General features: G+C 41.1%; 1 protein-coding gene across 2 annotated transcripts; it reads right to left on the bottom strand.

Moving 5' to 3' along the window:
* Nucleotides 1-89983: 89983 nt before the first annotated feature.
* LOC149005185 (transmembrane emp24 domain-containing protein p24beta2-like) lies at nucleotides 89984-134038 on the bottom strand. 2 transcript variants are annotated; one of them, XM_089169274.1, is made up of 5 exons: nucleotides 133823-134038; nucleotides 93600-93809; nucleotides 92340-92526; nucleotides 92056-92163; nucleotides 89984-91601 (listed from the first exon to the last, which is right to left on the bottom strand). In XM_089169274.1, exons 2-5 carry the CDS (start codon nucleotides 93807-93809, stop codon nucleotides 91468-91470), a joined length of 639 nt encoding a protein of 212 aa, XP_089025400.1. In that variant the 5' UTR covers nucleotides 133823-134038; the 3' UTR covers nucleotides 89984-91467. The 2 variants fall into 2 exon arrangements, with proteins under 2 accessions (XP_089025400.1, XP_089025398.1); XM_089169272.1 differs by having other exon boundaries at nucleotides 89985-91601; nucleotides 133866-134038.
* Between the last annotated feature and the right edge of the window lie 10141 nt (nucleotides 134039-144179).

Below are 144179 nucleotides of genomic sequence, written 5' to 3'. Positions count from 1 at the left end.
AAGCGCAATATGAAGAAGCACAAGATGAAGAAGCGTACAATATGCAAGGTGTTGGCAACTATGAAGATTACCTTGAGGATTCCTCGAGTGGTCTCACTTGTTACCAAGATTAGCTCTATTGTGGAGTGGGAGCGTCTGAGCATGATTGATGAAGTCTATGTTTATGAAGACGTTCTTTATAAAGTAGAATAAACTTTAGCTTAGTTAGATTATATCTTTCTTTCTTGTCTTTAGAACCAGTTGTAATCTCCCTTGACTTTCGATCTACATTCTGCTGTACTTGTGGAGTGAGATTCCGCCTCACTCTATATTTGATTTTATATATCTATTGGTATCATTTCCGCACTCTGATGATTATCTCGTTACTTTACTTTGATTTATTTGAATAATATTGTTAACCTTGATTTAGTCTTGTTTTTGATTATATTGTTGTGAATGTGGGAGGTTGATTTACTAGATACTGGATCTTGTGGACTGTGGATCACACACTCAGGTGTGCCAGATAGGGTACCGGCTGGGTGGATGTGACAGAGTGGTATCAGAGCCCACAGTTCCAAGTAAAATCCTAACCACAGAAACAATGATAGAACATTCCTGAGTCATAAATCCAAAAGTGACTCAAGTATTCTTAGAATTGAATAATAGAACACTTGAATTAGAAACTTAAAAGTGAAGAATAATATACTCTGAATAATACACAATAAGTCTAATTTAACAAACATCACATAATGCAACAAAAGAAAATGCATAATACACAATAAGATGGTGAAACAAAAGTGAACTTCATTAATTCTAGGAAAGTTCTACAACAAGTTACATTTGAGAAACATAAAAGGAAATCCTAGTACATTCTATCTAGACTACTGTCTTTGCTCTCTCAGTACTCTAACATCCTCTACAACCTGAGTCAACTGTGACTCCATCCTCTCCTGCCTCGCCTCTATCCTCCCTAAGATGGAAGTCATAGAGCGCATCTGTGCAAACAGCTCCGTAGTCTCTGGAATTGTTAGTGAAGGACCTCCGATCTCAAAATGATGATGTGGGGATCTCCTGATGACCCTGATCTACCTCATGCATCTCAATGTCATCTCCTGCCTGGTCATCTTTATCTAGACCAGCATCGTAGTCACCACCATCCGACTCATCATCCTCATCTGTCTCATGACCATCCTCATCATTTGACCTCTCAGTCTGAGTAATGTGCCTCTAATGAATAGTCCTCATCCCGATGTCATAGCCCAGCAATCGTGTCTGCATCAATGTATCCTCTAGCCTCACTCCGAAATGCCGGAAGATAAGTGTGAGTAGACATCCGAAGCAAAGGTTCCGTACGCCTGGAGACGTCACAACCTCTAGCATGACGTTCTGGATGATGAAGGAAAGATCAATCTCGAAACCCCGGTATATGCGGTAAATCAGTAGAGCATCCATCACTAATACTCTCTCATGATGCCCCGCCTTCGGGATGATGTTGAGACCCACAATGCGATCGATGATTCTAGTTGAATCTGTCATCTGTGCACTAGTCCGTGGTGTATAGCACCCATCATCTCTCCAAAGTGTGATACAAACCTCATGCAACTCGTGTGGTAGTAGAAAAGCATCTATCTCTGCTCCAGTCGGTATCCATACAAACTCATGAGGGTAGTGTGGTACCCGGAAAATCTCAGCCAGTGTGCTAGTAGAAAATCAAATCCGTGTCTCTCGAACTCGACTTTCTAGGATCAACTCGAATGGACCTCACCTCCGACCCTCCTCGACTGATGTAAGGTTGCTAAAGAACAACCTCAGTAATTCCGGATAGACCAGAAGATCCTCAGTAAAAAGATGCGTCCACTCCATCGTATCGAATCTCTGACGGATCCGAAAAGTGCTAAGTTGTTGTAGCCTGAGTACTCGGCCATACTCAATGCGGCACTGCTCTAAGAAGGCCTCATACAAGTACTCCACTTGGGGTGTACTAAATAGGTCTCTGCGAATGACTACATCTCGTGGCTCCAAAAGTGGAACCTGACCTCTACCTCTGCCTCTGCCTCTACCTCTACCTCTTCGACCACCCATATGTCGTCCGCGAGGAGGCATGATGTGTGAAACCCAACCCTAACCTAACCCTGACCTTGACCCGGTAACCCGGTTGTTTTTAGGTCCGAAGACCCTGAGTAAAGGAAGAAGCCAACTATGGGCCATCTCAGTAGAAGACATGGTGTTTGACTCTGAACCCATGGATGTTGATGATGGAGTTCCATACTTGGAAGTCTGTGCAGATTTGGAAAGGAAGTTGCACCTGTTTGAAGATGAGATTAGTTGAAGGACTTGGAGTATTATCTGACTTGGTTTGAATGTATTTCTACACACTAGATATGTCACTTGATATGTGTGCAAAAGCCCATAAGGTTTAGAACCCATTTGATCCTTCAATTCCCTGTTTGAACCTTACTATTTGCCTTGGTTGACTAATTGGTCGACTAGACCACTAGACCAAGACCAAAGGATTGCCAAAGCCGAGAAAAGGTAATTTTAGGGTTTTTCACTTATATTTAAACCCTACTTCGTGTTTCTTTGCTACTGCTGCCTCCTAAACACTTTTTGAAAGTGAGAAGACCTCCTCGAAACTCTCTCTGGTGATTTCGAAGACTCCTCTGCAGATCTGAAGCCTCTCATCTCTGATCCGACAATTCAAGGTTAGTAAACACTTCAACATTACTAATTTCTTTTCTTCGATCTTGTTCTTGAATGTGATTAGGAAGAAGATGCTGCATTCTTGCAACCATCTATTCCATGATCTCATTCTATTCTTTGAGATCTATGATCATCATCATGATCTTAACCCTAGCCAAATATTTTCTTAAAACCCTGACCCTTGTATGATTTTTCTGGAAACCTTTGGTAACCTCCCATGTGAGGGTAACCTCATGGGCAATGTTTCTATTAATCTAGACTAGATTTTCTATGATTTCTTGTTATTTTCTTGATAACAATCATTCCCTCTCATTCTGTGATCATAACCTTTTTATGGGAACCATAAAGGTTGAAATCCTAATTTCTTGGGTCAAATTAAGAACCCATAGTTTGACCATGATTTGATGCTTTTATCTTCCCATATGATTCTAATACATCCTAGGAAGTTCCCCTTCAAATTTCGGATCAATCCGACTTCAAACAAAGAAGTTATGACCAAATCAGTTTTCACTTTTCCGTCTTGACTCGCTTGGTCGACTGCTTGGTCGACTGGGCCAGTCTACCAAGCACTCGACCAATGATGTCAGTAGCTTTGTTTTTCGCCCGATTTGATTCGTTTGCTCTCTGATCTTTTAGGCATCTTTCCTAATGTTGTATCTATGATTGTTAGGAGTCTATTTGCTAAGTTTGGTGTTGCTCTCTTTGATCTTTGGATTATCATCGGCGATAATCAAGGTAAGGATAGTTATTTTATAATAACATAGATCGCATACTCTCTGGTTTGTACTTTATGAAACTATGAGTTTGTTTACTGTTCTTGTACTTTATACTTCTGATATACTACTATAAGTACAGTAGCACTTGTTTGTGTATTCTTTTTCATTATTCAAGCTTATATGAAATGTTTATTACTACTTGATCGGATTATGCTTTTACATTCTCTTTTATATGATGAATTGTTGGTTGTGTATATCATGACTGATCTAATCGGAAGGGTATTGAGACTGAAAGACCTGTGGTAGCAGTGTAATCGGATGAGTCCGTATTTGAGAGAGTTGGATACGCTGACTCTTGTGTGAAGGATACCGGAAAGGATCTCGAGAGGGGAGGAATGGAAGTATCTGGATCTGAGTTGATGTAACTGAGTAGATGACTTGCATTGGGCTAGGCTTTACCCTAACATGCGCCAGTACTTAGACCAATGGTGATGTGAGAGAGCAGTGACTTAACCCCAGCCATGGAATGTCCCGAGGGATGAAGGACCCACTACCAACCGGAGCCGAGTGAACTGAGACCTTCCCAAAGAAGTATGGTGTCATGACTTAAAGCATGTCTGCCAATAGAGACCAGCATACATCGAGTTTAGATGCATACATACATTATTTGTTTCATACTGCATTGCATCTTCTTATGATTTGTTATATGTTATTTATGTTGTTATGAGTTAACTTGCCTTACTGAGTTTCTTTTGAAACTCATTCCTTTTTGTACAATGTTTTGTTAGATTATTCTACAGGTACTGACTACTATGAAGGACAGTACAATGAAGTGCAAGCCGATGAAGCGTATTACACGCAAGGTGTTGGCGACAATCAAGATTACTCTAATGATCCCGCAAGCAATCACATTTCGTACTACGATTAGACGTAATGTAGAGTTGGAGCATCTTTGTTGGATTGACGAAGTCCACTTTTTTGAAGATGTCATCTATATGATAGAAAACTCTTAAGTTTAGTTTGTCTTTCTTATTTTCTTTTGTTTCAATTGTTATTCCTTGTAGACTTACATACTACGTTCCGCTGTATCTGTGGAGTGAGTTTCCGCCTCTCTCTACTTCTTTTGATATATTCGGATATCTGGTATCATTTTCCGCACTCTGATTATATTGATTATTCATTTCTTGATTTTAATCTTTTGTTTATAATATTTAATGTCACATCCACCCAGTCGGTACCCCATCTGGCATACCCGAGATGTGATTCACAACCCCAAAGATCCATAGTCTAGGGACCACACCACCCACATCGACGATAATACAATCATGAACAATTAATATCAAGCTAAACAATTGATAATAATAGAATTCGGAAATGAGATATCAAGGATAATCAGAGTGCGGAAATAAATATCTTATCAGATAAAATTAAGAAGGCAGTGGGCGGAATCCACTCTTTAACCAAAGCGGAAAGTGAGGTCAAAACTAGTTAATTACAAATCTCAAGTTATGAAGATAAGTCAAAAGTTATTGCAATTCCTCCAAGTTTAACAGACACAAAAGAAAGAGGGTGGGCATCTACCCATAAGTCTCCTCAACAATAAATAAGTTCTCTTCAAAAGTGAAGATGATAGAGATCCAACATGGCTTCTCCCAAAATATCCAAGGGCTAACCCTGATACGCCGAATGATCTTCTTTGGTACCGTCACCGAAGTCTTCATTGTAGCTAGCCTCCGGATAGTAGTATGGGGTATCTAGGTCCTCCTTGGGGAACATACCATCAGAATAATCACCTGTAGAGTAGTCTAACACAACATTGCAACCGAAAAGGAATGAGTTCAAAAGAACCCAGCAAGGTAGTTATTCCACAACACATAATCCACATGATAACAATAATAAAATAATGCAAATGATATGAGACATATGATGTAATATGATTCTAACTCTAAGTATGCTGGTCATCTATGGTAGACATGCTTTAAGCCGTAGCACCATACTTCTTTAGGTAGTCTCAGTCACTCATCACCGGGGGGAATTGGGTCCTGCATCCCTCTTGGACAAATCCATGGTTGGGGTTTCGGTCACCGCTCTCTCACATCACCATTTGGTCTAAGTATTGGCGCATGTCAAGGTATAGCCTAGCCCAATGCAAGTCATCTACTTAATCATATCATGTCAGTTCCAAATACGTCCATTCCTCCCCTCTCGGGATCCTTTCTGGTATCCTTCACACTAGAGTCACGGATATTACTCACCGGACTCATCAACCCTATTGGTCATCCACAAATAGTAGACGGGAAGCTCTCACATCTCCTCACGGATCATTTCACTGGTCTTGAGTGCCCGTGAGCCCAAGTCTAGCCATTTGCAACCCTACCAATAAATGGCCCCTTTCGGGTATCCGCAATGCAATTTATGTCCTCTCACGGAGTGGTTACCGGTCTTGAGCGCCCACAAATCCACACTACTACCACGGGTTGATCGGTCTCAATGCCCTTCCGATTCGAGTCTGATATTAGGGACATCCTAGCCAAACACCACTAGACAAGTCCTATGTATGTCATCCAATAACCCGGAAAAGCGTAGATGGACATCTTCGGAGAACATCCCATACTATTCCCTCCGATGTCCAAGGACAGAAGCACCAGTAGGGTACTCCTCAATCCCAAGTTATACTTAAGCAATAAGGCATTGTAATAAAACTAATGTAAACACAATGCTATTGTTATAAGACATATGTAGCAAGTCTAAAATGGTAAGAAAATGAGATAGAGACTATGTTCACTATGTTAGGAATATCAAGTCAAAATCACACATCCTAAGTGATTGTAGCGATAACTATCCTTACCTTGAGTTGGAGAAGAAGATGGTCCAATATCACAAGCAAGTGGCCCAATTAGTCTTAAAACCCTAAACAAACATATATGAAGGATTAGAGAAGAAATCAGAACAATCGGAGATCGAACGAATCAAAACTAGGCAAAAGTTGCTGACAGCGACTCTGTTGGTCGATACTTTGGGTCGATGGTATCGACCAATAGTATCGATCCAAAGAGTCTCGGACAGCAAGTTGGGTTTTGGCTCAAAGTTGGTCTTTCGAGTCTCGGATTGATACGAAACTTGGGGAACAGTCTAAACACACTATAGAGACCTTAATTATCAAAGAATTAACATCATCGAATGGTCAAATTAGAAATCCCCAAATTGGCATATCAAGTTCAAGAGTTGGAAATCATGGCATTGGTTATTACTTAATACAAATTGGGGGAAAACATAGTGGATTAGGTAGGGAATAACTTAGGAGCAATATTGAAATCATATGTAAGGTATAGATTAGGTTAATCATAGGCTTCATCTCAGTTTTGGTAAATAAAGTAAGTTGGTAAGCAACAAATCATGGAAATGCATAGTTAATGGTCAAGAGGTAAGTAAATCATAGCAAGGTTGGGGAAAACATCAATGTATGAGGTATAGAAGACTCATGGCAAGGTGTTTGCAAGGTTGCAGCACCTTGGCTATGGTCCAAACAGTAAAAATGAGAGTAAAGATGAGTGAGAAAGAGACTAGGAGAGAGAGTCATACCTTGAGAGTAGAGTAAGAGAGTGGAAGTGAGTGGTTGGCAATGATTAGTGGGGAAGATGCTTCACCATTACCAAGGAGGAGTTCTTGGGAGTCTCATCCACGTTCTCAGGTGCCTCAATGATTAGAATAGGGTTCAAAACATGAGGATGTAATAAATAGAGTAGGGAATATTCCACAGAATCTGTAAATCCGGATTCAGCAACACTGTTGGTCAATACATTGGGTCGATGGTATCGACCAATAGTATCGACCAAAACATATTTCTGCAGACTTTTTTCAGAATAGTTCAGCAACTTTAGGTGTGGACTTGGAGGGCTATACAAGGTCAAATTACATGGGGTTTTCTCCTATAGTTCACTCAAGAAGTCTAGTTCCAGGGAATACCTTCGGATTGTGCACAGAAGTCCATTTGATATCTCAATTGTCTTACTCTTCATCAGTGCACAAATTCTAACTTAACCCTGATAATGTGCTCAAGGAAGGAGCAACATCATCAATATCCACAGAATGGAATTCCGACACCACGTCATCAACTAGTAGGGTCCACAAGTCCCTTCTACCACCACTTCGGGTCTTCGGACCTACGAATGCAACAATTTCCGGGTTGGGTCAAGGTTAGGTAAAAGCTGGATTTTACATTTAAACCTTGATTATTTGCTGTTTATGATTATGTTATTGTATATGTGGGAGGATTATTTCCTCGATACTTGATCTTCGGGGCTGTGGATCACACTCCCGGGTATGCCAGTTAGGGTACCGGCTAGGGGGATGTGACATGATGTCTGTATAGTTGTAAAGAAGACAAAAAGAGACTTGACGTTAGTAGAATTACAAAAATTCAGCATGAAGGGTATTTTCGTAATTTTTCGAAAAATTTCAATTTTGGCGAAATTTCAAATTGAGCATACTAGCATGTTCACGGTACTTAGAATAGTGTGTTGGCATGTTTTATTCAAGAAAAACATTTCAATTTGATGGTTTAAAGGTCAAAATGCAGTAAGTATAGAAAGGGGGAAAATTCTCAATTTAGGTCAAAATGCGATTTTTGAAGTTTGGATTTGGCTCAATCAATTTACATACACATGTTCATCATATCATTGCAAGTATGTAGGAATTTATTTGAAGACGAAACTCCTTGTGGTTTAAAATGAGAGAAGATTTTCAAAAGAGGGTTTTCGGTTGAGAAATCATTAACAAGAGACCATGAAATGGATAGCAAGCGTTGTAAAGACATGGCATTGTGTTAAGATCACCTAGAACACGTTCCTATATGTTCCTAGACATGTTTCCTAGCAATTATAACAAGTAGATCATGATATTTGGAAGAATACATATCAGTTTTGAAGTTGTAAGCAAGGAAAATAAGGAATTTTACCTTAGTTGATGTTGCAAGAATGTTGGAAACTTGTTGATGATGCTAAATGGCCTAGAATGACTCTTGAAGACCTTAAAGAACCTTGCCTTAGAGCTCTCCCACGAAGTCTTGTGTTTTGGAATGAGTATGAAATGAAAAATGTGATTTTTAAGGTGTTTTTCGCGCACTATTTGCGTGGGTCAACTGCTTGGGTCGACTGGATCACTCAACCCAGCCAATCGACTTAAAGAGTAAATTTTTGGAAATTTGGATAAATTTGGGGATTTTGATATATGGTTGATGAATGACTATTTGATAATTAAAGTGATGATTTTAAGCCTTATTTGGATATGCTAAGACTAAGGTTAAGTGATTATTGATGGTATATTGGAAATTCGGTGTTTTTGACTTGTTTCGATTTTTGCAGAATGGTTGTGCTAAGGAATCGCAATATTGGTTCTAATAGTACTGGAAATGAGGAAGAAGTGTTTCATGAAGATACTCCAAATGGTAGTACTGGTCAGCACACTAATGTGAATGGTGATAATATGACCGGTATACCTAATGCTCCGGAAGTGAATAGTTTTCGTGATATTGCCAATATCACGGGCAACATCATGCAGCAGGAGTCGAATCAGTTCAACCAGACGATGACGGGTTTCATGACACTGCATACTGAGACTCATACTGGTGTGAATGGAATTCCTCATACCGCAGTCCCTAATGCGGAAAGGCTAGCTAGAACTCCTCATACTCGTCTGATGGAAAGTTTTTTGAAGTTGCAAGTGCCTTCTTTCACTGGTGTTACTAAGGACACCTTGTTCCCTAACAAGTGGCTGAGGGAATTAGAGCAAGCATTCCGTCACCTGCAGTGCCCTGAAGTACAAAAGATCTTGTTTGCCAAACAGAAGCTTCAGCAAGAAGCCGACGCTTGGTTGACCTCCACTAGTCCTATTTTGGAAACCTTGCATATTGGTGGACTGACTTGGGAAATTTTCAAGGATGCTTTTTGTAAGAACTATTTCCCTAAAGCAATGACTGATGCTAAGGAAGCTGAGTTCATGGCCCTTACGCAAGGACCTTTGTCTGTGTTGGAGTACCAACAGAAGTTTGCTATTTTACTTTGCCCCGGATTCTATGAGACTTGATCGTGCCAAGGCAAATAAATTTTTCAAGAGATTGCGTCCTGCAATCAAGGCTTATCTTACTGTGATTTCGATTGAGAGCTACACTCAAGTAGTTCAAGTTTCGAAGAAGATTGAAGAAATTGAGAAGGAAAATGCGTGTGTGCAAAGGACGTGGCAGCCAAGGAACACTGGTTTGGTTGACCGTACGGAGAGAAGGTTCACTAGACCTACACCGTATCCTACTTCTAATTTTCAGCCTAGAAGTGTAGGCCAAAATTCTAGTTTTGCACCGGCTGGACAGCAGCGTCAATTCAATGGGAACAGACCAATTGTGAATGTTCCAAATGCTAGGCCAGTGAGTGTGAACCCTAGACCTATGGGTCAGAAGCCTCCAGTAGTAGCACCTTCAGTTGGGCCGCCTGTTTGTTTCTTTTGTAAGCAGCCCGGTCATTTTGCGCGTACTTGTCCCAAGAAGCCTAATCAGCCCTATGTTTTTGTAGCGAAGAGTGTACCTGCCCCTGTGCCTGGAAAAGTGTTTAGTATATCTGGTACTGAACAAGATGCAAGTCATGAAGTTGTGACAAGTACTTTGTTAATCGCTTCTATTCCTGCATTTGTATTGTTTGATATGGGTGCATCTCATTCTTTCATCTCATCTGCATTTGTTAGGAAGACTAACTTGTTACCTAAGAATTTTTCTAGTTGTTTAATGATTAGTACTCCTACTAGATCAGTTGTGAAACTAGATAAAGTGATAGAAGATTGTCCCATTTTGATTTGCGAGAAGAAATTGAAAGCCGATTCAGTGATTCTTGACATGAAGGACTTTGATGTTATTCTTGGAATTGATTGGTTGACAGCCCATAAGGCTATAATTGTTTGTTCTTCAAGGAAAATTCAATTTCAGATTAGTAGTAATTCAGCCTTTGAGTTTCAAGGTGATAAAGGAAGAGTTAGCAAGAAGACTTTGACTGCTTTGATGCAAGTTTGTGCACTAGTGGAAAGCGCTACAGCTGAAAGTGAAGTCAAGGAAGTGAAGAAGAAGCTTGAAGAAGTTGAAGTTGTTTTTGATTTTAAGGATGTCTTTCCGGATGATTTATCAAGATTACCTCCAGATAGAGAGTTGGAATTTTCGATTGAATTAATTCCAGGAGCTGCTCTGGTATCTAAAGCTCCATATAGAATGGCGCCTACCGAGTTGAAAGAACTACAAGACCAGCTGAATGAACTCTCAGATAAAGGTTATAAACAGCCTAGTGTATCGCCTTGGGGAGCCCAGGTTTTGTTTGTTAAGAAGAAGGATGGTAGTATGCGTATGTGCATTGATTACCGTGAGTTGAACAAATTGACCATTAAGAATAGGTATCCGCTGCCTCGGATTGATGGTCTTTTCGATCAGTTGAGAGGTGCAGCAATGTTCTCGAAGATTGATTTGAGATCCGGATATCATCAATTGAAGGTGAAAGCTTGTGACATTTGTAAGACAGCTTTTAGGACAAGATATCATTTTGAGTTTAGAGTCATGCCCTTCGGTTTGACTAATGCTCCTGCTGTGTTTATGGACTTGATGAATCGAGTATTTCATGATGTGCTAGATAAGTTCGTTATTGTCTTTATCGATGACATTTTGATTTAGCATCTTGGTATTACTTTGCAAAGACTAAGAGAGAAGAAGTTGTATGCCAAGTTTAGTAAGTGTGATTTTTGGCTTCCAAGAGTGGTATTTCTTGGTCATGTCGTTTCAGCCGAAGGTATTCGTGTCGATCCCGGCAAGGTTAAGACAGTTGCTGAGTGGGAAAGACCGAAGACTGTGTCAGAAATAAGAAGTTTCTTAGGTTTGGCTGGTTATTATAGGAGATTTTTTGAGAACTTTTCTAAGTTGGCTGCCCCTATGACTAAGCTAACTAGGAAAGAGGAAAAGTTTGTTTGGTCGAACGCATATGAGAAGAATTTTCAAGAATTGAAGGATAGATTGACAAGTGCCCCGGTTTTGACAATACCCGATAATTCCGGTGGTCTGACAATCTATACCGATGAATCTAAGATTGGTTTGGGTTGTGTTTAATGCAACATGGGAAGGTGATAGCTTATGCTTCAAGGCAGATGAAAGAATATGAGCGGAATTATCCCACTCATGATTTAGAACTTGCAGCCGTTGTTTTTGCCCTAAAGATTTGGAGACATTACTTGGATGGTGAGAAGATTGCTATCTTCACAGATCATAAGAGCTTAAAGTACTTCTTTACCCAAAAGGAGTTAAATATGAGACAAAGAAGATGGTTGGAGTTAGTCTCTGATTATGACTATGATATCCAGTATGATCCTGGTAAAGCAAATGTTGTTGCGGATGCTCTTAGTAGAAAAAGTAACAAGAAGGAACTAGATTTGAATGATTTGAGCAAGTCGTTGTTGAAGTCAATTTCAGATTTTGAATTGGAAGTTATCTCACAAAGTTCAGATGTTGTGCTTTCAGCCATGACAGCAAGATCCACCCTTAGGGATCGAATTGTTGCCTTGCAAGATTCGGATCCGGAATTGAAAGAGAAAATAGAGAAGGTTTCTTTAAATTCTGATTTGGACCCTGATTTTAGTATATCTATGGATGGTGCCTTTTTGTTCAGAGGAAGACTTTGTGTGCCTGCAGTTGAAGAAGTTAAAAGGAAATTTTGAAGGAAGCACACCAGTCGATCTTTACCGTACATCCAGGAGGTACTAAGATGTATAAGGATTTGAAAGAACATTTTTGGTGGATTGGATTGAAGGCTGATGTAGAAGATTTTGTAGCTAAGTGTGAGACTTGTCAACGTGTTAAAGCTATTCGACAACCTCCATCTGGATTATTGCAGCCCCTACCCTTACCTGGTTGGAAATGGGAAAACATTACTATGGACTTCATGACTAGCTTGCCTTGAACAAGAAGAGGTAATGACACTGTATGGGTAATTGTTGATAGGTTGACCAAATCAGCCCACTTTATTCCTATGAAGATCACTCATACTATGGATAAGTTAGCTAGACTTTATGTGGACAATGTTGTTCGTCTGCACGGAGTGCCTGTGTGTATTGTGTCTGATCGTGACCCTAGGTTTACTCCAAGATTTTGGAATAGTTTGTAGAAAGCTTTGGGAACCCAATTGAATTTGAGTACTGCTCATCACCCATAGTCTGATGGACAGTCTGAGCGGACAATTCAGATTTTGGAAGATATGCTTAGATCCTGTGTTGTTGATATGAGTGGTAATTGGGATGAACATTTAGCTTTGGTTGAGTTTGCCTATATCAACAATTATCAGTCGATGATAGGCATGGCTCCATTTAAAGCTTTATATGGAAACACTTGTAGGACACCTCTGTATTGGACTGAAACTGGAGAAAGGAAAGTGTTAGGCCCAGAAATGATTGAAGGTACAAGTGCGATGGTAGACATGATAAGAGAAAGGATTAAGACTGCTCAGTCAAGACAAAGATCTTATGTTGATAGAAGAAGGTCAGATTTGGAATTTGAAGTTGGCGAGAACATTTTCCTAAAGGTATCGCCTATGAAGGGTGTAATGAGGTTTAATGTTAAAGGAAAGCTTAGTCCTCGTTACATTGGACCTTATGAGATTCTTGAAAGGATTGGATCTGTTGCTTACCATTTGGCCTTACCTCCGTCACTCGCTGAGACTCATAATGTATTTCATGTTTCGATGCTTCGGAAGTATGTTGAGAACTCGGATCATATACTACAGCAAGAACCTGAAGGACTTTGTGCTGATCTATCTTATAAGGAAGAACCGACCAAAATCCTGGATAGAAAGGACAAGCAGTTAAGGAATCAAACTATCTCTTTGGTGAAGATTCAGTGGAAGAACCATACCCCTGAAGAAGCGTCTTGGGAGAAGGAAGAAGACATGAAGGAGAAGTTTCCTCACCTTTTTGGAAGTTATGGTATGCTTTCAATTTTGAGGACGAAATTTCTTTTAAGGAGGGAGGAATGTGAAAACCCGGATACTCTTTTGTCTGTAGGTCCGAAGACCCGAAGTAGAAGTGAAAGTCAACTATGGGTCATATCAGTAGAAGATATAGTGTTCGACTCCGAACCTATGGAGATTGAAGATGATGCCCCATATTTGAAGACAGTGTTGGATATAAAAAAGAGACTACGCCTTGATGAAGAGAAGATTGGTTGATGACCTTAGAGCTTGGTGGGATATGATTTAAAGCCATTTTTCCATGCTAGGTAAGTTATAGAATATGTGTTTAAAGTTTCGTTTGATTCCGAGTAGTGGAAGACCCTCAAATCCTTGACTTCGGATTTTTGTCTGCCTGGGTTGACTGCTTGGGTCGACTGGGCCAGGCTACCCATCCAATCGACCCAGAGATGCTGAACTCGAGCAGAATCTTCTGTTTAAGTTATATTGCTATATATACCCCATGACTTCGTGATTTTAGTATCCCTAGCCTCCAAAGCACTTAGAGAACGAAGGGAACTCATCTCCAAGCCTCCAAAAGTGTAGAAGAAGGCCTAATCTTGCAAACTTGCTAGTTCTCTCTCTTGTTCTTCAATCAAAGGTTAGTATTCAATCTTTTGTGTTCTTGATTCATTCTTTCCATGATCACTCTCATCTCTGAACTGGGATTATGATGAAGATGATGCAACCTTGTAGTCATATCTTTACAATCTCTTTTCATTCTCTTATGCCATGATCATCTTATTCATTCTTAATATGATTCTTATGATTTCTTCTTAAACTATGATCATATTCTTATTTTGATTTATTCTAGCATTGTAGATGCCTCTCCATGATTATTCATACCTCTAATCTACTGTGTTCTTGTACTAGAATGAGACCTCATCATCTCTAGTTCATCTCTTTCATTCATAGCATGTTTCCAATGAAAACCATGATTTTTACCAAAATAGAAACTATGATTTCAAATTAGTAAGTAATGGTTTTAATCGTTGTTTGATGTCTAAATTTTGATTTTTAGTCTTAGACTACTGTGTTAGACATTCTCTCCAAGTTTCGTCGCATTCTGGATTGTGTAGCATAGGTTTCGGATCAAGATTCTCTTTTTGATTTCGGATTTGCTCTTGGGAAGACTGCTTGGGTCGACTGGCTCAGTCAACCCAGCCAATCAACCCGCAATGACAGAATTGGATTTCTTCGTCCGTTTCAATTCGATTGATGCTTATTCTTTTAGGACTACTTCCTAATGATTGTGTGATGCCATTCTAGGGTTTGTATGCTAACTCTGGATTCATCCTCTTGTCCGTCCAGAATATATTCGAATCTATTTAAGGTAAGGAAAGTTGTTACCATATTAACATAGATTGCATAGATTTAGTTTCTAATTTGAGAACTACTTAGATTTGCTAATGTTATGTTAGTTTCTATTATGATATGAATGCTGTAAGTACAGTAGGATCTTATTTCCTTATTTATTTCATGTACTTGATTATGTATGAATACTTATTCATGTATGTTTCTTATTTATTTAATCTTGTCTTATTATACTCTTTCATATGATGAGATATCTGTCGTGGATGATATGATTGAATTATGATTGTGATTGTTTAGGTATGATTTGGGATTGGGGAATGTCCTTTTGACATTTCTGTCCTTGGACCTCATTGGGAGTAGTATGGGATATTTCCAATGTTGCCCTTTGACACTTTCCCGGATTATTGGTTTTCATACCTAGGACTTGTCTAGCAGTGTTTGGCTAGGATATTCCCTGTTATATCAGACCCGATTCGGAAGGGTATTGAGATCGAACGACCCATGGTAGCAATGGGGATTCATGGGTGCTCAAGACCGGTGAGTTATATCCGTGAGGGGACATGAATCACATTGTGGGGGCCATTTATGGGTAGAGTTGCATATGGATAGACTTGGGCTTATGGGCGTTCAAGACCGGTAACCAACCCGTGAGAGGACATGAGAGCTTCCCGTTTACTATATTTGGATGACCTATAGGGTTGATGAGTCTGTATTTGAGAGAGTCACGCTAACTCTAGTGTGAAGGATACCGGAAAGGATCCCGAGAGGGGAGGAATGGACGTATCTGGATCTGAGTTGATGTAACTAAGTAGATGACTTGCATTGGGCTAGGTTGTACCCTGACATGCGCCAGTACTTAGACCAAACGGTGATGTGAGAGAGAGGTGACTTAACCCCCAGCCATGGATTGTCCGAGAGGGATGAAGGACCCTTTGCCAACCAAGGATGAGTGAACTAAGACCTACCCAAAGAAGTATGGTGCTATGACTTAAAGCATGTCTGCGTATAGAAACCAGCATACATAGAGTTAGATTCATACATGCATTGTCTGTCTCATATCATATCACATTATGCTTTGCTTATGTTATCATGTTATTTATGCTATTATGGAATTACTTGCCTTACTGGGTTTCTTTTGAAACTCACTCCTTTTGTACAACATCTTTTGTTAGACTATTCTACACGCATTGATGACTATGAAGCGCAATATGAAGAAGCACAAGATGAAGAAGCGTACAATACGCAAGGTGTTGGCAACTATGAAGATTACCTTGAGGATTCCTCGAGTGGTCTCACTTGTTACCAAGATTAGCCCTACTGTGGAGTGGGAGCGTCTGAGCGTGATTGATGAAGTCTATGTTTATGAAGACGTTCTTTATAATGTAGAATAGACTTTAGCTTAGTTAGATTATATCTTTCTTTCTTGCCTTTAGAACCAGTTGTAATCTCCCTTGACTTTCGATCTACATTCCAGCTGTACTCGTGGAGTGAGATTCCGCCTCACTCTATATTTGATTTTATATATCTATTGGTATCATTTCCGCACTCTGATGATTATCTCGTTACTTTACTTTGATTTATTTGAATAATATTGTTAACCTTGATTTAGTCTTGTTCTTGATTATATTGTTGTGAATGTGGGAGGTTGATTTACTAGATACTGGATCTTGTGGGCTGTGGATCACACATTCGGGTATGCCAGATAGGGTACCGGCTGGGTGGATGTGACAGTTGGCCCTCTACAGTCTTCTATAATGAAATAGAAATCTTTCTTCTTTTTCTTGAACTCTTCCTCTGATTGCGTTAATACTTTCTCATATCGTACCCAAAGAATTGTGTATTCCTTCTCACAAGAGGAGATAAGTTATCACGTAGATCAATTTGTACCTTAACTGGAGACAACGTTCGGGACATCAGAGAGATGCGTTCGGTCAATTTGATTATTCCAAACCTTTTGTGACACTTGAACTTTATCTCCCAACTGCTCCTTCTTTATGACGAAGCCCAAATGTTTCTTTGTATTCGTATACAAGTTGCTCTTCCCAAGGAATTGGAAATACTCTATTATTTAATACTAGTGCGACGGTTAGTATTTGGCAGTATGCTCGTATTAGGTGCATATTGTTCCACGTGGAAACCTAGTTCAGCCTTCAAGTTTCAAATTTGAAGCGTTGTTATCCCCTAACCGTTTGATCCTGCATTTTTAGGAATTTGAAGTGTCTCTTCCTTCCTATCCCTTGATTAACTTGGGCTTTCAACCGTCGCATCTCTCCCTGAGGCTATTTAAGTTCCTCAAGGGTACTTCATCCTTATCTCGCTCTCTGCAAGTTATTTCTGTCCGGTAGATTTGCAAAGTAATATTTTGTCTTCCTTTGCTGTCTCTGTACTCTTGTCCTCCAACAATTTCTTCGATCAGAACTTGAACAAGTAAGTCTTCTGCTCTGTCATTTAGTTTTGTCACGAACTTCTTCTTCTCCCTGAGTAATCTCCACAGTATTCATACTTGGGGTTTACTCATTACGAAAGTTCCCTGATGATGTTCGTTACTTCATTTGAAATCTAGGGTTTTCCCTTTTCTGCTGTAAGTTGTTGGATTCTCGTATTGACACTGCTTTCCTTTTATTTGCAGTGTCTCCAAGAATTAACTTGGACTTTATTAGGGCGAATTCTTGCAAGAAGATTGCCCCAGTATCGACGAAGGTTGTTCCCTATGAGGTGATTGCCGTGGGTGAATCTTCTAAACATGGGGAGACTGCTGTTGGTGAATCTTCAGATCAGATTCCCATAGCTTTTGTTGATGCTTCTCCCACGCTTCCTCTGCCTAGAGAGACCGTTCGGTCTTCTAAGGTGGATGTGGCTCCCTTCGTCGTCGCTTGCATTGTTGACGCCCTGCTGGCACTACGCTAGAGTCTTCTTCCATGATGAAGACCCTTCGAGCATCTGAGGAAGATGTGGTCTCCATAGGTTCTGCTCATATTTCTAACTCCAGTGCTTGTTTGACATCCTCCTTCACTCCTACCCTGGAGCCGGAGGATTTTGCCACTAGGAAGCGCCCTCGGTTGACCGATGATGTGTTCGATCCTTCTTGGTCGCTGAAGAGGTCTGACTTGGTGACAGGAAATTTTGACAAGGCACTAGAGTGGTGCACTGCTATTCAAATGCCTGCCGAGAGCAGAGCCCTCTCCACCATCCCAGACAGGGATTTTATACAATCACTGGTGATGTAAGTTTTTCTTCATTACCTTTCTTTCTAAAGATTTTTCTTTTGCTCTTGACTAACTCTTAAGTTGTTGCAGAAGTCTCACTGGTAACTTCCACAATCAAGTGGAAGCAGCCTTTAGACTCAGTAGACTGAGTGATGAAGTTTCCAGGCTTCGGGAATAATCCAAAGCCAAAGATGCTGAGATTGCTCGTCTTGGAAACCAAGCTTGGGAGATTGCCCGAAAGAAGAATTCCGAGAACAAGCGTCTAGGTTCGGATTTGGATGATGTTAGGGAGAAGATCCGGCAGCTGGAACGGGAAGTAGGAAAGCTTTCAGCAGGGGCGAAAGGGTCTGGAGCTGTGTCAACGTCCCAAAGGCAAGTTGTAACCTTTTTGCCTTAGTCCCTTTCAACTGGTGTTCACAGGGCTTGCATCTTCAAATATTTTCTCAGTAAGCCTTTTGTTGACATGCTGAACGCTTATAACTTGCAAGCATACCGGGATGGTGAGAACGAGGTATGGGAATCGATATAAAGGGGAAATCCTTATTTCAACACGACTCCCCGCCGCGCCAATTGTCATCCTGAAGTGTTTGCCAAGCTAGGACTTCCTCTTCCTGCCTGGACCAAGGATGCAACGGACCTTCCACCTCCAGATCCGGATATATTGCATCCTCTTGATGATTCTCCTCCCTATTCTCCTCTTAAAGGATTCAGCTATGAAGAGCTTGCCTTGAATGCAGGTTTGATCAAAGATCAGGCATCTTCTGGAAAAGTTGGATAAAGAGTATGGAATTGCAGAGGATTTTGTACTTGCAGAATGCTTCGCAATCCCCAAGGGAGATAAACAAATGATAACATATGTTTTCCCAACTCTGTTCTTCTTCTTCTTCTTGAATCTGTGTTGCTTCTTGACTCTGTGTTGCTTCTGACAAAGCTACTTCGATCTTGTTTAAATTTTGGACGACCACCGACGATGACTTTCTTTTTTGACCGAACGAAGATTGTATCCCAACACTTGTTACCTCATATGTATGTTTGATGTAAAGGTTGGCCCCTTCTGGTCGTTTAAAGAAATAAAGAATTAACTTCATCTTTGAACTTTGTCAGTCACTTGAGTCTTTGTTGCAGTAGGTCTTAGTTGTTTCAAAACAATGCCTATACTTAAAGATTTTCATAGAAATTCAATAAGTTTGAGAAGGAACTCACTCGGGTTTTAATCCGATGCCTTGTAGAAGGTCCCACACGGGTTTTAAACCGATGCCTTTACTTAAGAATTTTCGGAGAAATTCAATAAGTTTGAGAAGGAACTCACTCGTGTTTTAATCCGATGCCTTGTAGAAGGTCCCACACGGGTTTTAAACCGATGCCTTTACTTAAGAATTTCCAAAGAAGTTCAATAAGTTTGAGAAGGAACTCACTCGGGTTTTAATCCAATGCCTTGTAGAAGGTCCCACACGAGTTTTAAACCGATGCCTTTACTTAAGAATTTCTGGAGAAATTCAATAAGTTTGAGAAGGAACTCACTTGGGTTTAATCCCGATGCCTTGTAGAAGGTCCCACACGGGTTTTAAACCGATGCCTTTTGATTTTGTCGCTGGATCTGATCTTGAGTGTTGTGTGATACCCCCAATCAAAAGACAATATGTTGAAAACTGAGAATTGTATTGCTTGAGTTGAATTTTGTTACATCATGAATGAAAATGAGAATCTCTTCAAGGATAATATTTCTTCAAATGCCTGGCATTCTACAAACGATCCAACTCTTTCTGGGTTGTCATGTTCTTTAGCTTATAAGCTCCCGAACCGACCGGTTTAATAACCATATATATGGACCTTCCCATGAAGGGTCCAATTTCCTTTAATGGCGTGGATCTGAAGCTAAGGTATTTCTCAATACCAAGTCTCCTGCTATGTATCAACGATTCCTTACTCGGGAATTATAATGTGACGCAATCCTTCGTTGATAATGTTGAGTTCGTGCTATTGCTTTTGCACAAACTTCATTCAACAAGTCAAGGCTATCCAGCAGTCCTTGTTCGTTCGCTTTTTCTTCGAACTCTCTTTCCCGTAGTGTTCCAGCCATTACTTCGACAGGTGCCAATGCTTCAGATCTGTAAGCCAACTTAAAAGGAGTTTCTCCTGTGGGTGTTCGAACCGTAGTTCGGTAGGCCCACAGTACATTGTGCAATTCTTCAACTCACAAGGCTTTATCAGCTTCGAGTCTTCTCTTTATCCCCTCAAGTAGCGTTCGGTTTGTAACCTCTACTTGACCATTGCTTTGGGGGTATGCCATTGATGACATACGATGCTCGATCAGGTAAGTTCCACAAAATTGTTCAAATTGTGGGTTATCGAATTGAGTGCCATGATCGGTCACGATTATTTTTGGCATCCCGAACCGATATATGATTGACTCGAGCACGAACTTCTCCACCTTTCTTTCAGTGATGGTTGCCAGGGCGCTTGCCTCAACCCATTTGGTGAATTAGTCAATTGCTACTATAAGATATTCTCTTCCGCCCGACGCCTTGGTGAATTTTCCCATGATGTCGATTCCCCACATCGTGAAAGGGATGGGGTCTAGAATCGAAGTCAAGGTTTCAACTGGGCATTTAGATACTGTAGCATGGATTTGGCAATTGCTACACCAACGAACATATTCCATAGCAGCTTGCTAGAGCTTAGGCCAATATAACCCGAGCCTCAAAATTTTGTGTGCCAAGGCCCGACCGCCCATGTGAGCACCACAAATTCCTTCATGCACCTCGGCCAGAGCTGATTCCGATCCTTCGGGACCCAAGCATCTCAAAAGGGGTTCAGAGTAAGATCTTCTATATAGCCTTCCATTATGCATTATGAATCGTGTGGAGCGCACCTTGATTAATCTTGCTTCTTTCGGATCTTCTGGTAGTTTATCATCTCTCAGATATTCTACGATCGGATCCATCCAGCGACGCTCTGCTTCAATATAGGATACTTCTGTCTCCCAATAACTCGAGAATGTTACTTCTTCTATGTAGACTGAAGGGTCTAAATTCTTTTCTTTGGCATTGGCTAATCTGGATAGCTCATCTGCCATTGTATTTTCTTTTCTTGGGATCTGACATACTTTTAGATTCCTGAATTCTTTCTGCAATGCTTGCACAATCTCTTGATATTTCTGTAATCAGGGTTCTTTAACGCCATACTCCCCTTGTACTTGATTAACAATAAGCTGTGAGTCACTAAAAATAGTCACATCTGCTATCGCCAATGTTTTTGACAATCGAAGTCTAGCTATTAGGGTTTCGTACTCTACCTCAATGTTACTTGCTTCGAATGCAAATCTTAATGCATATCGAATAATAAATCTTTCTGGACTCTTCAAGAGAATTCCAGCCCCTGCTCCTTTCTTATTACTCGAACCATCCACGTATATGTCCCAAATGGTTGGAATAGTGGGTTTGGCAATTTCTTCCATCGGAGCAGTAGTCTCTACTACGAAATCGGCCAATGCTTGGGCTTTAATCACCATTCGAGGCTTAAAGCTTACTTGGAACTTACTAAGTTTGACCGACCAAGCTACCATTCTTCTAGACAAATCAGGTTTACGAAGAACTTTACAAAGGGGAAAAGTGGTAAATACCTCAATTGGATGAGCCTGAAAGTATGGCCGTAGTTTTCTAGCTGCTATCATAAGAGCCAGAGCCTACTTCTCAATCTGAGAATACCGTGTCTCCGCGTCAAGTAGTACGTGGCTAACATAATAGATTGGCCACTACTTCTTGTCCTTTTCCCGAACAAGTACTGCGCTTACTGCTGAAGGAGATGCTGCTAAATACAACTATAGAATTTCCCCCTTCTCGGGTCAGGACAATAGCGGTGGTCTTCCTAGTGTCTCCTTCAAATCTTCGAAAGCTTTCTAACACTCCTCAGTCTACTTTGCCTCCTTACTGCCCCTCATAAAGCCCAAGAATTTGCCCGACGAAACTCCGAAGGCACACTTCTCCAGATTCAGCTTCATTTGGTATTTTCGCAGTACTGAAAATACCTCTGTCAAATCTTCAATATGCTTCGTCCTCATAGTGCTTTTTACCAGCATATCGTCAACATATGCTTCTACATTCTTCCCAATCAAGTCTTTAAAGATTTTGTTGACGGCCCTCTGATAAGTAGCCCTTGCATTTTTCAGGCCAAACGGCATGACTTTATAATAAAAGCTCTCACGATTAGTCATGAAAGACGTAAACTTTTCGTCCTCCTGGTTCATGAGGATTTGGTTATATCCTGCTATTGCATCTATCAACAGATCAATCCTGGGCAATGGGTAATAGTCTTTAGGACAAGCCTTGTTGAGATCTGTGTAATCTGTACACATCCTCCATTTTCCATTCGCTTTTTTGACCATTACCACGTTGGCCAACCAGATTGAACATTCAATGGGTTCAATGAAACCAGAGTTCTTCAGTTTCTCAACTTCGCCCCGAATGACTTTGTACTTTTCTATGGAGAAATTTCTCCTCTTCTGAATAACTGGTTTCACCTTTGGATCTATCAAAAGTTTGTGTTCTGCAACTTGCCGATCAATTCCGGGCATGTCATCCGCAGACCACGCGAACACATCACTATTTTGTTGAAGAAAAGACTTCAACTCCTCTTTAAATTCTCCCAACTGCTCAGACCCGATATAAGTAACTCTTTTTTCATCATCGGGATACAACTGGATTTGTTCCAATTTTTCTATCGGCTCGGGCCTTTGCATTTCTGCTTCATCCCGATCATCTCGTACTTCAATTGGTAGCGCCGTTACCTTTCTTGGGCCCTCCTTATCTTTTAAATATGCAACATAACATTGCCAAGAAATCCTCTGGTCAGATGACACTTGACTGATCCCCATCTCCGTCGGGAATTTTATTTTTAGGTGCTTCGTTGAAACGATAGCACCTACTTTGATAAGGATGGTCTCCAAAGGATGACGTTGTAAGTCGGGAGATCTCGAACCACCAAGAAGTTTACCCAAATGGTAGCCTCCTTAGGGAAGCTTCCAATTGACAGGTCCAATTGTACTGATCCTTCCGCTATTGCCGACGATCCTGCAAAGCCATATAGATGCGTGGATGATCGATCGCTCCATCAAGTCTTCATCCACTTTAAGCTTTTGATAAGCTTCATAAGATAAAAGGTCTGCAGCAAACCCGGTGTCAACTAACACCCTATGTACTTCACGGCGTGCAATCTCTACCTTGATGACTATGGCATCATCATGAGGTAAACAGACGCCTCTTCATCTTCCTCATCGAAGGTGATCAAACCCTCACCATTTGGCCTTTTACGCTTCTGCGTTTCTCCGATCCCAACGAACTTGGATTTTTGCTTTCAACTTCCGGAGTGACTCAGGTTCGGGACCTCCAAATATTGTTAGGATGGGTGACCGAGTAGCATCAATACCTCCTTACCTTTCTTAGATTTAGGTGCCTCCGTCAGTTGCTCTGGGGTAACCGAACGGTCCCTTTTGTTACCTGGGTCTCGTTGTTCTGTTCCTCTTCCTCTAACGAGATTGGACAAGTGTCCTTGAGATATTAATCTCTCAATATCTGCTTTTAAATGTCTGCAATCATTGGTATAGTGACTGTAATCCTTGTGGAAACGGCAATACCTTTCTCGATCCTGCTCCCCAGGCTTGGTGGGAAGCTTTGGAGGCCCCTTCAAGATATTCTGTTTCTTGATAATATTTAAAATATCAGCCCGAGGAGTATTTAGTGGAGTATACTCACTTTTACCGGGAGATCTTTGCCGCCACGCCTGATGAGGCTTTCCAACTCGATCGCGAACATTCTGTTTCGGCTTTTGCTTGTTCTCAGGAGCCTTATGTTCTTTTGCAGAGGCTTTATTGTCCCCCTGGCGTGCGTCTAGGATCTCCGTGACCTCTGCCTACTTTTGGCATCTGTGCACCAGTTCAGCATAAGTGGTAGGCATATCTTGAAGTAATAACTCCAAGAGTCGTCGGTTAGTGAGTCCAGTGAACAAAGCAATTTTAGCTACTTGCTCATCTAGATTTTTTATCTCCATTGTAACCCTATTGAATCTTTTTAAGTATTCTCGAATCGATTCACTCTTCCCTTGTCTAATAGTAAACAAGGTCTCCTCGGTCTTTTTTATTTGGATTCCACTCTGGAATCATCCTATGAATTTGCGCACCAATTCGTCAAAATCCACGATCTTTCCCGACGGGAGATTCGAGAACCATTTTTGTGCTGCTCCAGTCAAGAACAAACCGAAGACCCTGCAAAGGATCTCATCAGAATTACCTGCAACTGCCATAGTCTGCTGATAATAACTGTTGTGGGTCGTGGGATCTCCTGAACCATCGAACGTGGAAAAAGTTGGCAAACGGAAATTATGAGGAAACTGATATCTGGCTATGGGCCCGGCAAATGGATTTTTTCGAATAACCAAATATATATCATCGGTTATTCTCCCTCTCGCCAACTGTCCGAGCTTTTGATTGATATTGGCCAATTCTTGACCAATATGTGCTAACCGATCTCTGACAACACGATCATTATCTCGAGCGACACCATCATTCTCTCGAGCAACTTCTGATAGTTGGTGAGTGAGTGCGTACTCCTGCAACCAACCTCGTATTTGAATCGGTTGTACTTCCTTGCGGTCCGTCGAACAGATCATCTCGCTCGAGGGAGATCTCTAGTTCTCCTAGGCTCTCTTTCTCGCAACCGGTCGTCTTCCCGAAAGTTTTGACTGACATTCTGCTCATCGATCAGTCTTTGATCCCGCTGTGATGCGCGCCTTCCCGCATCATGATGATCGGGTGCTTGTGGTATCACCACTTGTCTGGTCAGCACACGGAGTGCCTGACTTATCTCCAACATCTAGAGTTTCAGTTGATCCAGTTGATACTGGAGTGGATCTGGAGGATTATTACCTCCCTGACCACCATCTACTTCAAGGGGTCGACTTCCCTCTGGAATATCGGGATTGTTCACTCCGGGAATTTGGACGCTAGCATCTCGTTGGGCCGCAGCAGCTGCTGCTGCTGCCGCTAATCTAGTCACACTTGCTTTCTGAAACATTTCCCACAGATGGCACCAAATGTTGCGTCCAAAATCTGCTCAGCCCTTAGATCTCCTGAGAGTGACCTGCAAAAACAAGCGTCAGATGTGGCCCGACCGCTGGGAACGGGAGTCCACCTCCGAAGGCTAAGTCAGTTGATGAACTTAATCACAAACGGCTCTGTTGAAGCACAGAGCAAAGGAATGAATAACGAGAATACGATTCAGATTGTATGTATTTGTGTATGTCTTCGTCCGTCCCCTACCTTGTGGGTAGGTGATGTCTTATATAAAATGTACCTTCGAATCTCCTTCGTTGGATGTATTTGAGCCTTCTTCGGATAGTTGTTGGATCTCAACAGATAGATCCGTTGAGTGATATATCTCTACTAGGTTGGACTAGTAGATGACTCCTTTGATAATACGATCGTTATATGGTAGTTATCCATATAATAACGATGAGTGACAGCCGCCAAATACTGCTAGCCGTCTTTAGGTTGATTAACCTATTCCGATCGCATCGGATTAGGGCGTACTTGTGACTGAGTTAGTTTTCTTCCTCAGCAAGCTATCTCTTGGACCCGGCTCGCTCAAAAGCGAGTCGATTTCTTTCGTCCCGACCGGAGTTGAGGGTCGAACCAAGGTTGAACCAAGTTCGTTCATATTTTCTCCATATCACTTTAAAAATCAAAATAGTAGACTGATCACACATCCATGAAGATTTCAAAAGATCTCTTCTAAAAATCAAGTTGTGTAGATCAAAGCATTGGACTGAATGGAGATTCACTCACAACTACAAAGATTGAAGAAGTGGTATTTGCAATGATAGAAAACCATCTTCATAATCACAGAGATGAGAAGAAATCAATAGAAGTGTAGATCAATTGAATAGTATGAATGATTACTAACCTTAATGAAGAAGATTCACCGAAGAACTTGAGAATTCGCAACACCAAAGAGAGGGCTTGAGAGAGACTTCCCACATTCTCTAGAGGCTTTAGAAACAAGTGGGGCTGAAAACCACGTAGCCCCATTAAATAGAGCATCAAAACCCTAAAATCAAAGATTTCACGCATTAGCCCCTGTCACTGTGGGTCGCTTGGGTGGGTCGCTAGACCCAGTCGACCCAAGCTGACAGCAAGCCCAAAATAGGGAATTAAAGCTCCAAATCTCAAAATTTTCAATGGGCCTTCTCCCACCTCAACAAGCAACTCACCTAGCATTGAGGGACCCTTAAACGATGTCCAACTAGGCCTCAAGTCCAATCAACCAAGCTCTTCTTCTTCAAGGTGTAGTTTCTTCTCCAACTGTGACAAGGTTTCCAAGTATGGAACTCCATCATCAATCTCCATGGGTTCTGGGTCAAACACCATGTCTTCCATTGAGATGGCCCATAATTGCCTTCTTCCTTCACTTCGGGTCTTCGGACCTACAAACAACCTGGTTTCCGGGTTAGGATTAGGGCTGGATTTCACACTACCAACAAAAGGGAAATAGATCTACACCATTCCAAAAGATGAGGGAAGAGAATGGAGTCATTGGAGATCATTTACCTCTTCTAGATTCATAAAATAGACGGTGGAATGGTTCCACTTCGCAATCCACGCTTCTCTCACCTTCCAGCACGTGTTCTCTGCACCCTAACCATCCATGGCAGCAATTTCGAGTAAAATAATGAGTGAAAAGGTCAAGGTTTGCTTTATATAGGGAACAGGGGGCAAATTAGGGCAAAACCATGCAAGCAGACCATGGCGGTCGCTTGGGGCAGTTGATTGGCCAATCAACCGCCTTAAGCAACCACCCCCTCATACTATTCAGTACTTGGGTGGTTTGCTCAAGGGGTTGATCCCCAACTCAAACCTAACCCTAAACAACATGTGGGGGAGGTCTTACCTTCAATCCAGACATCTTCAAACACCTCTTGACTCTTACTGGAAATCCACTTTCCCAACAAGGTAGGTTCTTCATCAAAAGAATCCAAATCCATGGACTCAGGATATGGACCATGGACTTCAATCCAGATACTCCACAACTTATTCCATCTTGACCTGCAATACTGATTTCAGGTTAGAAACATAGGTTGTTACAATATTAATCTGAGAATGTGTGCTTTATTCAAAGCCCCCAGTGAGAAATTTAAGTTTCAATTAGAGGCAAACCTACTCTGAGTAGCATATGGTATACCAAATGGAGAAAAGCTATGAAATCCCTCATAACCCTAATCCAAAATCCATATTGTATGTCTGAAAACAAAGAGTGCAGGAAGAAGGCAATTGGGGGACATCTGAACTGAAACCATTGGATTTGACTTTGAACTGACGGAAGTAGATGGAGATGTTGCTAAGTTGGGAACTTTGTCAAATTTCGGAAGAAGAACTAACTTGAACGTTGACAGACTCGATAGATAGATCAAGAGTACAGTAATGACACAAGTGGAAGGTCCGAGAAAACCAAGTAAGACCATTCTATAACTTGGAAAAGAACCCAAGAGAAAGGTAGGGCTTTTGGAGCACCAAAATACACTTCTTGACCAAAAGTGTTAGGTTGGAAGCCTGCCTTGGTCGCCCTAGGCGACCAAGCCTGTTTCAGGGCAAAATTGGTACTTTTGGGAAATTAGGTTTTTGAAGCCCTATTTAATTATTTTTCATTCTAAAACACGTCATTATGTTCTAAAGCTGTCAGAAAACGTCAGAGACACTCTAGACACTCCAAGGTGAAGGAAGGTTTAGGAGCATCTGTCATGTTTTTTGTCCGACAATTCTTGTTCTGCAAGGTTAGCATTCATTCTATTCTTTCTAGTTTTTCTTATTCTATTGTTTCTACCTACTGTGTAGACCTTCTTCAAGGTCTATACTTATTGTAAGTACCTAATCTTCTATTCATCTTGTAAAATCCAGCCCAAACCTAGCCCGGGATACCCTATTTGTTTTGGGATAAAGAAAGACTTGTTTAATGTTAGACCTTGAATTTGGACCTTGATTTCAATGTTGTTATCCTTGAAAGCCTTAGGAGGCCATGTCCGGCCTTATCCTTACCCTGACCTGGCCCGGAAATTGTATTGTCTATAGATCCAATGACCCGAAGTGGTGGGAGAAATCCTTGTGGACCCTTTTGGTTGATGATTTGGTGTCGGAGCCCAAGCCCATAGACATTGGCGATGATGCTCCTCACTTGAGAGCATTGTCAGTATTAGTTTTGAATCTACGCACCGAAGAGGGGTGAATTATTTGAAATACCTAATGAACTCCTATGCTTAATACGATTATATTTCCAGAAACTAGACTTCTTGATGGACTTGTATGAGAAAACCCCACTCAATTTGACCCCATATAGCCCTCCAAATCCCTGTCCGAAGTTCTTGAACTATGTCTGGCAAATCCTGCTTGTGCATCGAAGAAGGTGATCTTATTTGGTGGACCTAATGAACTCCCATGCTTGATCCAAATGTATTTTTGGAAACTAGACTTCTTTATTGACTTGTAGGAGAAAACCTCACTCAATTTGACCCTGTATGGCCCTCCGAATCCACATCCGAAGTTGTTGAACTATTCCTGAAAATTATGTTGAGACTCTGTTGGTCGATACTGTTGGTTGATACTATCAACCAAAGGTATCAACCAACAAGCCCAGATTCGAATAAAAATGTGCTTTTTGGATATTCCTTCCTCCTTTTAAGTGAAACCTCGAACCTAAATCATTATTTCACTCATTTCAACATCTGAGAACGTGGGAAGCTCCTCTAAGCCTCCTCCTTGGCTTGGGTGTTGATCTTCTTCAAGAATCCTTTGTCTCTCTTCTCAAATTTCATCTACAAGGTATGTGTTCTCTCACTTCTCTCTATTCTACTCCTATCTACTCTTGTCTTGTACCGAGTTCATGAAGAAGGTGCTGCAACCTTGCAACCACCTCTTCTACAAGCTCTTTTGTTTTGATTAAACCTCTCTTCACCCTTTCCATGCTATGATTCTCATACATGATGTTCTTGCCTTCTTATTTTTATTTTTCTCTTCTTTACAACATGAATTCATCTCTTAATCTGATTTTCTCTTTCATTTAGGTCTGATTATATGTTAGTATGTATCTCTAATCTACTCCCCATCTTCCCCTTAATTGAAGTCCTAAATTCTCTTGCAATTACAATTGATTTCATTGAAGAACATGGTTCTTGCAAGTTTGAACCTAGGACCTCGATTTGGGGGTTTTCAATTTGACCATCGGATCATTTTAATTATTGCTACATAGTCTCCTGCTATTGTTCCTAGGATTCCCTCCAAGTTTTGTATCGATCCGAGACCCGGAAGACCAAATTTGGGCCAAAACCCAAAAAGTCAGCTTGCTATCCGAGATTCTTTTGGTCGATGGTTGTTGGTCGATACTATCGACCCAATGTATTGACCAACAGAGTTGCTATCAGCAACTTTTGCCCAATTTTGATCCATTTGATCTCCGATTGTTTTGATTTCTTCTCTAATCCTTCACGTATGTTTGTTTAGGGCTTTAAGACTATAATTGGACCATTCTCTTATGACTTCGGATCATCTTCTTCACAATTTGAGGTAAGGACGGTTATTGCCATAGAAAATAGACTGTGTGACTTTTACACTATTGTTGGTAACTTAGTAGACTTAACTTATTAATTGATTTTAGACATCATATGACTATTGTAGTTACCTTATGACAGTAGCACCATGCTTAATTACTTGATTTATCATGTTTACTTATTCTTGTCATTTATTTATACACTGTATTATGAGATGTTATGACATGTTTTCAATATGATAATGTATTGTTGATATGTAATGGATGGAAATAAGCATGTGATTGCTTAGGTATGATTTGGGATTGGCGAGTGCCCTACTGGTACTTCTATCTTTGGACATCGGAGGGAATAGTATGGGATGTTCTCTGAAGATGCCCATCGACGCTTTCCTGGATCATTGGATGACATACATAGGACTTGTCTAGATGTATGGCTAGGATGTCCCTGTCATATCAGATCCGAATCGGAAGGGCATGGAGACCGAACGACCCGTGGTAGTAGTGTGGATTTGTGGGCGCTCAAGACCGGTAACCACTCTGTGAGAGGACATAAATTGCATTGCGGATACCCCAAAGGGGCCATTTATTGGTAGGGTTGCAAATGGCTAGACTTGGGCTCACGGGAACTCAAGACCGGTGAAATGATCCGTGAGGGGATGTGAGAGCTTCCAGTCTACTATTTGTGGATGATCAATAGGGTTGATGAGTCCGGTGAGTAATATCCGTGACTCTAGTGTGAAGGATACCGGAAAGGATCCGGAGAGGGGAGGAATGGACGTATCTGGAACTGACACGATATGACTAAGTAGATGACTTGCATTGGGCTAGGCTTTACCTTGACATGCGCCAATACTTAGACCAAATGGTGATGTGAGAGAGTGGTGACCGAAACCCCCAACCATGGATTTGTCCGAGAGGGATGTAGGACCCAATTCCCCCCGGTGATGAGTGACTGAGACTACCTAAAGAAGTATAGTGCTATGACTTAAAGCATGTCTACCTTAGAGACTAGCATACTTAGGGTTAGAATCATATATCATCATTGTCTCATATCATATTGCATCATGCTATGCTGTGCATCATATAATTTATGTTATTATGGAATAACTTTCCTTGCTGAGTTCTTTTGAACTCACTCCTTTTTGCAACATATTTTGTTAGACTTTTCGGGGTACTACTACCGGCGGACTTTCGTAGGTACTACTACTGTTGACTGTGATGGTCAACACTTTGAGGACTAAGTTGGTGACTCATACCACTTTGGCTACGGTGACTACATCTGTGAAGGTTATCAGTTTAAGACTCATTTTTGTCAGGAGTAGATCCGGCCTGGCTTAGTTTCTTATGATTATGTTATTGAGGAGACATTGTATAAGTTAGAAGAAACTATAACTTAGTTGCTTACCTTGTTATTTCCCTTCTTTGGAGATCTGGTTGTAATCTTTACCTTATTTCGATCTACCTCCGCACACGTTTGTAGAGTATATTTCCCCTATACTCTATAGTGGTCTTTTGATTCGGTACTTGTTATTCCGCACTCTGATGTTCTTTGTGATCCTTCTGTGATCATTTCTTAACTTTTATTATTAAATTACTTGAATACTATAAATTTTTCTTGCTTTTGATTATATTATTGTGATAAGTAGATATGATCGTTCCTAAACTGGATCTTTTGGGCTGTGGATCACTCCTGAGTAACCCAGATAGGGTACCCCCTGAGTGGATTCAGGGCGGGATGTGACACATCTAGAGTAGCTCATCCATGAACTTCACGATATGATTTCTGTAAAGACCTAGTATAAGTATATGTGATTTTTATTCTCTTTGATTAGTTTGATTTTCAATCCATTTTAGATCGTATCGTATCCTATGATGTTTTCAGACCTGATTAATCTCCATTCACTCTAGTCTATCTATAAATCTGTGGTTTGATTTTGGATGAAACCTAACATAGGAACGATAGGTTTTCATTCGTTTGGCAATGATTAATGCTTAAACCATGCTTGATAATGTCCTACCATGATTTCAGAATTTTCTAGTTAATTTTGGAGTGGTTTGGAACTCAAATGATAAGTTTTCTATCGATTGTAGGATTTGCTATCCGTACACAGCTGCCTTGGTCAATTTGCTTGACAGCCCCAGGCGACCAACCATGTTGCTTGTGACAGCAAAATGCCTAGTTTTGCCCTCTTTTCATCTTCAAACCTTTAGGTTTGTTCCTAACATTGAATCATCATACTATTAGGACCTTTTTGGCAAGTTTGAACTCATCTTTTGATCTACTCTTCAAAGGTTTCAAATCGACAACAAGGTGAGGACATTCACTTACATAAAACCTCAGTTATATTCTTCTTTGTAATAGGACTTGAATGCATGTTCTATATTGTTGTTTTTAGGACTTAAACATGATTGCTATGCTTCTGTAATTTCATAATATTGTTAGTAATGATGTTATGCCTATTTGTTAAATATGTGGATGTTTGGAATGAGAATGAATTATGATATGATGATGTGTTTGGAATCATATTGTAATGTGAATGCTTAGGTTGTGATTTTTAATTGGGGAATGCCATTTGGGAGTTCTGTCTTGGGACATCAGTGGAGGTGGTATGGGACAAAATTGTATGATGCCCCTTGGAGCTTTTCATGATTACTTGATGTCATACCTAGGATATCTAGATGTGTTTGGTTAGAAACCCCATCATATTATACCCTATCGGCGTGGGTATTGAGGCTTAGTGACCCATGGTAGCAATGGGAATTGTGGGTGCTCAAGACTGATAGCCAACCCGTGAGAGGACACAATTACATTGTGGGGGCTATTAATTGGTAGGGTGGCATTATTATAAGCATGGGCTCATGGGTGCTCAAGACTAGTAGACAACCCATGAGAGGATATGAGAGCTTCCCGTTTATTATATGTGAATGACCAATAGGGTTAAGAGTCCATAGTCTGAGTTGTTGGTGACATAGGATACAATGACTCTAGGGGGAAGGATATCGGAACCGATTGTGAGAGGCATGAAGGGAAGTATCCGACCCTAAGTTGATGTGACTCAATAGATGACTTGCTCTGGGCTAGGTATAACTCTGACACGTGCATGTACTCATACCAAATGGTGTGGTGAGAGAGAGGTGACCTAAACCCAAGCCATGGTGATAGTCCGAGAGGGATGCCCGTAACCCCTTACCCATGATCCCAAAAGAAGTTGCCAGTTCGTGAGGGATCAAAGTGACAAGACCTTCCCAGAGGAGGCTAATGTTCTATCTTAATGTTTGTCCACCATTAGAGACTAGCATCTGTTATAGTTAGTTGCATCCTTGCATATTGCATCATGCTATGTTATTGAATTGGATTGAAATTGTTATTTGAATGTGAACTATTCACTGGGTTCTTTTGAGCTCACCCTTAGGGGACAATGTTTGCTTTAGACGTTGGCGCAGATGTTGATGATGTCAAGACCAAACCCGACGAGTGATCCATACGGTAAACGAAGTGTTGGCAATCACGAATATCACGGTGAAGAATGTTTGTGTGTCAACTTCGCATACTAGGATTAGCCCAACTCTAGACCTAGTCTACCCCGTACTGGATACGAAGATTTTTGAATATAGACATTACCTTTTTGATAAGAAAATGATTTGTAGTACTTAGAATAATTTCAATCTTTCTTTATTTCTCTTAGTTGTTGATATGGAGAGTTTATGATCAGACCGGGTTCATGCCTGGTCCGACCCTCGACCCCGGTCGAGACGAAGAAAACTGAATAGCTCCCGAGCGAGCCGGATCCGGAAGATGGCTTGCTGAAGAAGAAAGCTTATTCAGCTGCAAGCGTGCCCTAATCTTACTTATGGATTAGGGTAATCACCCTGATGATGGCAGACTCAAGATGACGGCTGCGGATAATCATCATCAAAGGGATAACTATCGCATAACCTAACGGTTATCTCAGGAGTCCTCTACTAGCCCAAACTAGTAGAAGTCTATTGCTCAACGGATCTCACTGATAAGATCCAACGACTACCCGAAGAAGGCTCGAGTGCATCCAACGAAGGAGATTCGAAGGTACACTCTATATAAACCTCACTACCATACAAGGTGAGGGACGGATCAATCGATCAATACGAATACTATCTGAGACTCAGGTTCAGATACATACTGATAGACCTAAACTATCAGCGTTCTGCTATCTAGATCACCTTTCCCGTTTCTTCATTCATTAGCTCTGTGCTTCTAGCAAAGCCGTTTGTGATTAAGTTCATCAACTAACTTAGCCTTCGGAGGTGGACTCCCGACCCCAGCGGTCGGGCCACATCTGACGCTTTCGTTTTGCAGGACATCACGTGGAGATCCAAGGGCTGAGCAGATTTTGGACGCATCATTTGGCGCCGTCTGTGGGAAAGACTTGAAAAGCCATGGTGACTAGATCAGCAGCCGCTGCACAACGCAATTCCGGTGTTCAGATACTTGGAGTGAATAATCCAGATATTCCCCAGGAAAGCCAAAATCCTATCGAAGTGGATGATGGCCAGGGAGGACGTAATCCTCCCCCTGATACAATCCAAGATCAATTGGATCAGGTAAAGATTCAACTCTTGGAGGTGAGCCAAGCACTCCGCGTGCTCACCAGACGAGTGGTTTTACCACAAGAGCCTGATCAACGCGATTCAGGGAGACGTGCATTGCCACGTGACCAGAGAATGGCTGAAGACCGGAATGTTGATCAGAATTTTCGTGAAGGAGACCGAGGACTTCGGAGGATTGATGATCAACCAAGGCGAGGCGATCGGTTCGACAGACCGCAAGAGAGTACAATTGATTCAAATACAAGGTTGGATACTGGGGTAAGAACTCACTCACCCACTGTCAGAAGAACCGTTCGTGATGATCGAGCAGTTCGTGACGAGAGGAATGTTCGTGAAGGACGGGCTGATCGTGATGATCGAGTAGCGCGGGATGATCGTGTTAATCGAGGTCGTGATCATATTGCTGAAGATCACCCGACCCAGATTGGTCAAGAATTGGCCAACATCAATGAGAAGTTAGGGTAGTTGGCTAAGGGAAGAATAACTGAGGATATTTACTCAGTCATTCGGAAAACTCCTTTGCTGAGCCAATTGCGGGATATCGGTTTCCCCATAACTTCCATTTGCCTACCTTCTCAACATTCGATGGCTCCGGAGATCCAACAGCTCACATCGGCTATTACCAACAGCACCATGGCAGTTTCGGGTAATTCGATGAAATTTTAGTGCGGGTTTTCGGTTCATCTCTAACTCGGAGCGGCACAAAAGTGGTTTTCTAACCTCCCCTCTGGAAGGATCGTAAACTTTGACGAATTGGCGCGCCAATTCATAGGGCAATTCCAGAGTGGGATACAGGTCAAGAAAACGGAAGAAACCTTGTTTCTTGTCAAACAAGGAAAGAACGAATCGATCGGAGAGTTTTCGAAGAGATTCAACAAAGTGACGATGGAGATAGAGAACTTGGATGAACAAGTAGCCGGAACCGCTCTATTCACGGGACTCACTAATCGGAAACTCCCGGAGTTATTACTACAGGATATACCCACGACTTATGTTGAGTTGGTACAGAGATGCCGAAGAAGTGCTGAAGTCATGGAGATTCTAGATGCGCGCCAAGGAGATAATAAAGTCTCCAATAAGGAACAAAAGGCTCCTGAGCGAGCGAAGAAGCCAAAGAAGAATGTTCGCGATCGGGTTGGAAAATCCCAGCCTTGGCGCCAAAGATCCCCCGGTAGAAGTGAGTACACTCCATTGAATGCTCCTCGGGCCGATATTTTGAATATCCTCAAAAGAAAAAATATTTTGAAGTGGCCGCCTAAAATTCTTTTGAAACCCGGAGAGCAGCAGGATCGGGAAAAGTATTGCCGATTCCACAAGGACTATGGTCATTACACTAATGACTGTCGTCATCTCGAAGGCGGATATTGAGAGATTGATATCTCAGGGACATCTGTCCAGTTTTGTTAGCAGGAGAAGGGAGGAGCCACGTGGGCCACGTGCGGCTGCTCCAAAAAGGGATCGTTCGGTTAGTTCAGAACGATCGAGGGAGGCCCCGAAGTCTAAAAAAGGCAAGGAGGTGATTGAAGCTACTACTCGGTCACCAATCCTTACCATCTTCGGGGGTCCAGAGCCCGAATCATTCCGGAGTCTAAAAACCAAATCCAAATTTGTTGGAGCCGGAGAGGCGTAGAAGCGGAAGAAGCTGAGTGGTGAAGATTCTATCACCTTTAGCGAAGAAGACGAAAGAGACGTTTGTTTACCTCATGATGATGCTATAGTCATCAAGGTAGAGATTGCACGGCGGGAGGTGCATAGAGTTTTGATTGATACAGGGTCTGCAGCTGACCTAATTTCCTACGAAGTGTATCAAAAATTGTAGGTGGATCAAGACTTGATGAAACCCTCATCTACACACCTATATGGCTTTGTGGGGGTCATCTGCAGTAGCGGAAGGATCGGTTCAGTTGGATCTATCCATTGGAAGTTTTCCTAAAGAAACAACTGTCCGAATCAATTTCTTGGTGGTTCGAGAACTACCAGCCTATAATATGATTCTCGGGTGACCATCTTTATCCAAGATAGGTGCTATTGTTTCGACAAAGCACCTGAAGATAAAATTCCCGACTGATATGGGAATTGGTCAAGTCTCCTCTGACCAGAAGACCTCTCGGCAGTGTTATGTTGCCTATTTGAAAGACAAGGAGGGTCCGAGGAAGGTAACTGCCCTCCCCATAGAAGTTCGAGATGATCGGGAAGAGACAGAGATGCAAAGGCCCGAACCAGTGGAGAAACTGGAGCAAATCCAGCTGTGTACCGAGGATGAGAAAAAGATTACTTATATCGGGTCTGAACAGCTGGAAGATTTTAAAGAAGAGTTGAAGTTATTTCTTCAACAGAATAAAGATGTATTCGCATGGTCTGCCGAGGACATGCTCGGGATCGATCGGGCCATTGCAGAGCACAAACTCGGATAGACCCTAAGGCAAAACCAGTGATACAGAAAAGAAGAAATTTCTCTATTGAAAAGTATGAAGCGGTTCGGAGCGAAGTTGAAAAACTTAAGAATTCTGGTTTCATAGAACCAATCGAGTGCCCAACTTGGTTGGCCAACGTGGTGATGGTGAAAAAGGCGAATGGGAAGTGGAGGATGTGTACAGACTACACGGATCTAAACAAAGCTTGCCCAAAAGATTGCTACCCATTGCCTCGGATTGACCTCTTCATAGATGCGACTGCAGGATATGAAACTTTAAGTTTTATGGATGCCTACTCAGGGTATAATCAGATCCTTATGAATAAGGAGGATGAGAAGTATACGGCTTTCATGACTGATCGTGAGAGCTATTATTACAAGGTCATGCCTTTTGGCCTGAAAAATGCAGGAGCAACATATCAGAGGGCCGTCAACAAGATTTTCAAAGAGCTGATAGGAAAGAATGTTGAAGCATATGTTGACGATATGCTGGTGAAAAGCTTTACAAAAGCAAATCACATTGCAGATTTGACTGAGGTTTTCTTAGTACTGAGGAAGCATCAAATGAAGTTAAACCCAGAAAAATGTGCCTTTGGAGTCTCCTCGGGCAAATTTTTTGGGTTTCATGGTATCACAGAGGGGAATTGAGGCTAATCCTGCCAAAATACAAGCTCTAATTGATATGGAGGCTCCCAAAACCGTTCGGGATGTACAATGTTTGACAGGGAGAGTTGCAGCCTTAAATCGATTTATCTCCAAGTCAGGAGAAAAATGTTTGCCTTTCTTCAAGGCACTTAAAGACCTGAAGCGCAATAAGGAAGCAAAGTGGACTGAAGAGTGCCAGAAAGCTTTTGAGGAATTAAAAGAAGCACTTGGACAACCACCGATCCTGTCCCGAGCCGGAGAAGGGGGAAATATTACAGCTATATCTAGCGACATCCCTTTCGGCGGTCAGTGCAATACTTGTTCGGGAGAAAGATAAGAAACAGTGGCTGATCTACTATGTAAGCCACGTGTTGCTAGATGCGGAGACGAGATATTCGCAGATTGAGAAGCGTGCTCGGCTCTCATGATGGCCGCCGGGAAGCTAAGGCCATATTTTCGAGCTCATCCAATTGAGGTATTTACAACTTTTCCTCTTAGTAAAGTTCTTAACAAACCTGATTTGTCCGGAAGGATGGTATCCTGGTCGGTTGAGCTCAGTGAGTTCCAAGTGAGCTTTAAGCCCAGAACTGCAATCAAGGCTCAGGCATTAGCCGACTTTGTAGTAGAAACTACTGCACCAGTGGAACCCACCATTGAGGATCCCATTATACCAACCACTTGGGAGGTATATGTGGATGGATCGAGTAATAAAGATGGAGCAGGCGCTGGAATTCTATTAAAAAGTCCAGCAGGATTTATTATTCGATATGCTTTGAGATTCGCATTTAATGCAAGTAATAACGAAGCGGAATATGAGGCCCTGATAGCAAGACTTCGGTTGTCAAAAGCATTAGCTATTGCAGATGTTACTATTTATAGTGACTCTCAGCTTATAGTCAACCAAGTCCAGGGGGAGTATGGCATTAAAGAACCATGCTTGCAAAAATATCGGGAGATAGTGTAGGCATTTCAGAACCAATTTCGGAATTTGAAGATATCTAAGATTTCGAGAAATGAAAATTCAGTGGCAGATGAGCTATTCCGACTAGCCAATGCCAAGGAAAAGAATCTAGACCCTTCGGTCTACATTGAAGAGATAACTTTTCCAAGTTATCATGAGAAAGAAATTTCTTATATTGAAGCAGAACGTTGCTGGATGGATCCAATAATCGAGTATCTAAGGGATGACAAAGCTACCCGAGGATCCAGTTGAGGCAAGGTTGATCAAGATTCAATCAGCTAGATTTGTCATTCAGAATGGGAGACTATACAAAAGATCTTATGTTGGACCCCTTATGAGATGTATAGGCCCCGAAGGAGCAAAATCGGCTTTGGCTGAGGTTCATGAAGGAATTTGTGGCACTCACATGGGTGGCAGAGCCCTGGCCCACAAAATTCTAAGACTTGGGTTATATTGGCCTAAGATCCAAGAGGCTGCTATGGACTACGTTCGTCGATGTAGTAACTTGTCAAATTCATGCTACAAGATCGAAGCGCCCGGCGGAAATTATGACTTCAATTCTAAATCCCATTCCCTTTGCAATGTGGGGAATTGATATCATGGGCAAATTCACCAAGGCATCAAAGCGGACGGGAATATCTTATAGTAGCAATTGATTACTTCACAAAATGGGTAGAAGCCGTTGCAATCGGCGACAATCACCGAGAAAAAAGTGGAGAAATTTGTGCTTGAATCGATCATATATCGCTTTGGGATTCCAAAGATAATTGTCATCGACCATGGTACTCGGTTCGATCGTCCACAATTTGAGCAATTCTGTGGAACATATATGATCGAGCATCGTATGTCCTCAGTGGCATACCCCCAAAGCAATGGCCAGGTAGAGGTTACTAACCGAACGCTACTGGAAGGAATAAAGAGAAGACTCGAAGCTGACAAAGCTTCTTGGGTCGAAGAACTGCATAATGTACTGTGGGCTTATAGAACTACGGTTCGAACACCTACAGGAGAAACTCCATTCAGGTTGGCATATGGATCCGAAGCATTGGCACCTGTGGAGATAATGGCGGGGACGTTACGGGATCGTGAGTTCGAGGAAAAAGCAAATGAACAAGGACTGCTTGATAGTCTTGATTTGTTGGACGAAGTTCGGGCAAAGGCAATAGCAAGAACTCAACATTATCAAAGAAGGATAGCGTCTCATTATAATACTCGAGTGAAGAATCGTCGGTACTTAGTTGGAGATCTGGTGTTGAGAAACACCCTAGCCTCCGACCCGCATCACCAAAGAAAGTTGGACCCCTCCTGGGAAGGACTTTATATGGTTGTGAAACCGGTCGGCTCAGGAGCTTACAGGTTGAAGAACATCGATTCCCAGAAAGAGTTGGATCGTTCGTGGAATGCTAGGCATCTCAAAAAGTTTTATCCTTGAGGATGATTTCAATTTTGTTCGCGATGTAATCATTTTCAACTCAATCAACGCAATTTTTGGCTTTCAACAAACTATCTTTTGATTGGGGGGCATCATACACCACATTCAAGAACAAGATCCAACTATAAGGCATCGGATGAAAATTCGTGTGGGTCCTTCAACACTTCAACGCTTATGGAAAATTTTTCAAACTTTCTTAAGTCGGGGCATCGGATGAAAATCCGAGTGAGTTCCTTTTGCAAGGCGTCGGTTTGAAACCCGAGTGAGTTCCTTCGAGACTTATTGAATTTTTGAATTATCCTTAAGTATAAGGCATCGGTTTAAAACCCGAGTGAGTTCCTTCTCAGACTTATTGTATTTCTCCGGAAATCCTTAAGTAAAGGCATTGTTTCAGACAACTAAGACCTAATGCAACGGCGATTCAAGTGGCTAGCAAAGTCCAAGATAAAGTAATTTCTTATTTCTTCAGAAGATCCAAGGAGGCCAGTATCAAAACAATTACAAGAGCTGGATACAATCTCTGATCAAAGAAGAAAGTCATTACAGGTGACTGTTAACAAGTTATACAAGATCGACGCGACTTTGCTAGAACAAACATATGAGTCAACCATTGGTGGGGAGTCAAGGAAAAGAAGAGAAGAAATGAGGATTACAAAAATATTTCGATATTCAGAAAATCCTCCGCAATTTCATACTCTTTGTCCACCTTGTCCAGAGAAGAATGGTCCTCGACCAAACTCGCATTCGGTACAAGCTCGTCATAATTGACTTCTTCCAGCGGAGAATAAACAGGAGAATCTTCCAGGTATTGCATAATATCTGGATCGGAAGGTGGAGGATCAATCTTATCCTTGGTCCCAGTCGGGAGGAGGAATACCCGTGTCGGTAAATACTTCAGGATGGCAAACAAGACCGTAGGGAGTCGTATCAAAATGAGGATCTTTCCTTAATATTGATTCCCATACTTCGTTCTCACCATCCCGCACGCCTCGCAAGTTATAAGCATTCAGCATATCAACAAAAGGCTTACCGTGTAAATACTTGAAGACGCAGCTCTGCGAACATCAGTTGGAAGGGATTTGGGCAAAGGAACGACAGCTTGCCTTTCGGGTAACGTTTCGGATCCTTTGGCTCTCGACTTTCCAACTGTTCGCTCCATCGCCGGATCTTCTCCCCGGCATCATCCAAGTCCGACCGAAGATGACCAATCATCGAATTTTTTTCTCCCCGCCACCTCCCAAGCTAGATTCCGAAGGCGAGGAATCTCAACATCTTTGGCTTCAGAGATTTCCCGAAGCCTAGAAACTTCATTGCTCAACCTATCGAGTCTAGTAATCGCTTCCACTTGGTTGTGGAAGTTACCAAGAAGACTCCCGCAAACAACTTCCGAGTTAGTGAGGAGCAGAAAAGTAATTTTTCAAAATCGGAGGATAATGAAGAAAGACTTACATCACCAGGTGACTTCGTAAAGACTTCATCCGGAAGTTTAGAAAGAACTGCGCTCTCGAAGTCATTCGAGCAGCAAGTACACCATTCCAACGCTCTGTCAAACTCGTTTGACACTAATTCGAGCAAAGGATGAGAAGGATGAACTACACCAAGCAAAGGCTGAGCTTCATCACTTGTCACCCGACGGCGCTTCCCGGTGGCAAAATCCTCCAACTCGAAGGAGAGGAGGAGGATGCCAAACAAGCACTGGAGTTAGAAATAGGAGCAGCACCTGCTGGGACCACACCTTCATCAGACGCCAACATAGTTGCCTCGGATGCCCGAAGAGTCTCCTTTGGGGGTGCACCAACAGGCTCACCAACAGGCTCACCAGCAGGAGCGCCGGCAGCACCATCGGCAACGGAGTGATCAAGATCTTCCTGGGAAAGACGAGCGATCACTTCGGGCAAAGGAGGCGCAGGGACGGCATCAACGAAGCTGCGGGAATCGACTTGAAGATTCACCGCCGCTAGCCGCCTTACGCTTGGAGGATTCACTAGCTGAAACCACCGCATTGGCCCCAACCACCACCGACGGAACGCTTTTCTTACGAGATTTTGCTCTGATAAAGTTCGGGTTGATCTTGGGAGCCACTATGCAAAACAAAAAAAAAAAACCAGCCGTATCGGTACGAGTAAATAAACGACGGCAACAATGGGGAAACCCTAGTTTTCTACAGCTTCTGACAGACCAACAAAATAAACCCCAAGTATAACTACTGTGCAGTTTACTCAGGGGGGAAGTAGGGAAAGAGATGAGTAATCAAAAAACTCACTTGTTCAGAAATGGATAGAGCTGTCGTTGGAGTACGAGGAATACGGAAGCAGGCCAAAGGACGAAAGGTTGCTTTGGCACTTTAGCAAATCTATCTTGCAGAAGACAGGATAGATGGAGAGTACCCACGAAGGCTTTAAATAGCCTCAGGTATAAGACGACGGTTGAAGGCTAAGGACAACCGACGACCTAGATCGAAATGACGCTTTGAAATCCGCAAAAAGCAAGATCAACAGTCGAAGGGATGCCACATGGAAACATGTGGAAGCGAGCACCGATGCGAGAGAAACCTCCAATCGTCGCACCGCCATTAAAATAATGGATGTATTTCTGATTCATTGGAAACAATGAATGGTATACAAAAGCAGGAAAACGTTTGAACTTCGCAGAAGGGAAACGTGCGGACTTTGCAATAAATGAAGTAGTGGGGAAGATTAACGCATCTTCCCGAAACGCATCTTCACAATATTTCTACAAGATCATTATTCGGCGAGGAATGAAAAGTTAAGTGATAAGTTTTATCATTAATACTTTGATATTCAAGGCAAGATTTCGGCAGGAGACGGGGAAATTTTGAGGCCAACATGAAAAAAGAAATGTCTATTCATTAAATTGAGGGTACATCTTTACAAAAGAACAACTCCCTAAGCCTTTTCTTCATCTTTGCCCGAGGGACCCTGGTCGGGAGGACTTTTCTCAGGACCATGAGAAGAGCCTTACTCAAGAGTGGCATTGGCTGAACTCTCTACAACAACAACTTGAGACTCGACTTGTGATTTCTCCTCTGGAAGTGCCGGCTCCTCATTCAGATATGCCTCATATTGAGGGTCAGCTGGAAAAGGATCATCTTCTCCCCGAGCCCGTCCGGGGAGATCCATACCAACTTTCCCGAAGACCTCTGGGTGGCATACCTCACGAAAAGGAGCAGTGTCGAAGTCAGGGATCGTTCCAAGGATCTGCTCCCAAACATCGTTCTGCCCCATGCGATAGGCTTGAATGTTGTAGAAACCTAGCAATTCGGAGAAAGGTACGCTGTTCAGGTATTTTCGAATGCACTCCTTCCGAAGGTTTGGCTTTATATGCTCATGCTTGCTAGGGATCGCCAACTTCAGATGTTCTTCGAGCTCCCTACTTTTGATTTCAAGGCTGTCACCAAACAACGTGGCAGCTGCCTTTTGCTTCCTGGCCTCGCGCTCGGCAGCAGAGACACGAATTTTCGAAGCTTCAAGGGCTTCCTTGAGGGAGATCACTTCTTCCTCATGCTTTTTCTGCAGCTCCACGGTAGCTGCAGTCAGCTGGTCTATTTCAGAATTGGCCTTGGCCAATTTCTCTTCACAAGTTTGCAGCAAGGAGCTGGTGCGACCAACACGGCTCAATGCTTCCATGTGTTGATAAAAGCTCAAAACAACATTCCTGGGAAGACGGAAGATATCAGAAGAAATCATAAGAAATTATGAAAACATAAGTAAGCAAGAAGACCGGTACCTTGTAGATTGACTAACAAGGGAGGTGTCATCCAGGGCTTCGAACTCCTGGCGATCAAAAGGAGCAAGACTGAGGGAGCTCCATTCTGCAGCTTTCTCAGGATCCCGAGTAACCCTGTCGGTAATCTTCAGGGTCCATTGGGGGATGAAGACCTCCTCACCATCCGTCGAAGCTTTGGATTTTTGTTGGAGGGAGCATCAATTGTGTCATGCCTCCTCTTGGTTCGGACGGAGGAAGAGACGTCAGCCCTCTCCACCATTGGTTTCTTCCCTTTACCCGAAGCATCAGCTACAGGCCTGATATTCCTGATACCCCTATAAGAGGGGTCGGGAGAGGGAAGAGAAGCCTCTTGATCTACGGTCAAGACCCTGGGCAATCGTTGCTCGGCTGTCACAATGGCCCTAGCGGCCTTCACCCGCAGGCTTTCAGGGTTCGTTCTGGGAGGCACTGCAAAGAAGAAGGACAAGAATCAGAATTCAAGACATATCACTTCAGTCAAATCAAAGGATGATGGTTAGAAGCTCACAATGAGCCAAGCCCCAAGATCTGAAGGATGGAGTTATACTCCAGTTCATATCCATGTATCTCTTGATACCACGGAATGGATTTGATCTTCCTGATGGCCGCCTCATCTTCTCTGGATAAGGGAAGGGTCCGGTTACTTTCAGACGAAGAAGTAAACCTCCTCCAAGTGGTCGGGAAGTTAAGATCTGATGGAGGCGCTTGACAGAAAAAGTATCGTTCGCGCCATCTTTTGTGGTTAGAAGGGCAAGTTCCTTTGACAAGGATGCTGCCCCTCCAATCAAGTTCAGCCTTATTGCGTTTGGAAAGAAAGACCCATCCGGGAGGATGGGAGATAGAAAGAACATGAAAATGTACAAAAAGAGAAAGAGATGGCGTAATGCCAAGCTCAAAACACAAACCCAAGAAGCCGACGATGAGATGCCAGCTATTGGGGAGGAGCATTCCGGGACAAATGTTCCAGTGATTCAAAACTGCGGAGAATAAAGGATTAAAAAAGGGAAAGCGAACCCCGCTTTCCAGTGCATCTATGTACAGAGAAAATTCACCCGAAAGGGATGAATCAACCCTTTCATCAGGGTGGGGAGCCCTAACCTGATATGAGGAAGGAAGGTCAAAATCTTGGACAGCTGAAAGAAGGGTTTCTCCATTATAAATGGAAGGAACAAAGCCAGGTCCACCATTGGACCCGGAGGTTTTAGGCTGCCTAGAAGACTCGACGATCTTGGAAGATCCAGACTCGAGAAGGACAGTAGAAGTTTCGGTTTTTCTTTCAAAACCTTTTTGAGAAACTTCAGCGAACTCTTGCGAGGAGGACGGTTAGGGTTTTGTTATCACTATCCGACTGTTCGGGAGCAGGAGAAGCAAAAACATCACTGCTATCACCAACGTGGGGTACTAAAGAAGCCCTATCGTCCGCCATTACTCGTTTCAGTAAACTACAAAAAGAAAAGACCAGTAAACTTACTGATTCAGTGAGACGGAAGCTTGAGAATAGGAAGGCGCGAAGCAGACGACAAAGGTTCAAATTCCAGACAGGAAGAATGAAACCTACGAAGACAACAAACCGCTTTTAAAACTCCCGCACGAGTGTTCGGGAATCTGAACGATTGAGATTGATTCAAAATCAACGATCAAGATTGAAAGACGTTTTGAAAGTTTGAACTCACGAATCCGAAATAGGCGTTCGGAGACCGTCGCTTGGATGACGTGAGCCACGACAGATCAACTGCAACGAAGATACGTGGCCTTACACTCACAACGCTCGAGGAAAAGTGACCACCGCATTAAATGTGATATGACATTTAATGAAACACGCAGAGATCATCACCTGATGACAAACCCAGTTAAAAACCAAGCCCTCGGGATCGACCGAACACTTGGTCTGGGGGGCTCGTGATATGGAGAGTTTATGATCAGACCAGGTTCATGCCTGGTCCGACCCTCGACCCCGGTCGAGACGGAGAAAACCGAATCGCTCCCGAGCGAGCCGGATCCGGAAGATGGCTTGCTGAAGAAGAAAGCTTATTCGGCTGCAAGCGTGCCCTAATCTTACTTATGGATTAGGGTAATCACCCTGATGATGGCAGACTCAAGCTAACGGCTGCGGATAATCATCATCAAAGGGATAACTATCGCATAACCTAACGGTTATCTCAAGAGTCCTCTACTAGCCCAAACTAGTAGAAGTCTATTGCTCAACGGATCTCACTGATAAGATCCAACGACTACCCGAAGAAGGCTCGAGTGCATCCAAAGAAGGAGATTCGAAGGTACACTCTATATAAACCTCACTACCATACAAGGTGAGGGACGGATCAATCGATCAATACGAATACTATCTGAGACTCAGGTTCAGATACATACTGATAGACCTAAACTATCAGCGTTCTGCTATCTAGATCACCTTTCCCGTTTCTTCATTCATTAGCTCTGTGCTTCTAGCAGAGCCGTTTGTGATTAAGTTCATCAACTGACTTAGCCTTCGGAGGTGGACTCCCGACCCCAACGGTCGGGCCACATCTAACGCTTTCGTTTTGCAAGACATCATGTGGAGATCCAAGGGCTGAGCAAATTTTGGACGCATCAGTTGTAATACTTTAGTTTTGACTATTCTTCCACACTTTCACTTTTTGAATTACCTCTGCACCCTTTTACTAAGATTATTTTGATATCACTTCCGTACTCTGATATTATTTTGAGATCCTTCAAAGATCCATACTTTGATTATTCTTTTAATTACATTAATAACATTGATACCATGATTTATTCTTGCTCATGATTGTACTATGCGGGAGGATGACTGTTGAGACTTGATCTTCGGGGATGTGGATCACACCTCTGGGTATTTCAGTTAGGGTACCGGCTGGGGGATGTAACAAAAGCTGAATAGGAAAAACAAACTATCTAAAAGCCAACTCAATAGACGTTCTAATAGAGATAGGAGAGGAAATTAACCCTCTTTATAGGAAGTGCTAGCATCAAGATTGAGAGTGCTAGCACTAGATGTCAAGAGGGATTAAATTTCTGAGTTTAGCCCTAAGCAACACTCAAAGCAAGTTTTATTAAATGCCTAAAAAGTGTTTCTACTTTCATAAACACCCAAAACTATTTCTAGTGTTCCTTAGAGCAGAAACACTTATTGGGTTATCAAATGGGTCCTTAATTTTCCTCTCTATTTGTTAAGTTGTTGTCTGAAGTTACACGTTGATCAAAAAAAAAGTTTGGAAGCTTTCTTTGTAGAGGAGAACGGAGGTTTTGTAGTGAGGTATGCCAGAGCCAACAAATGCTCTTAGATGAGATGAAAGAGAGAAGCTTTTGCTAAGACGATGCTATTGTCATCGTTATCATCCCCTGGTTGGTCAAGTAGCAAAACTCGTATAGGGGCTTCTATCATCTGTAATGGTGGATTTGTTTGTGCTTATTCTTTTGATACTCTCTTCACACCCTATGAAAAATGTAACTTCGTGTTTGAGAAAGATGGATGAAGAGTATTTACAAATGCTTGAGAGAGGAGTTGTCGTGACACATAGTAGTCAAAAAAGGAGTTGAATAATGTCATTCGCAAAGGGAAGACTACGAAAGCTGTCAGGAGAATGAGAAACGTGCAATAGCATGAAACTAATAGTGGGAGAGCTTGTTGATATTATTCATGGTCAAGCTATGGTTTGTGTGTGCTTGGAGAAGAATGTGGGCGAAGGGGATTTCCTTCATCGACGTGTATTAGTTAAGGGCGTTTTGGGTAGTTAATTAAAAATTCATGAACAAAACTAATTAAGAGTAACGATCTACCTAATATATTGGCAACCCAGCGGTGGGCATTAATTTTAGGGATAACTTAGGAGGTGCCGGGGCTGAAAATTTCCCCAGAAGAAATACTTTTCAAATTTAATTGGTCTATACATGGGATTTTTCTTGTTTCCACGCAGTTTCAGAAGGCAACATGTAGCCTTTTTGAGATCTAACGATTATGATCTCTTGTACCTTTATAATAATAACCATTGGCTCTTGTAACAACATGTGTCACTTTCTGAGAGCCATACAATAGATACCCAAACAATAGGTAACAAGAACTCCTATACATGACCATGCACCCTCTCATGGTCTCTAGAAATTTAAAGTTGTATATCACTTGCGAAACGTCAATTTGGCTGAAATTTGACTGAGTAGGGAGTTGTTACTCGAGGATCAACCAGCTAAAAATTGAGCTTTGTCCAATGCACCATGTGATAGGTAGTGGATCTTTGTTTGCTACAGCATGAGATCTCATAAACGGCTCTCAGAAGACAACATGTAATATTTTTATATTTTTGAAATCCAACAACTATGATTGAAATAGCAAGGAAAATCATTGCCATTGAATCTCAAAAATGCCACACTTTGTCTTCCGATAGCCACGCAAGAGACACCACATGGCAACAAACAAAAAAATTGTGACAGCTAATCTGGTTGGGAGCCAGTTGGTATACTATTACTAGAAGGCCCAAGAGCCCCAACCCCAACATAGAGGCCTAAGAGCCCGACATATGAAGCCCTAAAAGGCTTTTTTTTCACAATTTCTTTAAGCCTAATATTAGACAAAGAACCAAGATAAGTACCTGGGCAAGGTATTCCTTGAAGTTGTATAAAAGAATTAAATTTGTTATTCCAGGGGGCCAGAGCAAAGAGGTTGGATGCTTTTGAAAGGCATTGTAGATTATCCCGTTCACCCCAAAATTTTGAACCGACAAAAAAACATTAGGGGGATTTTGCATTTCTTTTTCTCCTATAAACTAGAAGATCCTGCCTTCATTGCCATAATCAATTGCCATTCAAATCAAAATTGGGTAGCAATTTTCACCTATGCCCCTCCCCCCCTTCATATAGTGAAAGGAAAATTCTCCAAGAAAATCTCCAAACCTTTATTCCAACCTCCACTCCCCCTTCATCATCATACGGGACCTAAATGAAACCCTTAATGCTAATGATAAAATGTGTACCCCTTTTAAACCCTCCCCACCTCCCTCCTCAACCTTTTGAAACTGATTCTAGTAAACTATCTGCTCCTAGAACTTTTTACATGGTCAAACCGTCAAAAAAAACCACCTGACCAAGGGAAAATTAGATCGTGTTTTGTTCTGTCCCTTATTGGTGGCTTCGTTCCCAAACTCCTCTGTATCCAAGCTCTCAGCTACTAGCAGTGACCATTATTCCATTATGTTAACCAATAAGCCAAAGATAAGGAGTGGAAAGATGTTATTTCATTTCCAAAATTCATAGGAATACTACCCTATCGAATAATCTTGGAATGCCTCAAATGAAACCCCTTGAATGGTAAATTGGCCAACCTCCCCAGGTTTCTCCACTCTTGGAACATTTCCACTTTTGGGAGTATCAACCAGCTCTTTGCAAATCTCTCATAAGAGATTGAAGTCCTTCAGAGTGCACCCAACCCAAACTAGGAAGACATTGATCTTAGGAAAGAGAGACTCATGTGGATTCTTGAAGCTAAAGAGATGTTTTGGTATCAAAAGGCCAAAGGGAAATACATCTCGAATGGAGACAGGAACATCCGATACTACCATCTATCAACCAAAGTCTAGCGCATTCGAAGAGAATTTCTTCTATTGAAAGTGTGGGGTTAACAGTCATGGACCCCCGGGGCATTGCATCAATTTTTGCAAATTTCATACAGAAGATCTATACTTCTTCCAACCCATTGGATCCCTCCTTTGTTGAATGTCCCCCCCCCCCCCCCCCCCGGCAAACAATTCTAGATTTCTTGGGATATCTGAGATTCTATATGGGGCCATTCAATGCCCTTGGCTTCGATGGTTTCAATGCTCTATTTTATCAGAAGTTATGGGATTTAATATGTGGGGACTTGTTTAACCTTGTGAGGTATTTTTTTTTTAACCAAACCTTTCCCTTCCTTTTGTAACAAATCACACTTTATTATGCATCATCCGAAGAAGAAAAGAAAAAAAATGCAAAGCAAGTGACTAATTTCAAACCCATTAGCTTGTGCAATGTGAGTTGTAAGATTTTGGCAAAAATTCTAGCCAGCGGATCAAAACCCATTCTTTCTTCTTTCATTTCCCCCTATCAAGATGCCTTTGTAGCAAATAGACAAGTCTCGGATAGTATCTTTCTTGCCCAGGAAATCTTCCATTTCATGACTAAAACTAAGGCAAAAACAAAGATTGTGGTGCTGAATTAGATACGTCAAAAACTTATGACAAAGTGGAATGGGATGTCATTACCTAATTCCTTAATTGCCTTGATTTTGAGGAGAAATGGTGTGAATTGGTGCAGACCCTAATATCCTCAGTATCCTTCTACATCAAGGTAAATGGGTGTCCTTACCACTAGTTCTCAAGCTCTGTGGGCCTTCAATAAGGATGTCTACTTATTTCATCTCTTCCTCTTAATCATGGAGGTGTTATCTAGGTTGCTCAATGAATATAGGTCCTTAGACATCTTCTTAGGAATAAATGTTGCACGCCAAGTACTAGAATCACCAATCTTTTATTTGCAGATGATACTTTCTTATTTTGTCGAGCAAAGGAGGACCTCTTAGCTCTAAAAGTAGCAATTGAACTGTTCTCTGACATCATAGGGTAGGAAATCAACTTTGAGATGAGCAGTGCGTTTTTTAGCAGATATGTGAGCAACAATGACGAGTCTCAACTCCTGAAAACCCAAAGGGTGGTAGAGATTAAAAATGATGTAATATATTTGGGACCAATCTCTTCAGTGGAAAAGCCGGAAAAAAAAAAAAAAAAAAAAAAAAAAAAAAAGAGAAAAAAAAAAGGAACCTACTAAGCGTACTGAGCTTCCAGTCTATCGAAGCAGGTTGGGGGTTGATGTGTCCAGAAAATGTCAAGCCTCCAGGTTCCTTGATAATGGCCTGCAAAACAGAGTTAGATGTGACCCGACCGTGGGGGTCGGGAGGCCACCTGTGAAGCTTAAGTCAGTTACTGAACTAATCACAAAGGCTTTGGCAAGTTGCAAAGCATAATAATGAATACATAAATTGAAAATGATCTAGATACCTCTGGAGTGAGCAGATCACTCATTTATATAGACTTTACCTCCAATTCTTGACCATTGGGTGAAGTCTCGATCTCTTTTAGTGGCCGTCCGATCGTAGGGTTTCCTTCTAGATATTCGAGAACGCATGTAGTTATCAATCTCAGCACGATTCCCTCATTGCTTTGCTGATAGTTGCCTCCTACAAGTCAGCCTTGTCTACCGCACAATTCGGGAGATCTTACTGGACTAATAACCGAAATGCGGCGCCTTTACGATCATTAAATTAGGGTTTGGTGGGTCCCCAGTTACGGTCTAACCTGGATGAAGATTATGAACTCGGTCCACAGGTTCGGTGCAATTTTCCTCGTATCGTTTGCCCCGCAGGCCAAGCGTTCAAGCAAAGTCGTGGAATGCTTGGTCTGGTTTGGTATATTTACCGATCATGAGCAAGTACGAAATATCTTGTTAAGTAAAAATATCTTTGTATTTAATGCTGCTGACATCTCTTGCCAACGAGGTGCCGTCGAAACGTTCTGACGCCTCGTTGCCTGTGAGTAGTGGGCCACATGGCGATCGAGGAGGCGCGAACATTACGCCCTATCGTCGTATCTTAGATTTATCTCATCATAACGAAGGTTTTTTGAATCGTCAATTACTACAGACCATTAAAGCTTTATGATTCGTCCGATCTTTTCTCTCAAATCTATGCATGCCCCTGTCCATCGATCAGACTCAATCTTACTTATTCATTTGTATTTTGAATCTATAAAAGGTTCCTTATGCCTCATTTCTTCTTTTTACTTCTCGCTTTACAACCCTGTGTTCTTTCGAGTCTTCGTTTCAACCCTGTGCGACTCAAGCTCTGTTCTTCTAAATCTCAAACAAGTAAGTTTTGTTTCCCTTACTTTGTTTTATCTTTTTTATTCCTTCAAAAAAATGGGTAGCGGTAGAACTTCTGAAGAGACCGATTCTGTAGATCGCCTAGTAGAGGGTGAAGAATCTGCCAAACAGGGAAGCCCCACTGCTTCTGTCGAACTCTCTGGTGATCGGGATCATAGGGTTACCGAACACTGGTTGCGATCTGCCCCGGCTAGCCCTAGAGACCCACCAGGCAATGCCCCCATCATTAAAGGATCTTCCTCAAAGAAGAGAAAGGCTCCTAAGAAGACGACGGAGGAGAAATCCCGTCCGTCAAAAAGACCTTTCGTCGGGCCCTCACACATTATTTTTGTAGTTCGCTCAGAAGACCTCAAAAGTATTTGTGATGACTATTCAATTCCACGCTCCTGCAACCTTCGTGCCTCGAACTTAGATGAGAGGGTCAACTCCAACCCTCTAGGGAAGTTCTCCCTTTACTTTGACTCTTTCAAGAGTGGGGTTTGACTTCCTTTCTTCTCTTCTATAATTGCCGAAATTGGAAAATTGTCCTGGTATGCTTCTCCTGAACAGCTAGAGACATATAATCGGTTACTTGGGGCTCTGCCACGAACTCGGGCTAACCCCTTCTCTAAATGTTTTTCTTCATTTTTATACACTGAGTAAATCAAATCCTCCTGGGTGGTGGGTAGTCCTTTCCAAACGCCCGAAGATTGAGCTTAACTGGCAAGGGGGAATCCTTGCAAAGGGTACCTGTCCTTCCGATAATAAAGGATGGCAGGAAAAGTTTGTTTTCTGTAGGGTTCTTGAATCCCAACAAAAATTCCCAATAAGATGGAGCACCCCAGACTCCTTCACCCAGCTCAATCGTTCTCCTTTCCTGCCTGACCGCAAAGAAGAGGCGGTTCAGGTTATCAAAGCCATTTCCTAGTGTTCGAAAATCCATGGGCATGCCATGGAATACTGTCACGCCCTCCCAGCCGGTACCCTATCTGGCATACCCGAGAGTGTGATCCACAGCCCGAAGATCAGGTATCGAGTGATCAACCTCCCACATAAACAATAACATAATCATGAACAATCATAATAAAAGTGCGGAAGATAAATCATAGATCCAATAAAGAAAGAATGAATCATAAATGAATCAGAATAATAGATATAATCAGAGTATCAAACAGATAAGTAAAGTGAGGCAAAAATCCCACTTTACAACCAGCGGAAAAGTAGCTCTAAAGAGAATAAACTAAATAAAATCTAATCCCAGTAGCTAGTACATTGGGTAACTAAATTGTTCTCCACTTTATAGACAACATCCTTGTAAGTGTAAATCTCATAAATGGCACAAGGACGCTTCCACTCAATGGTCGGACTAAGCATCGTACGGAGCATAACCACTCGCGGGATCTTCGGAGTAATTGTGGTAACCGCAATCACCTTCCCGGAGATATGCCTCTTCGCCTTGCGCTTCTTCATAGGGACCGTCATAGTACTCGGTCAACTGCAGGATAGTCTAACAACATTGTACAATAAAGGAATGAGTTTCAAAGAAACTCGAGAAAAGGCGATTAAAAATCCATAATAACATAAATGGCGGGATTCCGAACAAACATAAATGCAATATGATATGAGACAAGCAATGAATGAATGAATCTAACTCTATGTATGCTGGTCTCTATTGGCAGACATGCTTTAAGTCATAGCACCGTACTTCTTTAGGAAGGTCCACTCACATCCTCAACCATTTAAGATATCTTGGATTCTCTCACGGATCATTTCACCGGTCTTGAGCAGCCGATTGGTAATGGGTCCTTCATCCCTCGGGACAAACCATGGCAGGGGGTTAAGTCAACACACTCTCTCGCAACCATTTGGTATAAATCTTGGCGCATGTCGGGGTAAAACCTAGCCAAATGCAAGTCTTCTACTTAGTTACATCAAGTCGGATCCAGATACTTCCATTCCTCGTCCCGACGATCCTTTCCGGTATCCTTCACACTAGAGTCCTCATAGTCCCCGACTACGGACTCATCAACCCTATTGATCATCCACATATGGTAAACGGGAAGCTCTCACGTCCTCTCACGGGTTGGTTACCGGTCTTAAGCGCCCGTGAGCCCAAGTCTAACCATATGCAATCCTACCAATAAATGGCCCCCACAATGTGATTCCTGTCCTCTCACGGGTTGGTTACCGGTCTTGAGCGCCCATGAATCCCCATTGCTACCACGGGTCGTTCGGTCTCAATACCCCTCCGATTAGGGTCGACATAACAGGACATCCTAGCCAAACACTACTAGACAATCCTAGATATGTCATCCAACAGTTTAGGAAGGTGTCCAGAGGGCATCTCCGGAAACATCCCATAATATTCCCGTAGTAGTCCAAGAACAGAAGTGTCAAAAGGACACCTCTCCTTTCCAAACCATACTTAAGCATACACATGCATCAATTCATATCATCACATATATGGTAACTTCATATATGGAAAGAAATCAATAATTACAATCACTTTTATAACATTGGTAAGTAAATCATACATGAATCAATTTAATATGAATAAGTAATGCTACTGTAATCAAAGTTATGCAACAGTAGTATATCATTGTAAGAATCTAATTTAGGAATCATATCTATGATATTCAAATATAGAAACTAGATTCATGCTATCTATGTAATTAAGGAAATAACCATCCTTACCTTTTATAACTCGCAAAGGAATCCTAAGAAGTCAAGTAAGATCTCGGCAAACTTGAGAAGAAGGTCCTAAACAAGTATATACAACATATTAGGAAAGATCCCTAACAGAAAAGATACCAAAACATCCAACATGGACCAATTCTGGAGTTCTTTGTACTCATTGGTCGAGTGGATTGGTCGACTGGTCCATCGACCAATCAATCGACCAATGCGGACGATAGCCTATAAAATCGAGTTTTAAGATATGAAATCCGAATTTGGTGGTTCAAAAGGGTACTAATCAAGGGGTAGACTACATCAGTAGTATTCTAACATATAGGGGACCTCAAAACACCAATCAAATCAAGATATCAAGATCCAAATTAGGAAACAAAAAGTTACCATAATTAAATCAACCATGGATCTTGATGAATTTGAAATAGAAAACAAAGACAAGAACAATAGGAGGATGGATCATTGCTTCAGGTAAAGGTATCATGAAAACATACTTAGATCTTCAAGGAACAAGGCTTAGAAGCATAAATCTAAATAAGGAAAATAAAACCTACCATATATGTAACTACCATGCATCATGAAGAACACATAGTAAGGTAGAAGAGAACACTAGAGATCTATAGATTATGGATCATGGAAGGAAAACACAGTAATTAACTACTAACATGATCAACATAGAAGATCCAAAGAGATCAGAATTCAGATTAGAAGTTTAACAAAGATTAGATCATGGTTTGATCATGATTCCTTCAAAAGCTTGCAATGATCATGGTTAAGATCATTGTTCTAGCCTCAAATCCTTAGGATGATCATGAGAACATGTTCGAGAGATGTTTGCAACGAGAGAATGCAGCATCTCTTCTACTGTCTCAACTCAAAAAGGAAAGAAAAACAAAGATGGAGGAGAAGAAGAGAGAGTAGACATACCTTTTGATGCAAAAAGAAGAGTTTCGACGAAGATCCGTCAAGAAAACACCAAGGATGCAAGAGAGATGACTTGCGAGAGGTCTTTGGTTCGTTCCGAGAGAGTTTGGAGGCAGCAAATACGAAGTGGACTCGAGATTGGACTTAAATAGAGCAAGAACAACCTAATTGCCAAAGACAACACTCATTGGTCGAGTGGATTGGTCGACTGGCCCGATCGACCAATCGATCGACCAATGCTTGACAAACAAGACCAAAACGAGGAATTGAAGGTCCAGATCAAATCCAATCCTAAAGGGGTTTTGCACACAAGTCAAGTGACTTACCTAATAGGTAGAAATGCCTTCAAACCAAGATAGAGAGCACTCCAAGTCCATCAACTAATCAGATCTTCATCAGGATTCAGTTTCCAAAAATAGAACCTCATCATCAACTTTCATGGATTCAAAGCCAGACACCAAGTCCTCCACTGGGATGGCCCAAAGCTGACTTCTTACTTTTCTGGGGGGGGGGGGGCCAAAAAAAAAGGGGGGGGGGGGGGGGGGGGGGGGGGGGGTTTTAAATAGGGGGGGGGGGTTTGGGTGTGGGGGGGGGGGGGGGGGGGGGGAGAAAAAAAATAATTCTTTTTTTATTTGCGCCTATGCTCTTTTGTTCTTCTAATGACCTTGATTTTTTGTTGACCTGCACTGCCTCCCAAGTTTAACCGCAACGTAGTCTTTTCTCTAGCTCAACAAAGTTTGGCCTGTAATATCTAGCCCTATTCTAACCCTGACCCTAACCCGGATCCACTGTTGTATTTAGGTCCGAAGACCCGAAGCGGTGGTAGAAGAGACTTATAGAACCTTTTGATTGATAATTATGAGTCGGAGACCGAGCCCATGGACATTGACGATGATACCCCTTGCTTAAGTACGTTGTCGGTGTTTAATGAAAGTTTGTGCATTGGAGAAGAATGATTTAGTTGAAGTACCTAATGACCTCCTGTGCACAATCCGAAGGTATTCCCCGAAACTAGACTTCTTGATTGAATTGTAGAAGAAAAACCCACTCAATTTGACCTTGTATAGCCTTTCAAAACTCTGTGTGAAGTTGCTGAACTAAACTTGACTTTTCTGTTGATTTATATTTTGGTCGATCTTCTTTGGTCGATGCCATCGACCAAAGACCATCGACCAAAGTTTCCCAGTCAGCCAAGTTAATGATTCTTTAGAATATTCCCTAATCTATTTATACTAGCCTCGTGTTTTGAACCCTATTGCAATCATTTTCACTCTTGAGAACATGGGGGGAGCTTCCCAAAGCAACTCCTAGGCATTTGTGAAGGATACTCCACCAAAACTCATTGTTAATCATTATTTCTTGTCTCCATCTACAACTACAAGGTATGATTCATCATTCCACTCTCTATTCTATCTTTTACTATTCTTGTCTATCCCTGTTTTGCTGTTGAGACCTTGGAGATGGTGCTGCAACCTTGCAACCATCACTCCAAGTGTCCACCTTTGCTTAACCTATGATCCTTTTAGCTATCTATTGATGCTATGCCCCCATCTCAAGCCTAGCATATGCATTCTTTGATTTTCCTCTTAACATCATGCCATTTTGTACAAAACTAAATTGTATAGTATGCTATGTACATGTTTATCACTAGCATATGATTCTAATTGAATTTCTATAAGTTCCCTTAGCTAATGCATGCCTTTTCAATGTCAATGCAACCAATTACAATCCATGCTATGATGCTTGTCTCTTGAACTTGGTAGCTCAATTTGGGGCTTTCTATTTAGACCATTGGATTATGTTAATTCCTTGATTTGTAGTGTCCTCATACTGTTCTTAAGCATTCCTCCAAGTTCCGGATTGATCCGAACCCCAGAAAACCAATTTCGGATCAAAACCCCCAAAATCCATTGTTCTGTCCTGAAGAAGTTTTGGTCGATCCTCCTTGGTCGATGCCATCCACCAAAGACCATCGACCAAAGTTGTTGCTGACAGCAACCTTAGCCAGTTTTGACCCGTTTAACATCCGATCTTCCCGATTTCTTCTCTAACTTATTATTGATGTTTGTCTAGGGTCTTAACATTTCTTTTGGACCATTTCTTGGTAATTCTCAATTCAGCATCAACTCAACCTAAGGTAAGGATGGTTATCTCCATAAACATATAGTCCATAAACTTGTGATTTATGCTCATACTTAAGGAATATAATCTCTTGATTGTTTTTAATTATTATAAGATTGTTATACATGTGTTAGGACAGTAGTATTGCGATTCATATACTCTTGTTATATTAATTTATTATTCTTGATTACTTGTGTCTATGATGAATCATTTCAATATTATGATTTAACTTTTATCATGAAGATGTATTGAATGCATGAGAAATGATGAACTTGAATATGTGATTGCCTACGTATAACTCGGGATTGGGGAGTGCCCTATTGACACTTCTGTCCTTGGGCATCAGAGGGAATAGTATGGGATGTTCTTCGAAGGTGCCTATCAACACTTTCCCGGGTTATTGGATGACATACATAGGATTGTCTAGTTGTGTGGCTAGGATTGTCCTTGTCGTGTTAGACCCGATTCGGAAGGGCATTGAGACCGAACGACCCGTGGTAGTGTAGGGTTTGATGGGCGCTCAAGACCGGTAAGCAATCCTTGAGAGGACATGAGAGCTTCCCGTTTACTATTTGTGGATGACCAATAGGGTTGATGAGTCCGTAATCTGGAATTACGCTGACTCTAGTGTGAGGATACCGGAAAGGATCGCCAGGGGGGAGGAATGGACGTATCTGGATCTGAATTGATACGACTGAGTAGATGACTTGCATTGGGATAGGCTTTACTATGACATGCGCCAGTACTTATACCAAACGGTGATGTGAGAGAGCGGTGACCGATTCTGTAAAATTCGGCCTTATCCTAAACCCTGACCCAGCCCGGATTTTATACTGTTGCAGTTCCGAAGACCCGAAGTGGAGGTAGAAGAGACTTGTGGGCCCTCTTATTTGAAGATTCGATGCTTGATCTAGAACCTATGGACATTGACAATGATGCCCCTTACTTGAGCACATTGTCAATGTTGAGTGAAAATCTGTGCATCGATGAAGATTGAATTAGTTGAAGCACTTATTGGACCCCCATGATCAATCCGAAGGTATTTCTTGAAACTAGACTTGTTGATTGACTTGTAGGAGAAAACCCAACTCAATTCGAATCTGTCTGGCCTTCCAAATCCACTCCTAAAGTTGTTGTCATGCCTTGGTCGACTGACAGTCGACCAGCTAGTCTACCAGCAGTAATGGAATTCGAATTTTTACAAAATCACTTCCCATTTTGCCCCTACCTTTTTGGAACTCGTGAATGAGGACCTAGGCTAATCATTTGCACTCCAGAGCACAAAGTTGGACACTCTCTTGGGCTTTTCTTGGTGTTTGGGAAGATCTTTTACTCTAATCATTTGTATTGCACATCGATCATCAACTCAAGGTATGATTTCTTCTATTCTTCTTCTAATCTATTCATTTTCTACCAAATTATGATCTTTCGACCATGGTTGAAGTGCTGCAACCTTGTGAACACTTAACCATGAGTCTTCCCCAATCAATCCCATGATTATCACCCCATTCTTGCTATGCTATGATTCAATTAGGATTGCCTACATTTTAGTACTTTGATTTCTTCCATTTCAACCTTGTCTTGATTCAAAACTGATATGTAAATGCATGTTAGGTCTAGACTACTATGAATTCTTGATTCTAATTTGATTCTTACCATTCACTTAATTGATTCCCATCATTCCTTACAATTTCAATCAATTCCAATTCGATTCTTGATATTTATCATATAGAACATAAGACTTCGATTTGGGCATTTTTAATTGGACCGTTGGATCATCATAATTTAGTGTGTAGTATCCTCATACTGTTGTAAACATGCCCTCCAAATTTCGTGTCAATCGGAGCACCGGAAGGTCAGTTTCTGACCAAGTTTTCAATTCGCCCCAGTGGTTAACGAGTCTTGGTTGACTGACAATCGACCAAGCCAGTCAACCAAGATATGAGAACACCCCTATACTTGGCCCAATTGATTCGTTTGACCTCCGATTCAACTGTTTTCTTCTCTGATGTTACTTGTATGTTTGTCTAGGGTACCAGCACTAATTTCTAGGACTATTCTTGGTGATCATTGATTTTATTTACGACTCAATTAAGGTAAGGAAGGTCGTTAACTCAAGTATGTTAATTATGTAAACATGCTTATACTTTGAGAACTCAATGGTTATATTCCTATGTGTATTTTCTTTATCATACATGACTACTCTATGCATTCTTATCAGTAGTAGTATGTCACATATCATTTGGAATATCATGTTTATAATCATACTATGATATGCCTTTGTTTATATGATGAATCATTGATTAAGTATGATATGATGAGATTGAATTTGTGATTGATTATGTATGACTTGGGATTGGGAAGTGTCCTTCCGACACTTCTGTCCTTGGACATCGGAAGGAGTAGTATGGGATATCCTCCGAAGGTGTCCATTGACGCTTTCCCGGGTTATTGGATGACATACATAGGATTGTCTAGGTGTATGGTTAGGATATTTCCTTGTCGTATCAGACCCAAATCAGAATGGTATTGAGACCGAACAACCATTGGTAGAGTATGGTTGATGGGTGCTCAAGACCGGTATCCACTCCGTGAGAGGACTTAAACCATACTGCGGATACTCGAAAGGGGCCATTTATTGGTAGGGTTGCAAATGGATAGACCTGGGCTCACGGGCGCTCAAGACCGGTAACCAACTAGTGAGAGCTTCCCGTTTACCATTTGTGGATGACCAATAGGGTTGATGAGTCCGTAGTTCGAGTTGGTCGGTGTCATAGGATACGCTGACTGACTGAATCCCCAACCATGGTTTGATGAGGACCTTACCCAATTACCACGGCAAACCCAAGATATCTATATGATTGAGGGGGAGTGACAGACGACCCAAAGAAGTATGGTGCTATGGCTTAAAGCATGTCTACCTTAGAGACTAGCATACTTAGGATTAGAATCATATATCATTATTGTCTCATATAATATTGCATCATACCATGATTTGTATCGGATGACTGTGTATTATGAAACGACTTGCCTTGTTGAGTTCTTTTGAACTCATTCCTTTCGTGCAATTTGTTAGATTATCATGCAGGTACAGAAGACCCTGATGGCGCACACTACGACCCGAGCTATGATCCTGCATACTACCCTTCGGGTGATGGCTACGATGAGAGTCAAGATTATTGGGCCGAGGAGGACTATGGTTTGTACCAGGGTTAGCCCCACCTTAGTGAGGGAGTGGCCGCACTTGGTTCAATTCATCCATACTTATGAAGAAACAATCATTAGGATTGAAGAAACCTTTGCGTAGTGCCCCATTTCCTTGGATGACTGTAAACTTATGAGTATATTGTCTTTAGCTTTTATGGATTTACTCTTAATACAGATTTGTAATTCAGTTTAATTAATCACCTTTCCGCTATTTTGAAGGGGTGACTTCTGATCACTCTTTCCCCTTGAAGATTACTTTTATGAGAATTTGATACCTGATATTTCCGCACTCTGATTGATTATCTTTTATTTATTCATTTGATCTATTTATTGCTTACTTTAAACCTTGATTATATTGTTCATGATTATGTTATCGTATATGTGGGAGGAATCATATTTGCATCATATGTTTCATATCATATTGCATTATGTTATGTTTTATATACTTATGATTTTAAATTATGGAATAACTACTTTGCTGAGTTCTTCGAACTCATTCCTTTTGTTGCAAATGTTGTTAGATTATCCTGCAGGTACCAAAGATTTTGATGGCACCTTCTTCGAGACGGACTTTGATCCCGCATACTACCCTCCAGGTGGTAGCTTCAGTGAAGATCAGAGTTTTGGTGCCGAAGAGGATTACTCTTCGTACCAGGGTTAGCCCCACGATAGTGCGGGAGCGGCAAAGCTGGGTTTCTTCATCCACACCTATGAGGAGACGATCATTAGGATAGAAGAAACCCTAGTCTAGTGCCCCATTTCCCTGGTTTATTATGGAACAATTGGATATGTAATTAACTTTCTCTGGATTACTTGTTAAAACATGGGATTGTAATTAACTAAATTATTGCTACTTTTCCGCTGCTTTGAGAGAGTGATTATCACTTATTCTCTCATCCTCATGATTACACTTAAACACTGATGTTATCTATTTTTCGCACTCTGATTTATTGAATTTTATCTTATTCATGATATCTATTAGTAGTTGCTTTTACCTTGATTATTATTGTTCATGATTGTGTTATCGCGTATGTGGGAGGCATGGTCCCTCGATTCTTGATCCTTGGACTGTGGATCACATTCCCGGGTATGCCAGATAGGGTACCGGTTGGGTGGATGTGACAGATTGGTATCAGAGCCCAAGATCAATTGGAACCCCGACCACAGAGACGATGACGGAACATTACGAGTCACAGATCCAAAAGTGACTCAAGTGCTCTTAGAGGTGAATAATAGATAACCTGGATTAGAAACCAAATTAATGAAGCACAAATTGATTCATGAATAAGACATAATAATATAAATGAAATAACTGAACTTCATTAATCACATAAGAGAGTTTTACAAGTCTGAAAAGAAATACATCCAAGAAAGTATAAAAGAAAATTCCTAGTACTATCTATATAGATGATCGACTCTGACGATCTGTCTGATCCCTCCTAGATCTGAACTCCTCCTCCAGTCGTGCAAACCTCTCACCTAGGGTGCACATGTGTAACTCCATCCTCCTCTGTCCAACCTCTATAGCCTCCTGACGAGCCTCGATCCTCTCAAGTATGGAATGAATCGATGACTGGAGGAGGAGTTCCACAACAACCAACCGTCCATCTTCTTCATCCAAAACAAATAGGGTGTCTAATTTAGGTTTTGGGCTGGATTTCACATGTTCAACTCCTTCTGGCTGAAGAAGTACTTCAAACTCTTATGATCCATGTAGATCGCGATTCGTTCTTTGAACAAATAGTGACGCCAAATCTTCAAAGCAAAGACTACTGCTGCTAACTCCAGATCATGAATAGGGTAATTTCACTCATAATCTTTCAGTTGCCTTGAGGCATACGCCACTACCTTTTCATGTTGCATCAAAACACAACCTAAGCCAATCTTCAAAGCGTCGGTATAAACTGTCAATCCACTAGAGTCATCTGGTATAGTCAACACTGGGGGACGTGCTAGTCTATCCTTCAATTTCTTGAAGTTCTTCTCACAAGCATCGTTCCATGAACTTCTCCCCTTTTCTAGTAAGCTTAGTCATCAAAGCGGCTAATCTAGAAAAATTCTCTATGAATCTTTTGTAGTAACCTGCCATTCCCAGAATACTTTTGATCTCAATCATAGTCCTAGGTTTGTTGAAACTACATGGCCGAGGAAAATTGCCTTACATAACCAAAAACCACACTTGCTAAACTTGGCAAAAAACTCCCTCAGTCTTTGCAAGGTAAAATGAAGATGTTCAACATGTTATTTTTCATTCTTTGAGTAGATCAGGATATCGTTTATGAATACTATCACAAACTTATCCAGTATATCATGAAATACTCGGTTCATCAAATTCATAAATACCACAAGAGCGTTTGTCAAACCGAAAGGTATTACCATGAACTCGTAGTGTTTGTACCGAGTCCTAAATGTTGTCTTACATATATCACTCGACTTCACTCTTAGTTGATGATATCCAGATCTCAAATCTATTTTTGAGAATACTGCTGCTCCCTTCAACTTATCAAAGAGATCATTTATCCTATGTAGTGGGTGCTTATTCTTGATGGTAAACTTATTTAGCTCCTGGTAGTCGATGCATGCTACCATCCTTCTTTTTTACAAAAAGAACTACAGCTCCCCATGGTGATACGCTTGGTTGAATAAATCCCTTTTCTAAGAGCTCGTTCAGTTGGTTTTGTAGTTCTTTTAGTTCAATGGGTGTCATTCTATACTATGCCTTTGACATAGGAGCGGCTCCTGGAATCAATTCTATCATGAATTCTAATTCTCTTCCTGGAGGCAAACTTGATAGATCTTTTGGAAAGACACCCATGAAGTCTCTTACCACTTTAATTTCCTCAGTTTTCCTTTCTTTCTTGCTTTCATTCCCAGATGAAGCATTTAGTGATGCACTTTTCACCAATTAATTTACTTGCATAACTGTAGTCAGGGTCATCCTACTAAGTCTTCCTTGATCACCTTGATTTTTTTTTTTTTTTATCATAAAACTTAAAATGCATTACTAGTAAGTTGTCAAAAGGTTACAAAAAGGTTACAGTTACGCTCCTGGTAGGAGTTATCTAAACTGTTATAGTAGTTAGACTCTAAGGCTTTAGTGGCCTTAATATTAAAAGTTTGCATTAGGGTAGGGGATTTAAGTTACAAAATGATGAATGACCTATTTGTAGTAGGATTTTCACCAAAAGAGGGGTGTATTGTATCGGCCAAGCATGTTGTTTTGGTTCAGATAGTAATTGGATTACTCTTGGCTGATAGCACCAAATTTCTTTGATCCGCAGATGTAACTGTTTAGTGTCTTGTAATCCCTTCCAAATTGCTAGTAGTGTAGCCTGTATTTCATCTCCCTCCTTCAATGCTCCATCAGCTATTATTCTGACTTTATCATTCATGCCAATCCCCACCGTCCAGCCTGTGCCTTCTAGTTGTTGAGCCCGAGCCCCTACTGTCACATCCACCCAGCCGGTACCCTATCTGGCATACCCGGGAATGTGATCCACAGTCCAAGGATCAAGAATCGAGGGACCATGCCTCCCACGTACGCGATAACACAATCATGAACAATAATAATCAAGGTAAAAGCAACTAATAATAGATATCATGAATAAGATAAGATTCAATAAATCAGAGTGCGAAAAATAGATAATGTCAATATGTAAGTGTGATCATAAATATGAGAGAATAAGTGAAAATCACTCTCTCGAAGCAGTGGAAAAGAAGTATAATCAAGTTAGTTACAATCCCATGTTTCAAAAGATAATTCAAAGGAAGTTAATTACATAACCAATTGTTCCATAATAAACCAGGGAAATGGGGCACTAGACTAGGGTTTCTTCTATCCTAATGATCGTCTCCTCATAGGTGTGGATGAAGAAAGCCCAGCTCTGCCGCTCCCGCACTATTGTGGGGCTAACCCTGGTACGAAGAGTAATCCTCTTCAGCACCAAAACTCTGATCTTTATTGAAGCAACCACCCGGAGGGTAGTATGCGGGATCAAAGTCCGTCTCGAAGAAGGCGCCATCAGAATCTTCGGTATCTGTAGGATAGTCTAAAAACATTATACAAAAGAAATGAGTTCGAAGAACTCAACATGGTAGTTATTCCATAATTTAAAATCATACATATACAAAACATAACATAAATGCAACGTGATATGAAACATATGATGCAAATATGATTCTAACTCTATGAATGCCAGTCTCTATGGTAGACATGCTTTAAGTCATAGCACCATACTTCTTTGGGTTGTCAGTCTCTCTCCCTCAACCTATTCCGTATCTTGGGAATGCTGTGGTCATTGGGTGAAACCATGGTAGGGGAATCGGTCACCGCTCTCTCACATCACCATTTGGTATAAGTACTGGCGCATGTCATAGTAAAGCCTAGCCCAATGCAAGTCATCTACTCAGTCGTATCAAGTAAGATCCAGATATGTTCATTCCTCGCCCCTGGCAATCCTTTCCGGTATCCTTCACACTAGAGTCAACATAATCCCAGATTACGGACTCATCAACCCTATTGGTCATCAACAAATAGTAAACGGGAAGCTCTCACGTCCTCTCACAGATTGGTTACCGGTCTTGAGCGCCCGTGAGCCCAAGTGCTCGATCGGTATGTCCTGAAAGTAGTACTCATGTAGAAACTCAGCCATAGGAGTAGTGAAATGCTCCTCGTCCGTAACCTCTGACCGGGGAACGTGTCCTCGACCTCTAACCCGTCGCCCTCCTCTAGGCATGATGAGTCTGTTGAAACAAAGAAAGAAATTCATTTGGATTAGTCTCGTAAAGTGTAATTGTTAGATGAAGGGCATTTTCGTAAATTTTTGGAAAATTTCAATCTTGGTAAAATTTTGATTTGATTATTCTAACATGTGCATAATACATGTACAAACATGCTGGAATACTTCGTTTGGTGAAAATTCATCTTTTTGACATCTTCAAGGTGAAAATTCAGCAAGTAGGAGAGAGAAAATCCCTCTTTTGGCTTGCTTTTATGATTTTTGAAAAATTGGAATTTGACCGAACGGAGAGTGGGAACACCTCCCCTATAGTGAATTTTTTTTTTTTTGGTAATATCCCCTATAGTGAATCAGTATTGTAGAAATTTATTTCATGCTAAAATTCATTTTGGTTTGGAAATGAGACAAGTTTTTGTAAAGTTGGATTTTTGTGAAATGAATAGTGATTTGGTAACCAAAGTGAGTGAAATCTTGTGTTTGAAGCTTAGTCTTACTTGAAAATTTATGGAAACATGTTTCTAAACACCTACATGCATGATTCTAACCATTAGCAACAAGCATTATTCAGTTGTAATGAAAAACACATCAATAGTAAATGAAGTTTTCAAGAAAAGAGAGATAGAAAGAGAACCTACTTGTGTTGATGATCAAGAGAGACTTGCAAGTGTGGTTGAAGCCTTAAATGAAGTCCTAGAACCTTTAAGAACCCTAGAAAATCGCTTTCCCTAGAGCCAAACTCGAAATGGTTGAGTGAGAAATGAAAATGAAATGAGATGTGGGCCCTTTAAATCTGATTTTTCGCGCAGAACTATTTTGGTCGATCCTCTTTGGTCGATGCCATCAACCAAGAAGCATCGACCAAAGTTGGTCATTTTGCTACCTTGGGCTGTTTTTGGGAAATTTTGAATATTGAATTGATTCCTTTGGGTTTTGACCAATGTTGACTTATTTGATTGCTATATATATAATTCTAACCATGATTTGAATATTCTATCCTTTGATCAAGTTGTCTTTGATAGATTTGGATTTTGGTGTCCTTACCTTTGATTCTTGCAGAATGGTCCTGCTTAGAAACCGCTTCGTTGGATCCGATAGCGCCGGAAACGAGGAAACCCCTGCTGGGGGCTCTGACCAGCAGACACAGGAAGATAGTCACACCACGAGTGGCATTCCTGGTGCCCCCGATATCGGAAGTTTTAGAGATATCACCAGCGTCATGACCAACATGATGCAACAACAGGCTGCTCAATTTAACCATATGATGGCTGGTTTTGCCACCCTTTGCAAAGAGAACCGTGCCGGAGTTGGAACTTCACATGCCGCAGCCCCTCTTGTGGAAAGATTCATCAGGACACCCCACACCCGTTTGATGCAAAGTTTCCTAAAGTTACAAGTACCTTCTTTTACTGAAGTAACAAAGGACACTCTCTTTCCAAACAAGTGGCTTCGAGAATTGGAGAAAGCCTTCAGACATTTGCAATGTTCTGATGCTCAAAAAGTGTTGTTTGCCGAGTAGAAGCTTCAGCATGAAGCTGATGCATGGTGGGCTTCCACTAGGCCTATCCTCGAGAATTTGAATGCCGGTGTTGTCTCCTGGGAGAAGTTTAAAGAAGCATTTTGCAAGAACTACTTTCCAGAAGCCGTGAAGGATGCCAAGGAGGCCGAGTTCATGGTCTTGGTACAGGGCACCTTGTCTGTGCTTGAGTATCAACAAAAATTTGAAGAACTTTTCTTCTTCGCCCCCGAATCCATTAAGTCTGATGAAGCCAAGGTGAAAAAGTTTTTCAAGGGTTTGCAGCCTTCCATCAAGGCATACCTCATTGTCTTACCTCTTGAAGGATATGCTCAGGTGGTCCAAAACTCGAAGAAACTTGAAGAAAATGAGAAGGAAAATGCTCGAGTTCAGAGACCCTGGCAATCTAGGCCCCCTGGCTTTGTAGACCGCACCGATCTGCGTTTTGCTAGACCTGCTCCTTACCCTGCTCCTGCCTTCCAGCCGAAGAATTTTGGTCAGAGTTCTAATTCTTTTCCTGTGAGCCATCATGGTCAGCCTAGTGGAGTCAGACCTCCGGGAGCTACACATCCTCCTAGACCTAGGATGGTGAATCCTAGGCCAGCATTTCAGAGGCCTCCCCCTGTTGCAGCTCCTGTTGGACCGAGAGATTCCACTTGCTTCCTCTGCAAGCAAGCATGCCATTATGCCCGTTTATGCCCAAAGAAATCAGCCCAACCTTATGCTCCTGTCGTAAAGAGTACTCCTGTTCCTGCCTCTGCCCCTCCCTCTGGCAGAGTATTTAGCATATCTGGTGCCGAGCAGGATCCCTGCCACGATGTTGTTACAGGTACTCTATTAGTTGCTTCTTTTCCCACATTTATATTATTTGATACGAGTGCATCTCACTCATTCATATCATCTACTTTTTCTTTGAAGACTAACATGACACCTCAGTGTTTATCTAGTTATTTGTCTATTAGTACCCCTGTTGGGTCTGCTGTTAAACTAGATAAAGTGTTAGAAGATTGTCCTATTTTAATTTGTGGAAGGAATCTGAAGGCAAATCTTGTATTGTTTGACATGAGAAATTTTGATGTAATCTTGGGAATCGATTGGTTGACCTTCTACAATGCTGTGATCTTATGCTCTTCGAAGAAGATCCAGTTTCGTGTGGAAGAGAATTCAGTCTTCGAGTTTCAAGGAGAAAAGGGAAGAATTAGCAAGAAGACCTTGACCGCTTTAATGCAAGTCCATGCTTTAGTGGAAAGTGCTTCGCCTGGAAGCAAGGTCAAAGAAAGGAAGAGACTTGAAGAAGTCGAGTTGCCTGGTGAGTTTGCTGATGTTTTTCCGGATGACCTGTCAGGATTGCCTCCTGATAGGGAAGTTGAGTTCTCCATAGACCTAATTCCTGGAGCGGCTCCTGTATCTAAGGCCCCTTACAGAATGTCACCTACCGAACTCAAAGAGTTACAAACACAATTGAATGAACTCTTAGAGAGAGGTTTCGTGCAGCCAAGTGTATCGCCTTGGGGAGCTCTAGTCTTGTTTGTAAAGAAGAAGGATGGTAGTATGCGTCTGTGCATTGACTGGGATTTGAACAAGCTGACGATCAAGAATAGATACCCGCTGCCCCGGATTGATGATCTTTTTGATCAGTTGAAAGGCGCGGCTGTTTTTTCGAAGATCGATTTGAGATCGGGATATCATTAGTTGAAAGTGAACTCAAGTGACATCTTTAAGACGGCGTTTAGAACAAGGTATGGACATTATGAATTTAAAGTGATGCCTTTCGGCTTAATTAATTCCCCTGCCGTGTTCATGGACCTCATGAACCGAGTGTTTCATGATGTGCTCGATAAGTTTGTAATCATTTTCATTGATGACATCTTGATTTACTCAAAGAATGAGGAAGAGCATGCGAAGCACCTGAACTTCACATTGCAAAGGTTGAGAGAAAAGAAACTCTATGCTAAGTTTAGCAAGTGTGACTTTTGGCTCTCAAGGGTAGTATTTCTCAGCCATGTTGTTTCAGCCGAAGGTATTCGTGTGGATCTTGAGAAAGTGCAAACAGTTGCTGATTGGGAAAGACTGAAGACCATGACTGAGATAAGAAGTTTCCTTGGATTGGCAGGATGCTACCGGAGATTCATTGAGAACTTTTCTAGGTTGGCTGCCCCTATGACTAAGCTAACTAGAAAAGAAGAGAAGTTTGTTTGGACCGATGCGTGCGAGAAGAATTTCGAAGAGCTGAAAGTTAGATTGAAAAGTGCTCCGGTTTTGACTATACCTAATAGTTCCGGTGGATTGACAGTCTACATTGATGCTTCCAAAATCAGTTTGGGTTGCGTGTTGATGCAACACGGTAAGGTAGTGGCTTATGCCTCTCGGCAATTGAAGGATTATGAGCGGAATTACCCCACTCATGACTTAGAGCTTGCCGCTGTTGTCTTTGCTTTGAAGATTTGGAGACATTACCTATACGGTGAGAAGATCGCCATCTTTATGGATCATAAGAGTTTGAAATACTTCTTCACCCAGAAGGAGCTGAACATCAGACAAAGAAGATGGTTGGAATTGGTCTCTGACTATGATTGTGATCCAGTATCACCCGGGTAAAGCAAATGTAGTTGCGGATGCTCTTAGTAGGAAAAGTCAAAGAAAAGAATTGGATTTAAATGCTTTGAGTCGGCCTTTGTTGTCCTCGATGGAAAGGTTTGGTTTGGAAGTGATCCCTAAGGGTTCGGATTGTATTCTTTATGCCATGACTGCAAGGTCCTCCCTTAGAGATAAGATTGTTGCCTTGCAAAGTTCTGATCTAGAGTTGAAAGAGAAGATTGAGAAATTGCCTTGAATTCAGAAATGGACCCTGCTTTTAGTACATCTATGGATGGTACCTTATTATTTAGAGGTAGACTCTATGTGCCTGCTGATGATGAAATTAAGAAGGAAATATTGAAAGAAGCACACCAGTCCATCTTTACAGTACACCCTGGAAGTACCAAAATGTACAAGGACTTAAGGGAACATTTTTGGTGGAATGGTTTGAAAGCTGACGTTGAAGATTTTGTTGCCAAGTGTGAGACTTGCCAACGTGTAAAAGCCGTTCATCAACCTCCATCTGGATTACTTCAGCCCCTTCCTATTCCTAGTTGGAAGTGGGAAGATATCTCAATGGACTTCGTGACTAGCTTGCCTCGGATAAGTAAGGGAAATGACACTGTGTGGGTGATTGTTGATAGGTTGACCAAATCAGCCCATTTTATTCCTATGAAGATCACTTACACCTTGGATACACTAGCTAGACTTTATGTGGACAATGTAGTTCGTCTACACGGAGTGCCTGTGAGTATTGTTTCTAACCGTAATCCTAGGTTCACCTCAAGGTTTTGGAATGGTTTGCAGAAAGCCTTGGGAACCCAATTGAATCTTAGTACAGCTCATCATCCACAGTCGATGGACAATTCTGAGCGAACAATTCATATATTGGAAGACATGCTTAGATCTTGTGTGGTAGACATGGGTGGAAATTGGGATGAATACTTAGCTTTAGTTGAGTTTGCCTATAAAAACAGTTATCAAGCAACAATAGGCATGGCTCCGTTTAAAGCTTTGTATGGAAACACTTGTAGCACGCCCTTGTATTGGACTGAGACTGGTGAAAGAAAAGTCTTCGGTCCAGAGATGATTGAAGCTACAAGGGATATGGTTGACATGATTAGAGAAAGGATCAAGTCTGCCCAATCTAAACAGAAATCTTATGCCTGTAATATCCAGCCCTATTCTAACCCTGACCCTAACCCGGATCCACTGTTCTATTTAGGTCCGAAGACCCGAAGCGGTGGTAGAAGAGACTTATGGACCCTTTTGATTGATAATTATGAGTCAGAGACCGAGCCCATGGGCATTGACGATGATACCCCTTGCTTGAGTATGTTGTCGATGTTTAATGAAAGTCTGCGCATCGGAGAAGAATGATTTAGTTGAAGTACCTAATGACCTCCCGTGCACAATCCGAAGGTATTCCTCGAAACTAAACTTCTTGATTGAATTGTAGAAGAAAACCCCACTCAATTTGACCTTGTATAGCCTTTCAAAACTCTGTGTGAAGTTGCTGAACTAAACCTGACTTTTCTGTTGATTTATATTTTGGTCGATCCTCTTCGTTCGATGCCATCGACCAAAGTTTCCCAGTCAACCAAGTTAATGATTCTTTGGAATATTCCCTAATCTATTTATATTAGCCTCATGTTTTGAACCCTATTGGAATCATTTTCACTCTTGAGAATGTGGGGGGGAGCTTCCCAAAGCAACTCCTAAGCATTTGTGAAGGATACTCCACCAAAACTCATTGTTAATCATTCTTTCTTGTCTCCATCTACAACTACAAGGTATGCTTCATCATTCCACTCTCTATTCTATCTTTTTCTATTCTTTTCTATCCCTCTTTTGCTGTTGAGACCTTGGAGATGGTGTTGCAACCTTGCAACCATCACTCCAAGTGTCCACCTTTGCTTAACCTATGATCCTCTTAGCTATCTATTGATGCTATGCCCCCATCTCAACCCTAGCATATGCATTCTTTGATTTTCCTCTTAACATCATGCCATTTTGTACAAAACTGAGTTGTATAGTATGCTTTGTACATGTTTATCACTAGCATATGAATCTAATTGAATTTCTATAAGTTCCCTTAGCTAATGCATGCCTTTTCAATGTCAATGCAACCAATTCCAATCCATGCTATGATGCTTGTCTCTTGAACTTGGTAGCTCAATTAGGGGCTTTCTATTTAGACCATTGGATTATGTTAATTCCTTGATTTGTAGTGTCCACATACTGTTCTTAAGCATTCCTCCAAGTTCCGGATTGATCCGACACCCGGAAAACCAATTTCGGAACAAAACCCCCAAAATCCACTATTCTGTCCCGAAGAAGTTTTGGTCAATCCTCCTTGGTTGATGCCATCGACCAAAGACCATCGACCAAAGTTGTTGCTGACAACAACCTTAGCCAGTTTTGACCCGTTTAACATCCGATCTTCCCGATTTCTTCTCTAACTTATTATTGATGTTTGTCTAGGGTCTTAACATTTCTTTTGGACCATTTCTTGGTAATTCTCAATTCATCATCAACTCAACCTAAGGTAAGGATGGTTATCTCCATAAACATATAGTCCATAAACTTGTGATTTATGCTCATACTTAAGGAATATAATCTCTTGATTGTTTTAATTATTATAAGACTATTATACATGTGTTAGGACAATAGTATTGCGATTCATATACTCTTGTCATATTAATTAATTATTCTTGATTACTTGTGTCTATGATGAATCATTTCAATATTATGATTTAACTTCTATCATGAAGATGTATTGAATGCATGAGAAATGATGAACTTGAATATGTGATTGCCTACGTATAACTTGGGATTGGGGAGTGTCCTATTGACACTTCTGTCCTTGGGCATCGAAGGGAATAGTATGGGATGTTCTCTGAAGGTGCCTATCAACACTTTCCCGGGTTATTGGATGACATACATAGGATTGTCTAGTTGTGTGGCTAGGATTGTCCTTGTCGTGTCAGACACGAATCAGAAGGGCATTGAGACTGAACGACCCGTGGTAGTGTATGGTTTGATGGGCGCTTAAGACCGGTAACCAACCCGGTAGGAGACATAAACCATGCTACGGATACCTGAAAGGGGCCATTTTTTGGTAGGGTTGCAAATAGCTAGACTTGGGCTCACGGGTGCTCAAGACCGGTAACCAATCAGTGAGAGGACGTGAGAGCTTCCCGTTTACTATTTGTGGATGACCAATAGGGTTGATGAGTCCATAACCTGGAATTACGCTCACTCTAGTGTGAAGGATACCGGAAAGGATCGCCAAGGGCGAGGAATGAACATATCTGGATCTGAATTGATACGACTGAGTAGATTACTTGCATTGGGCTAGGCTTTACTGTGACTTGCGCCAGTACTTATACCAAACAGTGATGTGAGAGAGCGGTGACCGATTCCCCTACCATGGTTTGAGAGGACTTTACCCAATTACCACGACGTTCCCAAGATACGGAATGGGTTGAGGGAGAGTGACTGACAACCCAAAGAAGTATGGTGCTATGACTTAAAGCATGTCTACCATAGAGACTAGCATTCGTAGAGTTAGAATCATATTTGCATCATATGTTTCATATCATATTGCATTATGTTATGTTTTATATACTTATGATTTTAAATTATGGAATAACTACCTTGCTGAGTTCTTCGAACTCATTCCTTTTGTTGCAAATGTTGTTAGATTATCCTGCAGGTACCGAAGATTCTGATGGCACCTTCTTCGAGACGAACTTTGATCCCGGATACTACCCTTTGGGTGGTAGCTTCAGTGAAGATCGGAGTTTTGGTGCCGAAGAGGATTACTCTTCATACTAGGGTTAGCCCCACGATAGTGCAGGAGCGGCAGAGCTGGGCTTTCTTCATCCACACCTATGAGGAGACGATCATTAGGATAGAAGAAACCCTAGTCTAGTGCCCCATTTCCTTGGTTTATTATGGAACAATTGGATATGTAATTAACTTTCTCTGGATTACTTGTTAAAACATGGGATTGTAATTAACTAGATTATTGCTACTTTTCCGCTGCTTTGAGAGAGTGATTATCACTTATTCTCCCATCCTCATGATTACACTTATACACTGATATTATCTATTTTCCGCACTCTGATTTATTGAATTTATCTTATTCATGATATCTATTAGTAGTTGCTTTTACCTTGATTATTATTGTTCATGATTGTGTTATCGCGTATGTGGGAGGCATGGTCCCTCGATTCTTGATCCTTGGACTGTGGATCACATTCCCGGGTATGCCAGATAGGGTACCAGCTGGGTGGATGTGACATGGCCGCTGCCAAGGAGAGAGTTCCCCAAAAGGGGAGAAAAGATGCTCCTGAGGGCGCCCCTTCCCCGAAGAAGTCTTCATCCATTATTATCCTGAAAGGGGTTACTCCCCCGAAGGGGCTTTTGAGGACAAGGCAAGATCATGCTGCGAGAGGAAAAGATCCGGTGATAGTCGAAGAATCCACCCATGATGATACTGCCCTTGTCAAGAAGAGAAGGGAGCTGACCAATGATGCTGCCTCTAAGAGGAGAAAAGTTGATCAGGGGGAAATCTATGTTCCCAAATGGAGGGTGAATCTTCGGGACCTGATTCTTTTGAATACCGACGCGTCCATTGACTGTGTCGTTAAGGCTTGATCTCCATGCGATCGAAAGGCCCTGAATGAGATGTCCGATGATGAGGTGAATTCTAATATCAGGTGTGTATAGATTTTTTAACTCTTCTCCCAGCCGAAACCTCCATTGTATGCTAACTTGCTTTTGTATTGTTGTAACAGGGTTCTTACTAAGAACATGAGATGGAAGAAAATATGAGAGTTGGTTGCTTACGTGCTGACGTCAATCTCAGTAATGAACTTGCTGAGAAGAGGCTAGGAGAAATCTCCAAGTTGGAGGAGGAGATCATCTGACTTCGTCCTTCTGTAGGGGAACTTATTATTGCTAAGTCCCGAATGGAGGAGATGAAAAAAGAGCTAGTAGAGTTGAAGAAAAGTGCCCGAACCTCAGAATCCAAGATTGAAGATCTTACTCGGGAAAAGGAAGAATTGGAAGAGAAGCTGGAAACTACTGCTTCTCCCCAAGGTCCCGAAGATCTGAAGCCGGAGGTTCGGAAAGCTTGTGTCTTGAAATATTTGAACAACGTTCCCTTCGGCGAGTTGCTCAACTTATACAATCTGGTTGCCTATCGAGAGGGTGTCAAAGACGTATGGAAGAGTGTTATGACGGCTGATCCTTCCTTCCCGATCGAAGAGCATAAGGACTTAGTCTTTGAGAAGACTTTTGTGGATTTGGATCTGCCAACTCCAACTTGGGTTGCCAAGAAGAACAATCTGCCGCCAGCTAATCCAACTAGCCCAATTATTAACAAATATTTGGATGATGAACCTGCCTTACCTTCTGACCTCGAAGGTGTGGCAGACAATGTTCCTCCAACTGTTCAAAATTTCGAGGAACAAACTCCCGAAGGCGCCTCCGAACAAGAAAATCCCGAAGCTGCCCCTGATCAAGTTCCTCAATCTTCTGCAAATTTGTAGATGCCTTTTTTTTTTTTCTTTTTTCTTTTGTGTAAGTGTAGATCCTCTCTTTTTGGCCTTGTAATATTTCTCTTCTTGGCATATTTCCTATTGTAGTTTTGACGATCGCATGCTTTTTCCCTTGGCACGTTCAGGTGTTTCTTGCACTAGCATAGGGGTGTCAACAGTGCGCTTTGGGGTGGTTTCGCGCTGAAAAACACCTAGCCCAAACACAGCCCATTAGCAAAATAACAGTTTCGGGCCGGTTTTGGTTTGGTGCGGTTTGGGTTCGAGCTAACTAACAGTTTGGGCTAATGGTTTAGATTCGGGTTGACTAACAGTTTATGGTGTGTAAGAAAAAAAACAAGAAGAAACAATTGAGCACCCTACAACAAAAGCGAAAATTATATGGAAAGCAAAGTTGCTATTGGTCAATTTCCATTAAAAAAACCCACCCATTCTATAGAAATCAAGAACCTAGATATAAAGTAGTAAAATGACTATTTGATCTTTGAATTCATGCTTAATTTTTTTAATTGTCTATACCAACTACCTAATGGTAATATAATGATTCAAATACTATTTAATGTAAAATTACAAAACGGGTTATAACGGGTTGCGGTTTGGTTTCGGGTTGGTGCGGGCTCCACAACCCTCAGCCCAATTACGGCCCATTAAGGTTCGGTTTGGGCCGGTTCGGGCTATAACGGGCCAGTGCGGTTCAAGCTATAAATTGACTCCCCTACACTAGCACTTAATTGAACGAAAGCTAAAAGCTCTTTGAATTAACCGTTGCACTATCCTGTTCTTATAATGCCCCTCATCCAAAAGATTATAAGTTTTGGCATTCGAGCGATTCATCTTGTTCGGGAAAGTTTTGTCCTCAGTCTACCCGTTCGGTCATCTTATGGTTAACCTTGATTCTTCATTTTTTCTGAAAAATCTTATCTTCATTGGGAGACGCAAACATCACTTAGGCATTAAATGCTTTGATTGATGGTTACACACTCGAGTCCGCCATCTTCGTAACCGGCCCCTTCTTTGACACGTGGATGGATGCGGTGGTTTCGAAACCCTTTTTCGAAATTCGAAAAGTTGCTTAATGTCCATCATCCATCTGTTGTGTTCAAACCGTCATTGGTTTGTGACCGTTGATTTTCTAAGAATCGAATCATCGCTACTTTATCACTGTTGATTCCTTTGGGATGAGTCGTCATTTTGTTTCTTTGTTAGCGTCTATTTAAATGCTTTACTGCTCCTTTCCTCTTGTCTTTCAGTTGTGCGAAGCTCTGATGTTATTTCTCCTGTAGAAGAAAACAGAAAACCTCATTCTGTTGATCAATGGATTCGACTAACATTCCTGCTTTTGCTGTAATGCCTTTGAAGTACATTCCAAGGGAGGAGCCAAAAGTTGCAGGCAAAGAAACTTCTTCTTCTGCTCCAAGATGACCCATACATTCTACTAAAGAAGTTTACAAGTTACAGGCAGTTCCAGTACTGAAATCGCTTCCTCCTCTCTTTTTTTTTTTTTTTTTTTTTTAATTTCTGAATAAAAAATCTCTTACGCAGGAGTATTGTGGACAACTTCCACAAATAGGCGAAGACATTGAAAATCTGCCTGCTCCTAATCCGGACATTACGTTGTACCTTGACGATTCACCTCCTACAACTCCAATAACAGAGGAGATTGTGGAAAACAAGGAAGAAGAAGATGCTCCAAATGTCAATCCGGAAGGCGTCAATCTTTCTTCCACAACGATCCAAAGAATTGTAGGAGATCGGGCCCTGAACCTCGTCGCAGATTTTCTTTTCCTTCTTATCTCAACGACCGAAGATGAAGTTTCTTCATCAGTCAAAGGATAAGGATCCTGGAAAAGTTAGACGATGGGTTCGGGATGCTCTTCCCATTGTTGGTTAAGTTCTTATTCTTTTTGTAGAAACAATCCTTGTCCAAGATATTAGAATACTCTGTATATCCCGAATGTTGTATATATCTCAAACGTTGTATAGTATATGTTGAACATTGTATAATTTGGCCCCTGTTGGCCTTTGAATGAATGAAAAGCCATTTTTTGTGTTAATCATTGTCTGATTGCAACACTTCTTTATCGTCCGGGGACTTAGCTTGTGGTCGAACTGAATCATCTTTGACTCGCCCGATCAACGTTTGAAGGTGGCGTTCGGTTTGTTCAAAGCCTTGGATCCACAAGAGTTTCTAAGGGATTCTTTCTAAGGGTTCGATAGTTATACTCGGTGTACATCTGATATACCCAACCCCGAAAAATTCCTTATAACTTTTGTGATTTTCGAAGGTCCCACTCGGTTTTACCCGATGCCTTTACCTAAAAATTTTCCTTAGAATTTTTTCGGCTTTCGAAGGTCCCACTCGGTGCTACCCGATGCCTTTACCTTAGGAAGTAAAAACTTCCTACGCTTTTAAGGTTCTGTTCGGAATTTATCCGATGCCCTTTACCTTAGAAAATTCTGCAGAATTTTCATCAAGGCTTTCGAAGGTCCCACTCGGTTTTACCCGATGCTTTAGACCAGAAAATTTTCTGTAGAAAATTTTCGGCTTTCGAAGGTCCCACTCGGTGCTACCCGATGGCTTTAACCGAAAGTTTTGGACAGTATTTCGGGCTTTCGAAGGTCCCACTAGGTTTTACCCGATGCCTTTTGATCGAAGGTCTCATACAGTGTTACCTGAAGCCATTTGATTCTAAATGTACTCTGCTTTATACTGCCCCCAATCAACAGATTTGGAAGTAAAACCAGTATTATGCATTAAGCAATTATAGATCAACTAGATCAAGATTGATAAACAATCTTCAATAAAAAATGTTGACAACTTTAAGAGAAATATTTCTTCAAATGCTTCGCATTCCACGATCAGTCTAATGCGCGGTCGGTCGCCAAATCCTTCAGTTTATAAGCTCCCGAACCTACTTGCTTGATAACCATATACGGTCCTTCCCATGTTGGGTCTAACTTTCTCTGATGGCGTGGGTCCGACGCAAGAGTGTTCCTTAGAACCAAATCTCCAGCGGAACTGTGTCGATGTCTTACTCAAGAGTTGTAGTGAGAGGCTATTCTTCGATGATATTGTTGAGTTCAGGCTATTGCTTTTGCACAAATTTCGTCCAATAATTCAAGGCTATCTAATAACCCTTCTTCGTTTGCTCGTTCCTTGAATTCTCATTCCCGAATGGTTCCTGCCATTATCTCGACCGGTGCCAGCGCTTCCGAACTATATGTTAGTCTGAATGGAGTTTCTCCAGTAGGTGTTCGGACGATCATTCGATATGCCCAAAGGACATTTTGTAGTTCTTCCGTCCATAAGGATTTGTTGTCTTCGAGCCTTTTCTTGATTCCATCCAGTAATGTTCAGTTCGTTACTTCTACTTGACCATTACTTTGAGGATATGCTACGGACGACATTCGGTGATCGATCATATAAGTATTACAGAAGAGTTCGAACTGGGGGTTATTCAACTAAGTCCCGTGATCGGTCACCAGTACCTTTGGAATTTCGAATCTATGAATGATTGATTCCAGCACAAACTTCTCCATTTGTTTTTCTGTGATCAACGCTAGAGGAGCTACCTGTACCCACTTTGTGAAGTAATTGATTGCTACGATCAGATACTCTTTTCTCCCCGTTGCTTTTGGGAATTTTCCCATCAACTCTATTCCCCACATCGCAAATGGAATGGGGTTTAGAAATTGACGTGAGTATTGTAGCAGGCTGCTTTGGCACGTTCGAATGTATCTGGCACTGATTGCAGGACCGAACGTATTTTATGGAATCTTCTTCCAACTTGGGCCAATATAACCCAAGAGGAAGGATTTTGTGCACTAGGGCCTGTCCACCCATATGTGCTCTGCAAACACCTTCGTGAACTTCAGCCAACGCAGTTTTAGCTCCTTCCGGACCAACACATCTAAGTAAAGGTCCCACAAAGGATTTTCGATATAACCTTCCGTGTTGAATAGTAAATCTTGCCGCTCGAACTCTTACCGATCGTGCTTCTTTTAAATCCTCGAGGAGTTTATCATCCTGAATATACTCAATAATGGGGTCCATCCAGCATTTTTCACTTTCTATATATGAAATGAGGTCGACCTTAGCGCTCGGGAGGTTCAGCTCCTCAATGTAGACCGATGGTTCTAAAGTTTTTTCCTTAGCGTTTGCCAACCTCGAGAGTTCATATGCTACTGAATTCTCCTTTCGGGGTATTTGACATACCTTTATTTTTTTGAATTCCTTCTTCAGATTCCTGATCAGCTATTGATATTTCTGTAAGCAAGGTTCTTTTATTCCGTATTCTCCTTCTACTTGGTTGACGATAAGTTGAGAATCATTGTATACTATTTCTTCAGCTACTACCCAAGCTTTGGCAAGCCTGAGCCCCACGATGAAAGCTTCATACTCCGCCTCATTGTTACTTGCCATGAACCCGAACCTCAAAGCATACTGAATCAAGAAACCTCCTGGACTTTTTAACAAAACGCTCCCGAACCGAATTTATTGCTAGAACCATCAACATATATGTGCCACATACTTGGTAGGATATTTTCTTTTTCTTCCTCGATCGGAGTTATGGATTCCACCATAAAATCAGCCAAAGCCCGTGCTTTTATAGCTGTTCGAGGCTTAAAATCCACCTGGAACTCCCCTAACTCAACCGACCATGCTACCATCCTTCTCGACAGATCAGGTTTGAACAGGACCTTTTTCAAAGGGAAATTAGTCAGCACCTCGATCGGATGAGCCTGGAAGTACGGTCTCAACTTTCGGGCTGCTACCATAAGTGCAAACGCCTGCTTCTCAATCGTCGTCTATCTTGTTTCAAGATCCAAGAGTACATGGCTGACATAGTAAATGGCCACTGTTTCTTCTCTTTTTCCCGGATGACGACAGCACTCAAGGCCGACTGTGATAATGCCAAATATACTTGCAAGATTTCGCCCTTCTCAGGCCGAGAAAGCAGTGTTGGTTGCCCGAGTCTTTTCTTTAGTTCCTTGAATGCCTTTTGACACTCGTCTGTCCATCGAGCCTCTTTACTTCCCTTCAAATCCTTTAGGGCTTTGAAGAAAGGTAGGCATCTTTCTCCTGATTGTGATATAAATCAGGTCAAGGCTGCTATTTGTCCGGTCAAGCATTGAATATCACGAACAGTCTTTGGGGGATCCATATCGATCAAAGCTTGTATCTTGACAGGGTTTGCCTCAATTCCTCTTTGGGGAACCATAAATCCCAGGAATTTCCCTGAAGATACATTGAAGGCACATTTCTCCAGATTTAGCTTCATCTGGTATCTTCTCAAAACGAAGAATACTTCCTTAAGATCTGCAATGTGGCCGGCCCTCTGGACACTCTTCACTAGCATGTGGTCGACGTATACCTCCATGTTTTTCCCGATCAGATCACTAAAGATCTTGTTTACAGCTTTCTGATATGTGGCTCCCACATTCTTCAAACCGAATGTGATAACTTTGTAAAAATAACTCTCTCTCTATCGGTCATGAAAGCTGTGAATCTCTCATCTTTCTTGTTCATCAAGATTTGGTTGTATCCCGAATAAGCATCCATGAAACTCAATGTTTCATACCCGGCCGTTGCGTCAATCAAAGATCTATGCGTGGTAAAGGCTAGCAGTCCTTCAGGCATGCTTTGTTGAGGTCTATGTGATCAGTACACATCCTCCACTTCCCGTTCGACTTTTTTACCATTATGACATTAGCCAACCATGTTGGGCACTCGATGGCTTCAATAAAACCAGACTTCTTCAGTTTCTCGACTTCCCCTCTGATAGCCTCGTGCTTTTCAATTGAGAAGTTTCGTCTCCTCTGATTACGGGCTTGACCTCTGAATTGATCCAAAGCTTGTTGTGAAACCCAGCCCTAACCTAACCCTGACCTTGACCCGGTAACCCGGTTGTTTTTAGGTCCGAAGACCCGGAGTAAAGGAAGAAGCCAACTATGGGCCATCTCAGTGGAAGACATGGTGTTTGACTCTAAACCCATGGATGTTGATGATGGAGTTCCATACTTGGAAGTCTATGCAGATTTGGAAAGGAAGCTGCACCTGTCTGAAGATGAGATTAGTTGAAGGACTTGGAGTATTATCTGACTTGGTTTGAAGGTATTTCTATACACTAGATATGTCACTTGATATGTGTGCAAAAGCCCATAAGGTTTAGAGCCCATTTGATCCTTCAATTCCCTGTTTGAACCTTACTGTCTGCCTTGGTCGACTGATTGGTCAACTGGACCACTCGACCAAGCACTCGACCAAAGGATTGCCAAATCCGAGAAATTGTAATTTTAGGGTTTTTCACTTATATTTAAACCCTACTTCGTGTTTCTTTGCTACGGCTGCCTCCTAAACACTTTTTGAACGTGAGAAGACCTCTACGAAACTCTCTCTGGTGATTTCGAAGACTCCTCTGCAGATCTGAAGCCTCTCATATCTGTTCTGACAATTCAAGGTTAGTATCTCTTCTGAAATTACTAATTTTTTTTCTTCGATCTTATTCTTGATTAAGATCCGGAAGAAGATGCTGCAATCTTGCAACCATCTATTCCATGATCTCATTCTATTCTTTGAGATCTATGATCATCATCAAGATCTCAACCCTAGCCGAATTAATTTCTTGAAACCCTGACCCTTGTATGATCTTTCTGGAAACGCTTGGTAACCTCCCATGCGAGGGAAACCTCATGGGTAATATTTATGTTAATCTAAATTAGATTTTCTATGATTTCTTGCTATGTTCTTGATTGCAATCATTCCCTTTCATCCTGTGATCATAACCTTTTTATGGGAACCATAAAGGTTGAAACCCTAATTTCTTGGGTTAAATCAAGAACCCATATTTTGACCATGACTTGATGATTTTATCTTCCCATATGATTCTAATACATTCTAGGAAGTTCCCCTTCGAAGTTATGGCCAAAACAGTTTTCACTTTTCCGTACTGACTCGCTTGGTCGACTGCTTGGTCGACTGGGCCAATCTACCAAGCACTCGACCAATGATGTCAGTAGCTTCATTTTTCGCCCGATTTGATTCGTTTGCTCTCTGATCTTTTAGGCATATTTCCTAATGTTGTATCTATGATTGTTAGGAGTCTATTTGCTAAGTTTGGAGTTGCTCTCTTTGATCTTTGGATTATCTTCGGCGATAATCAAGGTAAGGACAGTTATTTCATAATAACATAGATCGCATACTCTCTGGTTTCTACTTTTTGAAACTATGAGTTTGCTTTCTGATCTTGTACTTTATACTTCTGATGTACTACTGTAAGTACAATAGCACTTGTTTATGTATTCTTTTCATTATTCAATTATATGAGATGTTATTACTGCTTGATCGGATTATGCTGTTACATTCTCTTTTATATGATGAATTGTTGGTTGTGTATGTCATGACTGATCTGAGAATGTGTTTGACTAGGTATGGTTTGGGATTGGGGAGTGTCCTTTTGACGCTTCTGTCCTTGGACATCGGAGGGAATAGTATGGGATGTTCTCCAAAGATGCCCATCGACGCTTTCCCGAATCATTGGTTGTCATACCTAGGGCTGTCTAACAGTGTTTGGGTAGGATGTCCCTGTTATATCAGACCCGAATCGGAAGGGTATTGAGACTGAACGACCCATGGTAGCAATGTGATTCACGGGCGCTTAAGACCGATGAGTTATATCCATGAGAGGACGGGAATCATATTGTGGGGGCCATTTATTGGAGGGTTGCATATGACTAGACTTGGGCTCATGGGCGCTCGAGACCGGTGAGTTATATCCGTGAGAGGACATGAGAGCTTCCCGTTTACCATATGTGGATAACCAATAGGGTTGATGAGTCCGTATTTGAGAGAGTCGGATACGCTGACTCTAGTGTGAAGGATATCGGAAAGGATCCCGAGAGGGGAGGAATGGAAGTATCTGGATCTGAGTTGATGTAACTGAGTAAATGACTTGCATTGGGCTAGGCTTTACCTTGACATGCGCCAGTACTTAGACCAATGGTGATGTGAGAGAGCGGTGACTTAACCCCCAGCCATGGATTGTCTGAGAGGGATGAAGGACCCACTGCCAACCGGAGCCGAGTGACTGACCTACCCAAAGAAGTATGGTGTTATGACTTAAAGCATGTCTACCAATAGAGACCAACATACATAGAGTTTAGATGCATACATACATTATCTGTTTCATACTGCATTGCATCTTGTTGTGTTCTGATATATGTATTTATGCTGTTATGAGTTAACTTGCCTTACTGAGTTTCTTTCGAAACTCATTCCTTTTTGTACAATGTTTTGTTAGATTATTCTACAGGTACTGACTACTATAAAGGACAGTACGATGAAGCACAAGCCGATGAAGCGTACTACACGCAAGGTGTTGGCGACAATCAAATTACTCTGATGATCCCGCAAGCGATCACATTCCGTACTACGATTAGAGACAACGTGGAGTTGGAACATCTCTGTTGGATTGATGAAGTCCACTAATTTGAAGACGTTATCTATAGGATAGAAGACTCTTAAGTTTAGTTGTCTTTCTTATTTTCTTTTGTTTTAGTTGTTATTCCTTTTAGACTTACATACTACGTTCCGTTGTATCTGTGGAGTGAGTTTCCGTCTCTCTCTACTTCTTTTTATATCTTCGGATATCTGGTATCATTTTCCGCACTCTGATTATATTGATTATTCATTTCTTGACTTTAATCTTTTGTTTATAATATTAAAACCTTGATTATTTCCTATTTATGATCATGTTATTGTATATGTAGGAGGATGATTTCCTCGATACTTGATCTTCGGGGCTGTGGATCACACTCCCGGGTATGCCAGTTAGGGTACCGGCTGGGGGGATGTGACACTTGTGCTCGGCCACGGCTCGATCAATTCCTGGCATATCTTTTTCTGACCAGGTAAAAACATCTATGCTTTTCTGAAGAAAAGCTTTTAGTTCTTCCTTAAAGGGTTCTGGTTGCTCAAACCCAATATATGTGGATTTTGCCTCATCTCCTGGCTGTAAGCAGATTCGTTCTAATTTCTCCACTAGTTCGGGCCTTTGCATGGTATCTTCATCCCTATCATCCCTTACCTCAATCAGTAAGGCTGTGGCTTTTTCTGGTCCTTTCTTATCCTTTAGATAAGCTACATAACACTGTCATGAGAGTTTTTGATCTAAAACTACTTGCCCGATTCCAGTGTCAGTAGGAAACTTTATCTTCATATGTTTTGGCAAAATTATAGCGCCTAGCTTTGTCAACGAAGGCCTACTGAGGATCATGTTGTAGGCAAGAAGATCCCGAACCACCAGAAAGTTAACCCGAATGATAGATTCTTTCGGGAAATTTCCTATCGAAAGATCTAACTGAACTGATCCCTCGGCTATGGCAGACAAACTAGCGAATCCATAAAGGTGTGTTGAAGATGGCTTCAACAGATCTTCCTCAAAATTTAGCTTCTGAAAAGCTTCAAAAGAAAGAAGATCAGCCGAAGATCCTATGTCTACCAGGACCTTGTGTATCTCCCTTTGCCCGATTTCTACTTTGATAACTATTGCATCATCATGAGGCATGCTCACGCCTTGCTCATCTTCTTCTCCGAATGTGATGGGAACTTCTTCCACTTTCTTTCTTTTCTGGGATTCTTCTAATCCCACGAATCTTGATTTTGCCTTTAGTTTCCTCATGGACTCAGGTCCGGGTCCTCCGAATATAGTGAGAATTGGGGATCTACTAGGTCTTGCCAATTCCTTGCCTTTTTTAGATTTTGGAACCTCGACTCGACGCTCCCTGCTTGCCGAACGGTCCATTTTTTCATTCGTCATTCTCTTCTCATCCTCCCAAACTTTCAAAAAACTTGTGAGATGCACTTGATTAATTGATCTTTTGATATCTACCTTGAGGTGCCTATAGTCATTAGTGTAGTGCCCAAAATCTTTGTGGAATCGACAATATCTCTCCATATTCTTTTCTCCCGTCTTCCCAACAATCTTAGATGGCCATTTCAAAATATCTTGATTTTTAATCTACATCAATATCTCCGATCGGGGAGTATTTAATGGTGTATACTCGTCTTTATCAGGTGATCGCCATCTCCAAGCCGGACGTGGCTTTCTGGCCCGATCACGATCCTGAGTAGGCCGCTTTTTTTTTTTGGCTTTTCTTGGGGACCTTTTGCTCCTTGGTTGCAGTCTTAGACTCTCCTTGCCGTGAATCGAGTATCTCTACTACTTCCGCCTGCTTTTGACACCTTTGCACTAATTCAACATAGGTGGATGGCATATCCTAAAGTAGATATTCCAATAGCTTTCTGTTGGCTAAACCCATAAAGAGAGTGGTTTTTGCCACTTGTTCATCCAAATTCTCTATTTCCATGGTGACTTTGTTAAATCTCTTCAAGTATTCCCGAATCGATTAGTTGCCACCCTACTTGATTGTAAAGAGTGTTTCCTCCGTTTGCTTGATTTGGATACTGTAATATTCAGCCCTATTCTAACCTTGACCCTGACCCGGATCCACTGTTGTATTCAGGTCCAAGGACCCGAAGCAGTGGAAGAAGAGATTTATGGACCATTCTGATTGATGATCATGATTCGGAGACCGAGCCCATGGACATTGACAATGATACCCTTTGCTTAAATGCATTGTCAGTGTTTAAGGAAAGTCTGCGCATCGGAGAAGATTAATATGGTTGATGTACCAAATGACCTCCTGTGCACAATCTGAAGGTATTCCCCGAAACTAGACTTCTTGATTGAATTGTGGAAGAAAACCTCACTCAATTTGACCTTGTATAGCCTTTCAAATCCCTACTTGAAGTTGCTGTTCTAAACCTGAGTTTTCTGCTAAAAATATTTTGGTCAATCATTTTGGTCGATACCATCGACCAAGGACCATCGACCAAAATATCCCAGTCTGCCAAGTTAATGATTCCATGGAATATTCCTTTTCTATTTAATATGACCTCGAGCCTTGAGCCTTTTGCAATCATTTTTCTCACTTGGGAACGTGGGGAGAGCTTCCCAAAGCAGCTCCTTGGTTAGTGTGAAGGGTATCTCATCAAAGACACTTAGTTTATCATTGATTCTTGTCTTCATCTTCCACACTAAGGTATGACTCCTCCTTCCACTCTCTACCCTACCCTTTTCTACTCTTTCCTATTGTCATCTTGCTGATGGGACATTTGGAATGGTGCTGCAACCTTGCAACCACCACTCCAAGTGCCTACTCATGCTCAATCCATGATTCCCTTAGCCATTCATTGATGCTAATGCTTATATCTCATGCCTAGCATATGTATTCCATGATTTACCTATTAACATCATACCATTTGATATCAAACTGAGCTATAGAGTGTATTATGTTCATGTTTAACATTGCCATATGATTCCAATCAAATTTCTATTAGTTCCTCTAGCTATTGCATGCTATTCCTCATCAATGCAATCAATTCCAACTCATGCCATGATGTTTATCACTTGAACTTGATAGCTCAAATTGGGGCTTTTTAATTAGACCATTGGATTGGGTTAATTCCTTGATTTATAGTGTCCTACTACTGTTGTTAAGTATGCTTCCAAGTTTCAGAGTGATCCGAACACCGGAAGACTCATTTCGGACCAAAATCCCCAAAATCCACTATTCTGCCCCGAGGACAATTTTGGTCGATACTTTTGGTCGATACCATCGACCAAAACCATCGACCAAAGTTGTTGCTGACAGCAACCTTGGTCAGTTTTGACCCAAATGACATCCGATCTTCCCGACTTCTTTTCTAACTTATTATTGATGTTTGTTTGGGGCCTTAACAATTCTATTGGACTATTCTTGGTATTCTCAATTCATCATCAACTCATCCAAGGTAAGGATGGTTATATCCATAAACATATAAGTCATCAAATATTGAACTGCGCTTTATTTAAAGAATGAAATCCCTAAATTTCCTTTCAATCATTATGAGACTGTTACATATGTGTTAGAACAGTAGCATTGAAATCTTTATACTTTTGTTGTGTTACTTTATCATTTGATTTGCTTATGATTATAATGATTCATTTCAATATCATGATTTGATTATTATTGTGAATATGCATTGATGCATGAGAAATGATGAGATTTGATGTGTGATTGCTTACGTATGACTTGGGATTGGGGGGTGTCCTACTGACACTTCTGTCTTTGGGCATCGGAGGGAATAGTATGGGATGTTCTCCAATGGTGCCTATCGACACTCTCCCTAGTTATTGGATGACATACATAGGATTGTCTAGTTGTGTGGCTAGGTTCATCCTTGTCGTGTCAAACCCAAATCGGAAGGGCATTGAGACCGAACAACCCGTGGTAGTGTATGGTTGGATGGGCGCTCTAGGCCGGTAACCAATCCGGTAGGGGACATAAACCATGCTACGGATACCTGAAAGGGGCCATTTATTGGTAGAGTTGCATATGGATAGACTTGGGCTCACGGGCGCTCAAGACCGGTAACCAATCCGTGAGAGGACGTGAGAGCTTCCCGTTTACTATATGTGGATGACCAATAGGGTTGATGAGTCCGAAATCCAGGATTTCGCTAACTCTAGTGTGAAGGATACCGGAAAGGATCGCCGGGGGCGAGGAATGGACGTATCTGAATCTGACTTGACCGACTAAGTAGATGACTTGCATTGGGCTAGGCTTTACTGTGACACGCGCCAGTACTTGACCAAATGGTGATGTGAGAGAGTGGTGACCGATCCCCTTACCACGGCTTTTTGATGACTTTACCGATCTTCCCTGGGCATTCCCAAGATATGGAAATGGGAGAGTGACTGACAACCTAGAGAAGTACGGTGCTATGACTTAAAGCATGTCTACCCTAGAGACCAGCATTCATAGAGTTAGGCTCATATCTGCATCATATGTTCCATATCACATTGCATTATTATATGTTCTGAATGTGTATGATTTCTAATTATGGAATAACTTCCTTGCTGAGTTCTTTGAACTCATTCCTTTTTGTGCAAATGTTTTAGATTATATTCCAGGTACCGAAGATTACGATGGCACCTCCTATGAGGCGGACTATGATTCCACATACTACCCTCCGGGTAGTGGCGTCGGTGAGGATCCGTATATTGGAGCCGAGGAGGATTACTATCCGCACCAGGGTTAGCCCCACAGTTGTGCGGGAGTGGCAGCGCTAGGTTTACTTCATCCGTCTGTATAGAAGAAACCCTAGCATAGTGCCCCATTCCCCTGGTGTATTTGTGGAACCTTGGATATTGTAATTAACTTGTCTTTGAATTATTCCGGTGACACTTAGATATGTAACTAACTTGATTTACTTCTTTTCCGCTGCTCTGAGAGGGTGGCTACCACACCTTCTCACCCTTTATGATTTTGATCACACTTTATTATTATCTATATTCTGCATTCTGATTTAGTTAATCTTATCTTATTCATGATACTTAGTATTAGCTGTTTTTACCATTGATTATTACTGTTCATGATTGTGTTACCGTGTATGTGGGAGGCATGGACCTTAGATCATTGATCCTTGGACTGTGGATCACATCCCGGGTATTCCAAATGGGGTACCGGCTGGGTGGATGTGACAGATACCACTCTAGAAACGTCCGATGAACTTACGGGCGAGGTCATCGAAATCTTGATTCTTCCCGAAGGAAGGTTCGAAAACCACTTCTGGGCCACCCCGGCTAGGGAAGAGGCGAATACCCTGCAAAGAATTTCGTCAGAGTTTCCAGCTACCGCCATGGTTTGCTGATAATAGCTAATATGGGCAGTAGGGTCTCCCGAACCGTCAAACACTGTGAAAGTTGGGAGTCTAAAACGATGCGGAAACACGAACAAGGCAATAGCATCAGTAAAAGGAGTCTTCCGGATGACTGAATAAATATCATCAATTTTTCACCCTCGGGAGAGTTGCCCCAACCTTTGGTTTATGTTGGCAAGCTCTCGGCCGATATGCAATGATCGTCCATCCGAACAGTCACTCTTTCCGAACGCTTGGATGTTGGAGATTGAGTGTGCACTCCTCTGGGCAATCTCGTCCAGGAATCGGTTCGGCTGGCCTGCGGCCTGTCATACCAATCGTTCCTTCTTGGAAATTCGCCAGTTCTCAAATCTCGGGCTCGCCGTAGAAGGTCCCTTTGAGCATTTGGGCCAAAATTCTGGCCTTTGGCTGGTTGTCCTTCCCTTTCGACAGAAATCGCCCGAATGTGTGGTATTTGTTCATCTGCTCCTCCTGCACGTCTCTGGGCTTCTACCTGATCAAGAGCCTGAGGAGCCACTACCTGTCTAACCAAAGTGCGGATCATATCTTGCATCTCTAGGAATTGGACCTGCATTTGGTCTACTTGATGCTGAAGAGGATTCGGATGATTTTGATGTTCGGGTCCATCAACTCCGTCTCCACGTGCTTCTGGGGGTTGGCTTCCTTGGGGAATATTTGACGGATTAATCTCCCCAAGGAGTGGTGGGATGTTTGCTATCCGCTGAGCCGCTACAGCTAATGGCTCTGATCTAGTTACCATGACTTCTTGAAATGTTTCCCACAGACAGCGCCAGATGATGCGTCCAGAAAATGTCAAGCCTCCAGGTTCCTGGATGATGGCCTGCAAAACAGAGTTAAATGTGGCCCGACCATGGGGGTTGGGAGGCCACCTCCGAAGCTTAAGTCAGTTACTGAACTAATCACCAAGGCTCTGGCAAGTTGCAGAGCATAATAATGAATACGTAAATTGGAAACAATTCAGATACCTCTGGAGTGAGCAGATCACTCATTTATATAGACTTTACCTCCAATTCTCGACTGTTGGTTGAAGTCTCGATCTCTTTTAGTGGCCGTCCGATCGTAGGGTTTCTTTCTAGATATTTGGGAACACATGTAGTTATCAATCTCGGCACGATTCCATCATTGCTTTGATGATAGTTGCCTCCTACAAGTCAACCTTGTCTACCGCACGATTCGAGAGATCTTATCGGACTGATAACCGAAATGCAACGCCTTTACGATCATTAAATTAGGGTTTGGTGGGTTCCCGATTACGGTCTAACCTGGATGAAGATTATGAACCCGGTCCACTGGTTCGGTGCAATTTTCCTCGTATCAGGGGGTATTTTAATGCAATCAATGTCTTTGTACTAGGCCCAAATCTATGGCCACAAAACTCAACTATGGCATATGTGGTTGAAGATCTCAACCACTCCAATACAGAGTTATCTTTCTCATTCTTAATATTCCAAATTCAATACTCTACTAGTCTACTATAAATCTTTCTCAAGAATTGGATAAATCGATGTCTCTATCGTCAATTAATGGGGAGTTCTCTTCCAAGCTAGCAAGAAAGGCCCTATCTTGAATGACTTCCCATTCCTCTCATAATGAACACTCAAAATGGTGGAAGTTTCTTCGGAGTTACCAATTCACCCCAAGTTTAAATTCTTCTTTTGGTGTCTCTTGAATGCAAATATACTAGTTAACGCCAACTATTATGTTGTGACCTAAATTCTTGTACCCGATATGAGAGATGGACTCGCATCGACATATTTTGGTTGGCGACCCGAATGACCTGTTTTTGGAGATCTATTGTGGAAGCAGAAGGCTTGACCTAATGGATCAACCCATTTAAGAGAGAGAGAGAGATACATACATACATACATACCTACATACATACACATATTCTTGAGAGATTTAGAACTTTTTTATCAGGGTTTTGAGTGAGTTCTTGCAACACCATTCTTGGTGATTGGTTATGAAATATCTTCCTTTACTTCTTCCTCTTCGCTCATGGACGTAGCACACTGCATTGGTGTGTGAACCACATTAAATCTTTCTGTTGTTTCGTTTTCTTCTTTTTCGATTCATTATTTCATGGTGTTCGTTTTAACACCGTCTTCTCTCAATGAACATTAATAGTACCTAACTTTGAACCATGTGAAGATCAGAAGGAATCAATTCAGCATATGTTTTTTGTGATCGGACCTAGAGGATTTGGGCAGCTGGACCTTTGGTACTAAGAACTAAATCTCTATCTGAAAGCTCTATGATTTATTTTGCGAGTCCATTTTAACAAACCAAGATTGGGATAAAAATGCAAAATTTTGGCTTCATTTTTTATTATGACTTGTTTTTTTGTTTGCAAATAACGGAACAATAAGGCCTTCAAATGACAAACACTCTAACCCCAATAAGGTGTTATTCAATGTGCAAAAATGGATTACAGATCTAAACTTAGGAGGAAATCTACTTCCATTAATACCTTAAATAATGACCTGTTGAATGATACGAATTGCATATGTATGTCATGAATGATTTAAATAATAGTCACACTTCTGTTCTAATGTACATAAGGCATTTTTATACAAGAACTAAACCTAACCGCATGGAATATGGCTTTTTAAGAGAGAGGAGACTTGAGAATTTAAGCCACAGGCAGTATCAACTCGGATAATGCTCATGAAGGTTTCACGGGATGATTAAAGTTTAGGGCAGACATCGTAACTTTAACAACTCAACATGTTCATGAAGTATAGTGCACTGAGGAAAAGACAGCACCTTTTGTACTCACCCCTACTTAAACCAAAGCAATCGTGACCGCTCAATCTAACATGTGAACATTTAGATATTAGTACTAAAACTGAAGACAGCACCTTTTGTACTTTAAATCCCCACCCCTACTTGTGGTTAAGCATAATGGCAGCAAATTCTCCTAGAAAGACTCGAATCAGGGGAAATATTAGGGTAACAGACTTGTGTATTTGCAAAATTTAACTTTCAAAGAAGTTTTTATTTATCATCCCCCCACCAAAAAAAAAAGAACTTTCTGAACTTGAGTGGAGAGGAATAAGAACAGAAAGCTTTTATAACCTGTATCCCAACTCCCACTACGGTATCCCACAAACCTGATTGCACTACCTATGATCTAAACTCTGGATGTGCCAAGCTTTCGCTCAAACAACTGGTGCAGGAGGTATATCTGGAGAAGACTGACCCCAATTAATGCTGCAGATTCAAGTATGGCCTTATGGATTGCCCTTCGGCTCATTGCTTCGTTCACTGCAGTCCAATTGCAAGAGCACAGTTAGTTCAAAAAACAATGTAACAACCTTCCACGGGAAGTGCACATGGATTCCCCAAAGGCAAGTTTCTTCCAAAAAAAGATGGACCATCTGTAAGCTTCTTCGTCATTGATTCGAAGTGATATAATTTATCTTCCAAGATGGGCTATCCTATGCTTCATCATTGACTTGAAGTGATGGATACTATACTATTCTGCATAGCACCTGGGGACATCCTCTCTGCATACTGTTCTCTCATAGGATCATTTTTATGTACTAGTAAAATGCAAAATAATAGCACAGCTCATATCTTCAAATGAAGGCTACAAATTTGTGTTTTGCTGGTGGAACACTAAAGCGGCTACAAAATAAACAGCATCACAGCAAGAAAGGGAAGGGCCTTTCTTCTCATCAGGGATAAAAGAATAAAGATAAAGAGTTCCAATACAGACCTATTGCCTGGCGATCAGTTTGAGCTTCTAGCCAGTGCTGTTCAAACTGTATGTTGTACAAAGATTCCTCTAACTTCTCTATCTGATCCAACAAGGGCTTGAAGTGCTCTACAGATTCACAAAAATTAAAAGGAAGAAATTCCTTGAAAACCTGACAGAAAGGAAACAAAAGGAATTGTGTGTATTCTTCAAATGGTTCGAGGTTTTCCAATTTTTCATCTTCTTTCCTTTTTTTTTTCTTTTTTTTTAAGGGTGGGGGGGGGGGGGAAGAAGACATTACGTACCATCTTTAGCATGTTGATCATAGTAAGAAAAGTGACCAATGTGTACATCAAAGTCAATGGTCTCATGATAAGGAGACTTGTTGGTGAAGCAGAATTTATGGAGACCTTTCTTTTGAGTGATAAATTCAAACTTCTCACTTGTCTTGGCACGAGAATCGTGAATTTGATCACCTGAAGGTCCCTTTACCTGACAATTTCAGAACAGTCAGATAAATTTCAGCATATTCAACCCAGTCATGTTTCTTTGGATGCAATGGAGATAACAGTAAATCACAGAGACTGCCCATTGAGGAGAGACTGCAATTACACGGCAAGAAAGAAGACTGTTTGAAATACAGCCCTTGTTTTATTGAATATGCTTCCTGGTGTAATTTTTAGGCCAAAATATGAGGTCCTAAGGAGAACAAGAACTTTTTTTGAAGAGTTTAATGAATGTCACATGAGTTGTTAACCCAGAGAGCGTATCTTTAGGAAGTCTTGTTTCTACTCTTTGAAATATGTGCTACATTTAGTCAAACAAGTACAAAGAGTTTCATGTTTTTAGATTCCCATATTTTAGGACATTGAAGGCCCCGTGAAAGCTTTACCCGAAAAGAACACCCCCCCCCCCTCTGCTAAGTGACATTCAACAAATATTTTAGCCAGTGATACAAGAAGCTCTCAATTAAATTCTGGATTACTAGTTACAAATTTTCATTGTTTTGATTACTGACTCAGATCTGCCCATCAGAACATAGCTGTATTCTAAGGTCTGCTTATTCAAACAGATTATGATCATTGACCAGAATCTGAGTCTCATTGGATATGGTTTACATTGACCACCTAGGGCACATCCTACAACCCATCCACTGGCTGAGTTGACAGACTGAACTTTTCTAGCCTAGTAGATCTGCAGTTAATTGGTGTTTTTTTTTAATTACAAGTTTTGGTTCACTTCGGCACTTTGTTGCTCAAAACCTCAAACCAAAGTTAGACCAACTTCAGAAGATGGCATTGGATGTGCTGAACCACATCTCCTGTTAATAGATCACATTCAATATCTAAACTACTACTGCTTTTCTGGCAAGTAGAAAAATTTTAGTTTATTCCATTCTCTGCCCCTTCTCTGCCCCCACCACCACTCAGAAAGGGAGACAGAAAATTGGTAAATGAACCTTAACATCAGCAACAAGGCAAAGTGGGGCTACATATTTTAGATGCAAAATACAGTAAAACTTGAGCAGAATTCTGCATCAATTACTCTAAGAAAATAAGACTCACCACAAGATCAGCACCCTCATTACCAAAATGCCATTGTGTCTCAGCCTTTATTACAACAAAAGAGACATGAACTGTCTCCCCTTCGTATTGAAAATTATAAGAAAAGCATTCCTCCCTGTCAATCACAAATCTTACACCAACTGCTGATCGCAAGCCTGATATGAACACTAGTAATCCAATAAAAGCAAATTTCAAAGACCATATTTCCATCTGCATATGATATGACAACAATTTTATATTTAGTATTGCGCATCTAACAAAACCACCATATTAGAAAAGCACAGTGAAAGAAAGGAAGAAATAGGTTAAAAGAAAAACAGAAATAAGTAACACAGCCAGATATAAGAAGGTCTATTTCTAAATAAGCAAGGAAATATTGCCATTACGCAATCCCATTTTGGCAGGGTTTCTAAATGTCGAATACTTGATTTTGCAATTTGACCTCATGACAGTGAAGACGTGGTTTGGACTAACCACATTTCCATTTCAAAGTCTAAGCCAATCAAATAACTTAACGTGTGTGGGCATGCATTCCATGACTCCCATCTATGTCTATGCATGGGTACAGTTTTCGGACCACAACTGTGCACTCACCCATGGTTCTACATTTTCAAAACTCTACTTAGCCACCAGGCGAACTCCTAGGCAAAAACTCAAAATATGAGTATGTGACCAATGTGACTAACTCTATCTATCCAATTTAATTTCTAGGTAAGGCCGTAAGGCATCTTCAATTGCTTGTTGACGTAAGTCACGTAATCAGGGTTGGGCCCCGATAATTGGGCCCAAAACTTAGACCCAAAGAAACCAATCTAAAGCTGGCTGAATCCCCTTCAATGGCATTTTGGTCATTTTCTAGCCCTTTTGGGGCTCAATATGGATCTAGATTGAATCCCCTTGATCCAAGGGTTACGGATCTAATTTTATTTTTTAGGGGTTAAGTAAATTTTGAGTTATGACGAGTCCAAGTCCATTATAAATTAGTTAGTTGTGGATAAGATAAGATTCCTTATCCAAGTGAGTTCTTATCTTGTAAGAGTTTATTTTGATTTGGAGATGTTTGTTTGAGTCCTAAGTTATCTTAATTAGCATGTGCTTTTTAAGTGAAAGTTCAATTACAAATGTGTGTTTAGTAGATTCCAAATCTAGGGATGAGGTCTTGTAATGATCTGATTCCACTTTGAGAGTTTTGTTCAAGAGTTGAGATCCTTATCCCTCAGGGAATCCCAACCCAAGTTAGATAGAGTCTCTTTTTTAAAAAACTATAAATAACCCATCAATAGTCCAATGCATTTTCAGTTTTGAGTGAATGAAATTTTGAGTAGAATAAAGACTTGAGAGAAATCGTGGGTTTCCCAAGGTGGGAGGCATGCTGGCTGGACAGTGCCAGTGTTTTCTGCAACTTAGAAAGCTCTTCTTCTTCTTCAAGCTTAAGCAGCAACCTAAAGTCTCCCAAATAAGTACAGCCCCTCCCCTCCATCGCAACCCATATCAGTCCCCTCCCTCTCTTGCTTAGACCTAAAAACCACCCCAACCCCTTCGCACTTACCACACCCTTTCCTTTCCCCTTCTAGTCAGCAAACCCTACCCCTTCCACTAGCAACCATAGCCCTCCCCGCTTTCCCCTTTGTTCCCTTTGATAGCAGCAGCCCCCATCCCTTGGTAAACCATCTTCCCCAGCCTCTCTAGGTCCCCTTCACTTCCCTTGGGATCACACAAGCCCTAGACTGATACCCTAAAGTTATTTCCCCCGATCAGCTCAATTTCCTTAGCTGAGGAAATTTCTGCACTTCATCTTCTACCTTGTAAGAATCCTGCAGAATTTCAAAACTTCTAGAAACCCTATTAGATATACCAGGCCATATTAAGCCTTTTAAATTCTTAAAACCTAGTTCTGAATTTGTAGAACCAGCAAAGACAGATCCAAACCCACCCTGGCCGAACCTACCCTAACCTAATTTTGACCTTTAGTTCATATTTCAAATCTGGAATTCAAATCGCAGTGAAGTTCAGAACTGATTTCCAGTCACAGCAGGGTTATTTTAGCTCTAGAAGATCCTAAGACCCTTGAAACACCCATCCCTTCTGCTGGAATTCCTGGGCAACCCTAAAATTTAGGAAATTTTTCCAAATTATCCCTAGCCCTAGGTTCAGGTTTACATCATTGGTATCGGAGCTGCAGGTTCCAGCACCTTTCTAGGAGTTCATAGTCATTATAGATGAAGCAGTAAGCATGGAGGAACCAATTAGAGACTATTACCCCTCTCATCAACGTATCTACAAAGGGATATGGCAACCACAGCGACATCTAGAGATGTACAAGTTGAAAACTTATGATGGCGTCAAAGACCATCAGGTATTTTATGAGTGCCTGTATGATCTAGACAAGTATTTTGATCGACATTATTATTCAAAGAATGGCAAGATGGGGTTTGTATATAATTGACTGGTGGGATACCCTTGTGAACAATGGAACCACAGAAGTAGGTGAATGATGTATAAAGGCCCTAAACCCAACACTTGGAAAGAGTGTCAGAGGTGTTGAGCCAATTATTTTTCCCACAAGAACATCAAGTCAGGCGACACCACCAACTCCATCACTCCCAGAAGTTCACTAAATTTAATAGAAGAAATGAAGAGGATTGGTACAGAAGAGCACGAAACAGGGATGACCATATCAATCAAAGCACTATCCATAGGAGGGATTCCCCACTCACCACTCTCCACATTCTTCCCTACCCTCCTAGGATAGACCATAAGGAAGCATCCTACACCAACTACAGCAGACCTAGCTACTCCAGTGAGTACCCTCAAAGAAGGGGAGATACAGCCTCCCAATCCCACAAACCAGCTCTTGAAGAAGAAGTCCTTTGTCCACCTCTAGAAGCAATCCCATAAGAGACTGTGAAGCCAAGACATAGAAAGTTCGAGCCCATGATGACAAGGTCCCAGCAACTAAAGGAGATGAGGCGCCCACACCACCAGAGGTTCTTTATGCCTTTGACAGTACAAGTAGAGCATTGCTGCCCATAAACGTGGTGACAAAGAAAGGCTCCAAAGTGTCGCCATGACTTCATCTTTTCTCCTAGGGCTTAAGACAAACCGACCCCTAGGTTTGAACACTTCATCCCACCAATCCTATTTTACCTAAGTTCTATCAGGGAAAGGTGCAAGCAGCTACACATTTGTTACTTCCTCCCCACTGCAACATGAAAGGACAAGTTCACATGGAACTATGGAAGCCCTCCACAGGATTGATCCTGAGTCGCATGACAAGCACATTCATTAGGAGATGAATGTTTTCAAGAAGGGGACAGCTGATGTAACAAGGGATGGGCCCCTATAATTGCACCCAAAACTCAGACCCAAAGAAGCCAATCTAAAGCTGGCTGAATAACCCTCAAGGGCATTTTGGTCATTTTCCAGCCCTTATAGGAATCAATATGGGTCTAGGTTGAATCCCCTCAATCTAAAGGTTATGGACCTAATTTTCTTTTTCTTTTTTATTTGGGTTAGTAAATTTAGAGTTATGAAGAGTCCAAGTCCATTATATATTAGTTAGTTGTGGACAAGACAAGATTCCTCATCCAAGAGGGTCTTGGGGTACTTATCTTTTCAGAGTTTATTTTGACTGGAAGTTGTTTGTTTGAGTCCTAAGTTATCTTAATTAGCATGTGCTTTTTAACCTAACTTAAAAGTTTAATTAAGCATGTGTATTAAGTAGATTTCAAATCTAGGGTTGAAGTCTTGTAGTAATTTGATTCCATTGTGATTGTTTTGGTCAAGAGTTGGGGTCCTTAGGGAATTCCAACCCAAGTCAGAGTCTCTATTTAAAGGCTATAAATAGCCTGTTAGTCCAATCTAATTTTCAGTTTTGAGTGAATGAAAACTTGAGAGAAGTCGTGGGTTTCCCAAGGTGGGAGGCCTACGGGCTACATTGTGCCAGTGTTTTCTGCAACTTAGAAAGTTCATCTTCTTCAAGTTTCAGCAGCAACCTAAAGTCTCCCAAGTAAGGACAGCCCCTCCCCTCCATCGCACCCTCCCTTCCTTGCATAGACCTAAAAACCACCCCAATCCCTTCGCACTTACACCCCTTCCCTTCCTCTTCTAGCCAGCAGACCCTACCCCTTCCCCTAGCAACCGTAGCCCTCCCACCCTTTCCCCCTTGTACCCTGTGATAGCAGCAGCCCCCATCCCTGGGTAAACCATCTTCCCTACCCTCTAGGTCCCCTTTCACTTTCCTTAGGATCACACAAGCCTAAACTGCTTCCCTAAAGTTATTTCCCCTAGTCAGCCCAATTTCTTTAACCCAGCGAATTTCTGCACTTCATCTTCTACCTTGGAAGAATTCTGCAGAATTTCAAAACTTCTAAAAACCCTATTAGACATACCAGGCCTTATTAAACCTTCTAAATCCTTGAAACCCAGTTCTGAATTTGCAGAACCAGCAAAGACAGATCCATACAGAATTCTTCAAAACTTTTAAAAACCCTATTAGACATACCAGGCCTTATTAAACCTTCTAAATCCTTGAAACCCAGTTCTGAATTTGGAGAACCAGCAAAGACAGATCCAAACCCACCCTGGCCGAACCTACCCTAACCCTAATTTTGACCTTTAGTCCAAATTTCAAATCTGAAATTCAATGCAGTGAAGTTCAGAACTGATTTCCAGTTTCAGCAGGGTTATTTGAAGCTGTAGAAGATCCTAAGATCCCTGAAACACCCATCCCTTTTGCTGGAATTCCTGGGCAACCCTAAAATCTAGGGAAATTCCCAAATTACCCCTAGCTTTAGGTTGCGGTTCACATCACTTATGTAGGAAACACTAGCCAATTTTCTTGAGCAGTGACATGAGTACATAAAAAGAAGAATTCAATGGGAGAGAAGCATAAACCTTCTAACATCAACTTCATCCTTACCTTTATTTATTTGCTTGTTTATTTTCCTTTTTCCACCCAGACGATGGGATGGGGAGTAGACTAGAGGCACGTAGGGTTTAGGATAGTATGAGCCATAGAGACCACTAAGATCCTTTAGTTGATGGTGACAGTATAGATGTTTAATTAAGGATCATGTGCAAGTAGTTACGTGGACGGCAGTCCAATATATGCATAGGCAGGCTGGGCTTTCACTCGTAACTGGATTTTCAAATAGCCTGTGCCTCTAGCTAGTTGATAGGGATGACCCAAAATCTCTGGAGATCCGATGGAGAGAATTATCAAACAAATTTTTTTCCCTGAGATAGGTGCCAACAACTTCTTTTACCATTCGAACAAGATGTCATCCAGCAGGCATTCACAGTAAACAAAGGTAACCATAAATCAAGAACAGAGTTATGATGCTAGCAAGGTGATTGATACTTATGGGATGTTGGGTTAGATGTCAAAAATGAAAATGAAAATGAAAATGAAAATGAAGTACAAGACAGGCTAGGAAACTTCTTAAGCTGTAGGTCTACATTTTCAGATTCATAGTGGAAGGACAAGATGTTGGTTATTAGCAGATGAACAACCACAGGGATGGCAATCAAAACATTGGGGGATTGAAACAGAGGAAGCTGCGAAAAAAGTGGAATAAGAAAAGCTGGTGGACCTTGAGGAACACTAGTAGGACTGACAAGAGAAACATAATATCAGAGACGTGCAATTGAAAAGGAAAAGCAGAGAAAAGACAGCTTCCAGTCTCCAGCCACCAGGAACATGTACCACTTGTCCATTGCTTGTGGTACACCTGAACCCCTTTTGCTAAGGCATAGGAAAGGGTTCAGACTCGGCTATAGAAGACGGTCTTTCAAATCCACCAAGACCTTCCAAGAAGAAATTAACACCTTTACTCTGAACAAGGGTATAAAGCACCACATCTCTTGTCATTTAACTCTGCATTCCAACACTGTAAAACACTGATGTAATACACCTGAAAGCTTCGAGTTTGTGTGCACATATATGCCTTCCAATTTGGTTTCAAAGGATGCTATATGGTCACTTAACAAACAAACAATTGCACACTGACTGATAAAATTAGGGAGAAAATTTTGGTTGACCTATTAAGAATTTAACTGACTCAATATGAAAATGTGAAGTTATTGTCATAAGTCTGAAAATAACAGGTACAATTGTCCCTAGGGTATTTTTTGTAATAGTCCCACATCAGGAAGTTTCTTTCTTATTGTACTCTTGTATTATTATAATTAAAAATAAGTGTATCAGAGCCACAAGATTTGAGAGTTTCTAAGAAACCCTAAAAGCCATCGCCGCCAGCCTTCTTCCATCACAGCCACCCCTGCCACCCTCCCACCCCTCATCCGCCAAATCCTAAGGACCTTCAGAAGTCAACATGTGGTCCCTAGGACCACCGCCTCCTGCCGCCAGCCTCTCTAACCCTCTCGCGAGGCTCCTAGAGTATCTCCCTACTCTTAAGATCCCTCTAGGGACCTCCCCATGCTATCTAGGCCCTTCTAGAGCCTTATGCCACTTCCCTTGACCTTGTTGTGAACTTTTGCCTTACCCATATGTTCTTTTTCCCTTGGTGGTAAGCATTTCTCCTACCAAGGTCCCTTTTTTCATCCATGATATAATTCTTTCCATGTGAAGGATCATTATTTTTTTTCACATTTGTTATTACCTGGATCAAAGCGATGTCTATTGAATCTAGTACTACCACCTCTTCTGGTTCGTCTGCTGCGGAGGATGCCCCTATTATTCTTTAGAGAGATTTTTCTCCATTCTAGATGAACTCTATTAAGCTCAACAGGACAAATTATCTTTGATGGTCTCATTTGGCTGCTCTTGCAGTGGGTGCTCAAGGTCTTATCAGACATCTCCACAATATGACGGTGAAACCAACAATGCCCGGTTCGGCTGAACATAAGTGGAAAACTGATGTGTGCCTTGTGGGATTGATGTAAACGAGGTCTAGGGCTAAGGGTAGTGAGGTAATTTCCTAGATTTATGGTTGCCCAGAAATTCCAGCAAATAAAGATAAAAAAATATATATTATGAACTGCCTAGGGTTGGTAGAAAAAAAAACCAAATAATTTTTGATGGTTGAAATGATGGCTATGGGCCAATCCAAAATTATGTGAGAAGGCTTTAGAGACAAGGAAAAGGTTAGGGTTTGATCAAACCCAAGAAGGGATAGTTTACTAGGAGGTAGTAGGGTAACCAGAATAATATTAGGGGCACTAGGAAAGGTAAAAGAAACCTATGGATGGGGTGTGAAGGGGTTCTTGGGAAAATGGAAGGGAAGGGAATGGAAATGAAACCACAGTTGGGTGTAGGGAAGACTTTAGGGTTTTAACAAACCCAATTGAATGAAGATGTAATGGTTGGGAATTGGATCTTGAAGGGAAAGATCCTTTCTTGCATCTCTTCTCTTTATTTCTTCTTTCTTCTTTCTTTTTCTTTTCCTTCTTCCTTTTCTTTTCTTTTCTTTTTTTTTTTTTTTTTTTTTTTTTTTTTTTTTTTTTTTTTTTTTTTTTTTTTTTTTTCAGCCGCCAGAAAGACAAACTAAAAGAGAGAGAGAGACCGAGAGGGTTGCGAGGGAAAAGGGGAATGAATGGTCGTAGGGCAGGGATGGAGTGGGGGAGGGGCTCAACAGGGTAGTGGGGGCTAGGGAAGGGATTGGGAGTGTAGTGAGGAGCTGGGAGTGGCTGCTGGTCTGGTGCGGGGGCAAGGCAGTGGGTGGGAATGGGTTGCACAGAAGAGGAAGAAGGTGGACTCGTGATGGGGTTGGAAACTGAGCTGATCTGGGAAAGTTCTGATCTGAAATTCGGCAACTTGAATTGGTGACCCTCTTGCTAAAACAATGCTTGAAATCTTGATTAAGAACTGAACTTTGTGGGAACAGAATGCTCTAAACAACCACAGGGTCCCCCTCAAAGGAACCCTGCCACCACTTAGGAACTCCTTAACAAATAAGGTTATCACATCTTAGACTAGACTCAATAATAAGAAAGTAACTCCTAAAAGATAAGATAAGGATATCTCAACTACTAATTAGGACTCATTCAAAACCAACTTCAACTCAAAATAAAATAACAACAACAACAACAATAAGCCTTGTCCCAACTAAATGGGGTCAGCTACATGGATTCTTGACTTCCAATCAGTTTTGTTTGAGACCATGCTAGATACTAGGCCTAAGCTATGCATATCCTTTCTCACCACTTCTCTTAAGGTTATCTTTGGTCTACCCCTAGCTCTTCTAGTTCCTTCAATCTGGATTATATCACTTCTCTATACAGGGGCATTTATAAGTCTCCGTTGAACGTGGTCATGCCACCTCAAACGACTTTCTCGAAGCTTATCACTTATGGGAGCAACTCCCAAACCAACTCTAATATGATCATTCCTTATCTTATCCATCCTAGTTTTGCCACTCATCCATCTTAGCATCCTCATTTCTGCCACACTGAGTTTATCTATATGATTCTTTTTAACAGCCCAACACTCTGCACCGTACATCATAGCTGGTCGAACAACGGTCCTATAAAAATTTCCTTTAAGCTTTAATGGAATACGCCAATCACACAAGACCCCAGACGCACCTCTCCACTTCATCCACCCTATTTTAATTCTTTGGGAAACATCATCCTCTAAATCACCTCTTTTACTTATGATTGAACCTAGGTACCTAAAACATTCGCTCTGAGGAATCTCCTTATCATCAAGTATCACCACCTCATCATCTACCCGATCATGACTAAAGTTACAACTAGATATTATGGCTTCGTTTTACTTAGTTTAAAGCCTTTTGATTCCAAAGCTACTCTCCATGATTCTAATTTGGTATTAATCCCCACTCGAGTCTCATCAATCAACACAATATCATCAGCAAAAAGCATACACCAAGGGACCTCATCTTGAATGTCTTTGGTTAATTCATCCATTACAAGTGCAAATAGATATAGGCTTAAAGTTGATCCTTGATGTAGCCCAACTGTAATTGGGAATTCATTACTTTCCCCCCCCCCCACTGTTCTTACACTTGTCACCGAACCATCATACATATCCTTAACTATATCTACATATTTACTTGAAACACTTCTTTTCTGTAGCACTTGCCAAATTAACGCTCTAGGAACTTTATCATAAGCTTTTTCTAGGTTAATAAATACCATATGAAGGTCTTTCCTACATTCTCTATACATTTCCATAAGTCTCCTAATTAGGTAAATAGCCTCCATTCTAGATCTCCCTGGCATAAACCCAAACTAGTTCCGTAATTGTAGTTAAGTGTCTCAAACGGGTTTCAATTATTCTATCTCATAATTTCATAGTATGGCTCATCAATTTAATGCCCCTATAGTTATTACAGCTTTGAATATCTCCTTTATTTTTGTCAATTGGAACCACGACGCTTCTCCTCCATTCATCTGGCATTTTTCCTGTGCTCATATTCTTAGTCAACCAAACTAGTCCATGGGTTCCCAAGCTCTTCCATACTTCTATTGGGATTTCATCAGGACCTTGTGTCTTGCCGAGTTTCATCCTCCTTAGTGCTTCCTTTACTTCGGACATCGAAATTCTACGTATATAAGTTTGAAGATTGGTGCCTTGGTGAAAGGTGTGATCTTCCGAATCATAAGTGCTTGAAGTATGCTCATTAGTAGACTAGAGAAATAGATTTCCCATATTTTCTTAATATCCTCATCACATACTAATACTTTACCATCTCCATTTTTAATACATCTAACACGATCAAGATCTCTACTCTTCCTATCCCTCATCTTAGCTATCTTATATATAGATTTTTCCCCTTCCTTCGTGCCCAACTTAATGTATAACTCTTCATACTTCTTTTCCCTTGATTTTCCCGCAATTTTCTTAGCTTCATTTCTATCCAACCTATTCCTTTGAAAATCCTCAATATCCTTAGTTCTTTGCCATGTCTTAAAATTAGTTTTCTTATTCCTAATGGCAACTTGAACCTCACTATCCCACCACCAAGTCTCTCTATAAGAATGGAGTTTTCCTTTTGATTTACCTAGGTCATCTTTAGCCACCTTCTTGATACACAGCCATCTCATTCCACATCACATTAGTATCCCCCTTAAAATCCCACTTTCCTTGTTTGACTACTTCACAACAAAGGATTTCAAGCACTCTCCTTTCAAGTTCCACCATCTTATCCTGGGATAATTAACCTTGAACCTTTTATGAGTTTTTGAGGTTAAGCACATATCCAAGACCACAAGTCTATGTTGTGCAGTTAAGCTTTCCGCCGATATCACCTTGTAATCCTTGCACAATAATCTATCAGCCCTTCTAGTTAGGAAGAAATCTATTTGGCTTCTATGATGTCCACTTTTGAAGGTAATTAAATGTTCATCTCTCTTTTTAAAGTAAGTATGCATAATAAATAGATCAAAAGCAATAGCAAAATCTAAAATTGAAATCCCTTCCTCATTCCTCTCTCCAAAACCATATCCTCCATGTACACTCTCATAGCCTCTTTGATCTTTTCCAATATGTCCATTTAGATCATCTCCCTATGATAATCTTTTCTCCTTGACGAATTCCTTGAACCGGCAACCGAACCACTAGAGACCCTCAGCGAGAATGTCATTCCAAAGAGGTACAATTTAATTATTCGAGAATTTATTTATTTCCTCATGACCAATACATAGTAATGCTCATAAATTTCATATCCAGTGGAATTAGACTGAACTGAAAACGAGGAAATGATCAGCATGATTTTCTAAACCCGGAGGTATTAATATTAGCACCTCAGAGTGGGCCCAGCGTAAGATAATAGAGCGGGCCTACGAGCCTATAAAGAAGTCACTTTAATCAAATATATAAATACATATAATATATATATCATATATAGCATATATTATGTATATTATATTTTATATATATATATCTCAACATACTTTAGGTGTTAAGGTAAAAGGAGAGAGAAGGAGGGAGTGACACCTCCCTCCCTCTCATCTAACGTGTAAGCCCTTAGGAAATGAAAAGTGGGAATTGATGTGTCAAGTAATAAGGGAAAAAGGAAAGAAAAATAGGAGGAGGTGGTTGTGCGTACAACACAAGAGAAAGAAAGAGAAATACCAGGAAGGTTTTATGCATGCAGAGGAAAGATTGAATAAGAAATCAGAATGGAGAGAACGAGTGGAAGAAGAGTGAATTAAAAGAGAAGCCATTAAAGGCTTAGAGGAAAGAGAAGGCGTGCATGCAAGCTAGCTTACGGTGAATTTTAAAGAGACGTACGCAGAACCGACAAGTAATTGGTGAGTGGGAACTTAGGACTCTCATGCACCATGGATCCTTATATTATTTTATTGGTCAGACAAGCATGCATATATTATGTGTAGAATTGATGTAATTAGGACATGCATGGCATAGCATGATATTTATATAATTGCAATGCATATGTATATGATTATGGATGCATACGTACCCTCTAGTGATGATGTGAGAAATACCTTGAATGTGTGATCGTACGCCCTGGTAGAAGTGTATGATGGGTATTACACTCTTGGACTGTACACTCGGTATTCCCACACTCATTACTATGATGGGTATGAAATGACTTAATTAAAGTGGAAAGCATTTCGTTCTAATTCTATATTGCATACAAGGCCAGCTGCATGACTGTGGTATGGGACACAGAACATATTTCGGACCCCGCATAATCATCATAGTAGATTGCATGGCTAGAGTGCATATCTGAGGGCTACTTCCCTTGCCAACAGGGGATTAGGTGTTGGTCAACCAATGGGATGTGGGTGAAATATGAGTACCCCATGGGCCTCGTGCGGTTGTCTAGGGTGAAATGTGAGTACCCAATGGTCCAGTGGTATTCTTGTGGTTATGTGAATATGATTAAACCCTATGGGGGTATTGGAAGAATATTGCACCGTGACCGGAGTAGCGCTTAACCTTCACGGACCTAGGCATTGTATGCTAGAGCATATGTTTGTGCATCATAATCTCATGATATATTGTTATGTTTGCTTTATAGATATTTCCCCTCACTGGGCTCTATGAGCTCACTTTTGTATATACACATGTTCTATAGATTCAGCATTATCTGAAGATGTCGATCTTTCCACGTCCGACTTCATGCCTGAGGCATTTTCAGCATGCGTTCCCAATTACGGGGATTGGTGGACCCCCACTACTTCTGATCATGGAGATGATTGTGCGTGTGACGTTTATGCCTACTCCCGATCCACATAGATTGAGTGGGATTGCTAGTGACTTAATAGATTTCGGCACAGTGGACGTCAACGTGGGGTATAAATTACGACTTGTACGTGCATGATAGGAACCTAATGGTGGAGATAGTGTTATTTCCTGTTGTATTTTGTATGTCACTTGTTGGGGTCGGCATCAGGTATTTCTTTTTGGTGTGATGCACCCTAGCTTTGGAGGGTATGTACATGTGTACAAGTGACTTTTGATGGGAAGGAAATAACATGTTTTTTTCTCCCTTTTTGTCCTCAGTTAACTATGTTTAATCCAGTTGCCTTGTCATGATTGATTCTTGTGACAAATGGGTGTTGTTAAAGTATACGTAAATTTGGAGTTTACTGTTCACGTTACTGTTCACGTGAACAGTGTTTTTACTGTTCACGTGAACAGTATTTTGCTGTTGTTTTAATTATATTTTCTATTTCTAATGTGGGAATCTTGCTACATAAGTTTTGGGAGTTTTTTAGAAAGCATAGTTTCTATTTTGGTGGTAGTTTCTATTTTCAGAACTTTCTATTTTAGGAGTTAGGAAGTTACTAAAGCTGTAATATTTTGTTTCCTTCTTCTAGAGGACAATTACTTGTCTCTCAAGTTGTATTAGATTCATTAGAAGCTATAAATAAAAGTGCTCTGTGATTCTAGACTCTTTAGCTAAGAATCACAAGTCTTTTCTACTAGTTCTTCATCTCTCTTCTCTTCTTCTTCTTCTCTCTTTTCTTTGTTCAAGTTCAACTGCTATTTTGATTGTTTAAAGCTTGTTTTCTAACATGGTATCAAAGCTTTTTTTAATCAAAATAGTGTTATTCTCAATATTTTCTTCTGAAATTTTTTTTTTTTTTTCTGTTTCCTTGGTGTGCAGCCACCTAATGCTGTATATTATGGACTGTTAGATCAGATATTCATGTGAACTGATCTTCTCTACCTATTACCTTACTCTTACAAGTTCCAAAACTTGGATACCTTTGTTACCTCTCTCTTTTTTTTCTCCTATTCTGTCCTAAGGTTGCAGAAATTTTTTTTTTCTGCTCATTCTACTTCAAGTTTTGGAAAACTGATTTGAGTGCTATCCACCTCTGTTTAATGTCTTCACTTACACGTGACTCAATCATGAGTACGGCTGAATCAAAAGGATCTCAAGGAGATCATGTAAACGTTCAAATTACATCTATCAAGCTCAAAGGTAATTCTAATTACTTGTTGTGGTCACAAGCGGTTCGGGTGTACATACTTGCAAAAGGTAAGCTTAAGTTCATTGAGGATGAACCTCCTGCTGAGACTGACAAATCCTATTTTAGTTGGATCCAAGATGATGCAATCATCAAAATTTGGATGTGGAATAGTATGGCACCTGATATTGCAGCGAATGTTATGTTCCATAAAACTGCAAAGGGAATTGAGATGATTTGCAAGAGACTTATTCCCAAGCTAAAAATATGACTCGGATTTTTAGTATTTATGAAAAGCTATTTCAATTTCAGCAAGCTGACAAGTCTCTGCAGGATAATTACAACTCCTTTAAAGGCATGGTGGAGGAGTTGAATGTCTTTCAACCTCTCACCACTGATATAGAGAAGCTAAAGGCCCAACGGAATGAATTTTTTGTGTCTAAGTTTCTTGCAGGATTGAACCCTAAACTGAAATCTGTCAAAGGACATCTTCTTGCTGGTGAGCATGTCCCTAATCTTAGTGAAGCATATTCTAGACTTCAACGTATTGCCTTGCCTGAAGGGAGTTCTCCAAACAAAAGTTCTAAAGGAGAAAATTCAGCCTTCACTACCTCTTATGGAAGGGGACGTGGTCGTGGTTCAGGGGGAGTTAGTAGGTCTTTTGGAGGTCGTGGTGTTCAACTGTCTGATAAGACATCTCGACTTTGTACTCATTGCGGTAAAACAGGGCACTTAATGGAAGCTTGTTGGGCCAAACATGGAAAACCAGAGTGGGCCAAGCACCTTGTCAATCATGCCGTTTCTGATGGTGGTACTGATACTGTAGCAAACAACGATAGTGGTTCTGGATCTTCTTCAGGGGACTTGTCTAAGACTCTAAGAGATGATGTAAGCCAAATCCTTCGCCAATTGCAAAACATTGAAACTGGCGCTTCCACATCCACTAGTACTTCTGCTGCCACACTTTCTCATGCAGGTAACACAGCACTTCTCACTTATATGGTGATCTTCATGAAGAAGTTTACATGAACCAACCTTCAGGGTATGTTGCTCAGGGGGAAGACAGTGTCCGTGTTTGCAGGCTTCATAAAGCGATTTATGGACTCAAACAGTCTCCACGGGCTTGGTTTGAGAAATTTAGCAAGACTGTGGAGTCTTTTGGTTTTGTACAGTGTTATTCTGATCACTCTATGTTTGTTAGACGGCAGGGTGATTGTGTTGTCATTATGGCAATTTATGTTGATGATATTGTTCTTTCAGGCAATGATGTTGATGCAATCCATACAGTTAAGGCACACTTACAAAAATCTTTCCAAACCAAAGATTTAGGTGATCTACAATATTTCTTGGGGATTGAAGTGATCCGCAGTAAAAAGGGAGTAAGTTTGTCACAAAGAAAGTATGTGTTAGATCTTTTGACTGAGACTGGCATGCTTGCTTCTAAACCTAGCGACATTCCCATGGATCCTCAGTTTAAGTTAAGACGTGATGATGGTGACTTGTTAGATGATGTCCATCGTTACAGGAGTCTTATTGGGAAACTTATTTATCTTACTGTTACTCGTCCTGATATTTCTTATTCTGTTGGTGTGTTGAGTCAGTTTATGCAGTCTCCTAGGAAGGCTCATTGGGATGCAGCGATAAGAGTGCTTCGGTACCTCAAGAGAGCGCCCGGAAAAGGGCTCATCTATCGACCAAATCGGAGTATGGACTTGGTTGCCTTTTCTGATGCAGATTGGGCTGGATCCGTCATTGATCGCCGGTCAACCACAGGTTATTGTACTTTTCTTGGTGGAAATCTTGTGACTTGGAAGAGTAAGAAACAGTCCACCATTGCTCGATCTAGTGCTGAAGCTGAGTATAGGGCTATGGCCCACACCGCTGCTGAATTGATGTGGCTTCGTTTATTGTTAGAGGAAATAGGATTTCCAGTTTCTGCCCCTATGAAAATGTTTTGTGATAATCAGGCAGCCACTTACATTGCTAGTAATCCAATGTTCCATGAGAGAACGAAGCATATAGAGGTAGATTGTCATTTTGTGCGTGATGCAGTGAAGAAGAAGCTTATAGCAACTCCTTTTGTGAGCTCTACTGACCAACTAGCTGATTTGTTCACCAAAGCTCTGTTCAGACCAAGTTTTCGGTCTATCGTTTACAAGCTGGGCATGGGAGATTTGTATGCTCCAGCTTGAGGGGGAGTGTTAAAGTATACGTAAATTTGGAGTTTACTGTTCACGTTACTGTTCACGTGAACAGTGTTTTTACTGTTCACGTGAACAGTATTTTGCTGTTGTTTTGATTATATTTTCTATTTCTAATGTGGGAATCTTGCTACATAAGTTTTGGGAGTTTTTTAGAAAGCATAGTTTCTATTTTGGTGGTAGTTTCTATTTTCAGAACTTTCTATTTTAGGAGTTAGGAAGTTACTAAAGCTGTAATATTTTGTTTCCTTCTTCTAGAGGACAATTACTTGTCTCTCAAGTTGTATTAGATTCATTAGAAGCTATAAATAAAAGTGCTCTGTGATTCTAGACTCTTTAGCTAAGAATCACAGGTCTTTTCTACTAGTTCTTCATCTCTCTTCTCTTCTTTTTCTTCTCTCTTTTCTTTGTTCAAGTTCAACTGCTATTTTGATTGTTTAAAACTTGTTTTCTAACAGGTGTATACTGCAACCTGATTATGGGTTGGTTCGAGAGCAGACCGGTAAGTGTTCGCACTGTTGCATCTTTGGTTCGATGAAATTGGGGTGTGACACATCTTTTCTGCACATCTCTATTTTTTGCTGGTTACATTGTTAATGCAGCCTGTTTCTGGTAGTTAGACTGCTGCACCCATCTTACAATTCTGCTTTGATGCCTTGTTCATACATTAAAAAAATAATTAAAAAAAATTAACTAAAAACCTTGATGCCTCGTTGGTTGGTTTGGGTTTAGGAGTGTGATCCTCTTTGTCATCTCGCACCTATATTGAACGAAGTTGATCATATTATGACTTGCCCTGAATTTTCTTTATTTCTTTGAGTGTAATGCCCTAACCCCCCCCCCCCCCTTGCCCAGTTTTGTGGATTGAATGAATAAATCTAATTTGTTCTTCCTTAAGCCCTTAAGTTTTATCTTGCATGTTATTTATATTTTTCTTTGCTGAAATTTTAATTCCGTATAGTTCTCTAAGTGTGAAATCAATTGTGTGCTGTGCAAACCCCTCCCCTCATCCCTTATTCCCTTATAGCATCTTAGGGCTTAGGATCCTGTTTCTTGTAAAATACCCTAGTTTCTAGGGCTGTCCTACATTAATCTGGTATCAGAGCATGGTTAGAGTATTCTAAATTTTTTATTTTGCATCTAAGTGTGTCAAGGAACCATTGCATCAAGTTAATATTTTAGTTCTTACTTACCAAAAAGGAAAAAGAACAAGAAGTTTGTATTTTGGAAACCCTAGGTTGTCCTTGCATAGCTTTTCTCCCATACTTAATACCTTGTGCATGACCATTCGTAGTGATAAGTCATATCGCAACACGGACCCTACTTTGAACTTAGTGACCATACTTTCAGAGACACAGGCCGAGTTGCCAACTAGCAGACAAGCTCGCGAAGCTCATACCAACAACTACCAGGCCATTAAGCAGACCCTCCAGACCCTCTCCGACAGACTTACCATTGTGGAGACAACCCTCTCACAGATCACTAGGCAGGCTGCCCCCGTTGAGCATCCAAGCACCAACCCTGACTTACAGGATCACCATTCTGTAGGTAGCAGTGTAGTAGGAAACCTTGTCTTTAGGAATGGAAGAGGTAGAGGGAGAGGTAGAGGTCATAACCCCTATGAGCAGCAAGCCGTCCGAAATCCCCCTCCATACAAGGGTGATGATGACTTTGAGCCCTATAATAGAGAATTCGACTCTAGGAGACTGATTAAGGTAGGTGCACCATCCTATGATGGTCAGATCGATGCCAAAATCTTATTTGATTGGATTAGGCAGATGGGTAGGTTCTTTGACTTTTATGATATGCCAAAAGAGGTCCACTTTAGGTTTGCTAAGTTAAAGCTAACAAGAATAGCACTGGACTTCTGGACTTATCTAGAATCTCAGGCATATGACTTAGGACAAAAACCAGTGTCTACCTAGGTTGAAATGCAAGAAAGGCACAAAGCAAAATTCCTACCTATGACCTTCAGGTTGCAACTCTAGGAGATGAATGCCCTGAAACAAGGGAGGCTATCAGTCATTGAGTAAATGGCTAAGTGCCTAAGTCCAATGAGTTGAAGATCAGGAGCCATCCTCATGAGGATCGGGAGTAGACCTTGTATAGATTCCTAAATACACTCAACACTGAGATCCAATTACACATAGCCAAGGTTTAAAGTATCCCGCGATACCATACGATACTAGCCGATACGTATCCATATTTGTCTCAACCGATACGATACATCTCGATATGTCTCTCTATTGAATTACACTAAAATATATTAGCCAAAGCAATACAAGACTCGATACAGTACGATACATCTCTTAAAATCTTCTGACCGATACGATACTCGATACCGATACTTTAAACCTTGCACATAGCACCCCATACAGTGCGTGATGTTCCCTAAGCCTTTAGGATAGCCTTGGAGATTGAGAAGGAATGGAAACCCTCCTTCCAAAAGGAGGAATACCTGCATAGGGAAATGTGAGCTACAGGAGGCCTCAGACTTCCACAAGTGCCCCCAAACCACCTAGTAACCCACCTAAGCCATTTGACAATGAGGGTAAGGATATCCTGGCAACTAGCCCATTGAGGTGTTTCAAGTGCCAAGGTACTGAAAACACTGCCAGAGAGTGCCCTAACCGAAATCTTTATATGGGGGATCATAAGAATTGTGGACCTGAGAATGATTAGAAGGATGAGTTTGAGGATCATTGTCCCAAGAAGGATATTTTTGATAAGGAGATTAATGGAGAGGTCATCACCTCTAGATTAGGACTAATGAGACAGAAGGCCCCACAGACCCCATCCGACGACAAGCTTGAGGCTATTGATATTTCTCTTCTGGGTAAGTGGGTCACATAATATCGCAACCCAAGGGATGTGAGGAAGACTAGTGGCAAACTAACATTTTCATCACCTATACTTGCCACTAGGGAAAGAACTGTCGAATTACCATTAATAGTAGGAGTCATTTGAATGTGATGGCACAACATGTTATGTCTCGCTTGGGGCTTAAACTTGAGGCTCACCCAAAGCCTTACAAGGATGCCTAGGTCAATCAGTCCTCCATTCCCCCTAGATTGAGATGTTTAGGACCCCTACACTTCGCAGGCTATGAGGATAGAGTTTGGTGTGATGTCTTGGTCATGGATGTTGCCCACATCATTTTTGGGAAACATTGGATCTCTAATTGAGATGTCACTAATTATAAGGGATCCAAACTTTGTGTGTTTGAGATCAACACGAAGAAAATTAAGCTGACCCCTTGTGCCCCTAAAGGGATTAGAGTCCCTAAGATCAAAGGAAGCACTGTAAAACAAGCCACTAAGAAAACACTCAGGCACCCGAGGCAGAAGAGTTTTGAAAGGAAGCGTAAAGAAACACAGGTTGTTTATGCCCTAGTAGCCAAATAAAGTAATACAGAGATGTCACACCTAATCACTGAGGCACCCAGGGAAGTGCAATCTTTATTGAGGGAATTCAAGCAGTTGTTCCCATAGGATTTTCCAGATGAACTACCACCTATACGTGACATTCAACATGCCATCGATCTAGTTACATGCTCATCTCTGCCAAATTTAGCTCACTATCATATGAACCCTAAAGAGCATGCTGAGTTAAAGCATCAAGTTGATGCCCTTTTTCAAAAGGGTTTCATTTGGGAGAGTCAGTCCATGTGTTGTGCCCGCTTTACTCACACCAAAGAAAGATGGTACTTGGTTTATGTGTGTGGATAGTTGAGCCATAAACAAAATCACCATTAAGTATAGGTTTTCCATACCTAAACTAGATGATATGCTTGACATGATGGCTAATGCTACCATATTCTCCTAAAGAGTGGGTACCTTTAGATACGGATGAGACCAGAGGACAAGTGGAAGACGACCTTCAAAATATGCTTGACATGACGGCTAGTGCTACCATATTCTTTGAAGTTGACCTGAAGAGTGGGTACCACCAAATACGGATGAGACCAGGGGACGAGTGGAAGACGGCCTTCAAAACTAAAGATGGCCTTTATAAGTGGCTAGTCATGCCTTTCGGGCTCTCTAATGCCCCTAGTACCTTCATGAGGATCATGACAAAGGTGTTGAGGCCCTTTATAGGTAAGTTCCTACAACAACAACAATAAGCTTTGTCCCAAGTAAATGGGGTCAGCAAGTAAGTTTTTAGTGGTCTATATTAATGAAATTTTTATTTATAGTAAAACCCAAGAAGCTCACCTAAATCACCTATGTCACGTGTTCCAGACACTTCTAAAAGAGAAGCTTTATGTTAACCTTAAGAAGTGTACCTTCTTCAGCAACCAAGTGATGCAGAATTGAAGACATATTTAAGACAGAAGAAGCCCATTGGGTCAGGCCCATCAAACATCTAAAGCTATCACCCAAATCAGCCCATGACTTTCATTGGCTAGGGCTGCTTTAGTGGGTTAAAGTTAGTCCAAATATTCATGGTCTAGACCTAAGCCCGTGTCTAGTTCTTGAAAAGTCAATAAAGGTAGTTGTGTTTGAAAATAAAAAAACTCATTATCAAAAGAGTTTCCCTTTGTCAAGAGTTAGGTAGTAGTTGAGTTATTAATAAGTAGGTGGTGTTAGCTAGTGGTTGGATGTTACCATTAATGTTTTTGTCTCTTTAGAATACTATATAAAGGACTTATGTAAGAGGTGAAGATACAACTCATAATTAAAATCAAATTGCTTTATTAGCATTTCTTCTCTATGGAGAATCCTTGTGTTTGATCAAGATAGGTTGGTGTTCGATCCAATCGATCCACCTTGCGGTGTGAAGCCCAGGATATTGTCCTTTCAATTTCTTCATCATAGTTCTGCCCTTGTTTTGAAGATCTATTCAGCCCGTATTGTTAAGCTATTATCCTTATAATACCACTCTAGTCAGCCCTCTTTCACATCTAAATTTTGTTTCATCGTAAGTCTATCAAATCTGAACTTGATTTCCTGTGAAAGGTCCTATTTGGCTACTGTTTTGATCGATCATACAGTACTACATTATTTGGTATCAAAGCCATGATAGGGAATGAAACTTCTGGATTGGATATTGACCTTATGGCAACAATGATGGGGATGTTGCAACAATTGAGCAACCAAATCACTGCAAGCCACAAGCAAGTGGAAGAGAGGTTCTCAGCAATGGAGGCTAGAGTTGTTGCCCCTACTCATGCTCCACACCCTCCACTTGGTGAAGAATCCCAGCCAACTCACTTTATAGCCAACTTTCCTACCCGGATGAACACAGGGAGAGGGCCCCAAAGGATTCCAGTAGTGCTACCAACCCTCGAAGAGCACATACGGAGTTATTTCACTGGAGAACAACCTACATTCAATAAGCATGTTGGTGACTCTCAAAAGGTAAAGCTTGAACACCAAGAGTTCATTCACACTAACCATAACACAAAGCTGGTATTGGCTCTTGTTACGAGAGAAGTTACCCCTCAACCTAAGGTGATATTCCCTCCACTTATCAAAGATTTACTTTCTGATGTTCCTGAGGTGGTTCCTGATGAGTTGCTTAATGAGCTACCTCTTAATGCGCGACATGATGCATGCCACTGATTTGGTATCAGGGTTTGGTGTTACCAAACCTACCGGCCTATCACCTCAACCTAGCAGAGCCCAATGAATTCAAACGACAGGTGGATGAGTCACTACATAAAGGATTCATTCAAAAGACCTTATGTTCATGTGTTGTACCAACATTACTCACTCCAAAAGACGGCTCATGGTGAAAGTGTGTGGACAGTCGAGTATAGGTTTCCTATACCGCAGCTTGATGCCATGTTAGAAATGATATCCAAGGCTAAGATCTTTTCTAAATTGGGCCTCAAAAGTGATTATCATTAGATCCGTATTAGGCCTAGAGACGAATGGATGACTGTCTTCAAAACCAAGGATGGACTATTTAAATCGAAAGTTATGCTTTTTTATCGACGAATGCAACCTAGTGCCTTCATGAGGGTTATGACACAGAGGATTGAAGTTGATCCAAAGTAGATAGAAAGCATCATCAACTGGCCTAACCCAAGGACAATCATTGAAGTTCGTAATTTCCATCGACTTGCATCATCATACAGGAAAGTTGTTTGGAACTTCAGTACAGTCATAACACCTATTACCAAATGTTTAAAGCAAGGCAAGGGCGAGTTCAAATGGAAGAATCGTCCACGACATGATAGCACTTGGATTCATGCTGAAAATCACGAGAAACTCGATCTCGATTGGCATAAGCATTATTACATATCATTCATCCATTCGTCAGAGACGAATGTTTTCAAGCCGAAGAGAGTTGATGCAGAATTGAAAACATATTTAAGAAAGAAGAAGCCCATTGGGTCAGGCCCATCAAAGATCTAAAAATATCACCCAAATCAGCCCATGACTTTTATGGGCTAGGGTTGTTTTAGTGGGTTAAAGTTAGCCCACATATTCATGGTCTAGACCTAAGCCCAAGTCTAGTTCTTGAAAAGTTAATAAAAGGGGCTATGTTTGAAAATAAAAGAATTCATTGTCAAAGGAGTTTTCCTTTGTCAAGAGTTTGGTAGTAGTTGAGTTATTAATAGGTAGGTAGTGTTAGCTAGTGGTTGGATGTTAGCATTAATGTTTATGTCTCTTTAGAATGCTATATAAAGAGACTTATATAAGAGGTGAAGACACAACTCATCAATTGAAATCAAATTGCTTTGTTAACATTCCTCTCTATGGAGAATCCTTGTGTTTGATCAAGGTAGGTTGGTGTTCGATCCAATCGATCCACCTTACGGTGTGAAGCTTGTTATGCTATTATCCTTATAATACTACTCTAGTTTCAGCCCTCTTTCACATCTAAATTCTGTTTCATCTTAAGTCTATCAAATTTGAACTTGATTCCTTATGAAAGGTCCTATTTGGCTACTGTTTTGATCAATCAAATACAATCTACGTTACCAGGTATTGTTCTTAGGTTTTGTTATGTTAGCCAATGAGGTGTCAGTTGACTTGAGAAAGTTAAGACAACAGTAGAATGGCCAGAACCAACTAATATATTTATGAGGTTAAGAGTTTCCACAGTTAAGCCACTTTCTACATAACGGTTCATTCACAGATTTAGTACCATTATAGCCGCCTTCACCGATTGCATTAGAAAAAGGGAGTTTAAAGGGACAAAGAGTGCTACTACGGCTTTTCAAGAGATCAAAACACTGATGTCTAAAGAGGCTTGAGATGCATTAAGGGTAGGTATAGGATATGTTCTTAGTCAAAAGTCTCGTTTCAACAAGAAGTTGGATGAAGCCAGGCAACGGTACTCGACATATAGTAAAGAGCTCTACGCAGTGGTACAGGCTTTGAGATACTGACATCATTATTCACTATCGCAAGAATTTGTCATGTTTTTCGATCATAGGCTCTCAAATACTTAAGCTCCCCAAAAAATTTAAACCCTAGGCACGCCAAGTAAGCTGAGTTTCTATAGGAGTACACCTTCATGCTTAAGCACAAGCCAGGAACGAAGAACAAAGCTGCCAATGCCCTTAGTCAAGTGAATGCCCCGTCGGCAGCATAGTCCCTATAGTCGTGTGAAGTCTCTATTACACAGTTTAAGTGTGCAAGTTGTTAGGTTTGAGCAGATGAAGGGTCTGTATCATACTTGCCCTGATTTTGGAGGGATCTTCATTTCTCTTAGCAATAACCCACCCGAGCCAAATCCTGATTATACCTTACGAGACATGTTCTTATGTAGGGATCACATATTATGCATTCCTAGGACATCATTGAGAGACCATTAGATTTGGGAGTTGCATAGCGGCAGAACCGGTGGACACTTTGGTCGAGATAAGACCATTCAATTAGTAGAAGACTAATTTACTTGTTTGGTTTGCAAAGAGATGTAGCGTGTATCATTCGCCAGTGTTGCGCCAGTCAAACTGCAAACCATGGCAAGACCTTAGCATGGACTTTGAGTTAGGGTTACCCAGGACCACGAGAGGCAACCAATCTCTGTGGTAGTTGATCGCATCTCAAAAATGGCCCACTTCATCTCGTGCTTGATGACATCTGATGCTTCTGCAGTGGCAAAGTTGTTGTTTCATATTGTCTTCAAGTACCATCATGGCCTTTCCCTCGTCATAGTGTCTAACAGAGATGTCAAGTTCACTAGTCACTTCTGGCACACCTTGTGGCACATGTTAGGCACCAAACTTCGGTTCTCTACGGCTTTCCATCCCCAGACTGACGGTTAGACGAGGTTGTTAATAAGAGTTTAGGTAATCTTCTTAGATGTATAGTTGGTGAGAGTTTGGGTACCTAGGATCATATTTATCCCATATTGAGTTTGCCTATAATGTCTAAGAACCAGTCCATTGGTATGTCTCCTTTCGAAAAAAAATTTGGCGTTCGACCTAGAGCCCCCATATATCTTACACCTATCCTAGTCAGTTCTAGAGTTAGTTAGTCAACCGAGTCTTTTGCATAGCACATACATGATTTACACGCAAAGATACGACAACGGATTGCTTCTAGCAATGAAGAATATCAATCTCGTGCAGATGTTCACCAAAGGCTATAAGAGTCCAAAAAAGATGGCTCAGTTATGGTTCGGATTCACCCGACTAGATTTATGCGAGGAAAAGCAAGCAAGCTTCATGCTCGTGGGGTAGGCCCATTCGAAATGATTAAGGATCGACGCAAGTGCATATATGATTTATTTGCCATACGATATGGGGATAAGTAACGTCTTCAATATTGAAGACCTCACTCCTAACCATAACCAGCACAATATCCCTTTTCCATATCCACTTGCAGTAGGAGATTCCGCTTCTTATATCGATTAGCAGGACCCTTTTGCACACATTACACCTTCCCCTCCATTACCCCCAATTTACCACCTTAGTTGAGGAGATTAAGGAAGTATTGAGAGAGAATGGCATGAGTTTCTGATTAGATGACGCAGACAACTGGCAAGCGATGACTCTTGGATCACGTATGAGTCTCAGCGACTAGACCTCGACTTCCTGAAGTACGACCAGAGTTTTCATTCACCCCAAGTGAATACTTCGTTGGCGGGGAGGATTAATAGGGACATCACACCACGCCCATCCACCATTCATTACTGCCAAAGGCAAGAGGTGGCGAAGCCTTAGCTTTGGTTTGGCTACTAGAAAGGATCATCTAGACCTAGGACCACGTTCCCAACTAGAGGGGGAGTGTTGTAAGTCTAAAAATAAAGGGTAGAATTGGCCCTAGGGTTTATTTGAGGGTTTATTTGTAATAGTCCATCACGAATTTTCTTTCTTATTGTACTCTTTTATTAATATAAATAAAGATTGACCATGACTCTCTGACACAAGTAAAAAGTTCTCAGACCATTCAACACTTATAACTTAATAGGTCTACTTGGCCATCAAAGAAAATGACCGTTAACTGAAGGATAGATTTAAGTATTTTAAAGAGGAAATTAATCAGAAAGGTTTATTTTATCCATCGAAGAGAATGTTCCCTTCTCCAAACATGCTATCCTAGAACTTGTTCTTGACACAAGTATTCCTTGTCACATGCAGTTTCAAACTTCAAAATTCAGAATTTTCTGGCAATGTTAAACTGGTCAAGCTCAGATACAGGATGCCAACATTAAACTTGTCAGATACAAATTCAAGAAAAAAGATTGGAGAGAGGGGTGTTTGAAATCAAGCCAATCTTGGAACAGCTTTGTTATCACAGAATCAACCAGCATAAAGGCATAAAGCATTACAGCTGTGAAGACTAATACACAATTGCAGTAAGAATCATAAGCGCTAGTTATTCTTGATCGAAGAAAACCATAGTTTATTTGTATTCCACAGAAACCTACATCCATGCCCCCCTAAATATTTCTTAGCCAGGTTTAGAAAGGAAACCACAAGAAATCACTGCAGTTGGATAAGATGGGTTCAGCCTCAAGAAACACAGTTCTGTGGCTGAGGAAAGGGAACTACATGGACTGTATTATCAAAGGGATGCAAAGCAGTTAAATGATGAATCAACTGTTCAAAAGGAAGAGTAGACATGTAGGTCACATTGAAACAACAACAACAATGGAGAGGTACGAAACGGAGTAGCAGAAAAAGTGACAAAGTCATGGTTATTAAAGCGGCAAAGCGACCAAAGCGATTGGGGCTCCGTCTTGGCGATTAGGCGACTAAGCGGTGCTTAGGCGACTAAGCGGCGCTTAGGCGGCAATAAATCGACCAAAGCAGTTTAGTCAATATTTTTAATATAACTACTTTTAAACTACTTTTTAATACAAATACTTTTTATAATAAACTACAGTACTAAACAAACATTCAACAATCACATTCATAAAAATAAAAATAATTCAAGAATCACAATTATGAATAACAATATTATTCATATATAGTTTAGTGAAATTATTTCACAAACTATTTTTAACATGACTTTTTTGTTAAATATACATGAATAATATTTGAATTGGAATCTGAATTGATGTATCCATTTTCCCCTTTTTTTAACCAAACAATGCCGACAAGATAAATTAATAGATCTCATTATTCCGATTTCCAAGTCATTGTTTATTTATTCATTGATTATCAATGTTGAATATGGATCATGCTTCACATTCTGTTGCCGACAGACACTTTGGGCCTCGGAGTTCATTTGCAAATTGGGCCTCGATTCTGAAATGGCTCACATATTTAAATTTATATACGGCATTGTAGAATACATTATGATTAAAAAAAACAAAAATAATATGCACAAATTACAAAATGTAAAAAAAGCGACTGCTTTAGCATCTAGGCGGTAATATGGCACAAAAGGAGGCAAAGCGGTAGTGTCTAAGCAAAAACGCGGCAAGAAATCAGCCCGTTAGTTAAGCAGTCACAATTTAAGCGGTTCAAAAACCGCTTTGCCACCTAGGCGGACGCTTTGATAACCATGGACAGAGTGCAAACTAGCATTAGTGTCCCAGTTTAGTACGCATAAATGGCCCAAACGAGGAAATTAAGCAAGATAGAGTACTAAATTGTGTAACAGACCAACAACACGAGTACTGCCACCACCACCACCCCCCCCCTCCCAGGGAAGGGGGGAAAAACTCAAAGACAGAGTTCTTTAAGAATGTGACTGGTCAATTAAATAAGAAGCAAAAGAACCATTAAAACTCACCAAATCTTGCAAGTCATAAGCTTTCAGATCCAACACAGAACAAGAGTAATTTCAGATACAACAAATCTCAAGACTTTGCAACATTTTCAGAAATCTCAAAGACATATCAGATAAAGGATAACCTGGAGATCTGTGATTAGCCCCTATAAAACAAACATTGAAAAGAAGAAAAAAAGGCACATCAAATGAGTTGTGAGATTCATCTCTTACTGTTTTTGCAGATATCAGATGAATTGTGGAAAACATTTAGGCTCTCAAGTCCTTTTTACAGAGTCAGTGACAAAGCAAACAAGTGCTAAGTCAGCTTTGGTGAAACAGAAGCGCTACTGCTAGTGATGGTGGGAAAACACAGTAAACCCTAAACTATGAAGAAGAGATATGAATGATCTGAATCATCTTTTGAATATAACCTTAGTCTTCATATTAGAGTGTCCATTATGTGCTTTTCAGGAAAGAGGGACCATTTAAACAACCAGCGCAGGTGGTAAATCTGGAGAACACTGGGAAAACCCTTGGTCGTTGGAATGTCATCCAAAATACATTTAAATGTGAACTAGTCCAGAATTAGTGAAGAGTTATAAAATAAATCCAACAAAATAGCTCAGAAAGGGTCCCAAAGAGCTATGAACAGTGCAAACGGCAAAACCACTCCACAATAGGTGATGAGTTCTAAATAGATTTGCCGGCCCAAAGAAATCATCCAACCAGCAGAGCCCATCCTATGGAATAGCTCAGAAAGAGTCCCAAAGAGCTATGAACAGTGCAAACGGCAAAACCACTTCACAATAGGTGATGAGTTTTAAATAGATTTGGTGGCCAAAGAAATCATCCAACCAGCCGAGTCTACCATGGATTTATATAGGAAGAGAAAATCTACTTAATAGGTAGGAATAAATTGCTTTATTTTTATAGCTAGGGAATGGTGATGGAAGCACGCCCCCTTCCCGAATCAGTAAATTGGGCCCAAGAACCAAGCCCATTGGCACACCAAGTGGGCTGGCCAATCCCTACCAGCGGTAGTTTGATCATTTTCCCACTTCTTTTGGTTACTAACTTGGTCTAGTGGTTTTCTTTATATTTTTGTGAGTCTATATCTAATTTCAGTTTTTTAATTGAGTTAGTATTGAGAGTCCTAGTTAGTGACGGAGTCCCAATTGGAATCAATTTTAAAGTGAGAATCCTTTTGGATAATTACTTGTAGTTTGCAAATTGTTTTTCTTTTTGTGATTGTTTCTTTATTGAGTGGGATATAGTCTATAAAGGACTCCCTAGTTGAGTCAAGTTAGATTTCCTTGTTTAAGTCCAAGTCTATTCCCTCCAAGTGTAAGGCTATTCAAAGCCCCCAACTCTTAGTAAACACATAAGTTGAATTGAATAGAAGATTATGAATTTGAGGGAATTGATTCGTGGTCTTCTTGGGAGGGCAACAGCGGGTTTTTGTGAGCATCTTCTTCAAGTTCCAGCAAGTTCATCCAATCTCCAGCATCAGTTCAACAAACCAGCATTATCTCCAAGTACAGCAGTCCAGCCCCCTTCCTCCTTCACCACCCGATACCCACCCCCACCCCTTCCCTATCCCTGCGACAGCCCCAACAGCCCCCTTCTGCTCCTGCGACAACTCCTATCCTCCACCCTTGCGGCAACCATAGGAAACACCCCACCCTTCCCCCCATACCCTGCGGCACCCCCTTTCTCCCATTCGGCCCCTTCTTCCCCCCTTCTCTTCCTGCAGCAGATCAGAAAACTAGAAAAGAAAAGAAAAGAAAGAAGAGGCAAAAGAAGAAAAGAAAGAAAGAAAGATAAGAAAAAAAAGAGAAGAGATCAAGAGAGTGCCCAGTAAACCTTCCCACACAAAGAATCAACCCGTAAAATACCCAACCCTTCCAAATCTATCCACCACTTGCCCTAGTGTGATTTTGGGCATCTCAAACTATCCCATAAGGATTTGCTAAAACCCTAACTATCTCAAAACCACCCCATATCAAATTTTCCCATCCCTAACTTGTTTCCTAAGATCCTCCATAAACCCTAAACTCATTACCATCTCAATTCTTGCAACCCATTTAGATTTTTGTTAATCACAATCTTTACCCAAAACTGTAATTTCCCTATCTTAACCAATCCATCTAGGTCTGATAAAATCTCCCATTCCCAGATTTCATAATTACTTTGCTAGTTCACAAGAGGAAAGGATTCTAGGCTAACCCCAATTCAGGGGAAATAATCACAAAACCCTAACCCTAGAATCGTGGTTACATCAAATGGGAGGGAAGATGAGAATCAAGAGTCTTGAACCAAGAACTCCTAATAACCATGCACTCTTAACATCTCAATTTCCAACAATTGTTGTTCTCAAGTTAGGATATAGTAAAGGAAAGTCAAAAAACAATGCAAACTAGTTGAGACAAAGGCCACTACTAGGCAATAACCTATTAAAGAAAGTATGCTTTTACAGTTTGAACTTTTGAGTAAATGATTAAAATGGCCCTCAAATCAAATCGATAAGACTTCCAATTCATGTACTCAGTTCCAAAACCATAAATAATAGGGGGAAGTCGGGAATGGCCTGCATTTGCAGGACACAAAGAAATTAACAAGGAGGAATATCATTTTGTTTGATACTTCCTCATGTTCTCCTTAACTGAGAATGCATTTCTATTAATAAAATTTAAAAATATATATAAAAAATAATAAATAAATAAATAAAAAGCACAACTGAGAAATTAGAGGGGCAAATCTCATTTCTATTGATGGTTCCTCATGCTCTCCTTAACTGAGAATGCATTTTTATATTTAAAGAAGAAAACTGATATATATACTTATGGGTAGAGCCACTAGATACCAAGGATGATGAAATGAGCAACAACCCCTCTAGTTGATATCCACACATGGGCACTAATTGACATAATGGCCACACATTTAGATTCAAGAGAGAGCTTATTTTCCCATTAAAACCACGAAAGCCAATTTCAACTTCCAACCATGGGTTCTGTTATTCTGGTGTTAAAAGCTGGGAAATTTGATTTATTCAATGAAAAGAAAGGGGGAGGGGGGGGAAACATGGTCCCTAAGACCAATTATTGTTGGATGTAAAATCATTCAATTTGAATGTACACAATAAATATGTATCAGTTTTCTTTTTCATTCTATCTTTTTGGGTAAACTAATGTTATCAGATTGAATGATACAGAGTACATTACCCTTAATGGAGCACCCTCCCTCGGTAGCAGACTAAAACTTCGCTTAAGAGCACACTACAAACACTCTAGAATGTAGATTGAGGCCACATTCGCAAGCAATTAAGATGTCTTCTACACGGTTCAGTTTTTACTGTGCATTCTCACTAGCACCAGCACTCCCATCATTGATTTAAGGTTTTACATAGTTCATCTGAGATTTTAGCAAATACAAAAAGTGGTGGAACTCATAATTCACTTGTCTTTCTATCTTTCTTGCTTTTTCTTTTTTTTTTTTTTTTTTTTCCTCCATATGGTCTAATCAAAGATCCCCAGGTCATGTCTTGAGACCATTTTTGTCCAAACATATGCTAAGGCAATGCACTGCTTTTTGACATGCAAAAAATGACATTTTATCATCTAAACAACTGCCTTATCGCCTTGTGCATCATATTGATGCCTAGACAATAAAGAGATCGTTTTTTTGACATTTTATACCTAGAATTTATTTTTTGGATTTTTTTAAACCATTAAATTTTATTTTACAAAACCCATACAAATATAATAGCTATTTATTTCGGATTTGGGAATCTTTCATATGGATTGTTATTCAGAATAATGCAACCAATTAATTGGGTTAAGTCAAAAAAGCAATGAAAAAAGTGGACAAATTAAAATTCGGATTTGAATTCGAGAATTATTTGTTTACTTAAAAAAAATGGGTAAAAAAATTCAAATGTTTAAGATGAGCAACGATTGTATATATGAGGGCTGAGGTCATATGTAGAATGCTCGTAGGGCCTAGGCACAAGGCATTTATTTGATTGACATCATAGAGGTAAGCATAGTTACTAAGTTCACTTTCATATTTATAGTTCTATACACATCATATTTATATGTTATAACGTTATTACATTATGTTGCTAATTGCTATTTTATATTTGTATTATGGTGAGATGAACTTATATTTATTTTTTTAACGATAATTTTGCATAAGTATAACTCTTTTAATATCTGTTTAGCTTATAGTAAAACTATATAAGCTTTTGGTACGCTATTTGTGCCACACAAAACATTGTTGTATTAAACAACTACATACTATAACGCCTTATTCGCCAAGGTGCCGCCTTGGCAGTTGTGCCCCAACCACCTCGATCACCTTGCCGCCTTGATAACCTTGCTTGAGATCTCTAAAAAAAATTTAGAGTCTTAAGATTTGTTCTATTTGAAGCTATTCTTGATGCAGGTCCGACACCCATGGTGGGAGATCTCGCGAGATATCTCGGTTTTTTCATAAACCGAGACGAGATCAAGGGCGAGATCTGCGAGATGGGATATCTCGCTCGAGATCTCGCCATATCTCGCCATATCTCGCTATATCTCGCCATATCTCGCCATATCTCGCCATATCTCGCCCCAAATCTTGCCATATCTCGCTGGAACTCTCATTTTTTACCAAATTTTTTGTAGATTTCAGCCAAAGTTTCACTTGCAACTACTCTTAGCACATCTACAACATCAAAGAAAGCTCAATCATCCTCTACTTGTCTTATGAACTTATGCGTTAATGACTTATATAAAACTTCTAACGGTTGTATACTTTTATCATTCTATTCTCGAAAGTTAAGATTGTAATACTCATATGAATGTTATCTTGATGACATTGAAGTTATTTGATGTATTTGATACACATGATTTTCATTTATATGCCTTAAGGTTTTATATTACATGTTATATAACCTTGCATTTTCTAATCCTATAGCATTAATGGTTTTATATTATATGTTATATAACATTGCATTCTCTAATCATAGAGCATTTCGGTTTCACAATATGGGTAGACTTAGAAATCATACTTAGGGTTGTTTTCTCACAAATCCAATGCCACTAGTGTGTTCAAAAGGCATCAAATAGGCTTAATACCAAGTTTTAGCCTAACTGGGACCCTGAAACCCACCGAGATGGGATACCGAGTTGACGCCCAAAAAATGGCATATCTCGACCGAGATCTCGCCGAGATGGTCGAGATCTCGGTTTTTCATGGTAGCGAGATCTCGCTCGAGCACCATGCCGACACCAAATAGGCCAGCTTCCCTTTAAAATCAACTTAGGGTTGATAGATATGGGTGTTGGGCCTTTGTTCAGCAGGTTTACGTGGTCGTGGACCAATTCTATGGACCCATAAGTTTAGTGCTTAGGCCACGTCTGAAAATAGGTTTTTATTTTAGTTTATTTGGTTTTATTATGAAAATTTACCCAACTAAAGTAATAAGGGCAGAATAGTCTTTTTTATTTTAGTTTTAGGAGTCTAAGTTAGTCTAGGATATGATAAGGAGTCCTTTTAAGTTCAGCTATGAAACCAAGTAAGGAAAGACTAATTTACTGCTGTAGACAACTAGCAGCACATTTTTAGGGATTTTAAGGACTGCGGCAAAGGGAATCTAGGGTTTTAGGCTAGCGGCTAGGGTTTAGGGTGTTTAGAATGGTCTAGCATCAATGGGGAATGAAAGAGGGCTGCTGTCCAGGGGTTTTCTAACTGAGTTTTCCTTTCTTTTATCTCTGATCCTTCAATTTCCTGCTGCGCTCTTGATTTTCCAGGTGCTTAGGGTTGCGCAAGGTTTAAGATGTAATTCTAGGGTTTCCAAGGGTGGGATGGGGCTGATGTTCACAACCAAAGGATATGGAGGTGTAGGAAAAGCTATTTCTATAGACAACTAGGTCTTAGAGGAGAGGGGTTGGGGTTTTCTGGAGCAACGGAAGGTTCCAGAAAATTGCTGCAGGGGTTAGGGGAAGGCTTAGGGCTTGGGATAGGGCACTTACTTGCTGTTCTTCACGGGGAATGTGAAGAAGGATTGCTACTGCCGTTGCTGAAGAAGATGAACACTCATGCTGCCACAGGGTTCCCTCCTTGGAAACCCTACACGAACCTATTCAAACCTCCTTGGCGAGAAATTCTCAACTTTACTGATTTCAAAACTGACCTGCTACATTCAAGGGACTTGAATTTATGGTCAACAATAAAAGATTCCAAGTAGAACTCGATGCTGGGGAAGTTCTACTCTAGAAAGACCTAGAATTTAGTCTTGGACTCAAAACTCCTATTTGCTACTCACAATCTGAAACTAAATAATAAAAGGCTACCAACAACTTAACTATGACTCTTTTGACTAGGAAGAATCCCACTTAAATAAGACTTATTAAACTAAATTTGGTTAAAATTAAAGAAAATGATAAAATACCCCTCGGGGTGCGCAAGAAAGTGACGGCTGTCTATTGCTTCTTGTGGCCTTTTTTTTCTTTTTTTTTTTTAGGGTTTGGGGGAGTTAGAGTTTACTTCAAGTTATAATAGTCCTATTTGAATTTGGATTAGTATGTTGAGTACAACTAGAAAGTCAGTTTCTAAGTCCTAATTTCACTAGAACTTCTTATGAAAAGCTATAGATAAAGCCCTATGCATGTAATAGTTCACAAATTGAATACAATAACAACAAAAAGCCTTGTCCCAACTAAATGGAGTTGGCTACATGGATTCATGTCTTCCAATCAGCTCTATTTTAGGCCATGCTAGATACAAGGCCCAAGCCATGCATATGCTTTCCCACTACTTCTCTAAAGTTTATCTTAGGTCTACCCCTAGCTCTTTTAGTTCCTTCAATATGGATTATATCACTTCTCAATACAAGGGCATTTACAAGCCTCCGTTGAATAATATAATTAATAAAGATGTGTTGCTGCCTAAGAGCAAGGTTAGTAGAGCTTCTCTTCATGATAAGGGACTTCCATGTGATCAAGTAAGCTACCTAGGGTTTCCTGTTGAAGGATTCTCCTTAGGCAGTGCTTGTACCCTACTTCCACTTCTTTCCATCTCCATCATACCCCATTATAAGGCTTGTACTACAGGTAATAACAAGTCAGCATTTAAACCCACTCACCTTCTCATATCACCACCTTATTTATTTTCTGGAATTTTCTTGACTTTGCGGACTTTTTTCAAGACCAAAAATTCAAGGTCAGATCTACTCCAAAATTCAGGGCTAGATCTAATTCCCAAATTTTAATAACTCCTTCCTCCAACCCAAATGACTTTCCATTCCAATTTTAGCCCCATCGGACCAGCCAAACCCTAGATTTACCCATCCTTGGACCTTGATATTATCACCCTATTTTCCCTCGAAAATCAAGAAACCAAACCCTAGATTTACCCATCCGTGTTATTATCACCCAATTTTCCCTCCAAAATCAAGAAATCCAATGTCTCTCAAACCACCCATCCAAAATCATTGAAACTTGAAAAGATTCTAAGGATCAAAATATAAGTTCCTTCCAAGTTTTATTCCACTATCCTAAGTTTTCACCCCTTCCCAAATCTATCCCATATCAATGAATTTATCAGCCTGCCATTGGATGGGTTAAAGTATTCTTCATACACCAAACATCCTTATACCTTTATCCATCCATATCCCATCAAACAAACCAAACCCCAATCAGGGAATTAGAGCTCACCAATTGGGGAACAACCACCCATATGCCCTAAGCCCAAAATTTCAAGGAACCCGTTCTTGGTCCCATATGAGTTGGTTCTCTTCAAAGATCTTGGAAGAACTGGTTCTCATTCACTTGAGGCTATATCAGCTCTTGTTCTATGTTGATTCGAAAAGCTAATGGTTTACAAGCCTTAGTGAGTTTTAATGGTTCTTTTGCTTCTTATTAAATCATCCAGTCGTGTTCTCAAAGAATTTTCTTTTTATTTTATTATTATTTGGGTTTTGTGTTGGAGGGGAAAGGGTGAGTGGTAGGGTTAAATCCACCTGAATTTTATTTTTTTTGGCCTCAATGTTGCTTCCTCTAGGAAGGTAGATCAAGATTGGGTTTGTAAGGTTGTACTACTGCAATTGATCGATTCCACAATTTGGAACTACGATCTTGTTTCATTAACTTGTTTGGGCCATTTGTGCAAACTATACTAGGTCTCTTATCTTATTCTGCAATTCCATTGCTTTTATGACGCTCCCTTTTGTACTTGTCCATTGTTGTTATTGGGCTAGTGTTACTAGCATGTGGTGGTATCAGTTGCTGATAGGACCTCAGGAGGTAGCCACATGGAAGGGGGGGAAGAGAGAGAGTTAGAGGTGATTAAGGAGCTTATAAAGGGGGGGGGGATTGAGAGGAGAGGGGATCGAGTATTTTGTAGTGTGAGTTAGGGTAGCCTTTCGCTGAGGGCACTGTGAGGTGTTACGGGTGACTAGCACCATTAAAACTAATGAATTCTTATGTAGTTCTTGAGTTTTGTATTTAATTTCATAATGGATTTGAAGGTTCTTATCAACTGGTATCAGAGCAGCCATGATTCTAGGGAGGCAAGATGTGTCTATCTCTATTTACCGGAGAAAAGAGCGTGCAGAATTGGTAAATGGAAGTTGTGATCTTCTGTCGAGAACAACAGATTAAGAAGGAGCAATCGTTAGCAGTGGCTCTCCATTACCTAGAAGGAGAAGCGCTAGAGTGGCTCTACCAGAAGGAAAGGCCAGTGTTGGACTGGTCGAGTTTCAAGAAGACCTTCTAAAACGACTTTGGTATCCGAAGGGAGACAGATCAGAGTCCACAATTGGATACTTAGCGAAATGTAACTACGATCATGTTCAATGAGATGGAATTGCAGGATAAACAGAATAATACCAGAAAAACAACAAAAAGTGCCCTGGAGGCAGTCACCAGGAGGCACTGATTGGCTGCGAGCAGTGCTCATCATCAACATGGAGAAGCTTGATTTTGAACCCCTACTGTTCTTGAGTACACGCGAGCGCTAATGCCGGCGAATCGAATGGCATCGAGGGGAGGTGAATCAAGTAGGCTTGGGGACTGATATTGGAAGATTTTCGTCGGCCACTAGGATTTCTTCTCACCGCAGTTGGAGAAGATGACACCAAAGAGGTTTGTGTGTTCGTTTAAAAGACCCCAACCCGATTCAACTTAACGAGTCAACCCATAGGAGCCAAGGGTTAACCAATGTGGTCCCAAAGCCCAAGCATTGGCATGGGCCAGAAAGTCACTGCGGTTGGGACATCTCGAAGGCCCAATTCTACTTGCGCTGCAAGCCCATTTCTGTCAACCCATTCTGGCCTTTTGATCCAAGCCCAAATTCAGATCAAATACATTCTGAAGGGGCCCCAAGGGCTCAACCCATTTTGTTAAGTCAAAGCCCAAGCCGCCTCATTATTCCTTTGGGCCCATTTTGTATTGACCCAAAAAGCGGTTCAACCGAACCAACGGTCTAACGGACCGCCGTTTTCATCCTACAACTATCGAGCAGGAGTGGCAAAGGTGAGCCCTGCTTGCTTAGTTTACCAGAGGCAGCAAGTGCCAAACATGGCGTGGCAGGAGGTCGCATTAGTCACAACGATGGTGGTTCTACATCTCTCTGGCGAAAACAAACCCCCTATTCCATCTTCTTCTTCCTTCACCGACATGAGCAGTGCTGCAATCCAAAGGCCGCAAGAGTTTAGGGTGGTAGCATGGATGGTTTCAGTGATGCGAACGACAGCAGCAGTGTGGCATCTCTGCTACCGAGAAGACACCGGTGGATCTGATCGTGATGGTGATGTTCTGATGGTTAGAAGTTCAGTTAGATTAGATAGATCTCGGAATGAAATTTATGTTACCGAACATAGGAATAGGATCTTCCAGGAAGGGAGATACCTCAAGACATTCACCATCAAGCGCACACGTAAGGAGACCAAATTATATTCCTTCCTGCAGAAGTTGTCCCCTGACTATAGAAAAGGGTGGTAATCTGTTTGATACACGCTCTTTCCGCTCTTTCTAGAGAATGAGGAGCAGTTATGTAGATATTTCCAGCGACAACCTGAGAAGACCATGTGTTCTGTTTCTGCAATTTCTGAAACTCCTTAGATTTGTTCCATTGGTGGATTTGTTGGCTGTGGAAGGATTCAAGAAGGTCGTGCCATCGGCCTTTGGGAAGAAACCCAGCACTGTTATTCGTTGGAACCAAAGAGCAGTTGTGTGAGATTACTATGTCCACATGCTGATCCAATCCAACATTGTTGGGCAACCAGTTGAGTTGCAGTCCCATGATGCATATGCAGCTGACCTTAGTAAGACTTATGACTGCAGTACAGCTTATAGATTCAGTGAGGCTTTATTCAACAGCACAATTGAAGCTCTTGTTAATGAGTACAATGACCTCTTCACCGGACAATTGGCATTTCACAGGAAACATTTTGAGTCTCTGCTGCTTGAGGTTGAAGAGGGTACTGAGAAGGGCATCCCTGTGGCTTTGGTGACAAGAGTAAAGCATAGATCATTGTGAGCCATTCAGTTGAGTAATGCTATTGGATACCAGATGTGTCTCTAGAAAGGGACCTACTATTGGGCCTCTACACATATTGCTGAATTGGAATGGCTGTGAGGCAAAACATCTGAAGACCAAACTTCAAATTTTTCTTCACCCTGAGGACAAGGTGAAATTTAAGGGGGCAGAAATGATAGGACCCTAGGAGGTAGCCATGTTTTTTTTTTTTTTTGTGTGTGGGGGGAGGAGGGAGAAGAGAGAGAGAGAGAGAGAGAGTTAGGGTTATTAAGGGGATTATAAATGAGGGGGAATTCAGAGGAGAGGGATCGGTATTTTGTAGTGTGAGTTAGGGCAGCCTTTGGGGTGTCAGGGATGACTGGCACCATTAAAACCAGTGAATTCTTGTGTATTATTGAGTTTTGTATTAAATTTCATAGTGAATTTGAAGGTTCTTATCAGCTGCTAAGGATATTAATCTTCCGAATTGCGATGAAGCATTCTATTTCATTCTACTCTTAGAATGCATTTTTCCTTTTTATTATGCTTTTTGCAACATCTGTGGAGAGTTCACTGTCCCCTTTGAAAACCTGGGTCACCATGTAACTGGCTTTGCATCCTTTTGATAAAACAGTCCATGTACTTCCTTGATCTCAGCTACAAAACTGCAGCTCCTGAGCCTCAGCCCCTCTTTTACAACTGCAGTGATTTTTCTATGGTCTCTCTCCTGAACCTGGCTAAGAAAAATACAACAAGGTATGGAAGGAGATTTCTGTGGGATACAAATAACTTGGGCTTCTTGATTTCTTCATACCAAGAGCAACTAATTGTTTCAACTCTTACTCAATTTTGCATTAGTCTTCAAGCTTTAACGCCTTATGACCTTATGCTGGTTAGTTCACTTATGACAAAGCTGCTGCAAAATCGTTTGATTCTGGATCAGTTTAAAGTTGGTAGCCAAAATCAGAGTCTGACCAGTTTAACATTGTCAGCCGATTCTGGATTTAAATTTTGATTTTTGAAACCACACATGTTCTATCCTATACTTTGTACTGGTTCAGGAATGGCAATCATACAGGTACAGGTACAGCAATTAGACAGCTAGCTGGTAATAATACTCTTACAAAAATCTAGCACAATGGTGTATAGCAATGATACATACATGTTTAAAACAGCTGCTCTAAGCAGATATATTGAACCAATATAACAGACAATCACAACCTAATAAACAAAATAAAAGCATTCTCAGTCCCCCCCCCCCTTTTATATAAAAGAGATGCTTACACGATATTTATCATATAATTCATCACATTCACAAAATAAAGGTCATGTTATAATGTCAAAAACCATGAAAATCCAAAAAGATAAAGTTCATCATAGGAAAGAAACACCATCTATCATACAATCCATGAAACCAACAAAATAACGTTCATTATGAAAAGAAAACATCAAATATCCAAATTCCACTGTCTGTTTCTCTGAAGTTGAACTATATGTGATGTAGAATTGGCAGCAGATACAAAAGAGAGAAAAGCCCAAAGCTCAAGCCCATTAAAGCCTAAGGACATGACCCAAAACAGCCCATGGCTTGCATGGGCTAGGACTATTGGAGTGGGTTAAAATGAGCCCATGGTTTCATGGGCTTGGATCACTTTAGTGGAAGAAGAATATCAGCCCACTATTTTGAACTAAGCCCAAGTCTAGCTTTGAAAAGTCAACAAAAGGAGCTAGTAGGTGGTGTGGTTAGTGGTGGGGTATAGTAGGTGGATATTTCTATTATTGTTTTGACTAGTGGTGTTGGGTGGTAGTTGGATGTTTCCATTATTGTTTTGACTAGTGGTCTTGGGTAGTAGTTAGATGTTTCCATTAATGTTTGTAGTAGGTTGTGTTAGCTAGTGGTTGGATGTTACCCTTAAATGTTTATGTCTCTTTAGAGTGCTATATAAGAGACTTATGTAAGAGATAAAAAAAAAACAACTTATGAAATGAAATCAATTTGCTTGCTAGCATTCCTCCTCTTGGAGAACCCTTGTGTTTGATCAAGGTAGATTGGTGTTCGATCCAATCGATCCACCTTGCGGTGAGAAGCCCGGGTGTTAAGACTCCTTGTGTTTGATCAAGGAAGGTTGGTGTTTGATCAAGGAAGGTTGGTGTTTGATCCAATCGATCCACTTTGCGGTGAGAAGCCCGGGTGTTACATATTACATTGTTGCCCTTATTGTTCTCTTATTTCTCTTTTATTGTTCCATCCATTCTTCTTTATAGTATACTGCTGTTTTGAAGACATAGTTAGTCCTTGTTCTTCAACCAATATCCTTGTTCTACTACTTCGGTTTTCAGCCTTCCATTATATCTGAATTTTATCTATCTTAAGTCTATCAAATCTGAAGTTGATTCCCTGTGAAAAGGTCCTATTTGGGTACTGTTTTGATCATTCAAATTCAGTACTACATTAATATACATTTACATTAGTATAATATAATGGAGCCATGCCAATGGTACTGAAATAAAAATGCAGACCTTATCACCTACAGTAACAAAAGATTTCTAAAACACAGTTTCCTGACCAAAGTCCATCAGTGCCCGATAGAATAATGCTCATAATTCATGATCAAACACCATATGGGATATTATCATCTTGCCAAAAACAAGATAAAAAAAGCTGCACAAGTTTGCATTTGTCACCAAATGACGGAAATTGAACCACCACCATTTCATCAAAACAGGGATGATAATAAATTTGCACTCTATTGAGAACGCAGGACTCCGAATTCAAGATCTCAGATACACTGAACAGCCAAACTACATGATCAAGATCTCTCTCCCTGTCTTTATACACATAAATGAAATTATACAAACAGAGGCTTTTGCTTGTTCCCTATTATTGTTGTACACACAAAAGAGACTGTTTCAGCAAAGAGGATACAATCGATTGAAACAAAATATACGAACATTGAAGAATCACCTACAAGGATAAAATTCCACTTGACAAATTTCGGGGAAATACGAAAACGAGAAGGATTACATGAACGTAGAAGAATAGAGAAAAACCGATTTATTGCATTGACCTTAACTGGTCTTCTTCACGCAATCCTGGTGACCAGGAGACGCCAAGACGAACGAAGAAAATGGAGAAGAGATGAACGCTGCAACAAACTGATTCGATATTTGGACACCGGAAATTGTGAAGATGAAGAAGAAGAATCCGTTCCGACAAAGACTGTTCGACTCGAACAGGCGGGATAAATTACTGCTCTTTTTTCTTTTTTACTTATTATTTAGGTTTTTAACTTTTTCCCACTTTCACAAAAATGCCCTTAATGGCGTTTAATTCGCATTTCACCCAAAAAAGAAAAAAACGTATAATTCGCATTTGATTGATTTATTTATAAAAGCAAAAATTTCTCAAATGGTTTGATGTACTGAGATTTCTAAAAAAGTTTTATTCAAATGGATTCAATTTTTGAAAATAATGGCTCAATCTCAAATTTTGTGATAATTTTTCTCACCCAACTAATATTCTATTATGAACTACTCAAATTATCCTCAAGTATTTCATTGCAAACGATGAAACTAATGAATGATAGGATTGTGAGTTACAAAAGACAAAATTGTTGCCGGCCCTAGAATTGCCAAGAGATTGAAGGAATTGGTAAGCATTTTTCATGAGTTTTTTATTTAAACGACTTGAGGGTAATTTGGATAGTTTATAGTAAGGGTGTCAATCGGTACTGTTTTGGTAATTCGATACGATTTTGATACGGTACTGATACGGAGAAAATATGATTGAACTTGGTTCATTCATGGTTCGACCCTCGACTCCGATCGAGACAAAGGGAATCGACTCGTTTCCGAGCGAGCGGGTTCAGGAGGTAGCTTGCTGAGGAAGAAAACTAAATCAGCCACAAGCACGCCCTAATCCAATACTTATGGAGGAGGTTAATCAACCTAATGACGGTAGGCAGAATTCAGCGGCTGTCACTTATCGCTTTCAAAAGGATAACCATCAGATAACGATTGGGTTATCCTAGGAGTCCTCTACTAGTCCAAACTAGTAGAAGTCTATCACTCAACGGATATATCTGTTGAGATCCAATGATTATCCGAAGAAGGCTCAAATACATCCAACGAAGAAGATTCGAAGGTACACTCTATATAAACATCACCTCCCCACAAGGGAAAGACACACACACTTGGACATGAACACTCAGATGCTTACTATCTGAATCGTATTCCAGTTATTCATTCCTTAGCTCTGTGTTTTAACAGAGCCGTTTGTGATTAAGTTCATCAACTGACTTAGCCTTCAGAGGTGGACTCCCGACCCCAGCGGTCGGGCCACATCTGACGCTTTGTTTTGCAGGTCATTCTTAGGAGATCTAAGGGCTGAGCAGATCTTGGACGCATCATTTGGCACCGTCTGTGGGAAACGTTTCAGAAAGCTATGGTGACTAGATCAGTGGCAGCAGTAGCAGCTGCTGCACAGCGAGATGCTAGCAGCTGCTGCACAGCGAGATGCTGGCGTCCAAATTCCTAAAGTAAACAATCCAGATATTCCTCAGGGAAGTCGACCGCTTGAAGTAGATGGCAGTCAAGGAGGTAATAATCCTCCAGATTCACTCCAGCATCAACTGGATCAACTGAAATTCCAGATGCTAGATGTAAGTCAGGCACTCCGGGTACTAACCAGGCAGGTGGTGGTGCCACCAGAGCCCGATCTTCGTGATGCAGGAAGGTTCGCATCACAGCGAGACCGGAGACTGATTGACAAACAAAATGTCGGTCAAAACTTCCGTGAAGGCGACCGAATACCCAGGAGAACTGAAAATCTCCCTAGGCGTGATGATCGGTTCGACGGACCGCAAGGAAGTACTACTGATTCAAATACAAGGTTGGTTACAGGAGTAAGAACTCACTCACCAACTATTAGACGTGATGTTTGTGATGATCGTGTTGTTCGTGATGATCGTGCTGTTCGCGATGATCGTGCTGTTCGAGATGATCGCACTGTTCATGATAATGATTATGTTGTTCGAGGTTGTGATCGTGTTGCTGAAGATCGATCGACACATATTGGTCAGGAACTGGCTAATATCAATCAGAAGCTCGGGCAATTGGCGAAAGGTAGGATAACTGATGATATCTATTTAGTTATTCGAAAGACTCCGTTTTTAGAGCCCATTGCCAAATATCAGTTTCCTCACAATTTCTGTCTGCCAACTTTTTCTAGATTCGACGGCTTCGGAGATCCTACAGCCCACATCGGTTATTTATCAGCAGACTATGGCAGTTGCAGGTAATTCTAATGAAATTCTCTGCAGGGTCTTTGGTTCATCTTTAACTGAAGCGGCACAGAAATGGTTCTCGAACCTCCCATCGGGAAGGATCGTGAATTTCAACGAGTTGGCACGCAAATTCATAGGACGGTTCCAGAGTGGAATTCAGATCAAGAAGACCGAAGAAACCTTGTTTACTATTAGACAAGGGAAGAATGAATCAATTCGGGAATATCTAAAAAGATTCAACAGAGTTACAATGGAGATAGAGAATCTAGATGAGCAAGTAGCTAAAAATGCTTTGTTCACTGGACTCACTAATCGAAGACTCTTGGAATTATTACTTCAAGATATGCCTACAACTTATGCTGAGTTGGTACAGAGATGCCAAAAGCAGGCGGAAGTCACAGAAATCTTGGATGCTCGCCAGGGAGACAATAAAGCCTCTGCAAAAGAACAAAAGGCTCCTGAGAATAAGCAAAAGCCAAAACAGAATATTCGAGATCGAGTTGGAAAGCCCTATCAGGCGTGGCGGCAGAGATCTCCCGACAAAAGTGAGTATACTCCATTAAATACTCCTCGGGCTGATATTTTGAATATTATCAAGAAGCGGAATATCTTGAAGTGGCCTCCGAAGCTTCCTACAAAAACCAGGGGAGTAGGATCGAGAAAAATATTGCCGTTTCCGTAAAGATTACGGTCATTATACCAATGATTGTAGACATTTAAAGGCAGATATCCATAGATTGATATCCCAAGGACATTTGTCCAGTTTCGTCAATAGAAGGTGAGAGGAACCATGTGATGCGGGGCCCAAAAGGGAGCGTTAGGTTAGCCCGGATCAACCGGCAGAGGCTCCAAAATCTAAGAAGGGTAAGGAGGTAATTGATGCTACTCGGTCACCGATCCTTACAATCTTTGGAGGTCCCGAGCCTGAATCACTCTGAAGGCTGAAAGCAAAATCAAAATTTGTTGAAACCGAAGAATCGTAGAAGCATAAGAGACCAAATGGTGAGGGTTTGATCACCTTTGGAGAAGAATATGAGAGAGGCATTTGCCTGCCTCATGATGATGCTATAGTCATCAAGGTAGAGATTGCACGCCGCGAAGTACACAGGGTGTTAGTTGACACAGGATCTGCTGCAGATCTTTTATCTTATGCAGCCTATCAAAAACTTAAGGTGGGTGAAGACTTGATGGAGCCATCATCCACACATCTATATGGCTTTGCAGGATCATCTGCAGTTGCGGAAGGATTGGTCCAGTTGGACCTATCAATTGGAAGCTTCCCCAAGGAAGCCACCATCCGGGTAAATTTCTTGGTGGTTCGGGATCTCCTTGCTTACAATGTAATTCTTGGGAGACCATCGTTGTCAAAATTAGGTGCTATCGTTTCAACGAAGCACCTTAAGATAAGGTTCCCGACTGAGATGGGAGTCGATCAAGTTTCATCTGACCAGAAAATTTCTCGGCAATGTTATGTTGCATATTTAAAAGATAAGAAAGGGCCGAGAAAGATAACGGCGTTACCGATTGAAGTACGAGATGATTGGGATGAAGCAGAAATGCAAAGGCCTGAGCCAGTAGAAAAATTGGAGCAAATCCAGTTGTATCCCGGTGATGAAAAAAGAGTTACTTATATCGGGTCTGAGCAACTGGAAGAATTCAAAGGGGAGTTGAAGTCTTTTCTTCAGCAAAATAGTGACGTGTTCGCATGGTCTACAGATGATATGCCAGGAATCGATAGGTAGGTTGCAGAACGCAAACTTTGGCTAGATCCCAAGGTGAAACCAACTTATCCAGCGAAGGAGAAATTTCTCCATGGAAAAATATGAAGCCGTTCGGGGCGAAGTCGAGAAGCTGAAGAGTTCTGGTTTCATCAAACCAATTGAATGACCCATCTGGCTGGCCAACGTTGTGATGGTCAAAAAGGCAAACGGGAAGTGGAGAATGTGTACAGATTACACAGACCTCAACAAGGCTTGCCCTAAAGATTGTTACCCGTTGCCTAGGATTGATTTGCTGATAGATGCACTGCAGGATATGAAACCTTGAGTTTCATGGATGCTAACTCAAGGTATAATCAAATCCTCATGAATAGGGAGGATGAAAAGTTTACGGCTTTCATGACTGATCATGAAAGTTTTCATTATAAAGTCATGCCATTCGGCCTGAAGAATGCAGGGGCTACTTACCAAAGGTGTAAAACCCAGCCCTAACCTTGACCCGGAAACCTTGTTATTTGTAGGTCCGATGACCCGGAGTAAAGTAAGAAGTCAGCTTTGGGCCATCCCAGTGGAGGACTTGGTGTCTGGCTTTGAATCCATGAAAGTTGATGATGAAGTTCTATTTATGGAAACTGAATCTTGATGAAGATCGGATTAGTTGATGGACTTGGAGTGCTCTCTATCTTGGTTTGAAGGCATTTCTACCTATTAGGTAAGTCACTTGACATGTGTGCAAAACCCCTTTAGGATTGGATTTGATCTGGGCCTTCAATTCCCTGTTTTGGTCTTCTTTGTCGGCATTGGTCGACCGATTGGTCGATTGGGCCGATCGACCAATCCACTCGACCAATGAGTGCTTGTCTTTGGCAATTAGGTTTTTCTTGCTCTATTTAAGTCCAATCTCGAGTCCACTTCGTATTTGCTGCCTCCAAACTCTCGGAACGAACCAAAGACCTCTGCAAGTCATCTCCCTTGCATCCTTGGTGTTTTCTTGACGGATCTTCGTCGAAACTCTTCCTTTTGCATCATAAGGTATGTCTACTCTCTCTTCTTCTCCTCCATCTTTGTTTTTCTTTCCTTTTTGAGTTGAGACAGTAGAAGAGATGCTGCATTCTCTGTTGCAAACATCTCTGAACATGTTCTCATGATCATCCTGAGGATTTGAGGCTAGAACAATGATCTTAACCATGATCATTGCAAGCTTTTGAAGGAATCATGATCAAACCATGATCTAATCTTGTTAAACTTTTGATTTGAATTCTGATCTCTTTGGATCTTCTATATTGATCATGTTAGTAGTTAATTACTATGTTTTCTTTCCATGATCCATAATCTATCAATTTCTAGTTGTTCTCTTCTACCATACTATGTGTTCTTCATGAAGCATGGTAGTTACATATATGGTAGGCTTTATTTCCTTATTTAGATTTATGCTTCTAAGCCTTGTTCCTTGAAGATCTAAGTATGTTTTCATGATACCTTTACCTGAAGCAATGATCCATCCTCCTATTGTTCTTGTCTTTGATTTCTATTTCGAATTCATCAAGATCCATGGTTGATATAATTATGGTAACTTTTTGTTTCCTAATTTGGATCTTGAAGTCTTGAATTGATTGGTGTTTTGAAGTCCCCTATATGTTAGAATACTACTGATGTAGTTTACCCCTTGATTAGTACCCTTTTGAACCACCAAATTCGGATTTCATATCTTAAAACTCTGTTTTTTTTAGGCTCTCATCGCATTGGTCGCGATTGGTCGACTGGACAGTCGACCAATCCACTCGACCAATGAGTACAAGAACTCCGGAATTGGTCCGTGTTGGATGTTTTGGTATCTTTCTGTTAGGGATCTTTCCTAATATGTTGTGTATACTTGTTTAGGACCTCCTTCTCAAGTTTGCCAAGATCTTACTTGATTTCTTAGGATTCCTTTGCGAGTTATAAAAGGTAAGGATGGTTATTTCCTTAATTACATAGATAGCATGAATCTAGTTTCCTATTTGAATATCATTGACATGTTTCCTAAATTAGATTTCTTACAATGATATACTACTGTTGCATAACTTTGATTACAGTAGCATTACTTATTCATATTAAATTGATTCATGTATGATTTACTTACCAATTATATACAAGTGATTGTAATTATTGATTTCTTTCCATATATGAAGTTACCATATATGTGATGATATGAATTGATGCATGTGTATGCTTAAGTATGGTTTGGAAAGGAGAGGTGTCCTTTTGACATTTCTGTCCTTGGACTACTACGGGAATATTATGGGATGTTTCCGGAGATGCCCTCTGGACACCTTCCTAAACTGTTGGATGACATATCTAGGATTGTCTAGTAGTGTTTGGCTAGGATGTCCTGTTATGTCGGACCCTAATCGGAGGGGTATTGAGACCGAACGACCCGTGGTAGCAATGGGGATTCATGGGCGCTCAAGACCGGTAACCAACCCGTGAGAGGACGGGAATCACATTGTGGGGGCCATTTATTGGTAGGGTTGCATATGGTTAGACTTGGGCTCACGGGCGCTTAAGACCGGTAACCAACCCGTGAGAGGACGTGAGAGCTTCCCGTTTACCATATGTGGATAACCAATAGGGTTGATGAGTCCGTAGTCAGGGACTATGAGGACTCTAGGGTGAAGGATACCGGAAAGGATCGTCGGGGGACGAGGAATGGACGTATCTGGATCTGACTTGATGTAACTAAGTAGAAGACTTGCATTTGGCTAGGTTTTACCCCGACATGCGCCAAGACTTATACCAAATGGTTGTGAGAGAGTGTGTTGACTTAACCCCCGCCATGGTTTGTCCCGAGGGATGAAGGACCCATTACCAATCGGCTGCTCAAGACCGGTGAAATGATCCGTGAGAGAATCCAAGATATCTTAAATGGTTGAGGATGTGAGTGGACTTTCCTAAAGAAGTACGGTGCTATGACTTAAAGCATGTCCGCCAATAGAGACCAGCATACATAGAGTTAGATTCATTCATTCATTGTTTGTCTCATATCATATTGCATTTATGTTTGTTCTGGAATCCCGCCATTTATGTTATTATGGATTTTAATCGCTTTTACCGAGTTTCTTTGAAACTCATTCCTTTATTGTACAATGTTTGTTAGACTATCCTGCAGTACTTGAGTACTATGACGGTCCCTATGAAGAAGCGCAAGGCGAAGAGGTATATCTCCAGGAAGGTGATTGTGGTTACCACAATTACACTGAAGATTTCGCGAGTGGTTATGCTCCGTACGATGCTTAGTCCGACCATTGAGTGGAAGCGTCCTTGTGCCATTTATGAGATTTACACTTATAAGGATGTTGTCTATAAAGTGGAGAACAATTTAGTTACCCAATGTACTTGCTACTGGGATTAGATTTTGTCTAGTTTATTCTTTTAGAGCTACTTTTCCGCTGGTTGTAGAGTGGGATTTTTGCCTCACTTTACTTATCTGTTTGACACTCTGACTATATCTATTATTCTGATTCATTTATGATTCATTCTTTCTTTATTGGATCTATGGTTTATCTTCCGCACTTTTATTATGATTGTTCATGATTATGTTATTGTTTATGTGGGAGGTTGATCACTCGATACCTGATCTTCGGGCTGTGGATCACACTCTCGGGTATGCCAGATAGGGTACCGGCTGGGAGGACGTGACAAAAGGGCCATCAACAAAATATTCAAGGATTTGATCGGGAAAAATGTCGAAGCTTATGTTGACGATATGCTGGTAAAGAGCATTGCAATAACGAAACATATTGAAGATTTAACAGAGGTATTTTCGGTACTACGAAAATACCAGATGAAGCTGAATCGGGAGAAATGCGCCTTTGGAGTCTCGTCGGGCAAATTTTTGGGCTTCATGGTATCACAAAGGGGTATTGAGGCTAATCCAGCCAAAATACAAGCCTTGATTGACATGGAAGCCCCCAAAACAGTTCAGGATGTACAATGCTTGACGGGGAGAGTAGCCGCTTTGAACCGTTTAATCTCACAATCAGGAGAAAAGTGTCTACCTTTTTTCAAGGCTCTCAAAGACTTGAGGGGAAGCAAGGAGGCAAAATGGACTGAAGAATGTCAGAAAGCTTTCGAGGAACTAAATGAGACACTAGGAAGACCACTGCTATTATCTCGACTCGAGAAGGGAGAAGTATTGCAGCTATATTTAGCAGCATCCCCTTCGGCGGTCATTGCAGTTCTTGTTCAGGAAAAGGACAAGAAACAATGGCCAATTTATTATGTCAGTCACATACTACTGGACGCGGAAACACGATATTCTCAAATCGAGAAGCAGGCTCTAGCTCTTATGATAGCAGCTAGAAAACTACGACCATATTTTGAAGCTCATTCCATCGAGGTATTTACTACTTTTCGTCTTAGTAAAGTTCTTCGTAAACCTGATTTATCTGGAAGAATGGTGGCATGGTCGGTTGAACTCAGTGAGTTCCAAGTAAGCTTTAAGCCTCGAACGACAATCAAAGCTCAAGCACTAGCTGACTTTGTAGTAGAGACTACTGCACCCATGGAAGAAGTTATCGAGCCCACTATCCCGACAGTGTGGGAGGTATATGTGGATGGTTCTAGTAACAAGGATGGAGCAGGAGCTGGAATTCTCCTGAAGAGTCCAGCAAGATTTATTATTCGGTATGCGCTAAGATTTGCATTCGAAGCAAGTAAAAATGAGGCAGAGTACGAAGCCCTAATAGCTGGACTTAGATTGTCAAAAGTTTTGGCAATAGCAGACGTAACTATTTATAGTGACTCTCAGATTATTGTCAACCAAGTACAGGGGGAATATGGTGTTAAGGAACCCCGATTACAGAAATATCAAGAAATTGTGCAAGTATTGCAGAAAGAGTTTAGGAATCTGAAAGTATGTTAGATTCCAATAAAAGAAAATACAATGGCAGATGAACTATCCCGATTAGCCAATGCCAAAGAAAAAAATTTAGACCCTTCGGTCTACATCGAAGAGATAACATTTCCAAGTTATCACGAGAAGGAAATTTCCTATATTGAAGCGGAGCGTTGCTGGATGGATCCAATAGTTGAATATCTGAGAGATGATAAATTACCAGAGGATTCGAAAGAGGCGAGATTAATCAAATTACGATCAGCACGATTCATTATGCAGAATGGGAGGTTGTATAGAAGATCTTACTTTGGACCCCTCCTGAGATGTTTGGGTCCCGAGGGATCGAAGTCAGCCCTGGCTGAGGTGCATGAAGGAATTTGTGGTGCTCACATGGGTGGTCGAGCCTTGGCACACAAAATTCTGAGGCTTGGATTATACTGACCTAAGCTCCAACAGGCTGCTATAGAATATGTTCGCCGATGTAGCAACTGTCAAATCCATGCTACGGTATCTAAACGCCCAGCTGAAACCATGACTTCGATTTTAGATCCCATCCCTTTTGCGATGTGGGGAATCGATATCATGGGTAAATTCACCAAGGCGTCGGGCAGAAGAGAGTATCTTATAGTAGTAATCGATTACTTCACCAAATGGGTCGAGGCTAGCGCCTTGGCAACCATCACTGAAAAAAAGGTGGAGAAATTCGTGCTCAAGTCAATTATATACCGATTCAGAATGCCAAAAATAATCGTTACTGATCATGGCACTCAATTCGACTGTTCACAATTTGAACAATTATGTAAAACCCAGCCCTAACCTTGACCCGGAAACCTTGTTATTTGTAGGTCCGATGACCCGAAGTAAAGTAAGAAGTCAGCTTTGGGCCATCCCAGTAGAGGACTTGGTGTCTGGCTTTGAATCCATGAAAGTTGATGATGAGGTTCTATTTATGGAAACTGAATCCTGATGAAGATCTAATTAGTTGATGGACTTGGAGTGCTCTCTATCTTGGTTTGAAGGCATTTCTACCTATTAGGTAAGTCACTTGACTTGTGTGCAAAACCCCTTTAGGATTGGATTTGATCTGGACCTTCAATTCCCTGTTTTGGCCTTGCTGTCAGCATTGGTCGACTGATTGGTCGACTGGACCAGTCGACCAATCCACTCGACCAATGAGTGCTGTCTTTGGCAATTAGGTTGTTCTTGCTCTATTTAAGTCCAACCTCGAGTCCACTTCGTATTTGCTGCCTCCAAACCCTCTGGAACGAACCAAAGACCTCTGCAAGTCATCTCTCTTGCATCCTTGGTGTTTTCTTGACGGATCTTCGTCGGAACTCTTCTTTTTGCATCAAAAGGTATGTCTACTCTCTCTTCTTCTCCTCCATCTTTGTTTTTCTTTCCTTTTTGAGTTGAGACAGTAGAAGAGATGCTGCATTCTCTGTTGCAAACATCTCTGAACATGTTCTCATGATCATCCTAAGGATTTGAGGCTAGAACAATGAT

The sequence above is a fragment of the Hakea prostrata genome, chromosome 9, assembly GCF_041222555.1.
Source record: "Hakea prostrata isolate BN-2017 chromosome 9, UWA_Hpros_2, whole genome shotgun sequence".
Taxonomy (NCBI): domain Eukaryota; kingdom Viridiplantae; phylum Streptophyta; class Magnoliopsida; order Proteales; family Proteaceae; genus Hakea; species Hakea prostrata.
This window is presented reverse-complemented; position numbering and strand designations above follow the sequence as displayed.

Coding starts and splice junctions, on each gene's coding strand:
- LOC149005185 (XM_089169274.1), bottom strand. CDS start 93,809: ATGGAAATATGGTCTTTGAAATTTGCTTTTATTGGATTACTAGTGTTC. Junction 92,527..93,599: donor ATGAGGGTGCTGATCTTGTG/GTGAGTCTTATT, acceptor TGAAATTGTCAG/GTAAAGGGACCTTCAGGTGA. Junction 92,164..92,339: donor TGATCAACATGCTAAAGATG/GTACGTAATGTC, acceptor GTGAATCTGTAG/AGCACTTCAAGCCCTTGTTG.